General features: G+C 43.4%; 2 protein-coding genes across 2 annotated transcripts; both read left to right on the top strand.

The window, feature by feature from the left end:
• The first annotated feature begins 21,791 nt into the window (after positions 1-21,791).
• Positions 21,792-25,232, top strand: LOC135555161 (calcitonin-1-like). Its single transcript, XM_064987510.1, has 4 exons — positions 21,792-21,874; positions 22,805-22,890; positions 23,790-23,924; positions 24,630-25,232. Exons 2-4 carry the CDS (start codon positions 22,811-22,813, stop codon positions 24,817-24,819), a joined length of 405 nt encoding a protein of 134 aa, XP_064843582.1. The 5' UTR covers positions 21,792-21,874; positions 22,805-22,810; the 3' UTR covers positions 24,820-25,232.
• An 11,102-nt stretch (positions 25,233-36,334) lies between these two features.
• LOC135556665 (protein inscuteable homolog) lies at positions 36,335-127,935 on the top strand. The gene is made up of 13 exons (XM_064990041.1): positions 36,335-36,443; positions 87,044-87,396; positions 100,163-100,511; positions 103,283-103,335; positions 103,457-103,580; positions 108,832-108,945; positions 113,859-113,984; positions 121,618-121,789; positions 122,012-122,190; positions 123,635-123,701; positions 124,751-124,906; positions 125,230-125,306; positions 127,085-127,935. The coding sequence occupies exons 2-13, from the start codon at positions 87,062-87,064 to the stop codon at positions 127,211-127,213; spliced, it is 1,881 nt and encodes a 626-aa protein (XP_064846113.1). The 5' UTR covers positions 36,335-36,443; positions 87,044-87,061; the 3' UTR covers positions 127,214-127,935.
• The last annotated feature ends 16,244 nt before the right edge of the window (positions 127,936-144,179 follow it).

Below are 144,179 nucleotides of genomic sequence, written 5' to 3'. Positions count from 1 at the left end.
GCTTTTCAAACAAAATAATCAGACAACAAGCACTGACAGACAAAACACAACTCCCTCAAGTTAATGTAGACACCCTCTATTTCTTCATCCTCCTCCTTTGTCAGTGTAGATGGAGAAATCGGTCGATACCAAGCCTGGGAAGCAAGAAGACGTCAAATCATTACTGAACTCAAAGTATTTCCCTTGCTCCCCGGCAAATGCTCAAACATGAATTGCATTTGCTCATCTGATACTGTCATTTTGGAATAGCTAATGTGAGAGGTCACTTTTGGAGTCGGGAGAGATTCTTGGCTCCACTTCATCTGCTTTATGAGCAGCCTCTTCAATTTTCTCACAATTTTTTCTCTGGAGTTTGACAACAAATCTATGAGCTGGGTTTTCAGCCTGTATGGGTTTGGTATGACATGAGAATCCTCAGGAATGTGTTCTTAGTCAATCTGCTGTGAAGCACAGTATCTTATATTTTCCTCAGACTCACTATAGTGTAACTCATCAACAATAGTACTGTGTTATAAATAGGGTTGCAAATCCCAGTTGGAAAACTTTTGAAATCCGCTTGAAATAAGCCAAAAATCCGGGAATCACTGTTACTCTGCACCTGTTGTCTACGAAGCATGTGTCAAATACAACATTTTTACTTGATGATCAATATATAGTCTGTCCACGAGAGATTAGTGCACCTCTAATATCATCATCTATTCCGATGAGCATGGTATTTCTCTCTTTAGCCAGTACACAGCATAGTGCACTCATTGAATTGACACCCAATAACTGATTCCAATCACTACCAATGTCTGTTTGACAGGTTTCACATTAATGTTCTATGTACACATTTATAGACCACAGATTATTAAAAAACATGAGCGATTTAGACAACACATTCAAGGAACATTCAAAGGATATGAGAACTTAGGGATTGTTTCATACCCTTCATTGAGCATATAATGTCATCCAGGACAGACCGAAGGATTCATTCTGACACAGTGGGACCATGTCCCATTGCAGAGGACCGAGGAGGAGAGCAAACCAGGACAGGGATCGTTGTGGATCAATATTGTGGGAACAGACCTGGGAAAATACAATCCATGACATTAAAAGCTTAACCATGATCACAAGTATGGTCTTTGCACTTGGGACACTTTTGAATGAACTCGTGAATTTACTATAGAACTTTTAACAGCCAGAACACTTAGCAAATGAACACTGACATTGCATCTGATTGAAGCATGTGGAGACTCCTTTTTCACCATATTACATTGTCATCTATAGGTATTTTTGATACCTGTGGTAGATAGTAAAACTTCAGACCAGAATTCATATAGCACATCCCCACTCTGTGCTTTCAAAGTTGTGTTTGAGTTGCACAGCAGTGTGTCTGTTATGGAGGGAGATGACACTTGATTTCCATAGCGCCGTTCAAAAATCCACCTTCTGCAGTTGATTGAATCTCAGCCTTAATCTGAAAGTGTTCACACCCCTTGACAATTTTCATATTTTATTGTGTTACAGCTTACATTTTAAATGAATTAAATTGTGATTTTGTGTCACTGGCCTACACACAATACCCCATAATCTCAAAGTGGATTTATGTTTTTAGAAATGTAAATTCATTCAAATTGAAAAGCTGAAACGTCTTGAGTCAATAAGTATTCAACCCCTTTATTAATCCAAGCCTAAATAAGTTCAGGAGTAAACATGTGCTTTAACAAGTCACATAATAAGTTACATTGACTCACTCTGTGTGCATTAATAGTGTTTAACATGGTTTTTTGAATGACTACCTCATCACTGCACCCAACATATACAATTAAGATCCCCTAGTCAAGCAGCGAATTTCAAACACAGATTCAACCACAAAGACCAGGGAGGTTTTCCAATGCCTCGCAAAGAAGGTCACCTTTTGGTAGGTGGGGAAAATTTTTAAAAGCAGACATTGAATATCCCTTTATGTATGGTGAACTTATTAATTACACTTTGAATGGTGTATCAATACACCCAGTCACTACAAAGATAAAGGCATCCTTCCTAACTCAGTCGACAGAGAGGAAGTAGACCACTCAGGGATTTCACCATAAGGCCAATGGTGACTTTAAAACAGTTACAGTATTTAATGGCTGTGATAGGAGAACTGAGGATGGATCAACTACATTGTAGTTAATCCATAATACTGACCTAATTGACAGAGTGAAAAGAAGGAAGCCTGTACAGAATACAAATATTCCAAAACATGCATCCTGTTTGCAACAAGACAACAAAGTAATAGTGCAAAACATGTGGCAAAGCAATTCACTTTTTGTCCTGAATACAAAAGTGTTATGTTTGGGGCAAATCCAATACGACACATTACTTTTCACGCCCTGACCTTAGAGCTTTTTATGTTTCTATTTTGGTTTGGTCAGGGTGTGATTTGGGTGGGCATTCTATGTTCCCTTTTCTATGTTTTTGTATTTCTTTGTTTTGGCCGGTTATGGTTCTGTCATAACGTGTGTATAGGTGGCAGGGAAGTCAGGCGCAGGAGAATAAACTCAGTAAATGGAGTAATTTAATAAAACATAACTCCAAAACCATAAATACAAATGAAACAAATTGGGTACGAGGACCCGTCGCTCACCAAATACAAACAACACGAAACTGAAACAAGAAACAATCTCTGACAAGAAATGATGGGAAACAGAGGGTTAAATACACAAAAGGTAATGAATGGGATTGAAACCAGGTGTGTAGACAAACCAATAGAAAATGAAAAATGGATCAATGATGGCTAGAAGACCGGTGACTTCGACCGCCGAGCACCACCCGAGCAAGGAGAGGCATCCACTTCGGTAGATAGCGTGACAGGTTCTCAATCAGGGACAGCTGTCTATCGTTGTCTCGGATTGGGAACCATACTTAGGTAGATTTTCCCCTGTGGGTAGTTATTTTTTTGTTTTGTGTTTCTGCACCTGACAGGACTGTTCCGGTTTTCGTTTGTTCTCTTTGTTGTTTTTGTTATTGAGTGTTCAGTTGAAATATAAGTATGAACACTGACCACGCTGCGCTTTGGTCCACACCTTCTTCAACAGACGATCGTTGCAGACAAATGGACCAAGCAGCGTGGTAACGAGGAGCAGAGGGTTCAGGACTCCTGGACATGGGAGGAGATATTGGACAGACAGGGACCCTGGAGACAGGCTGGGGAATATCGCCGCCCTAAAGAAGAACTAGAGGCAGCTAAAGCTGAGAGGTGGCGATATTTTTTATTTATTTATTTCACCTTTATTTAACCATGTAGGCAAGTTGAGAACAAGTTCTCATTTACAATTGCGACCTGGCCAGGATAAAGCAAAGCAGTTCGACACATACAACGACACAGAGTTACACATGGACTAAAACAAATATACAGTCAATAATACAGTATAAACAAGTCTATATACGATGTGAGCAAATGAGGTGAGATAAGGGAGGTAAAGGCAAAAAAAGGCCATGGTGGCAAAGTAAATACAATATAGCAAGTAAAACACTGGAATGGTAGATTTGCAATAGAAGAATGTGCAAAGTAGAAATAAAAATAATGGGGTGCAAAGGAGCAAAATAAATTAATTGATTAAATACAGTAGGGAAAGAGGTAGTTGTTTGGGCTAAATTATAGGTGGGCTATGTACAGGTGCAGTAATCTGTGAGCTGCTCTGACAGTTGGTGCTTACAGCTAGTGAGGGAGATAAGTGTTTCCAGTTTCAGAGATTTTTGTAGTTCGTTCCAGTCATTGGCAGCAGAGAACTGGAAGGAGAGGCGGCCAAAGAAAGAATTGGTTTTGGGGGTGACTAGAGAGATATACCTGCTGGAGCGTGTGCTACAGGTGGGAGATGCTATGGTGACCAGCAAGCTGAGATAAGGGGGGACTTTACCTAGCAGGGTCTTGTAGATGACATGGAGCCAGTGGGTTTGGCGACGAGTATGAAGCGAGGGCCAGCCAACGAGAGTGTACAGGTCGCAATGGTGGATAGTATATGGGGCTTTGGTGACAAAACGGATTGCACTGTGATAGACTGCATCCAATTTGTTGAGTAGGGTATTGGAGGCTATTTTGTAAATGACATCGCCAAAGTCGAGGATTGGTAGGATGGTCAGTTTTACAAGGGTATGTTTGGCAGCATGAGTGAAGGATGCTTTGTTGCGAAATATGAAGCCAATTCTAGATTTAACTTTGGATGGGAGATGTTTGATATGGGTCTGGAAGGAGAGTTTACAGTTTAACCAGACACCTAAGTATTTGTAGTTGTCCACGTATTCTAAGTCAGAGCCGTCCAGAGTAGTGATGTTGGACAGGCGGGTAGGTGCAGGTAGCGATCGGTTGAAGAGCATGCATTTATTTTTACTTGTATTTAAGAGCAATTGGAGGCCACGGAAGGAGAGTTGTATGGCATTGAAGACTGAAGACCCCCATGGAGACTGCCAGAGGTCCGGACAGCAGACCCTCCGATTTGACGCACTGAACTCTATCAGAGAAGTAGTTGGTGAACCAGGCGAGGCAATCATTTGAGAAACCAAGGCTGTCGAGTCTGCCGATGAGGATGTGGTGATTGACAGAGTCGAAAGCCTTGGCCAGATCAATGAACACGGCTGCACAGTAATGTTTCTTATCGATGGCGGTTAAGATATCGTTTAGGACCTTGAGCGTGGCTGAGGTGCACCCATGACCAGCTCTGAAACCAGATTGCATAGCAGAGAAGGTATGGTGAGATTCGAAATGGTCGGTAATCTGTTTGTTGACTTGGCTTTCGAAGACCTTAGAAAGGCATGGTAGGATAGATATAGGTCTGTTGCAGTTTGGGTCAAGAGTGTCCCCCCTTTGAAGAGGGGGATGACCGCAGCTGCTTTCCAATCTTTGGGAATCTCAGACGACACGAAAGAGAGGTTGAACAGGCTAGTATTAGGGGTGGCAACAATTTCGGCAGATAATTTTAGAAAGAAAGGTTCTAGATTGTCTCGCCCGGCTGATTTGTAGGGGTCCAGATTTTGCAGCTCTTTCAGAACATCAGCTGAACGGATTTGGGAGAAGGAGAAATGGGGAAGGCTTGGGCGAGTTGCTGTGGGGGGTGCAGTGCTGTTGACCGGGGTAGGAGTAGCCAGGTGGAAAGCATGGCCAGCCGTAGAAAAATGCTTATTGAAATTCTCAATTATGGTGGATTTATCAGTGGTGACAGTGTTTCCTATCTTCAGTGCAGTGGGCAGCTGGGAGGAGGTGTTCTTATTCTCCATGGACTTTACAATGTCCCAGAACTTTTTTTGAGTTAGTGTTGCAGGAAGCAAATTTCTGCTTGAAAAAGCTAGGCTTGGCTTTTCTAACTGCCTGTGTATAATGGTTTCTAGCTTCCCTGAACAGCTGCATATCATGGGGGCTGTTCGATGCTAATGCAGAACGCCATAGGATGTTTTTGTGTTGGTTAAGGGCAGTCAGGTCTGGGGAGAACCAAGGGCTATATCTGTTCCTGGTTCTAAATTTCTTGAATGGGGCATGTTTATTTAAGATGGTTAGGACGGCATTTAAAAAAAATATCCAGGCATCCTCTACTGACGGGATGAGATCAATATCCTTCCAGGATACCCCGGCCAGGTCAATTAGAAAGGCCTGCTCGCTGAAGTGTTTCAGGGAGCGTTTTACAGTGATGATTGGAGGTCGTTTGGAGGTCGTTTGACCGCTGACCCATTACGGATGCAGGCAATGAGATGCAGGCAACTCCCCGTGTCTCCAGTGTGCGCTCATAGCCCGGAGCGCTATATGCCAGCCCCCTGCAAGTGCCATGCGAGAGTGGGCATCCAGCCAGGGCAGATTGTGCCAGCTCAGCACGTTTGGTCTCCGGTGCACCGTTTTGGCACAGGGTATCCTGCGCTGGCTCTGCATACTGTGTCTCCGGGGCGCTGGGAGGGTTCAGTTCGCCCTATGCCTGCGCTCCGCCCGTGCTGGGCGAAAGTTGGCATTGAGCCTAATGGATGGCACCAGAGCTCCAGTGCTCCCCCACAGCCCGGTTCATCCGGTGCCTCCTCCACTCACCATGCCTCCTGTAGGTCTCCCCAGCCTGGTGGGCCCTGTGGCAGCCCCATGCACAAGGCTGACTCTGCGTCTCCTCCCTCCAGAGTCACCCTTCGGTCCGGAGCGTCCAGCGATGCCCTTCGGTCCAGAGCGTCCAGAGACGCTGTAACGACGTTCTTCGTTTGTCGAAAGAGAGCAGCGTGGTAGTTACTCATGTCTTTAATGAAACAAATGACGATACATGAAATAACTTATAAATACAAAAACAACAAACGGAACGTGAAAAACCTATATAGCCTGTCTGGTGAACACTAACACAGAGACAGGAACAATCACCCACAAACACACAGTGAAACCCAGGCTACCTAACTAGGGTTCCCAATCAGAGACAACGATAATCACCTGACTCTGATTGAGAACCGCCTCAGGCAGCCATGGACTAATCTATACACCCCACACAACCCCGAGACGAAACACACTACAAATAAACCCATGTCACACCCTGGCCTGACTCAACAAATGAAGATAACATAATAAATATAGACCAGGGCGTGACAGACGCCCTTCGGTCCGGAGCTTCCAGCAGCGCCCTTCGGTCCGGAGCGTCCAGCGACGCCCTTCGGTCCGGAGCGTCCAGAGACGCCCTTCGGTCCGAAGCGTCCAGAGGCGCCCTTCGGTCCGGAGCGTCCAGAGGCGCCCTTCGGTCCGGAGCTTCCAGCGGCGCCCTCCGGTCTGGGGCTCTATACGACGGTCCCAAGTCCGGGGTTGGCGGCGAGGGTCTCCGCTCTAGAGGCGCCACCTAAGTGGGCCAAGCCAGAGGTGGAGCGGGGTGGGGGGGTACTGTCACGCCCTGACCTTAGAGCTTTTTATGTCTCTATTTTGGCTTGGTCAGGGTGTGATTTGGGTGGGCATTCTATGTTCCTTTTTCTATGTTTTGTATTTCTTTGTTTTGGCCGGGTATGGTTCTCAATCAGGGACAGCTGTCTATCGTCTCTGATTGGGAACCATACTTAGGTAGCTTATTCCCACAGGGTTTTTGTGGGTAGTTATTTTCTTTGTGTTTCTGCACCTGACAGAACTGTTCCGGTTTTTGTTCGTTCTCTTTGTTATTTTTGTTATTGAGTGTTCAGTTGAAATAAAAGTATGACCACTTACCACGCTGCGCTTTGGTCCACACCTTCTTCAACAGATGATCGTTACATTACTGAGTACCACTCTCCATATTGTCAAGCATAAATGTGGCTGCATCATGTTAAGGGTATGCTTGTAACCGTTAAGGACTGGGCAGGTTTTCACTTTGTCATTATGGGGTAAAAACAATCAATTGAATCAATTTTGAATTCAGGCTGTAACACAACAAAATGTGGAATAAGTAAAGGGGTATGAATACTTTCTGAAGGCACTGTATATCGGCGCCTGATCCTAGATAAGCTATTCTACTCTGAGAGACTTTATGAATAACATCCCAGGGATTCACAAACCAAGTTAACAGTCGATGTCCTCATAATAACTGTCTCGGTTATCACACAAGCCTGCTAAGATCTAATGCTATGAGTTGGTGTCGCAAGAGTTAGGTGGGTGGCGAGTGGTCAAAAGTTGTTCCTTAGCTACCTGGCTGCTTCTTCGGATAATCTATTCATTAAAGTTGTTCATGGGCTCTTGTGCTTCAGAATCCATCATGTTACAATAATTACTTTTTACGATTTCACTGCGTTTGACTGATTGGCCAAACTGCCCATTTCCCAGTACTGAGGGAAAATGCAATCGCTAGATCTGAACATGGCGTATAAATTTCATTGTCACCACACCAACTGAGCCATAACCAGAGATGCGAGAGAGTTGGGTCAGAGGTAAAGTGTGGGATGGCCTCAAGCCGCCTTCTGCTTTGGCTGCCTTCCTCTGAAGAGATGCAAAATCCCAGACAGAAAGGAGTGAATGGCGACCGTGGATGTCGAGGAACTCGGAAGGTGTAGAGATTGTACCATGGCCTCTCTTCGAAGAACAGGTTGCACCTAAAGAAGTATAAAATGTCATGTTTTTATTGTCACGTGCACAATACAGTGAAATGCTGTTCTTGCAAGCTCTTTCCCTACGATGCCGTAATCAATATCAGTTGTGCTATAACATAAAGTGGAACAAAAACACACGAGAAATGCTCACACCAGGACTACACAAAACAGTACAAATATGATACATTTCTCCCCTTGATCAAAACAATAGTTAGCCTACGTAGAGTAAATTTGTTGGAAACACTTTACGTTGAGCTGCTCTTATACCTGTGTAGTAACACTTATTACTACTGTAACGACACTGTTATTACACAATATTTCAGTAATTGCTTTGTAATTGCAAAATGATGGAGTTAAATCATTGTTTTCCTGTTCTACAAGTTTCAATATCCATTACTATGTGATTAATATACAGTTACTAAAGTACCACGTAACAACATGTTAATACAATGTTATTACTGTAGTAATACAGGCTTATTACACCAGTATGAGAACAACTTAATGTAAAGTCTTCCTGCGTTTTTCAATTAATCAGCGACCTGATTCTGCAGACCAGATCTTTCTGAAGTGAAATACACAGTACAGAAAAATTGGATACTCCTACATTTTTAACTCTCAGCTTTGCTGCGGAGGCAGAAATGACTGCAGACATTGGCCCTCTGCCATGTTTCATAACCGCATACCGTTTAACTTTCTATAAATACCGAAGGACTCGGTCCAAGTTGATCAAGTGTGATTGAATCTAAAATGGCTCCAAACGTGGGAGCCAAGTTTCCTTGAGGAGAATTGCTGCCTCCATCCTGGCTTCTGACTCACTAAGATTTCTTCTCCGGCGGCATCGGGATGATTGAGCCAAAAGCACAGTGGTGTCACTGCAATATCAACCCCCCAAAGCAACATGGTTATCTTAGAACTTACAGTGTTGGGGAGTAGTGAACTACATGTAGCTCAACTAGGAATTGAATTACATTTTGCTGTAGCTTGGTGGTAGTTGAACTTGACTCTTCGTGTCATAACGTGTTATGACGCTGTCATAACCATGTCATAATATGTAATAAGAGCAGACATAACCATGTCATAATATGTAATAAGAGCAGACATAACATGTCATAATATGTAATAAGAGCAGACATAACCATGTCATAATATGTAATAAGAGCAGACATAACCATGTCATAATATGTAATAAGAGCAGACATAACCATGTCATAATATGTAATAAGAGCAGACATAACCATGTCATAATATGTAATAAGAGCAGACATAACCATGTCATAATATGTAATGAGAGCAGACATAACATGTCATAATATGTAATGAGAGCAGACATAACATGTCATAATATGTAATGAGAGCACACATTACCATGTCATAATATGTAATAAGAGCAGACATAACCATGTCATAATATGTAATAAGAGCAGACATAACATGTCATAATATGTAATAAGAGCAGACATAACTTGTCATAATATGTAATAAGAGCAGACATTACCATGTCATAATATGTAATAAGAGCAGACATAACCATGTCATAATATGTAATAAGAGCAGACATAACCTGTCATAATATGTAATAAGAGCAGACATAACCATGTCATAATATGTAATAAGAGCAGACATAACATGTCATAATATGTAATAAGATCAGACATAACCATGTCATAATATGTAATGAGAGCAGACATAACATGTCATAATATGTAATGAGAGCAGACATAACATGTCATAATATGTCATGAGAGCACACATAACCATGTCATAATATGTAATAAGAGCAGACATAACCATGTCATAATATGTAATAAGAGCAAGACATAACCATGTCATAATATGTAATAAGAGCAGACATAACATGTCATAATATGTAATAAGAACAGACATTACCATGTCATAATATGTAATAAGAGCAGACATAACCATGTCATAATATGTAATAAGAGCAGACATAACATGTCATAATATGTAATAAGAGCAGACATAACATGTCATAATATGTAATAAGAGCAGACATAACCATGTCATAATATGTAATAAGAGCAGACATAACATGTCATAATATGTAGTAAGAGCAGACATAACTTGTCATAATATTGTCATAACTCTATTGTTTTTTTTACGTCTTATTTTACAGGTGTCAAATAGTACAAAACCTACCACACAAGGCAAACCATTCCATTACACCATTGCGTACTTGTAAACATTATGTTTATCTTATATAACATTTTCTGAAATTGACCATATTAAATTATCAATGTAATTGTATACACATTGATGTCAGACATGTACCTACCTCAATGCCCTGTTGCTGATGACTGGGATGAATGCAGTAGCAGATTTCAGGAGCAGGACAAGACACTCTCTTTGTGACTGATGGCTGACACAGGGGCATGTACGTGACAGGCCTATCTGGCTTATATGATTATGATGTCATAATGCTTCTGGACAGTGTCACAGCTGTTTAGATGGTATAATGATATGCATTGCTTGTTTTGTCACATAAACTGAATTTAGACGAGCTATTTAAATTTTAGCAACCAGGAAATGGCAGAGCGAATTCTGAATATTTCCTTTTATTTGAAAGTTGGTTTTGCAGCCTCCCTCAAAGTCTTCACCTCCACCCGTGGATGCAGCAGATGCATTACTTTTTCTGAAAATATATAACTAATGATCAGAAATCTGAGAATAGAGTATGCTACAACGCAGTGGCACCGCTAAAGAAAGCTGAAAACTAAAACTTCATACCAAATATATTATAGCAAAAACAGACACTTTTACACATTCTCAAATACATTACAATCCCGTTTCTCAATGTTTTCATAACATAGCTAAAGCTACCTTTCAACTATTCATGTAGCTAGCTAGCATTGACTTACATACAAAGTTAACTAATTTAGCTTTGCTGCAGTCACATGAAGGGGAAAATGAGACAAGATGGCGTCTCGGATTAAATCTATTTTCATTATAAACGTTTTGGCTTTTTTACATGTCTTTTTACAAACGATGTCTCGTCTTATGTGTATTTACATGATTACATAAATTAAACACTTAAATTTATACATCAAAATTACAAGAAAACTAATCATAGTTTAGATAAACATTTTATCTCTAGATTTCAAAAACGGAACCATGCTTATAAATGTTACAATCCTGAACACAGGATGAATAAGTAGACACGGACAATTGCCGTTTTTCCGCATCTTTCTTTTTCCCAACGCAGTTAAGCCAAAACCACGCCCTGTTATTCAGAGGAGCGTTCTACAATGCTTTGAGCGCTCTCCAAGTCCGGAAGTGAATATCACATAGCGAGAAATTTCAGTCACTGATGAATAACATTTTCCCTTGTATCTCAAGATTGAAAAATATAAGAACATAATGTCGTGGCCCGAGCTATCCATTAACGCTCAAAGACAGATTCAATGGCTGTAGCATAGCGTATTCGACTGAATGATTAGCTAATAAATATTTGAGAAATTATGAATAATCAATATGTGGGCTTTTACACTCATATGTAGGTGTCATAACCAGCCATAAAATATTTAAGCAATAAGGCACGAGGGGGTGTGGTATATGGCCAATGTACCATGGCTAAACGCTGTTCTTAAGTACGACGCAACGCAGAGTGCCTGGATACAGCCCTTAGCCGTGGTATATTGGCCATATATCACAAACCTCAGAGGAGACTTAATGCTATTATAAACGGCTTAACAACGTAATTAGAGCAGAAAGAATAAATGTTTTGTCATACCCATGGTATACAGTCTGATATACCATGGCTGTCAGCCAATCAGCATTCAGGGCTCGAACCACCCAGTTTATAAGCAATTTATAAACTGGGTGAACTGAATGTTGATTGGCTGAAACCCAAGGTACAAGAGACCGTATATCATGGGTATGACAAAACATTTAGTTTTACTGTTCTAATTACATTGGTAACCAGTTTATAATAGCATTAAGTCTCCTCTGAGGTTTGTGATATATGGCCAATATACCACAGCAAGGGCTTTGTCCAGGCACTCTGCGTTGTGATTAAGAACAGTCCTTAGCCGTGGTATATTGGCCATATACCACACCTCCTCCCTCGGGCCTTACTGCTTAAATATGTCACAACATATCTAAAAGTGTTACCCTAAATTCAAATATTGGTAGTGTTTTCAGTAGTTAATTACTATTTAGCCATGTAGCTACTAATGGAACTACTAAGTAGGCTGGAATTTATTTTCATTTTCGCCATCAGACCTGCTTAATTCTTACTTGAAACATATTTTTATGTTTAATAGGTTAAATTACATATTCTATTAACATCTGACTCCAGAGTAATATAGTCTTGCAATTTGTAGTCTGTGACGTTTCATATTTAGATATGATACATTTTCACAAAGTAGCTTGGATGTAGAGATCTACTTTTTCAAAGTAACTTTAGTTAAGAAAACTACATTTTTCACAGTGTGAAGTAATTGGTAGCATGGTCAACTATATTATCAGAGTAGCTTTCCCAAGACCAAGAACTGTGCCATTATGTTGCTGTGTAATCTCCTTGATGTTGATTCCTTCTGTGTATCCTGGTATCTTGGTGTCTTTGTCAGATGACTGTGTTAAAGAACACCAGGAACTTCATTCCCTCAAACCCCAATAACAAACCCCAACAACAAACCCCAACAACAAACCCCAACAACAAACCCCAATAACAAACCCCAACAACAAACCCCAATAACAAACCCCAACAACAAACCCCAATAACAAACCCCAACAACAAACCCCAACAACAAACCCCAACAACAAACCCCAATAACAAACCCCAACAACAAACCCCAATAACAAACCCCAATATCAAATCCCAATAAACCCCAATTCAAATCAAATTTTGAGTCCACATATTATGTTGGCAAGTGGACACTTTTTCTTATATGATATATTTGGATAAAGATATGAAGTGACATAAAAGGATCCCAAGGCCTCAAATAGACTCTTAGAAAAAAGTTTTCCAAAAGGGTTCTTCAGCTGTCCCCATAGGATAACCCTTTTTGGTTTCAGGTAAACCTTTTGAGTTCCATACAGAACCCTATGTGGAAATTGTTATTCAAAAGGTTCTCCTATGGAGACAGCCGAAGAACCCTTTTATGTTCTCGATAGCATATTTGTTCTAACAGTGTTCAGTAGGCAGTAGGGAATCCTTGCAAGTAAAAATAACAAAGAGATAATGATTAGCTATAATGTGGTGCACCTTTGCTGTCTCTGTGGTTTTATGTCTTCAAGTGTTTTGGACTGTGTAACTAATGTCACATGCAACAACTTCATTCAATATAATAGGCCATTTTTGGAAACTGTTCTCTCAAACCACACCATTGGCAACTGTGTAGAGATAAATACTTGACGTGGAATGAAAAGGGAGCCGGTATTCATGGTACTGTACTGTATACTCACAGAGATCCGGTACTCCAGTACTCAGATCTGGTAACCCAGCACCGGTCCACATCAACCATTGGTCTAGACATTGATTGCTGAGGGGGCTCTTTTTCTCTCGGGCATCTGTTACTTGAATGAGAGTGGAGGAAGCAGCCTACTACAGTTGCAGAGCTGTGCATGCAGACAGCACTGGATGATGTCAGGGCTAGCCAAAAAAAAGAAGGAGAGCAGTGAGCTGAGCAGCCCGCAACAGCGGATCGTGTGGAGGATGGGGGGGTTGAGTGGAGAAATATATATATTTTAATTACTATTATTTTTTTTTTTATTATGCCCAGTAAACGGGGCATCTGATGATGTGAGGCCTGAGGCAATTGTCTCTTCTGCCTAATGATAAGTCCGCCACTGCCTCCCACGCACTATATGGCGTGACCAACTAATTGATGCCCCAACGTTTCAACGATTAAATGTAATTTCTCTAATGCTCCCAGGATGAATAACAGCAAATCCAGCAAGTGCTCGGCTGCTCTTACAAGTCAAGTGGCACTTCCCATGGGCCTTTAAGTAATGACCTGTCCCCAAATCTGAATGTGGCATTTGTTTGCGCCCCCATCCCGCTTGCATAATGAATGAATTAATGTATGTTGGGTGTGTGTGTGTTTGTGTGGGTGTGTGTGTGTGTGCCTGCCTGCCTGCACTCTAGGGCCTTGTGGGTAATCCCAGTGTGATGGAAGTCGGCAGGTGTTCAAATGTTCCCTTAACGCCCCAGTGGGAGAGTCCCCGAAGACAAGAGCTTGGTCACACACTTGAACTTTAATCAAGGGAGAGCATCCTTTGTGGTGATGTTGTGCAGCACAGATTAGATTTGGAGATTGAGAGCCATTACAGAAGGTTGGAGTCTGCTAATGACTTAAGTGCTGTTGCTTTTTCCTTGAGGAAGTGATTTATATGGACAGGGTACTTCCCCTGAACCTTGGAGCACCCAACAGTGAATGGAGACACTGATAGATCCATAGATCAACGATTCACTGATAGATCCATAGATCAGCGATTCATATCACTCCACTTTGGCCCCATCACGATGTATATCTCTGATATAATGATTTACAGTCTCTGTACGTTGGGGTGCTTTGTAATGTTCAAAGGTGTCTATATCCTCATCAATCTTTGTCCGTGATTAAAAGGTTAAATGTTTTGGTGGCGACATTGTTATTAGTGCATGTTGCATGTTAGGTTACTGGATGATGTAGTACTTACTTCTCTTAATCCCATGGCATAGAAAGACAATACAAAGTTTGAAGTAAATAACTAGAAAATGTCAATTTCCTGAGGAAAATATGTGTGCTTGCTTCAGCAGTCTAAAAGAATGGCCGTGTCCGTATACCTGTATTTGCATCTTATATAGTAGGCAGTTTGGTTATGTGAAAATATGTTTTATATTGATATTTGTTGCTTCCTGCATACATTTTTTATAAACATTATGATCTAAAAAAGTCTGTAGTACAATTCGTACACAGTAATGCTGTAAAAAAAAATGCAACTTAAATATCCAAGTTGTCTGGATTTCAAATTGGGAAATTGTTGAGCTGACATTAATTATCATTCCCCTATCCCAATGATTTTTACTCAATGTGAGTTGAAAAAGAATGAACTGAAATATTGTCATTTGCAACACAAATAGCTGATTTGATCACATGAGAGTAATGTTTGCTGACACTTACAACTTTAACATATTACCCAGTATACCTTTCTGCAAGTTGTATTAAACTTATTATTTATTTAACCTTTATTTAACTAGGCAAGCCAGTTAAGAACAAATTATTATTTACAATGATGACCTACCCTGTACAAAGCTGGGCCAATTGTGCGCCGCCCTATGGGACTCCCAATCACGGCCGGATGTGATGCAGGCTGGATTCAAACAGGGACTGCAGTGATGCCTCTTGCACGGCGATGCAGAGCCTTAGACCGCTGCGCCTCTCTGTCGGGAATCAGTTACAACTGAAACATGTATTGCAGAGGCTGATGCATTTAACCAGATATAGTAAATTGATTTGTTCTAACCCCTAATGAGATTTCTGTTGTACCTGTTTATGTGGTCTGTGTTTACTCAGATTTGATAGACCTACCTGTTTGGTCCATTATATGGATCATGACTGAAACTAGTTAGGAGTCAAAGGAGACACTAGTCTGTCATAAACATACTTGGCTCAATCAAAATCAAAAATCAAATAAAAGTTTGTCACATGCGCCGAATACAACAGGTCTAAACCTTACAGTGAAATGCTTACTTACAGGCTCTAACCAATGGTGCCAAAAAAGATATGTGTGTGTGTGTGTGTGTGTGTGTGTGTGTGTGTGTGTGCGTGTGTGCGTGCGTGCGTGCGTGTGTGTGTGTAGGTAAGTAAAGAAATAAAACAACAGTAGAAAGACATTTGAAAAAAGAGTAGCAAGGCTATATACAGACACCTGTTAGTCAGGCTTATTGAGGTAGTATGTACATGTAGGTATCGTTAAAGTGAATATGCATATATGATGAACAGTGAGTAGCAGAAGCATAAAAAGAGGGGTTGTTGGGTGGTGGGACACAATGCAGATAGCCCGGCAGGAGCACTGGTTGGTCGGGCCAATTGAGGTAGTATGTACATGAATGTATAGTTAAAGTGACTATGCATATAAGATAAAGAGAGAGTAGCAGCAGCGTAAAAGAAGGGGTTAGGGAGGGGTTGGGGGGGGCACATGATGCAAATAGTCCGGGTAGCCATTTGATTACCTGTTCAGGAGTCTTATGGCTTGGGGGTAAAAACTGTTGAGACGCCTTTTTGTCCTAGACTTGGCACTCCGGTACCGCTTGCCATGCGGAGGTAGAGAGAACAGTCTATGACTGGGATGGCTGGGGTCTTTGACAATTTTCAGGGCCTTCCTCTGACACCGCCTGGTGTAGAGGTCCTGGATGGCAGGCAGCTATGCCCCAGTGATGTACTGGGCCGTACGCACTACCCTCTGAAGTGCCTTGCGGTTGGAGGCCGAGCAATTGCCAGGCAGTGATGCAACCAGTCAGGATGCTCTCGATGTTGCAGCTGTAGAACCTTTTGAGGATCTCAGGACCCATGCCAAATCTTTTTAATTTCATGAGGGGGAATAGGTTTTGTCATGCCCTCTTCACGACTGTCTGGTGTGTTTGGACCAATCTAGTTTGTTGTTGATGTGGACACCAAGGAATTTGAAGCTCTCAACCTGCTTCACTACAGCCCTGTCGATGAGAATGGGGACATGCTCGGTGCTCCTTTTCCTGTAGTCCACAGTCATCTCCTTAGTCTTGGTTACATTGAGAGATAGGCTGTTATTCTGGCACCACCCGGTCAGGTCTCTGACTTCCTCCCTATAGGCTGTCTCTTCGTTGTCGGTGATCAGGCCTACCACTGTTGTGTCGTCAGCAAACTTAATGATGGTGTTGGAGTCGTGCCTGGCCATGCAGTTTTGGATGAACAGGGAGTACAGGTGGGGACTAAGCACGCACCCCTGGGGAGCTCCAGTGTTGAGGATCAGTGTGGTAGATGTGTTGCTACCTTCCCTCACCAACTGGGGGTGGCCTGTCAGGAAGTCCATGATCCAGTTGCAGAGGGAGGTGTTTAGTCTCAGAATCCTTAGCTGAGCTGTAGTCAATGAACAGCATTCTCACATAGGTGTTCCTTTTGTCCAGGTGGGAAAGGGCAGTGTGGAGTGCAATAGAGATTGCATCATCTATGGATCTGTTTGGGCGGTATGCAAATTGGAGCGGGTCTAGGGTTTCTGGGATAATGGTGTTGATGTGAACCATTACCAGCCTTTCAAAGCACTTCATGGCTACGGACGTGACTGCTATGGATCTTTAGTCATTTAGGCAGGTTGCCTTTGTGTTCTTGGGCACAGGGGCTATGGTGATCTGCTTGAAGCATGTTGGTATTACAGACTCAATCAGGGACATGTTGAAAATGTCAGTGAAGACACCTGCCAGTTGGTCAGGACATGCCCGGAGCACACGTCCTGGTAATCCGTCTGGCCCCGCAGCCTTGTGTATGTTGACCTGTTTAAAGGTCTTACTCACGTCGGCTACGGAGAGCGTGATCACACAGTCGTCCGGAACAGCTGATGCTCTCATGTATGCCTCAGTGTTGCTTGCCTCGACGCGAGCATAGAAGTGATTTAGCTCGTCTGGTAGGCTCGTGTCACTGGGCAGCTCGCGTCACTGGGCAGCTCGCGGCTGTGCTTCCCTTTGTAGTCTGTAATAGTTTGCAAGCCCTGCCACATCCGACGAGCGTCGGAGCCGGTGTAGTATGATTCAATCTTAGCCCTGTATTGAAGCTTTGCCTGTTTGATGGTTCGTCGCAGGGCATAGCGGGATTTCTTGTAAGCTTCCGGGTTAGAGTCCCGCAGTGTGAATGTTGCCTGTAATCCATGGATTCTGGTTGGGGTTTGTATGTACAGTCACTGTCGGGACGACGTCCTCAATGCACTTATTGATAAAGCCAGTGACTGATGTGGTGTATTCCTCAATATCATCGGAAGAATCCTGGAACATGTTCCAGTCTGTGATAGCAAATCAATCCTGCAGTTTAGCATCTGCTTCATCTGACCATTCTTTTATAGACCGAGTCACTGGTGCTTCTTGCTTTCATTTTTGCTTGTCAGCCCCGCCCCCCCCCCCCCCTTACCGGAGTGTGCTGGTCTATCCTGCCGGTGCAGAGTGTATCCTTCTAGCTGAATAGCCGTGTCGTCATTCAGCCAGATATAACAGCCATCCGTCAATAATACAATCATTTCCATAGTTGAGCAGAAATCTACAGTATAGATTCAGCTACAGCTCATCCAACTTCAGCTCTCTTGGCGTCATGGACCAAATTATAAGGTGTTGGGTTGACACTTGACAGCCAGTGAACCCAGGTTTGAGTCCCTGCCTGGGGCTACCCCCCAACTTCGCGACGTTGGTCCATGAAGCTTAAATAGTTCAGCTGATGATATCCTTACATCGTTAAGTTGAAAGGACTTGAAATCGAAAGTTAAGTCAATTTAAAAAAATCAAAGCAACCAGATTTCTAGTTAACTCAACTTCGATAAATGTGATGAGATAACTCAGGAATGTATGTTAACAGAACTTTTCCGTCGCAAAGTTTAAAAAAAGTAAAGCAATAAGTCTGATTACTTTATTTTGATGGATGTATGACGAGGTTCGAAACAGAACACTGAAACTGAAAAACAGAAGAAAAATAAATATGAAACTGAAGAAAGAAATTATGAAAACAAATTAATTACACATTTGTACTTTGTTACATGTTACTACTGTATAAAGTAATTGTAAAGGATTATACAAGACCTGTTTGATGAATAATCCATGTCATTTAATGAATAGGATTCAAGAAGTTGGACAAATGTAACGACAGTTTATTTGCCCAATGTTACCTAGACACTCATATACACTACATGGCCAAAAGTATGTGGACACATGCTCTTCGAACATCTCATTCCAAAATCATGGGCATTAATATAGAGTTGGTCTCCCCTTTGCTGCTATAACAGCCTCCACTCTTCTGTGAAGACTTTCCATTAGATGTTGAAACATTGCTGCGGGCAGTTTCTTCCATTCATCCACAAGAGCATTTGTGAGGTCGGGCACTGATGTTGGTCGATTAGGCCTGGCTCACAGTCTGAGTTTTCAATTCATCGCAAAAGTTGTTTGATGGGGTTGAGGTCAGGGCTTTGTGCAGGCCAGTCAAGTTCTCCCACACCGATCTCAACAAATCATTTCTGTATTGACCTCACTTTGTGCATGGGGTCATTGTCATGCTGAAACAGGAAAGGACCTTCCCCAAATTATTGCCACAAAGTCGGAAACACAGAATCGTCTAGAATGTCATTGTATGCTGTAGCGTTAATATATCCCTTCACTGGAACTAAGGGTTGTAGCCCGAACCATGAAAAACAGCCCCAGATCATTATTCCTCCTCCACCAAACTTTAAAGTTGGCACTATGCATTTGGGCAGGTGGCGTTCTCCTGGCATCCGCCAAACATAGATTAGTCTGCCGTACTGCAAGATGGTGAAGCGGGATTCATCACTCCAGAGAATGCGTTTCCACTGCGCATGGTGATCTTGCGGCTGCTCGGCCATGGAAACCCATTTCATGAAGCTCCCGATGAACAGTTCTTGTGCTGACGTTGCTTCCGGTGTAACGGCGTTCTTCGTTTGTCGCAAGAAAGTCGGACCGAAATGCAGCGTGTTGGTTACTCATGTCTTTAATGAAACAAATGACGATACATGAAATAACTTATAAATACAAAAAACAAAAAACGGAACGTGAAAAAACCTATACAGCCTGTCTGGTGAACACTAACACAGAGACAGGAACAATCACCCACGAAATACAAAGTGAAACCCAGGCTACCTAAATACGGTTCCCAATCAGAGACAACGAGAATCACCTGACTCTGATTGAGAACCGCCTCAGGCAGCCAAGCCTATACAACACCCCTACTCAGCCGCAATCCCAAATACTACAAACCCCAATACGAAAATACAATATATAAACCCATGTCACACCCTGGCCTAACCAAATATATAACGAAAACACAAAATACAATAACCAAGGCGTGACATCCGGAGGCAGTTTGGAACTCTGTAGTGAGTGTTGCAACCGAGGACGGTTGATTGTTACACGCTACTTGCTTCAGCACTCGGCGGTCCTGTTCCAAGAGCTTGTGTGGACTACCACTTCGCGGCTGAGCCGTTGTTTCTCCTAAACGTTTCCACGTCACAATGACAGCACCTACAGTTGTCCGGGGCAGCTCTAGCAGGGCAGACATTTTACAAACTGACTTGTTGGAAAGGTGGCATCCTATGACGGTGACACGTTGAAAGTCACTGAGCTCTTCAGTATGGGCCATTCTGCTGCCAATGTTTGTCAATGGAGATTGCATGGCGGTGTGCTCGACTTTATACACCTGTCAGCAACGGGTGTGGCTGAAATAGACAAATCACTAATTTGAAGGGGTGTCCACATACTTCTGGCCATGTAGTGTGGGGCTGGGACCTCTGCACAGTCCATTTGACTGTGATTTAGCACCTGGGACTTCGGCGCCGCTCACTGTTCAATAACACTAAAAGGCTCATCCTGTCTAATGGGGTACCTCTGTGACGCAAGCAGGGAAAGGCCCCCCACTCTCCTTCTCTTACACACACACACACACACACACACACACACACACACACACACACACACACACACACACACACACACACACACACACACACACACACACACACACACACACACACACTTTGCCCGCTAATGAAAAGGAAGGGAAATTAGATGATGTCACCTGACAAACAGTTCTGTAATTGCTTTTTAAAAACAACTGTCTTTGTCATCAGGGATTCTGCAATGATTCCCTGTTGAAGTCCACTTAATTTATCCATTGAAGAAGGACATGGACTGGGGCAGGGATAAGCATTAGCCATGTTATCATAATTCATACCAATATTGTCTTTTGGTATGTGGACTAGGTAACTTGTAGATGAATAATGTAATGATGAACCCTTTATAAAAACCTGTGTTATCTGCGATCACCCTGTGATCATTGAGACACAGTCATACTCATTAACTCAGATTACATTAGAGGAGTTCAAAACCATGATCAAATTCCACATTTAAAAAAATTGTATAAAATAAGGACATGTAAAATCATATTCTTACGAGTTGAAGTTGTTGCAGTGATTGTATTGATGATGGTAATACATGCTCTTTTATTTAACTGCTCAGATAATTGTAAGCCTTTTTGAGTAGAACAATCGGCCGTATTTGAGTTTCAGCATGACAGTAGAATTGACTGGGGTACTTGATCCCTATGTCTCTTGGTTGTGTAGCACCAACCTAGGAGTGGATGGGACTGCAGTATACCTTCATTCCCAGCAGATGGCCCTGCCTACTAGTACTTTGCTGTGGCTTATCAATTTGGCATTTGAAAAATAGCATGCGTGTAACATTTTTGGAAGCCTTTAAAATATTTATTGCGAGGGATGGTTGCCGTGGCCATTCATTATATTTGCTCCTGGTTAATTAATGACCTCAATGGAAATTTGGATATCAAATTGTCCAAATGACTGGTGGATTTTGTGAATGGAGCACTTAGTGACTAAAGAATGACGTCATTGCAAAGCCATATCCCTTATTAGTGTTCCAAAAGTAAGGGGTGTCATCCGATTGGCTCGCAGGAGCATCTTAGTGACGGGATTGGCCGACGGGGGATAATTAAACACCTACACAGTCAATATACAAATGCAAGCAGTGGATATATAGGCTTGTGCATTGGTACTGTCTGCTACAGATCCAAGAGTTGGTCGTCAAAGTGAGAGAAGTCAACTGAGGCGTTTCCTACAAAGCTATATATTTTTTGGGGCCCGGTTATTAACACAAAAGGTAAGTGGAGAACTTGAACCAGATCCACATGGTGGAGACTGTGTATTTGGATGGTAGGTTGACTTAATGGGTTGTGTCTGAGCACTCTAACTCGGTTGGATATGGAGAGTGTGGACCTGCATTTTGGCGCAGTGTGATGTGATGGTGACGGTAAATGGGATTGAGATTGAAGTGTGGCCGTAGGGGTCACAACTCTCCTTCAGCTCTGTGGTGGAGGCAGAATAGAAAAGATGGGAAGAGAGAGAGAGAGAGAGAAAAAGTGAGCAAGGGTGAGCGAGAGACCAAAGAGTAAGAGATGGAGATAAAGAAACAGTGAGTAGAATGGGGAGAGAGAGAGAGAGAGAGATGGAGTGCTTGTGTGTGAGGAAGTGGTGGCAGCTCATTACACTAATGTACTGGTCCTACCCTGGGAGTTGGCACGCTGGCTGGAACCACTATCCCCTCCTCACAGTGGCTAGCTAACGCTACGTCCCCTCAGTTAACACCAACCGACAGGCTTGGACCCCCGTCATTCCTGGACACGCCAAGGGCTCCTACTCAGAGAACTACCTCTCCTGTCCTATCCTGTGCTGAACCCAACATTGTGAGACTATTTGCTCCATGGAGAAGAGTAGAAGCTGTTTGGATGGAAGGTGTCATGGGGAGACAGAAGGATGGATGGATATGCAGCTTGAGAGATCAGTGCTACTGAACTGAGCTAGTGCGGTAAAGCTGAGTCTGCTGTCAATACATCTTCTAGCAGCTCATTTCAAACTTAATGAAGGAATCCTTTAACCAACAGTTTTATTGTGTTACATTAGCCGTACAATGCTTAATCTCATTCTGGTAAAGGTATGCTGAATGTTTTTGTGTTAGCGACCTGCTTCTCTCATTGTCACATGTAAATGTTAATGTAATTGTGTCACTGATGGGACTGTCTCTTTGCTGTAGGGGACCATGGTCATGTTGAAGATCTCTGCTTTCCTTGTTGCCTTGGTCATTTGCCAGATGTACAGTTCACAAGCAGCCCCCGCCAGGTGAGCCCGACGGACATACAGAAATGTCAAAAATGACACTCAAACATCACACACACACACTTGCGTAATCTGACATGAAAGATGGATAGGACGTGCTGCCATATATATCTGTATTATTTAAGAATTAAAATTATGAGTTACATTTTTTGGGGGAAATACGTTTTCTGTGATAAAAGTTACATAGTACACATGTTTTGGTCTGTAAATTGTTGATTTAGAAACTGTAAGAAATACATAAGTGAATATGTCCCTTATCCAATATCCCAGAAGTGCACTCCAGCTAAAGGGACAGCAATCCTTAGGTTATGTTTCCCTGGCACTGTTTCCACATGCTAACATTGCTGAGCATCACAATCAATTTGAAATACTTTTGGATGATCTGATCACGATACATGAAAAATGCTAACATCAGTACCATGACTTGAGTGGGATTTGTGCCACAAATGCTCAAATGTTAGCATGTGGAAACCGTGCCAGGGAAACTCAACGAAAGCATGGATCGCTGTCATACCTGCTTAAAGGGTAAGGAAACAAATGTGTAATTTTGTAATTTGGGTGAACTATCCCTTAAAGTGGAAAGGGAACTGTAATTACATTTGCAGAAAGAAAAAACACCACACAACAAGAGTAATTTAATTTAGGAGAGATAAATGAGGCCTGTAAAAACATCCAAGCCACTCCCCGTTATAAATCTGAACGAGGTCACACGTCAGCCCTTTTAGATGGACTACTCTTAGCAGATGACTATTTTCCATGTTGGCTGGGGTCCATTCCAGTCCCACATCATATCTTTAGACTCAGTGATGCTCTGAGCATCTTTTTCTCCCCCAGGTGAAAACTCCAGTTGAGTTTTTACGCTGATCCCTGTGCATCACCCATCCCCTTTCTTCCTCCTCTAGAACGGGCATAGAGTCCATGACAGACCAAGTCACGCTTACGGACTACGAGGCACGGAGGTTACTCAACGCCATAGTCAAGGAGTTTGTGCAGATGACAACTGAAGAGCTGGAGCAGCAAGTGACTGAAGGCAATAGGTACAGACAACTGCTTTTTCTTCCTGCATTTCTAACAGCCTGAGTTTGCCTCTTAGCTACCAATTAATGGACTGATGATGAATTAAACATGATGCTCAGAATTGATGGTCAGAGCTACTTTTATATTACCTGTGTGGAGAGACGTCTTCAAGCCACCTGCCGTTTGATTTAATCCATTTGGAGGTATGTGCTCAGAGGAAATGTTACTAACTCCATCTCAAGGACAGAGGTCCAGATTCTAATCCCTCCCAACTGATTCTCTGTCGTAACCCTCCCACATGGATAAGTTTGACATTCAGTTATTTGAATGGATGAATGTTAACAGTGTGTTTGCCTGCGGCAGATATTATATTATGCCCAACTGGATGGATAAGTGCATGGTCTCAATTAGTGGAGATGGAAAGAGTTGCATGACAACAGGAAGCTACCCGTTCTGTTCTGTTTGGGGTGACATGAGGGTGGGTGTGAAGATACAATCAAGTTGGAGCATGGGGGTTGAAGCATGATATTTTGGAAATGTTAATTTCTTGCCTATGACAGCACGTCTGACAATGCATTGTGTATGAGACATGCATGAATTAAAGGGGGATGAAACAGTACAAACATGAGAAAGTGTGTGTGTGTGTGTGTGTTGGAGAGAGAAACCTGCATGGATCCCACTACTATGAGCCTGTTTTCTGCATGTTTGTCTCTCCCCTCTGACAGCATTGAAAGACCCCTAACCAAGCGCTGCTCCAACCTCAGCACCTGCATGCTGGGCAAACTGTCCCAGGACCTGCACAAATTACAAACGTTCCCCCGCACAGACGTGGGCGCGGGCACGCCTGGCAAGAAACGCAGCGCGCCCGAGAGCGAACGCTATGCAAGCTACGGGGAGACACTTGATAGCATCTAACCCTTCCTCCTGTTCCCACTCTTTTTCACTTTTAATTTGAATGTCCTCCTGGTTTTAAATCTCCGTGCATGTGGATTTTGCCTGCTTGACATGAGAACGGATTTCCCTTCGCAACGCCCCCGTGATTTTTTTCCTTCTTCTTTTGATAATTCCATCCCCCTTTCGGCAGAGAAGGACGTTGTATCTGTTTAGACAATCGAAATGAGAACTTATCTAAAAATGACAATTATTCAAAAGAATGACTCGAAATGTATCGATGTTTTTTTTTTATGAGTGTATATTCATATAATTTGATTGCGTTACAAATTCCTCAAATCTCCAAATTCATGAGAGATAACATACGTAATATTCAACTATAATAAATGGTTTCTTTATGCGGTAACATGTTTCTTCTTCAATAAACCTATTTTTATACCAGGAAGACTTTTACCTTTTATTCTTAAGAAATGTAATGTTAGGACTTATTTATTTTATTCTTAAGAAATGTAATGTTAGGACTTATTTATTTTATTCTTAAGAAATGCAATGTTAGGACTTATTTATTTTATTCTTAAGAAATGTAATGTTAGGACTTATTTTATTCTTAAGAAATGTAATGTTAGGACTTATTTATTTTATTCTTAAGAAATGTAATGTTGGTACTTATTTATTTTATGGAACTTTGACTCTTCCAACAACTGCATTCAATATTTTTTGAATTGCAGTATAGAATAAATCATAGTTAATAATAGCAGTTCCCAATATCCTTGAACTGTCTCTAAAACCCTCACCAAGTCTCAAGGTAAGAATTATGACCAACTGAACCATTCTAATGATCGAACATTTCCAGAGACTATATTAATCCTCTGTTTACTTTTATTGTGTGTGTGTGTTTGTGTCTGTAATAGTGCACTTGTGTAGGCCATCTGTGTGTGCTTGAATATGTGTATGTTTGTGAGTGTCTGTCATGAGTGTGAACACATGTATTGTATGTGTACGAGGTGCAGAGCAGGGCCCACCATTAACCCTGTCTCCATTCCTGAAGCAGCATTACAACACAGAAGCGAGCCTGTAACACAGCCACCTGCGTGACTCACCGCCTAGCAGACTTCCTGAGCCGGTCGGGGGGCATGGGTAACAGTGACTTTGTCCCCACTAACGTCGGCTCTAAGGCTTTTGGCCGGCGGAGGAGAAACACACAGATGTGAACACTCCAACAACCTTCAGGGTGAATATTCCTCCTCCTCGCTGTCCTTTCCGTCTATGTTCTTTTGGCTTTATTTCTATTCTCTAGCTTTTAGTGAAATGCCTGACCAATGGCCAATGACCAATGACTGTATATATGAATGAACAAAACCATTGATCACGTGTGAAGACTCAATAGACATTTGAAGACACGAAAGCCAGTTAGGATGGTGTCTCGTGTGGTTGAGATAACATGCGCAGTTTGAGCTACTCCAGGAAGTGATGTTGCAGGCTCGTTCAGTGTATCGTTCATTGAGTATCTGAAGTTCAAGGCCGACCGGGGTACTGCAGGCTGCCATTAGCTACTATAAAACATTATCCTTATAGCTTCTTCTGTATGTCCTAGGACATACATCTGGTGTATTAGAAGCAATTATTAGTTCCATGATTGTCTACAAAATGTGTATTTATTTACACAAGGATTGACGACAAAGATTGCCATTTTCCCCTTCACTAGAATGGGGGACCCTGTTTTCTGCAAACAATGCCTGCAATACCGTGGTCGGCCTTGAACTTTGTGGCTTCAATGAGAGGGAGCATTAGAAAATATATATATATTTTTTTATTAAGATTTTACATATCAATTTGTAAGTCGCTCTGGATAAGAGCGTCTGCTAAATGACTTAAATGTAAATGTAAATATCGATTGATTTCCTGTTGATGAAAAATAATTGCTTGGTCTTCTTGTTTGCTCAGAGGACTTAAGTTTTGTGACTGACAGAAGGTGCTGGGCACTAAAGTTGTTGACTTGTCTGTTCTCTCCCTTCCTCTCTCTCTTCCCTTTAAAGATGTTGACCCTCCTTAACGCGATGACATCAGAACATATCTGGGAGAAAATAACAAAACAAACAGAAAAAAACACTGGCTTTATTATCCACTCTCCCACAGTCTACACAAAGAAACCCCTTCAGATTGTAGGACTCCTCTCATTCCCATAATGTTATGAACCTTTCATTTAGCTTTTTGCAAACCAGAGGGGGGAAAAATGAAAACATGACAGCAACCTATGTTATGTACATTGACAGCTGAATCCGATTCCTTTTTTTTATACATTAAATTAATTTGAAATGAATGGAGAAAGCATCAGTGCTTATTTATGATTTATTATCTATTGTCTTAGAGCACATTTGTACCATGTGACCCATTTGCCCTGTCACTCATATACCCCCTGTCCCCATGGCAACTGTGACCCGCAGGGATAGACATTAAAGATCAGCTTTCCCTTGGCTCCCTCACAACTGCTGTCTTGTGCCTTGATGTAAAACACTTTACATGACATGATTGTCCAGTATGTTTCAAGATTATAAGAAGATTACGAAGAAGAGAATGAAGATGAAAAATATTCAAGAGATTAATATTGTAACAATTGTGAATTTCAGCAAGATTAAAATGTATTTTAGATACATTTGGGTTTGGGGTACTTGTGTTGTTCTTCAAAAGTTTCATGAAATGTTTAGGTGAAGAGAGAACCGTTGTGTTGATATTATATTACCTTTACATGGGATGAGTGGCTTAAGTTCCAGACCATGCAGATTTCTCTAACTCTGGAACCCCTTGGTCTAACACTGAAACATGTTGGGAAATCTGTTCTAACTTCACTGTAAACCCCAATGTGCTGTCATTACTCAAAACTTTTGAAGAAATCCGGGTACTCTTACTAAAAGTGATTTTGTAGTCAATACTCAAACCAGTGGAGTCACTGTGACCCTGTAGGGGTCCAGATTTGAATTGCATGAGCTTGACTTTTTTAAATAATGCCCTCACTAAGCCACGCGTCCAATATAATTTCCCAGTGTACCTTGCTTGCCTTTGAGTGAATTGTAGAGTTACCATCCATGACTGTATTTGTTAGTGACTTAGACATGGTTGTTGAATTAATTTGTCCTGTGGCCTAATTATAGTCTTTATGACAATGCTTGTCTCATAAGGCATTATTTTGAAGCCTACCTTTACCAATATAAAGCAACCTGAAACACATGGTTTGCAGACCACATCAGGCCTAAAAAATAGGGTCATAAAATTCCCAGATTTCTTAACATTCCTGGTTGGAGGAATTCCTGGAACCTTCCATCCAGGCTATCTGGAAAACCAACCAGATTTTTGCAACCCTACTTGCAAGTCACATTATGCTGACTTGTGAAGTGCTGTGCAATTCCAATTGAAATCCAACCAATGTTAAGCAATGGCTGGAATTTTTTATTTACCATCAACCTGCATAGATAATGAGTATCAGGCTTAGGAACAGTGTGAGGAGACTACTTAAACCATTTCAGTAAATGGGCGCAAAATAATTGAACTAAATGATTGGATTAGTTTGAAAAATGTATGTTATTCATATTTTTGTAGCATAAGATTAATCAGAGACTTAATATACATGCAAAAACACAGATATTAAAAGCAATCCTCAAAAGAAATCAACCTGCAGTAGAGCATGCTCGGTAAAAATTTCATTTGTTATTATGACTTAAAAAAAATGAATTGATGTGACTTCTCGTTTAGTTTTGAGTCAGTACCACATAAATATTTGAAGTAATATTGATTTTTCATTGACTTTGAGTTGAACTTACTTGAAGCATTTGAGTAAAAAATGCCTTGGAGTTTAGTGTGCTTCACACCTTTCACACTGTTCTAAACATACACAACTTATTCATCTGGTTTGGTGACACAAAAAGGTCAGATTTTGACACCCATTTCCATACAAAAGACAAACCTTTCATAGTAAAACACAAAAATGGAAACAAATATTGTCCTATTGTCCCCAAACTAGCCTATTCCAGCTCAACATGAATTCTCTTAGGAGGAGAGAATTCAGGCATACTTTGTCCCAGTCACTGGCCTACCAGTATAAAGGAAACACCAACATAAAGTGTCTTAATAGGGCGTTTGGCCACTATGAGCCAGAACAGCTTCAATGCACCTTGGCATAGATTATACAAGTGTCAGGAACTCTAATGGAGGAATGAAATGTCATTCATCCATGAGACAATACATCATTTGGTGTTTTGTTGATGGCACCGCTCCAGAATCTCCCATAAGTGTTTAATCGAGTTGAACTCTGTTGACTACCACAGCATATAGTTTTCAAGCTCATCAAACCATTTTAGTGACCACACTTGCCTTGTGGATGAGAAATTTACATCATATGGGGGCATAGCCATGATAGCCAAAATAATGGCCTGCCCTGGATTTTTGTACATGACAAAGTATATTGAACATTAATTTAATTAACTCAGTAACCACACTTGTGTGATAGCACCTACTTTCAATATAATTTGTATCCCTCATTTACTCAAGTGGTTCCATTATTTTGGCCTGTATGTTAATAACTATGTTGAAGAAAACAAACACATTAATATGAGTTTGAATAGGGCCTCCCGGGTGGCGCAGTGGACTAAGGCATTGCACCGCAGTGTTAGCTGTGCCACCAGAGATTCTGGGTTTGAGCCCAGGCTCTGTCGCAGCCGACCGCAACCCGGAGGCCCATGGGCGGCGCACAATTGGCCCAGCGTCGTTATGGAGGGTTTGGCCCGCAGGGATATCGTTGTCTCATCGTGCATTAGCAACTCCTGTGGCGGGCTGTGCGCAAGAAACACTGACCAGGTCACCAGGTGTATGGTGTTGCCTCTGACACATTGGTGTGGCTGGCTTCCGGGTTGGATGTGCATTGTGTCAAGAAGCAGTGCGGCTTGGTTGGGTTGTGTTTTGGAGGGCGCATGGCTCTCGACCTTCGTCTCTCCTGAGTCCGTACGGGAGTTGCAGCGATGAGACAAGACTGAAACTACTAACAATTGGGGAGAAAAAAGGGGTGATAATTTAAAAAATTATGAGTTTAATGTTATTCAAACAATGAAATAGAAATAGACAATATGAATGAATTTCTCAATATAACAGCCAAACCTAGCAAGTGTTCACTTGTTCTTGCTCAGGCTTTGAAAGCTTTGTCATTCATCATTTCAATCAGACAATTCAAGTGTAAATATTATGATAAGATTGTTTTAGCTTGAGAGGCACAAGCCTTCTCCAACCAACAAATGTGTGACCAGTTGTTTCTCCAAGTCAATGAAGGCTTGTTGGGATTATATTTCATTTCCATTTTATGATATCTATTTTTGCATACACCCACCTCATTATTGTGGAAAATCAATTACTATTTTCCTATAAAAATTACAATTACGACAGTCGTGATGGAAACATGTAGTTTCGATACAATTTTATAAATGCTGACAGATCATTTGACATGGTAGGGTCCTTTTGTGCCGCTAAACTTAATCATGCGAGAAATGGTGGTGGAAACGCCTTTATGTGAAAATATTGCGAGAATAAGCATCATATCTATGTAAAATTGGATTCACTCGATTATATGGTGTGTGGTCCTCCCACTACGACTCGGGAAACCATGCAGTTTATTTGGCTACAGATGAAATACGTTATGATGAACTTCACAGGCTGGGGAAAGTGCACAGTGATCTTGACGCTGCTTTTCAATAAATATTGAGGGTCTTATTCGGAAAGTATTCAGACCCCTTGACTTTTTCCACATTTTGTTACGTTACAGCATTATTCTAAAATTGATTCAATTGTTTTCCCCCCCTAATCAATCTACACACGATATCCCATAATGACAAAGCAAAAAAAGATTTTTAGACAGTTTTGCTAATTTATTACAAATAAAAAACTGGAATATCACATTTACTATTCAGACCCTTTACTCAGAACTTTGTTGAAGCACCTTTGGCAGCGATTACAGCCTCGAGTCTTCTTGGGTATGATGCTACAATCTTAGCACACCTGTATTTGAGGATTTTCTCCCATTCTTCTCCACAGATCATCTCAAGCTCTGTCGGGTTGGATGGGGAGGATCATTGCAGAGCTATTTTCAGGTCTCTCCAGAGATGTTAGATTGGTTTCAAGTCCGGGCTCTAGCTGGGCCACTCAAGGACATTCAGAGACATATCCCAAAGCCACTCCTGCGTTGTCTTGGCTGTGTGCTTAGGGTAGTTGTCCTGTTAGAAGGTGAACCTTCGCCACAGTCTGAGGTCCTTAGCGCTCTGGAGCAGGTTTTCATCAAGGATCACTCTGTACTGTGCTCCGTTCATCTTTCCCTCAATCCTGACTAGTCTCCCAGGCCCTGAAAAACATCCCCACTGCATGATACTGCCACCACCATGCTTTGCCATATGGATGGAGCCAGGTTTCCTCCAGACGTGATGCTTGGCATTCAGGTCAAAGAGTTCAATCTTGGTTTCATCAGACAAGAAACTTGTTTCTCATGGTCTGAGAGTCCTTTAGGTGCTTTTTGGCAAACTCTAAGCGGGCTGTCATGTGTCTTTTACTGAAGAGTGGCTTCTGTCTGGCCACTCTAACATAAAGGCCTGATTGGTAGAGTGCTGCAGAGATGGTTGTCCTTCTGGAAGGTTCACTCCATCTCCACAGAGGTACTCTGGAGCTTTGCCAGAGTGACCAACGGGTTCTTGGTCATCTCCCTGACCAAGTCCCTTCTACCCCGATTGCTCAGTTTGGCCATGCGTCCAGCTTTAGGTCTTGGTGGTTCCAAACATCTTCCATTTAAAAACTGACCTTCAATGCTGCAGAAATTGGTTGGTACCCTTCACCAGATCTGGCCTTGACACAATCCTGCCTCGGAGCACTACGGACAATTCCTTCGACCTCATTGCCTGTTTTTTTCCCCTTAGACATGCACTGTCACTTGTGGGACCTTATATAGACAGGTGTATGCCTTTTCAAATCATGTCCAATCAATTGGATTTACCATAAGTGGAATCCAATCAAGTTGAAGAAACAACTAAAAAATGATCAATGGAAACAGGATGAACCTGAGCTCAATTGACTCTCACAGCAAAGGGTCTGAGCACTTATGTAAATAAGGTATTTCAGTTTTTTATTTGATTTTTTATAAATAAGCAACATTTTCTAAATACCTGTTTCCACTTCACCCTTATGGGGTATTGTATGTAAATTGATTAAATTGCTTTTTCCCCTAATCAATTTTAGAATAAGACACGATGATTTGATTTGATTTGATTTGAGTTTGAACGTAACAAAATGTGGAAAAGGGAAAGGGGTCTAAGTACTTTCCACTGTAGATGGGAGAGTTTGAGGGGAGCTGAAGGGTGGGACTAAAAAAACTCAACAAAAACAAGATAAACTCATGTAAAATATACTGTATCCGTAAAATGTATATAGTATGTATGTTGTTGTCCATTAGTTTACTCCAATTAGGAGAGGGTTAGGGGGGAATAATGAAGGAAAATATATTTAAAAAAAAGTATATATACATTACCGTTCAAAAGTTTGGAATCACTGAGAAATGTCCTTGTTTTTGAAAGAAAAACATATTTTTGGTCCATTAGAATAACATAAAATGTATCATACAGTGTAGGCATTGTTAATGTTGTAACTATTGTAGCTGGAAACAGCAGATTTTTTATGGAATATTTACATAGACGTAGAGGCCCATTAGCAGCAAACGTCACTCTTGTGTTCCAATGGCACATTGTGTTAGCTAATCCAAGTTAATACTTTTAAAAGTGTTCCACTGGATGTCATAGGTGAATTCACCAATTTGTAAGTCGCTCTGGATAAGAGCGTCTGCCAAATGACTTAAATGTAAATGTAAAAGGCTAATTGATCATTAGAAAACCCTTTTAGCACAGCTGAAAACTGTTGTCCTGATTAAAGAAGCAATAAAACTGGCCTTCTTTAGACTAGTTGAGTATCTGGAGCATCAGCATTTGTGGGTTCGATTACTGGCTCAAAATGGCCAGAAACAAAGAGCCTTCTTCTGAAACTCATTACTCTGTTCTTGTTCTGAGAAATGAAGGCTATTCCATGCGGGAAACTGAAGATCCCGTACAACGCTGTGTACTACTCCCTTCACAAAAACAGCGCAAACTGACTCTAACCAGAATAGAAAGAGGAGTAGGAGGTCCCGGTGCACAATTGAGCAAGAGGACATGTACATCAGAGTGTCTAGTTTGAGAAACAGACACCTCACAAGTCTAAACTGGCAGCTTCATTAAATAGTAACCGCAAAACACCAGTCTCAATGTCAACAGTGAAGAGGTGACTCCGGGATGCTGGCCTTCTAGGCAGAGTTGCAAAGAAAAAGACATATCTCTGTCCATTGTCTGTGTTCTTTTGCCCATTTTAACGATTTATTTTTATTGGCCAGTCTTCGTTTTGCCGTTTTCTTTGCAACTCTAGTTCCCCAAGTCCAGATATCCAAAGCTGATACAGACATACCCAAGACCACTCAAAGCTGTAACTGATGCCAAAGGTGTTTCTACAAATCAAATCAAATGTTATTGGTCACACACATATTTAGCAGATATTATTGCGGGTGTAGAGAAATCAAATCAAATTTGATTGGTCACATACACATGGTAAGCATATGTTATTGGGAGTGTAGCGAACTGCTTGTGCTTCTAGTTCCGACAGTGCAGCAATATCTAACATGTAATCTAACAATTCCACAACTACCTAATACACACAAATCTAAGTGAATGGAATAAGAATATATACATATAAATATATAAATATATGGATGAGCAATGACAGAGCGGCATAGGCAAGATGCAATAGATGGTATAAAATGCCGTATATACATGAGGTGAGTAATGCAAGATATGTAAACATTATTAAAGTGGCATTATTAAAGTGACGAGTGATCCATTTATTAAAGTGGCCAATGATTTCAAGTCTGTAGGCAGCAGCCTCTCTGTTTTAGTGATGGCTGTTTAACAGTCTGATAGCCTTGAGATAGAAGCTGTTTTTCAGTCTAGCTTTGATACAACTGTACTGACCTAGTACCGTGAACAAGCAGTGGCTCGGGTGGTTGTTGTCCTTAATTATATTTTTGGCCTTTCTGTGACATCGGGTGCTGTAGGTGTCCTAGAGGGCAGGAGGTTTGCCCCCATGCATTGTGCAGACCGCACCTCCCTCTGGAGAGCCTTGCGGTTGTGGGCGGAGCAGTTGCCATACCAGGTGGTGATACAGCCCGACAGGATGCTCTCAATTGAGCATTTGTAAATGTTTGTGATGGTTTTAGGTGCCAAACCGAATTTCTTCACCCTCCTGAGGTTGAATAGACGCTGTTAAGCCTTCATCACCACATTGTCTGTGTGGTTGGATCATTTCAGATCGCTGGTGATATGTATGCTAAGGAATTTGAAGCTTTTCACCTTCTCCACTGCGGTCCCATCGATGTAGATAGGGGCGTGCTCTCTCTGCTGTTTCCTGAAGTCCACGATCACCTCCTTCATTAAAAAGTATTGACTCAGGGGTGTGAATACTTATGTAAATGAGATATTTCTGTATTTCATTTTCAATTAATTTGCTAACATTTCTAAACACCTTTCCCTTTGTTATTGTGGGGTATTGTATGTAGATGGGTGAGAATTGTTTTCAAATGAATCCATTTTGAATTCAGGCTGTAATAACAAAATGTGGAATAAGTCAACGAGTATGAATACTTTCTGAAATCACTTAGTTTCCAGGCAAAGGTGCTTTGGCAGTGAAGACTACATATGTTTTAGAAGTCTAATGTCACTGATTGTGTGCGATCGACGCTACAAACAATATGTGCCCTTGGGCCCGTATTCATAATGCATCTACAGAGTAGGAGTGCTGATCTAGGATCAGGTCCACCCCCAGTCCATTCAAAAAAATCTAAAAGGCTAAACTGATCCTAGATCAGAACTCCAACTCTGAGAGGCTTTATTATCAATATGTGCCTTTGTGTTTTTAAGTTCCTTTATGCTTTTTATCAGCACAGAGACTAGACAGAACTGTGGATCTGTAATCCATTCACCTCCGGCAGTATAGAGGCCTCATCTGTCTTTTTATTTTAATTTTACAACCTTTCCGCTGTCATCGTGCTTTCTCAGTCTCTCTGTCTGGGCTGGAAGCAGCTCTGGGGTCGTCGGGACGTGCTGGAATCAACATAGAAATTACAAAAATATTCCATATTTTGATAACTGAAGTTGAGGGCTGGATTGGGGGAGAGTTGTGCATCTTTCTCGGTAATCGATCCTCTTCGCCAATGAGAAAAAAAAGACCTAATAGTGAACATCTGCATTTCCTTGGGTCATTTCAGTTGGAAATTAGATCTTGCAGCAAACTCCAATTTCCAGATAGGAGGATTTACCCTCGCTCCAGTTCCCAGAAACACCACCACAACCCAACTATTGTTTAAAAAATGGTGACATCAGTCAGTTAAACAGCCAGTATAAGTGAGGATTATCTTCACACCTTGCCATGTGACTCTCTCTGCCACATACAAACACTTTCCTGTTGGTTATGTCAGGAAATAAGGTCAAATTTAAGAGGAAATTAGCATGTTTGCCATCAGATTATCTGAAACTCAATACTTATTAATCCTACTCTCATGCGTGCCATAAAATAGATACCTTGTGTTTGTGTGTGTGTTTGTATGCGTGCGCTCGTGCTTTACCTTCCAAATATAAAAGACCAATCATTCACTCAAACATATAATAACCATGGCTAGAGGTTTTTTCTGGACCTTGTGACCAGAGCAGGAAAAACCCTGGTCCATTAACATGAGAGGCAATGCAGACTGACCAAAGCCTCCATCGGTTCCCTCGTAACACGAACCACCAGAACTCCCGTTTATATTTTCATTCCCCCCTTCTTTTTTAAAGCTCCCAATTTTTCTAGCAGGTAGTCATTTCCAAGCTGACATGCAACCAGACACACTGAAAGGCTCATGGTAAAAGTCCAGAAACAACACACTCACAGCCGACCTCGTCTTACCTTCCCAAAACCCCTTTTTTCTCCTGTGACTTCTCAGAGGAAGGTAAACACCATTTTGCCATGGCAGAAATGTGATTTCATTCTGCTGCGATAGCAAGTTCTGCCGTCTAGCTCTTTTCTTCTCCCCCTCCTTCTTTTCCCACATCTGGATCCTAGTTCCTCATGTATTTATGTAGTATGCCTTTTTTTGTGGGACTTTAAAAGTCCTTTACCTTTTTCCCTTGGCAGTTTCTCCACCAATTTGACAATTAGATTTTCGCCATAACTGTTGAACTCGGCAATTACATGATCGACCACAGAGTCTCTCCAAAATAGAGCGTTGCGGCTCATATGGCACACCGAAATAAAATAGTTTTCATGTCTGTTTGGACGGCCGCCCAGCTAAAACTATGCTCAGCCGCTTGACTGACAGAGGGATGTGGGCTTTTTTCTCCCCAAGAAAAATCTTAGGGTCACAAATCCTGACCAAAGACTGAGGCAGTTGAGCTCCCAGTTCCTCTGCGGGCTGCGAGGAGAGAGGAGGTTGCAGGGCAGGGACAGAGGCTTGTGCCTAGACAATGAAAACTCCAGGGGACACTTAACATTTAAGATGCTGACCTGAGGCTGGGGTAAGTCTGGCAAACACTCCCTCCTATTTGCTGACTGGGAGATCACATAAGATGGAATGGGGGTCTTGTGAGGTTGTCTGTACTTCTTTAAGAGACTAACTTCATTGTAACTTAATGATGGGATAAAATTGAGAGTTGTCTATTACTGCCTGGCATCTGATTAAGTCTTAGAATCATTCGCCTCATACACACACCACTAAACTCATTAGTAGAAAGTGGAGCTCATGGCATCTTTGAGACTGTTTCTCACTGTTACTGCTGTTACTGTGTCGGTTGATACAGAGCCTCTGCACTCAAAAAAATTGTGGATTAAAAACAACCCAGCATTGGGTAAATGGTGGACAGAACACATGTTGAGTTATTTTGACCCAACCAGTTGCGTCACTTAGTTGGGTTGTTTTCTTTGAAGACAGGGGGTGTGGCTTATAGTGGGGGTGTGGCTTTCAGGTAGTTATTTTTGGCCACGTGTAAATTGCATTCCTGTTCATCATGTTAAGTTTGTACACTGCATATTTCACTTTCCTTAAATATTTTTGCACAATACATGATCTAACACAAAATTAATTAAATATTATTTAAGTATTATAACAAAGTGGTAACTTTCCCAACATTGGGACATACTTGGGTACGCCTCACAAATGTTTCAGTGCTCAACTTAAAGGTAACAATACAACAAAACATATGAACCGGAATGACATTTACTCTCACGGGTTGCCAAAAAGAGCTATCTTAAAGCCACTCCCTTACGAAGCCACGCCTCCAGTCTTTTGATCTGATCCAGTGGCTCATAGCTCAATAACCCAGCATCAATAACCCAACAACCCAACTGAGTGACCCAACTGGCTTGATCAAAATAGCCCAACTTATGTTCAATATTTACCCAAATTGGGATGTTTTTAACCCCACATTTTTTGTCATTGACCAATATGTGCCAGACCACTCAGTGGATCCGATTTCCTCTTTGTGTCCCACTGAAAATATGTATTGTGTGGGGTTTTATTTAGAGTTAGGCATGGTCTGCAAACCACGAAGGCCACGGCTCGTTGGAGTCTGTAAATCTGAGTGTTGGGTGTGGGTGGGTGCTGTGTAAGATGACAATGATTATAGTTGATTATTGTCCGGGGTAGGCCGTCATAGTAAATAAGAATTTGTTCTTAACTGACTTGCCTAGTTAAATAAAGGTTAAATACATTTAAAAAAAGTAGGCAACAGTGATTGATTGGTCTCCCTGTGCGCTTGTGCATGCACATGTTCATGGTTGTATGTTATGTGTATATGACTGGCTGCTTGCCTGAGGCCACATTAGCAGAGCTCCTCACTCTCATTCTTCTCTGGCCTGTTGAACAGCTGGGAGGGGAGTGGCCTGCCTGACTTAACTAACATGAAACACACATGTAGGTGTGGCCCCTAGCTCTGGCCCAGTGGCGGCTGCTGAGGGGAGGACAGCTCATAATAATGGCTGGAACAGAGCGAATGGAATGGCTCAAACACATGGAAACCTCATGTTTGATGTTGTTGATACCTATCAACAAATTCCGCTCCAGCCACTACCATGTGCCCATCCTCCCCAATGAAGGTGTCACCAAACTCCTGTGCTCTGGGTCCTGACTGTACTCCCATACTGTTTAATTAGCTTCTCTCTACAAGCATGGTAATTGGTGGATTCCACTTTAAAAACCTCCTCTCTCCTTCACAACCCTTCACCCATAGTCACCACCCATCATCATAAGAGGGCCATGATGGGCTAATGTGTTGTCGTGACCACTGTCTGATCATGGGTATAGATAGCATGGTGGGTTTGGCTCAGTCCATTGACCACTGCTATACTGTGCATTTGAAAAGTATTCAGACTCCTTGAATTTTTCCATGTTATGTTACAGCCTTATTCTAAAATGTATTAAATAGATTTTCCTCTCATCAATCTACACACAATACCTCATAATGACAAAGCAATTAGATTTTGATTTTTTGTGTGCAAATTAAATAAAAAAAACTGAAATATCACATTTACATAAGTATAAATGTGGGACCTGTAGCTAAGCGAGCAGAAGGTCCTCCAGGAAATACATGGAGAATGGACCTGCACAGAGACATAACATATATAAAAAAAATCCTTGTAGAATAGAACTAAATATACTGAACCATTTAAGGCTGGCTTCCCAAGACACATATTCTCCATTAAAATGGTTTTTTTTTGGTCCAACACTAGGCTTAGAGTTAACCTGTTATGATTTACTACTGTTGTTTTCTTAACCCATCACCATGGATTTGAATGATAACATATTGGCCTACAGTTAGCATTTTGCCATGTGCTGTTCCACCAGTGGCTTTACTCCATTGTTATTGTCTGTTTATCCTCTTCTGTCTGCATCTGTGTGGCCAAAGCGTGTGTCAAGGCGAGGTCAGTTCGTGTTTCGTTCCCTACCCCCCTGGAGTCCCCTGGTTTAATCCCTCGCTCACACGATGTCGGCCTGCTCTCCTCCTCACTTTTCCAAACCAAGGTTATACTGTGTTTTTCTCAATGGAAGTCCACGGCCTGCATTCACAAAGTGTCTGTGTAACAGTGCTGGATGTAGTATCAGTTTTGCCTTTTAGATCATAATAAACAAGATTACATGGGCAAGAAGGGACCTGATCCTAGATCAGCACTCCTACTTTGAGACGCTTTGTGAATACGTTGTCTGCTTGATGAAGCTAGCACCCCTATGGCTTTTATAGAGTATAAATGAGGTCTCACAGATTTCTCCCTCAACCCAAGCCCAAAGGCAGAATACACTATGAAACTTCAAGGCAAGTCCTCTTTTATTTTCTCGAGTTGTTTTTATGGAAATGTCCACTGCCAAAAAGTAAATTCGTGCAATCCCTGATGAATTACAAATGCTTCAGAAGTCAGCTAAAACTGAAGTGGTTGGCACAGTCATGCTGTCTTTAGTAACTTTAGTCATGACAATACTTTGCCAGGGTCGCCCCTACGTGAAACTCCAAGCACAAAAACAAAACATTGTTTTCTGTTCACTTTCATCAAGCTTCTCTGTGGGGCAATTGAAAGCAGAGATGATGGCCAGGCCCATTCCATGACAATTTTAGAAATATTCCAGGCATTTCTAAAATTAGGGCCGACCCCCAGAGAGGACGTTTTTTTATGGAGGTCAACGAGAGAGCTTTGAATTTGGTAAAAAAAAAATGTAATGGCTTATTTGATCAAATATAAGTTTTGTAATGCTTAGTCTGTTATAACTGTAGTGATATAAATAAGACACCTGGAATCCAAGCAATTTTGAAAAAAAAAAACTTCATATGGGAGCTGTGCCTGTTGTTCACACATTCATCTGCCCTCTCATTGCCTAGAATGGTCACACCTGATCTTACTTCCTCCCACTTTCTTCCATTTTTTAAGACATTTATTTTGAATTGTTACAGCAGTCACTTGATCAATCAGTAGTATCTGATCAATATAAAGGATAATCTGTGCCGACTTCCAGCTGTTGACCTTTTAACCTGGTGAGTTTAATGTACCGCCCTCAATAATGTCTGTCTCTGTCACTAATAATTAACAAGTGGGTTAGCATGACATGAGATGAGCCTTAACCTTCTGTCTCTACCTCATTTGCTTCCCTCTTTCACGGTCTACCTCCGCTGCCTCTCTCTATACTCCCTTCTCTCTCCCTAAGTTCTAATTGGAAAGCTGGAAGAGGTGTACGGTCTGGCAGGTCTTTAGTGTTAAACTACTGGGAGATTGAGTAAGGGAGTTGTGTTAGGGGGTGAACATAGAAATCCATTGTGTGTGCAGTACAAATGAGGGTAATATCTATCTCCTCCTCCTTACAGTCAGTGTTGACGCAGTGGTTGGGTTCCTCAGGGAACCTTGTGAGGGAACTCTTAACTGCATCACAAATTGCACACTATATCAGGGATCATCAACTAGATTCATCCGCGGGGACCATTTTTTCATGAGCAGTTGGTCAGGGGCCCAGAACATAAAATGTTTCAAGCATACATTTGTATTTGATCACATATACAGGTAACTGCCAAAATAATGAAACCACTTGTGTAAATGAGGGATACAAAGTATATTGAAAGCAGGTACTTCCACACAGGTGTGGTTCCTGAGTTAATTAAGCAATTAATATTCCATCATGTATAAAAATGCTATGCAGGCCATTATTTTGGCTACAATGGCTATGCACCCATAGGATGACAGGGCATGAGTGGTCACTGAATGGTTTGATGAGCATGAAAATAATGTAAACCATATGCCATGGCTCCTCAATCACCAGAGCTCAACCCAATTGAACACTTATGGGAGATTCTGGAACAGCACCTGAGACAATGTTTTCCACCATCAACAAAACACAAAATGGTGTTAAATCTCTCCGATACAGTTCTAGACACTTGTAGAATCTATGCCAAGATGCATTAAAGCTGTTCTGGCTCGTGGTGACCCGACGCCCTATTACGACCCTATTTTCGTGTTTCTTTTATTATGGCACGTACCTGTCTCTCTATTGTGCGTGGTAATACTTTGGAACAGACTTCCAAAAATGAAATCACGTGGAGCTGATATTCTGATGTTTATACAATCTTTTACGTCTCCTTGCACAAAGTGTACTACTTTAGACCAGGACTTTGCACCACCAGTGTACTACTTTAGACCAGGACCCTGCCCCCATACAACGTACTACTTTAGACCAGGACCCTGCCCCCATATAGTTTACTACTTTAGACCAGGACCCTGCACCACCAGTGTACTACTTTAGACCAGGACCCTGCCCCCATACAGTGTACTACTTTAGACCAGGACCCTGCCCCCATACAACGTACTACTTTAGACCAGGACCCTGCCCCCATATAGTTTACTACTTTAGACCAGGGCCCCCCATGTAGTGTAATACTTTAGACCAGGACCCTGCCCCCAAATAGTGTACTACTTTAGACCAGGCCCCTGCCCCCATATAGTGTACTACTTTAGACCAGGACCCTGCCCCCATGTAGTGTACTACTTTACACCAGGACCCCCCATATAGTGTACTACTTTAGACCAGGACCCTGCCCCCATATAGTGTACTACTTTAGACCAGGACCCTGCCCCCATATAGTGTACTACTTTAGACCAGGCTCCTGCCCCCATATAGTGTACTACTTTAGAACAGGACCCCCCATATAGTGTACTACTTTAGACCAGGCCCCTGCCCCCAAATAGTGTACAACTATAGACCAGGCCCCTGCCCCCATATAGTGTACTACTTTAGACCAGGACCCTGCCCCCATATAGTGTACTACTTTAGACCAGGACCCTGCCCCCATATAGTGTACTACTATAGACCAGGCCCCTGCCCCCATATAGTGTACTACTTTAGACCAGGACCCTGCCCCCATATAGTGTACTACTTTAGACCAGGCCCCTGCCCCCATATAGTGTACTACTTTAGACCAGGCCCCTGCCCCCAAATAGTGTACTACTATAGACCAGGCCCCTGCCCCCATATAGTGTACTACTTTAGACCAGGACCCTGCCTCCATATAGTGTACTACTTTAGACCAGGACCCTGCCCCCATATAGTGTACTACTTTAGACCAGGACCCTGCCCCCATATAGTGTACTACTTTAGACAAGGCCCCTGCCCCCATATAGTGTACTACTATAGACCAGGCCCCTGCCCCCATATAGTGTACTACTTTAGAACAGGACCCTGCCCCCATATAGTGTACTACTTTAGACCAGGACCCTGCCCCCATATAGTATACTACTTTAGACCAGGACCCTGCCTCCATATAGTGTACTACTTTAGACCAGGACCCCCCATATAGTGTACTACTTTACACCAGGACCCCCCATATAGTGTACTACTTTAGACCAGGACCCTGCCCCCATATAGTATACTACTTTAGACCAGGACCCTGCCTCCATATAGTGTACTACTTTAGACCAGGACCCCCCATATAGTGTACTACTTTAGACCAGGACCCTGCCATATAGTGTACTACTTTACACCAGGACCCCCCCCATATAGTGTACTACTTTAGACCAGGACCCTGCCCCCATGTAGTGTACTACTTTAGACGAGGCTCCTGCCCCCATATAGTGTACTACTTTAGACCAGGACCCTGCCCCCATGTAGTGTACTACTTTAGACGAGGCTCCTGCCCCCATATAGTATACTACTTTAGACCAGGACCCTGCCCCCATGTAGTGTACTACTTTAGACCAGGACCCTGCCCCCATATAGTGTACTACTTTAGACCAGGCCCCTGCCCCCAAATAGTGTACAACTATAGACCAGGCCCCTGCCCCCATATAGTGTACTACTTTAGACCAGGACCCTGCCCCCATATAGTGTACTACTTTAGACCAGGACCCTGCCCCCATATAGTGTACTACTATAGACCAGGCCCCTGCCCCCATATAGTGTACTACTTTAGACCAGGACCCTGCCCCCATATAGTGTACTACTTTAGACCAGGCCCCTGCCCCCATATAGTGTACTACTTTAGACCAGGCCCCTGCCCCCAAATAGTGTACTACTATAGACCAGGCCCCTGCCCCCATATAGTGTACTACTTTAGACCAGGACCCTGCCTCCATATAGTGTACTACTTTAGACCAGGACCCTGCCCCCATATAGTGTACTACTTTAGACCAGGACCCTGCCCCCATATAGTGTACTACTTTAGACAAGGCCCCTGCCCCCATATAGTGTACTACTTTAGACCAGGACCCTGCCCCCATATAGTATACTACTTTAGACCAGGACCCTGCCTCCATATAGTGTACTACTTTAGACCAGGACCCCCATATAGTGTACTACTTTACACCAGGACCCCCATATAGTGTACTACTTTAGACCAGGACCCTGCCCCCATATAGTATACTACTTTAGACCAGGACCCTGCCTCCATATAGTGTACTACTTTAGACCAGGACCCCCATATAGTGTACTACTTTAGACCAGGACCCTGCCATATAGTGTACTACTTTACACCAGGACCCCCCATATAGTGTACTACTTTAGACCAAGACCCTGCCCCCATGTAGTGTACTACTTTAGACGAGGCTCCTGCCCCCATATAGTGTACTACTTTAGACCAGGACCCTGCCCCCATGTAGTGTACTACTTTAGACGAGGCTCCTGCCCCCATATAGTATACTACTTTAGACCAGGACCCTGCCCCCATGTAGTGTACTACTTTAGACCAGGACCCTGCCCCCATATAGTGTACTACTTTAGACCAGGACCCTGCCTCCATGTAGTGTACTACTTTAGACCAGGACCCTGCCCCCATATAGTGTACTACTTTAGACCAGGACCCCGCCCCATATAGTGTACTACTTTAGACCAGGACCCTGCCCCCATATAGTATACTACTTTAGACCAGGACCCTGCCCCCATATAGTGTACTACGTTAGAACAGGCCCCTGCCCCCATATAGTGTACTACTTTAGACGAGGCTCCTGCCCCCATATAGTGTACTACTTTAGACCAGGACCCTGCCCCCATATAGTGTACTACTTTAGAACAGGACCCTGCCCCCATATAATGTACTACTTTAGACCAGGACCCTGCCCAAATATAGTGTACTACTTTAGACCAGGACCCCCCCCCCCACCATATAGTGTACTACTTTAGACCAGGACCCTGCCCCCATATAGTGTACTACTTTAGACCAGGACCCTGCCCCCATATAGTATACTACTATAGACCAGGCCCCTGCCCCCATATAGTGTACTACTTTAGACCAGGACCCTGCCCCCATATAGTGTACTACTTTAGACCAGGACCCTGCCCCCATATAGTGTACTACTTTAGACCAGGACACTGCCCCCCCCCATATAGTGTACTACTTTAGACCAGGACCCTGCCCCCATATAGTATACTACTTTAGACCAGGACCCTGCCCCCATATAGTGTACTACGTTAGAACAGGCCCCTGCCCCCATATAGTGTACTAATTTAGACGAGGCTCCTGCCCCCATATAGTGTACTACTTTAGACCAGGACCCTGCCCCCATGTAGTGTACTACTTTAGACGAGGCTCCTGCCCCCATATAGTATACTACTTTAGACCAGGACCCTGCCCCCATGTAGCGTACTACTTTAGACCAGGACCCTGCCCCCATATAGTATACTACTTTAGACCAGGACCCTGCCCCCATATAGTGTACTACTTTAGACGAGGCTCCTGCCCCCATATAGTGTACTACTTTAGACCAGGACCCTGCCCCCATATAGGGTACTACTTTAGAACAGGACCCTGCCCCCATATAATGTACTACTTTAGACCAGGACCCCCCATATAGTGTACTACTTTAGACCAGGACCCTGCCCCCATGTAGTGTACTACTTTAGACCAGGACCCTGCCCCCATATAGTATACTACTTTAGACCAGGACCCCGCCCCATATAGTGTACTACTTTAGACCAGGACCCTGCCCCCATATAGTGTACTACTTTAGACCAGGACCCTGCCCCCATGTAGTGTACTACTTTAGACCAGGACCCTGCCCTCATATAGTGTACTACTTTAGACCAGGACCCTGCCCCCATATAGTATACTACTTTAGACCAGGACCCTGCCTCCATATAGTGTACTACTTTAGACCAGGACCCCCCATATAGTGTACTACTTTACACCAGGACCCCCCATATAGTGTACTACTTTAGACCAGGACCCTGCCCCCATATAGTATACTACTTTAGACCAGGACCCTGCCTCCATATAGTGTACTACTTTAGACCAGGACCCCCCATATAGTGTACTACTTTAGACCAGGACCCTGCCATATAGTGTACTACTTTACACCAGGACCCCCCCATATAGTGTACTACTTTAGACCAAGACCCTGCCCCCATGTAGTGTACTACTTTAGACGAGGCTCCTGCCCCCATATAGTGTACTACTTTAGACCAGGACCCTGCCCCCATGTAGTGTACTACTTTAGACGAGGCTCCTGCCCCCATATAGTATACTACTTTAGACCAGGACCCTGCCCCCATGTAGTGTACTACTTTAGACCAGGACCCTGCCCCCATATAGTGTACTACTTTAGACCAGGACCCTGCCTCCATGTAGTGTACTACTTTAGACCAGGACCCTGCCCCCATATAGTGTACTACTTTAGACCAGGACCCCGCCCCATATAGTGTACTACTTTAGACCAGGACCCTGCCCCCATATAGTATACTACTTTAGACCAGGACCCTGCCCCCATATAGTGTACTACGTTAGAACAGGCCCCTGCCCCCATATAGTGTACTACTTTAGACGAGGCTCCTGCCCCCATATAGTGTACTACTTTAGACCAGGACCCTGCCCCCATATAGTGTACTACTTTAGAACAGGACCCTGCCCCCATATAATGTACTACTTTAGACCAGGACCCTGCCCAAATATAGTGTACTACTTTAGACCAGGACCCCCCCCCCCATATAGTGTACTACTTTAGACCAGGACCCTGCCCCCATATAGTGTACTACTTTAGACCAGGACCCTGCCCCCATATAGTATACTACTATAGACCAGGCCCCTGCCCCCATATAGTGTACTACTTTAGACCAGGACCCTGCCCCCATATAGTGTACTACTTTAGACCAGGACCCTGCCCCCATATAGTGTACTACTTTAGACCAGGACCCCCCCCCCCCATATAGTGTACTACTTTAGACCAGGACCCTGCCCCCATATAGTATACTACTTTAGACCAGGACCCTGCCCCCATATAGTGTACTACGTTAGAACAGGCCCCTGCCCCCATATAGTGTACTAATTTAGACGAGGCTCCTGCCCCCATATAGTGTACTACTTTAGACCAGGACCCTGCCCCCATGTAGTGTACTACTTTAGACGAGGCTCCTGCCCCCATATAGTATACTACTTTAGACCAGGACCCTGCCCCCATGTAGCGTACTACTTTAGACCAGGACCCTGCCCCCATATAGTATACTACTTTAGACCAGGACCCTGCCCCCATATAGTGTACTACTTTAGACAGGCTCCTGCCCCCATATAGTGTACTACTTTAGACCAGGACCCTGCCCCCATATAGGGTACTACTTTAGAACAGGACCCTGCCCCCATATAATGTACTACTTTAGACCAGGACCCCCCATATAGTGTACTACTTTAGACCAGGACCCTGCCCCCATGTAGTGTACTACTTTAGACCAGGACCCTGCCCCCATATAGTATACTACTTTAGACCAGGACCCCGCCCCATATAGTGTACTACTTTAGACCAGGACCCTGCCCCCATATAGTGTACTACTTTAGACCAGGACCCTGCCCCCATGTAGTGTACTACTTTAGACCAGGACCCTGCCCTCATATAGTGTACTACTTTAGACCAGGACCCTGCCCCCATATAGTGTACTACTTTAGACCAGGACCCTGCCCCCATATAGTATACTACTTTAGACCAGGACCCTGCCCCCATATAGTGTACTACTTTAGACCAGGACCCTGCCCCCATATAGTATACTACTTTAGACCAGGACCCTGCCCTCATATAGTGTACTACTTTAGACCAGGACCCTGCCCCCATATAGTGTACTACTTTAGACCAGGACCCTGCCTCCATATAGTGTACTACTTTAGACCAGGACCCCCCCCCCCATATAGTGTACTACTTTAGACCAGGACCCTGCCCCCATATAGTATACTACTTTAGACCAGGACCCTGCCCCCATATAGTGTACTACGTTAGAACAGGCCCCTGCCCCCATATAGTGTACTAATTGAGACGAGGCTCCTGCCCCCATATAGTGTACTACTTTAGACCAGGACCCTGCCCCCATGTAGTGTACTACTTTAGACGAGGCTCCTGCCCCCATATAGTATACTACTTTAGACCAGGACCCTGCCCCCATGTAGTGTACTACTTTAGACCAGGACCCTGCCCCCATGTAGTGTACTACTTTAGACCAGGACCCTGCCCCCATATAATGTACTACTTTAGACCAGGACCCTGCCCACATATAGTGTACTACTTTAGACCAGGACCCTGCCCCCATATAGTGTACTTCTTTTGACCAGGACCCTGCCACCATATAGTGTACTACTTCAGACCCCCCTCCCATATAGTATACTACTTTAGACCAGGACACTGCCCCCAAATAGTGTACTACTTTAGACCAGGACCCTGCCCCCATATAGTTTACTACTTTAGTCCAGGACCCTGCCCCCATATAGTGTACTACTTTAGACCAGGACCCTGCCCCCATGTAGTGTACTACTTTAGACCAGGACCCTGCCCCCATGTAGTGTACTACTTTAGACCAGGACCCTGCCACCATGGAGGGTACTACTTTAGACCAGGACCCTGCCCCCATAAAGTGTACTACTTTAGACCAGGAACCTGCCCCCATATAGTGTACTACTTTAGACCAGGACCCTGCCCCCATATAGTGTACTACTTTAGACCAGGACCCTGCCGCCATATAGTGTACTACTTTAGACCAGGACCCTGCCCCCATGTAGCGTACTACTTTAGACCAGGACCCTGCCCCCATATAGTGTACTACTTTAGACCAGGACCCTGCCGCTATATAGTGTACTACTCTAGACCAGCCCCCCATATAGTGTACTACTTTAGACCAGGACCCTGCCCCCATTAATATGTACTACTTTAGACGAGGCTCCTGCCCCCATATAGTGTACTACTTTAGAGCCCCCTCCCATATAGTATACTACTTTTGACCAGGGCCCCCCATGTAGTGTACTACTTTAGACCAGGCCCCACATATTGTGTACTACTTTAGACCAGGGTCCACATATAGTATACTACTTTAGACCAGCCCCCCCATATAGTGTACTACTTTAGACCCCCCTCCCATATAGTATACCACTTTAGACAAGGGCCCCCCATGTAGTGTACTACTTTAGACCAGGCCCCACATATAGTGTACTACTTTAGACCAGTCCCCCCCATATAGTGTACTACTTTAGACCACCCCCCCCCATATAGTGTACTACTTTAGACCCCCTCCCATATAGTATACTACTTTAGAACAGGCTCCTGCCCCCATATAGTATACTACTTTAGACCAGGGCCCCACATGTAGTGTACTACTTTAGACCCCCCTCCCATATAGTGTACTACTCTAGATCAGGCCCCCCATGTAGTGTACTACTTTAGACCAGGCACCCCATATAGTGTACTACTTTAGTCCAGGCTCCCCATGTAGTGTACTACTTTAGACCAGGGCCCCCCATGTAGTGTACTACTTTAGACCAGGCCCCACATATAGTGTACTACTTTAGACCAGGGCCCACATATAGGATACTACTTTAGACCAACCCCCCCCCCCATATAGTATACTACTTTAGACCAGCCCCCCATATAGTGTACTACTTTAGAGCCCACTCCCATATAGTATACGACTTTAGACCAGGCTCCTGCCCCCATATAGTATACTACTTTAGACCAGGGCCACCCATGTAGTGTACTACTTTAGACCAGGCCCCACATATAGTGTACTACTTTAGACCAGGGCCCCTATATAATGTACTACTTTAGGCCAGGGCCCACATATAGTGTACTACTTTAGACACCCCCTTCCATATAGTGTACTACTTTAGACCCCCTCCCATATAGTGTACTACTTTAGACCAGGGCCCCACATGTAGTGTACTACTTTAGACTCCCCTCCCATATAGTGTACTACTTTAGACCACCCTCCCATATAGTGTACTACTTTAGACCAGGGCCCCCCATGTAGTGTACGACTTTAGACCAGGCCCCACATATAGTGTACTACTTTAGACCAGGGCCCCACATGTAGTGTACTACTTTAGACTCCCCTCCTATATAGTGTACTACTTTAGACCACCCTCCCATATAGTGTACTACTTTAGACCAGGGCCCCCCATATAGTGTACTACTTTAGACCAGGACCCTGCCCCCATATAGTGTACTACTTTAGACCAGGACCCTGCCCCCATATAGTATACTACTTTAGACCAGGACCCTGCCCCCATATAGTGTACTACTTTAGACCAGGACCCTGCCCCCATATAGTGTACTACTTTAGACCAGGACCCTGCCCCCATGTAGTGTACTACTTTAGACCAGGACCCTGCCCCCATATAATGTACTACTTTAGACCAGGACCCTGCCCACATATAGTGTACTACTTTAGACCAGGACCCTGCCCCCATATAGTGTACTTCTTTTGACCAGGACCCTGCCACCATATAGTGTACTACTTTAGACCCCCCTCCCATATAGTATACTACTTTAGACCAGGACACTGCCCCCAAATAGTGTACTACTTTAGACCAGGACCCTGCCCCCATATAGTTTACTACTTTAGTCCAGTACCCTGCCCCCATATAGTGTACTACTTTAGACCAGGACCCTGCCCCCATGTAGTGTACTACTTTAGACCAGGACCCTTTCCCCATGTAGTGTACTACTTTAGACCAGGACCCTGCCACCATGGAGGGTACTACTTTAGACCAGGACCCTGCCCCCATAAAGTGTACTACTTTAGACCAGGAACCTGCCCCCATATAGTGTACTACTTTAGACCAGGACCCTGCCCCCATATAGTGTACTACTTTAGACCAGGACCCTGCCGCCATATAGTGTACTACTTTAGACCAGGACCCTGCCCGCATGTAGCGTACTACTTTAGACCAGGACCCTGCCCCCATATAGTGTACTACTTTAGACCAGGACCCTGCCGCTATATAGTGTACTACTCTAGACCAGCCCCCCATATAGTGTACTACTTTAGACCAGGACCCTGTCCCCATTAATATGTACTACTTTAGACGAGGCTCCTGCCCCCATATAGTGTACTACTTTAGACCCCCCTCCCATATAGTATACTACTTTAGACCAGGGCCCCCCATGTAGTGTACTACTTTAGACCAGGCCCCACATATTGTGTACTACTTTAGACCAGGGTCCACATATAGTATACTACTTTAGACCAGCCCCCCCATATAGTGTACTACTTTAGACCCCCCTCCCATATAGTATACCACTTTAGACCAGGGCCCCCCATGTAGTGTACTACTTTAGACCAGGCCCCACATATAGTGTACTACTTTAGACCAGTCCCCCCATATAGTGTACTACTTTAGACCACCCCCCATATAGTGTACTACTTTAGACCCCCCTCCCATATAGTATACTACTTTAGAACAGGCTCCTGCCCCCATATAGTATACTACTTTAGACCAGGGCCCCACATGTAGTGTACTACTTTAGACCCCCCTCCCATATAGTGTACTACTCTAGATCAGGCCCCCCATGTAGTGTACTACTTTAGACCAGGCACCCCATATAGTGTACTACTTTAGTCCAGGCTCCCCATGTAGTGTACTACTTTAGACCAGGGCCCCCCATGCAGTGTACTACTTTAGAACAGGCCCCACATATAGTGTACTACTTTAGACCAGGGCCCACATATAGTATACTACTTTAGAACCCCCCCCCCATATAGTATACTACTTTAGACCAGCCCCCATATAGTGTACTACTTTAGAGCCCACTCCCATATAGTATACGACTTTAGACCAGGCTCCTGCCCCCATATAGTATACTACTTTAGACCAGGGCCACCCATGTAGTGTACTACTTTAGACCAGGCCCCACATATAGTGTACTACTTTAGACCAGGGCCCCTATATAATGTACTACTTTAGGCCAGGGCCCACATATAGTGTACTACTTTGGACACCCCCTTCCATATAGTGTACTACTTTAGACCCCCTCCCATATAGTGTACTACTTTAGACCAGGGCCCCACATGTAGTGTACTACTTTAGACTCCCCTCCCATATAGTGTACTACTTTAGACCACCCTCCCATATAGTGTACTACTTTAGACCAGGGCCCCCCATGTAGTGTACTACTTTAGACCAGGCCCCACATATAGTGTACTACTTTAGACCAGGGCCCCACATGTAGTGTACTACTTTAGACTCCCCTCCCATATAGTGTACTACTTTAGACCACCCTCCCATATAGTGTACTACTTTAGACCAGGGCCCCCCTTATACAGTATTGTACTACTTTAGACCAAGGCTCATGGGGCTTCATTCAAAAGTAGTGAACTATAAAATGGAATAGGGCACAGCCCTCCGCACTCTCTCTGGTTTTTGTGGCCTCTCACCACCTCCTTAACAAGCTGGTCTATCCTGTAGCGACGGCAGCCTATCCTCCTGAGAATGTGTCTGTTTTACCGTAGGCTTCTGACTGTGTGGTGGAACAACACTAACTAAAACACCTCCACAATACTATTTGGGCTCTGAAGTGATGTTTGTTTTTTTGAGACTTAGCGTAGTGACCCAGGTCTGGGCATGGCCCCCCTCTCCACCTGCACACACACACACACACACACACACACACACACACACACACACACACACACACACACACACACACACACACACACACACACACACACACACACACACACACACACACACACATTCTTCTAATGTCAACCAGCTGTAGATTTCAGTTGCAAAGGATCCCCCGCCCTCCCCTCCTTTCACTTTCAGGCCCTCACTTTCTGTGTGGCCCTTTCATGTAGGATTAGTTCCACACCCACTGAGGGACACAGGGCAGTATCCGCTCAGGGCATATTAATGGGATATGAAGGCCATTATTTACGTCACGGTAGTAGTCAGTGGAGGGAGAAGGCTAGACAGCAGGTTGTAAATTGCATTTGCATTTGACTCCTGTGTTTTTGAGGTCTGTCATTCTCAGATGAAAGCAAAGAAGAGAGGCAGCAAACAGGGTCAAAGCCATTGCTAAGGCATTCCATTTAACTGGGGAGCCTGTGTCACGGAAACTCCAGTGACGTCATTGGGAAGAGATTGACGGTAGAAGATTGAACCAAAACACAGATTATCCATTATTTTGATCAGATACTCAAGTGGCTGCTCTAAAAATTAAAATAAATGTCTTCAAAAATGGAAGGCAGAAGGAAGGAGGCAAGGTCAGGTGGGACCATTCTAGCCACAGTTTCCACTAGTTACCTCAGCCACAAAGCTGTTTTGTAAGATTTCATGACAACAAAAATGTGTTTTTTTATTTTAATTTAAAGTTAGGTTTAGGCATGAAATAGGTTGGGTTCATGACTTTGTGGCTGTGGCAACTACTGACGTCTCTGAAAGAACTCAGATATAAAGTGTTTCTTCTCTAAGTTTCCAGGATGTTACGTGTCCTAATTATATCAGTACACTCCTAACAACCTAATGATTACAAAACCTCCATTCTATCAACTAAATTCGACACTCTCACTGACCTCCATATCAACACTCGCTTGGTTAGCGAAAAATAATAAGAAGAAAAACGCCACCTGCTGGACAAGACAGATTTTGGGCCCAGTTACCCCTCTCGCTTTGCCTGTTCTTCTCTGACCAAAATGATGTTGTCGGCGATGGCTGAGAATTTACTTCAAAGGACCTTTTGGTCTGATAGCTGTTTCTTGCCAAAGGAGCGGAACACATCAATCTCATAAAACCTTTCCAGCAATAGTAAGCTGTGGTGTATTATTAGTGCCAGATGTTTTTAAGGTCAACTGCCCCTTAGAAATCAATTTCTCTGGTTTAAACAGCCTACGTGGGTTAGAAACATTAATTCTAGTCTCAAAAGTGACAAAGAAATAGGATAATTTTGGTCATAAAGTCTGTCTCGTCCAACACAGAGTTTTGTAAGTGAGTTCGTCATAATTTACTGGAGGGTTGGGTATGGATTACAACCATGCACACTTTTTTTTACAATTTCTGACATTTTATCTCAGTAAACATTCCCTGTCTTAGGTCAGTTAGGATCACCACTTCATTTTAAAAATGTGAAATGTCAGAATAATAGTAGAGAGAATGATTTGTTTCAGCTTTTATTTCTTTCATCACATTCCCAGTGGGTAAGACTTTTACATCCACTAAATTAGTATTTGGTAGCATTGACTTTAAATTGTTTAACTTGGGTTAAACATTTTGGGTAGCCTTCCACAAGCTTCCCACAATAAGTTGGGTGAAGTTTGGCCCATTCCTCCTGACAGAGCTGGTGTAACCGAGTCAGGTTTGCAGGCCTCCTTGCTAGCACATGCTTTTTCAGTTCTGCCCACAAATTTTCTATAGGATTGAGGTCGGGCTTTGTGATGGCCACTCCAATACCTTGACTTTGTTGTCCTGAAGCCATTTTTCCACAACTTTGTGAGTATGCTTGGGGTCATTGTCCATTTGGAAGACCCATTTGCGACCAAGCTTTAACTTCCTGACTGATGTCTTGAGATGTTGCCTCAATATATCCACATGATTTTCCATCCTCATGATGCCATCTATTTTGTGAAGTGAACCAGTCCCTCCTGCAGCAAAGCCCCCCTACAACATGATGCTGCCACCCCCATGCTTCACAGTTGGGATGGTGTTCTTCTGCTTGCAAGCATCCCCCTTTTTCCTCCAAACATAACAATGGTCATTATGGCCAAACAGTTCTATTTTTGTTTCATCAGACCAGAGGAAATATCTCCAAAAAGTACAATCTTTGTCCCCATGTGCAGTTGCAAACCGTAGTCAGGCTTTTTTTATGGAGGTTTTGGAGCAGTGGCTTCTTCCATGCTGAGAGGCCATTCATGTTATGTCGATACAGGACTCGTTTTACTGTGGCTATAAAATCCTTTGTACCTGTTTCCTCCATTATCTTCACAAGGTCCTTTGCTGTTGTTCTGAGATTGACTTGCACTTTTCGCACCAAAGTACATTCATCTCTAGGAGACAGAACGCGTCTCCTTCCTGAGCGGTATGACGGCTGCGTGGGCCCATGGTGTTTATACTTGCGTACAGTTGTTTGTACAGATGAATGTGGTTCCTTCAGGTGTTTGGAAATTGCAACCAAGGATGAACCAGACTTGTGGAGGTCCACGTTTTTTTGGCTGATTTATTTAGATTTTCCCATGATGTCAAGCAAAGAGGCACTGAGTTTGAAGGTAGGCCTTGAAATGAATTCACAGGTACACCTCCAAATTACTCAAATGATGTCAATTAGCCTATCAGAAGCTTCTAAAGCCATTACATAATTTTCTGGAATTTTCCAAGCTGTTTAAAGGAGTCAACTTAGTGTATGTAAACTTCTGACCCACTGGAATTGTGATACAGTGAATTATAAGTGAAATAATCTGTCTGTAAACAATTGTTGGAAAAATTACTGCAAAAATCTCTGAAGCTGGAGACTCTTACCTCCCTCACTAGCTTTAAGCACCAGCTGTCAGAGCAGCTCACAGATCACCTGTACATAGCTAATCTGTAAATAGCCCATCCAATCTACCTCATCCCCATACTGTATTTATTTATTTATTTATCTTGCTCCTTTGCACCCCAGTATCACGACCTGCACATTCATCTTCTGCACATCTACCATTCCAGTGTTTAATTGCTATATTGTAATTACTTCGCCACCATGGCCTATTTATTGAATCAACTGTGGGAGTAATTATTAGGAAATGGAAGACATACAAGACCACTGATAATCTCCCTCGATCTGGGGCTCCACGCAAGATCTCACCCCGTGGGGTCAAAATGATCACAAGAACGGTGAGCAAAAATCCCAGAACCACACGGGGGACCTAGTGAATGACCTGCAGAGAGCTGGGACCAAAGTAACAAAGCCTACCATCAGCAAGGGCATTGAAGATGAAACGTGGCTGGGTCTTTCAGCATGACAATGATTCCAAACACACCGCCCGGGCAACAAATGAGTGGCTTCGTAAAAAGCATTTTAAGGTCCTGGAGTGGCCTAGCAAGTCTCCAGATCTCAACCCCATAGAAAATCTTTGGAGGGAGTTGAAAGTCTGTGTTGCCCAGCAACAGCCCAAAACATCACTGCTCTAGAGGAGTTCTGCATGGAGGAAGGGAGCAAAATACCAGCAACAGTGTGTGAAAACCTTGTGAAGACTTACAGAAAACGTTTGACCTCTGTCATTGCCAACAAATGGTATATAACAAAGTATTGACATAAATTTTGTTATTGACCAAATACTTATTTTCCACCATAATTTGCAAATAAATTCATAAAACAATCCTACAATGTGATTTTCTGGATTTTTTTTCTCATTTGTCTGTCATAGTTGAAGTGTACCTATGATGAAAATTACAGGCCTCCCTCATCTTTTTAAGTGGGTGAAATTGCACAATTGGTGGCTGACTAAATACTTTTTTTGCCCCACTGTACCTAGCAAGATGAAGAAACTATTTAATTCACTCTCCATAATCCTATAATGCCAGCCCTGAGCCAAATGTTTAGCGTGCCAAACATTAGCATGTTCGCTAGCTAGCACAATATAACTAGACCTACAGAATGGTACCAGAGGGGATGGCTGCTGTTTTACACGCTCCTAACTGACTGTGCTATTTTGTTTGTTTTGTCACGTTGATAGTAACTTCTTTTGTACATAATGTTGCTGCTACCATCACTTATGACCGAAAATAACATCTGGAATTCAGAACAGCGATTACTCGACAAAGCGATTACTGGACAAAGAAGATTTTTTTTCTTTAATGAGTCTGACGCAAATGGATATACTGTCTTCTTGGGAACGCGCCCAAATCGCAGTCATTTGCTTGAAGAAAAGATGACGGGTTGCTTTCGGAGAATTCGTAGGCGAGTGAGTAAACCCTCTCTACCATCAGTCCTATTAGCCAATGTGCAATCATTGGATTACAAAATAGATGAGCTCCGATCAAGGATATGTTATTTTTATTTAACTAGGCAACTCAGTAAGAACAAATTCTTATTTACAATGACGGCCTACCCCGGACGACGTTGGGCCAATTGTGCGCCGCCCTATGGGACTCCCAATCACAGTCGGATGTGATACAGCCTGGAACCGAACCAGGGACTGTAGTGACACATCTTGCACTGAGATGCAGTGCCTTAGACCACTGCGCCACTCGGGAGCCCTGTCCTACCAACGGGACATTAAAACTTCTTAGGGATAGCCGTCCCGTTAATGGGACAGTTGTAAATCATGCAGCTCCTTGTGTCACAATTGCAGATTTTAGAGGAACAACAGATGTCGGTACATAAAAGTGTCTTATATTGGTTAAAAACGTAAATTCTTGTTAATATAACTGCACTGTCCAATTTACAGTAGCTATTACTGCAAAAAATGGCATGCTTTTGTTTTAGGAGAGCTCCTAACAAAACACTTTTTTCATAGGTTTGATAAATTCACCTCTGAAGGTGAAATGTGTACATACATTCTGAAATCTTGCTCTGATTTATCATCCAAAGGGTCCCAGAGATAACATGAAGTGTCCATATAGCATGCACAATCAATGTTGTATTTCCATTTGTTCAATTTGCAAAGAAAGGAATCTGTGAAAATCTAACCCTAAACGTTGGTTCAACCAGTCAAATCACATTCGTATGTATTCCTCAGAGATCCTAGAACGTAACCAGACTTCACAATATCATTAGGAGTGTAGTATATCCTATAGGACACCTAATTTGAACAGAAAGCGACACCTTCATGGCACGCCGATGACGTGGCCGTCTTCATTTGATCGACTGTACCTTTGTCAAATAAGCACCAATCGGGGTCAAACAAAGCTAGCTAGATAGCCAATGAGCTGGGCTTTACGGCAGTGTCGGGACCCTGTATCTGTCGCAAAATGTAGCTTTTTTTTATTTTTTATTTTTTTTATTTCACCTTTATTTAACCAGGTAGGCTAGTTGAGAACAAGTTCTCATTTGCAACTGCGACCTGGCCAAGATAAAGCTTAGCAGTGTGAACAGACAACACAGAGTTACACATGGAGTAAACAATTAACAAGTCAATAACACAGTACAAAAAAAGGGGAGTCTATATACATTGTGTGCAAAAGGCATGAGGAGATAGGCGAATAATTACAATTTTGCAGATTAGCACTGGAGTGATACATGATCAGATGGTCATGTACAGGTAGAGATATTGGTGTGCAAAAGAGCAGAAAAGTAAATAAATAAAAACAGTATGGGGATGAGGTAGGTGAAAATGGGTGGGCTATTTACCAATAGACTATGTACAGCTGCAGCGATCGGTTAGCTGCTCAGATAGCACATGTTTGAAGTTGGTGAGGGAGTTAAAAGTCTCCAACTTCAGGGATTTTTGCAATTCGTTCCAGTCACAGGCAGCAGAGTACTGGAACAAAAGGCGGCCAAATGAGGTGTTGGCTTTAGGGATGATCAGTGAGATACACCTGCTGGAGCTGCTGATCTTGTGCGACAGCAAGCCTTTTCCTTTTGGAGAAAAATTATAAGAATATGGAGAGTTATGAAGTTATGAACACGGGGTGTTTTGCAAATGTTGAACTTATAATATGGCTACTAATACTGGAAAAATACAGAAACCCAGCCTAAAACCCCAAACAGCAAGCAATGCAGGTGTAGAAGCACGGAGGCTAGGAAAAACTCCCTAGAAAGGCCAAAACCTAGGAAGAAACCTAGAGAGGAACCAGGCTATAAGGGGTGGCCAGTCCTCTTCTGGCTGTGCCGGGTGGAGATTATAACAGAACATGGCAAAGATGTTCAAATGTTCATAAATTATAATAATCACAGTAGTTGTTGAGGGTGCAGCAAGTCAGCACCTCAGGAGTAAATGTTAGTTGGCTTTTCATAGCCGATCATTAAGAGTATCTCTACCACTCCTGCTGTCTCTAGAGAGTTGAAAACAGCAGGTCTGGGACAGGTAGCAGGTCCGGTGAACAGGTCAGGATTCCATAGCCACAGGCAGTACAGTTGAAACTGGAGCAGCAGCACGGCCAGGTGAACTGGGGACAGCAAGGAGTCATCATGCCAGGTAGTCCCGAGGCATGGTCCTAGGGCTCAGGTCCTCCGAGAGAGAGAAAAAAGAGAGAAAGAGAGAATTAGAGAGAGCATACTTAAATTCACACAGGACACCGGATAAGACAGGAGAAGTACTCCAGATATAACAAACTGACCCTAGCCCCCCGACACATAAACTACTGCAGCATAAATACTGGAGGCTGAGACAGGAGGGGCCAGGAGACACTGTGGACCCATCCGATGCTTCCCCCGGACAGGGCCAAACAGGAAGGATATAACCCCACCCACTTTGCCAAAGCACAGCCCCCACACCACAAGAGGGATATCTTCAACCACCAACTTACCATCCTGAGACAAGGCCGAGTATAGACCACAAAGATCTCCGCCACGGCACAACCCAAGTGGGGCTGCCAACCCAGACAGGAAGATCACATCAGTGACTCAACCCACTCAAGTGACGCACCCCTCCTAGGGACGGCATGAAAGAGCACCAGTAAGCCAGTGACTCAGCCCCTGTAATAGGGTTAGAGGCCGAGAATCCCAGTGGAAAGAGGGGAACCGGCCAGGCAGAGACAGCAAGGGGTGGTTTGTTGCTCCAGAGCCTTTCCGTTCACCTTCACACTCCTGGGCCAGACTACACTCAATCATATGACCCACTGAACAGATGAGTCTTCAGTAAAGACTTAAAGGTTGAGACCAAGTCTGCGTCTCTCATATGGGTAGGCAGACCATTCCATAAAAATGGAGCTCTATAGGAGAAAGCCCTGCCTCCAGCTGTTTGCTTAGAAATTCTAGGGACAATTAGTAGGCCTGCGTCTTGTGAACATAGCGTATGTGTAGGTATGTACGGCAGGACCAAATCAGAGAGATAGGTAGGAGCAAGCCCATGTAATGCTTTGTAGGTTAGCAGTAAAACCTTGAAATCAGCCCTTGCCTTGACAGGAAGCCAGTGTAGGGAGGCTAGCACTGGAGTAATATGATAAAATTTTTGGAATCTAGTCAGGATTCTAGCAGCTATATTTAGCACTAACTGAAGTTCATTTAGTGCTTTATCCGGGTAGCCGGAAAGTAGAGCATTGCAGTAGTCTAACCTAGAAGTAACAAAAGCATGGATTAATTTTTCTGCATCATTTTTGGACAGAAAGTTTCTGATTTTTTCAATGTTACGTAGATGGAAAAAAGCTGTCCTTGAAACAGTTGATATGTTCGTCAAAAGAGAGATCAGGGTCCAGAGTAACGCAGAGGTCCTTCACAGTTTTATTTGAGACGACTGTACAACCATTAAGATTAATTGTCAGATTCAACAGAAGATCTCTTTGTTTTTTGGGACCTAGAACAAGCATCTCTGTTTTGTCCGAGTTTAAAAGTAGAACGTTTGCAGCCATCCACTTCCTTATGTCTGAAACATAGGCTTCTAGTGAGAGCAATTTTGGGGCTTTACCATGTTTCATTGAAATGTACAGCTGTGTGTCATCCGCATAACAGTGAAAGTTAACATTATGTTTTCGAATGACATCCCCAAGACGTAAAATATATATAGTGGAAACAATAGTGGTCCTAAAACGGAACCATGAGGAACACCGCCATTTACAGTTGATTTGGCAGAGGATAAACCATTCACAGAGACAAACTGATATCTTTCCGACAGATAAGATCTAAACCAGGCCAGAACTTGTTCGTGTAGACCAATTTGGGTTTCCAATCTCTCCAAAAGAATGTGGCGATCGCTGGTATCAAAAGCAGCACTAAGGTCTAGGAGCACGAGGACAGATGCAGAGCCTCGGTTTGATGCAATTAAAAGGTAATTTACCACCTTCACAAGTGCAGTCTCAGTGCTATGATGGGGTCTAAAACCAGACTGAAGCATTTTGTATACATTGTTTGTCTCCAGGAAGGCAATGAGTTGCTGCGCAATAGCTTTTTCTAACATTTTTGAGAGGAATGGAAGATTCGATATAGGCCGATAGCTTTTTATATTTTCTGGGTCAAGGTTTGGCTTTTTCAAGAGAGGCTTTATTACTGTCACTTTTAGTGAGTTTGGTGCACATCCGGTGGATAGAGAGCCGTTTATTATGTTCAACATAGGAGGGCCAAGCACAGGAAGCAGCTCTTTCAGTAGTTTAGTTGGAATAGGGTCCAGTATGCAGCTTGAACGTTTAGAGGCCATGATTATTTTCATCATTGTGTCGATAGATATAGTACTAAAACACTTGAGTGTCTCTCCTGATCCTAGGTCCTGGCAGAGTTGTGCAGACTCAGGACAACTGAGCTTTGAAGGAATATGCAGATTTAAAGAGGAGTCCGTAATTTGCTTTCTAATAATCATGATCTTTTCCTCAGAGAAGTTCATGAATATATTACTGCTGAAGTGAAAGCCATCCTCACTTGGGGAATGCTGCTTTTTAGTTAGCTTTGCGACAGTATCAAAAATAAATTTCAGATTGTTCTTATTTTCCTCAATTAGGTTGGAAAAATAGCATGATCGAGCAGCAGTAAGGGCTCTTCGATACTGCACGGTACTGTCTTTCCAAGCTAGTCGGAAGACTTCTAGTTTGGTGTGGTGCCATTTCCGTTCCAATTTTCTGGAAGCTTGCTTCAGAGCTCGGGTAAGGCCTATGGTCATGAAGACATCACCTGACGAATGGGGAGATAAGATTAAATGTGGCCAGGTAACAATACCTTTTGTACTGAAAATACCTGGCTAAATATAACTGCACATACTCTGCTGCCATATTGTGGACACCATCGGAATTAACACCAGAGTAATGGCTGGATTTGGGGCCTTTCTGTTGCATTTCAAAGATGATGGTAGAAAAAAACAGTTGTTTTTTTCTTTGTATTTTCTTCTACCAGATCTATTGTGTTACATTCTCCTACATTCAATTCACATTTCCACAAACGTCAAAGTGTTTCCTTTCAAATGGTACCAATAATCTGGATATCCTTGCTTCAGGGCCTGAGCTACAGGCAGTTAGATTTGGCCAGGTATTTTCAGGTCAAAAGGTATTGTTACCTGGCCACATTTCATCTTATCTCCCCTTTCGTCAGGTGATGTCTTCATGAACATAGGCCTTAATACCAGAATGTTCCAAGTTGACAATAGTGACCCACTACCTGACCATGTGTTAACTTGCCTCCAGTAAGGACAGTATGACAATAAGGGCTATAGCCATGTGTTGTGTGGTCTCTGCCCCTTTCATTATTAATAAGAAGCTCTTGCTAAGCCTCTGTTGTTTGGGTGTCGGGTATAGCAGCAATCTCCATTTGTTGAAAGAGACTCAGGATCCAGTTGCAGCCTAAGAGTGTGTCCAAAATGTCACTATTGCTAAGATAGTGCACTTTTTTATACCAGAACTCTATGGGCCCTGGTCAAAAGTAGTGCACTATATGCGGAACAGGGTGCCATTTGGGAGGCAGACAGACTTTCTTAGTGTCCCTGCGACTGGCGCTTAGAACCATCCGGGGCCTCTTTTAGCTGTGTGTCTCAACCGAGGCTTCTCTCACTCGTCAAGTTTATGTATTTAGCCCACTATTGTTGATGGACGAGGATCTTAGAATGCATTTGGATATTTCTCTTGGCTTGCCGGACATCTTTCAGGAGGTATGGCAATTCTGTCATCCACTATTTATAAAGTCAAGGGAAAAAAGTTATTGCTATTTTTTTTATTACAGACAGTAAAGCATTAACATGACAGTGTGTTCGTTTTAGCAGGCTTGTGGTAAAGCTATTGGGATATTTAGGAGCCGGTTTGATTTGGAAAAAAGGGGGAATAGTTGGCTCTTGGTGTCTAAGCAGTTGAGCTGGTTGGGAAACACTTGGAGATTGTGCTCACTTTGAAGCGGAGGTTCAATCATTCTAAGCATATCTGTCCACGCTTGTTACCATGACATTTAACAGAGCAGCTGACCTCAGAGCGCACTTGTGTTTATGTGCCTTATTTTACTAGGCAAGTCAGTTAAGAACACATTCTTATTTTCAATGGGCAGTACGACAGATTTGTATCTTGTCAGCTCGGGGAGTCAAACTTGCAAACTTTCAGTTACTAGCCCAACGCTCTAACTGCTAGGCTACCCTGCCACCCCTGTGTGTTGAGGGTGTGTGTGTGTGTGTACAAGTGTGTGCGTGTATTAATGTTTGTATGTGTATGTACAATACCAATCAAAAGTTTGGACAAACCTACTCACTCAAGGCTTTTTCTTTATGTTTTACTATCATCTACATTGTAGAATAATAGTGAAGACATCAAAACTATGAAATAACACATATGGAATCACGTAGTAACCAAAAAAAGTGTTAAACAAAATCAAAATATACTTTATATTCTTCGAAGTAGCCATCCTTTGCCTTGATGACAGCATTACACAATCTTGGCATTCTCTCAACTAGTTTCACGAGGACTACTGTTCCAACAGTCTTGAAGGAGTTCCCACATACACTGAGCACTTGTTGGCTGCTTTTCCTTCACTCTGCGGTGCAACTCATCCCAAATCATCTCAATTGGGTAGAGGTCGGGTGATTGTGGAGGCCAGGTCATCTGATGCAGCACTCCATCACTATCCATCGTCAAATAGCCCTTAAATAGCATTGGAGGTGTGTTTCAGGTCATTGTCCTGTTGAAAAACAAATGCTTCTCGGTGGGAACCACACATGCAAAGATCATCCGTTCACCTACTCTGTGCCTCATAAAGACACGGCAGTTGGAACCAAAACTCTCAAATTTGAACTCATTAGTCCATAGGACAGATTAACGCCGGTCTAATGTCCATTGCTGATGTTTCTTGGCCCAAGCAAGTCTCTTCTTATTTGTGTCCTTTAGGAGTGTTTTCTTCACAGCAATTCGACCATAAAGGCCTGATTCATGCAGTCTCCTCTGAAAAGTTGATGTTGAGATGTGTCTGTTACTTGAAATCTGTGAAGCATTTTTTTGGGCTGCACTCTTACGTGCAGTTAACTCTAATGAACTTATCCTCTGCAGCAGGGGTAACTCTGAGTCTTCCCTTCCTGTGGCAATCGTCATAAGAGCAGTTTCATCATAGCCCTTGTGGGTTTTTGCGACTGAAGAAGAAGAAACTTTCAAAGTTCTTGACATTTTCCGGATTGACTGACCTTCATGTCTTAAAGTAATGATGGACTGTCGTTTCTCTTTGCTTATTTGAGCTATTCTTGTCATAAATGGACTTGGTCTTTTACCAAATAGGGCTGATTGGCTCAAACGCATTAACAAGGAATGAAATTCCACAAACTAACTTTTAACAAGACACACCTGTCAGTTGAAATGCATTCCAGGTGACTACCTCATGAAGCTGGTTGAGATAATGCCAAGAGTGTGCAAAGCTGTCATCAAGGCAAAGGGTGGCTACTTTGAAGTATCTAAAAAATATTTTGATTTGTTTAACACTTTTTTGGTTACAACATGATTCCATATTAATTCATAATTTTGATGTCTTCACTATTATTCTACAAGCACCAGTACTTTTGACTGGTACTGTGTGTGTGTGTGTGTGTGTGTGTGTGTGTGTGTGTGTGTGTGTGTGTGTGTGTGTAGCGTGACCCAGCCTGATCTAATTTTCCGGGGGTTAATATGAGACCACTGGTCCTCTGAGGGAGAGAACAGAGCCCTGTAGACAGCAGACCACTGGTGCTCTGAGGGAGGGAACAGAGCCCTCTAGACAGCAGACCGCTGGTCCTCTGAGGGAGAGAACAGAGCCCTGTAGACATCAGACCGCTGGTCCTCTGAGGGAGAGAACAGAGCCCTCTAGACAGCAGACCACTAGTCCTCTGAGGGAGAGAACAGAGCCCTGTAGACAGCAGACCGCTGGTCCTCTGAGGGAGAGAACAGAGCCCTCTAGACAGCAGACCACTAGTCCTCTGAGGGAGAGAACAGAGCCCTGTAGACAGCAGACCGCTGGTCCTCTGAGGGAGAGAACATAGCCCTCTGGACAGCAGACTGCTGGTCCTCTGAGGGAGAGAACAGAGCCCTGTACACAGCCTACCGCTGGTCCTCTGAGGGAGAGAACAGAGCCCTGTAGACAGCAGGCCGCTGGTCCTCTGAGGGAGAGAACAGAGCCCTGTAGACAGCAGACCGCTGGTCCTCTGAGGGAGAGAACAGAGCCCTGTAGACAGCAGACCGCTGGTCCTCTGAGGGAGAGAACAGAGCCCTCTGGACAGCAGACCGCTGGTCCTCTGAGGGAGAGAACATAGCCCTCTGGATAGCAGACTGCTGGTCCTCTGAGGGAGAGAACAGAGCCCTCTAGACAGCAGACCGCTGGTCCTCTGATATGACGCTTAAGGAAAGAATGCTCTCAGGCCCAAAAGCTTGACATGGTTTTTGGTAGACCACCGTCTGCCTGACGTGGCCTTACAATCAAGCCCTCTTATTTAGTCAAATCAAACTCTGACTGGAAAGTCAAGTCATCATCTCCCAAACTGGTGACTGACAAGGCTCCAGAGGGCAATTAGGGATTATTGTGGCATGTAAGAAAGAAACAAGCTGAGGGTCTCTCTCCAAAGCTGCATTACTGTGTGTTTTTACATGGTCTCTCTCCAAAGCTGCATTACTGTGTGTTTTTACGTGGTCTCTCTCCAAAGCTGCATTACTGTGTGTTTTTTCATGGTCTCTCTCCAAAGCTGCATTACTGTGTGTTTTTTCATGGTCTCTCTCCAAAGCTGCATTACTGTGTGTTTTTACATGGTCTCTCTCCAAAGCTGCATTACTGTGTGTTTTTACATGGTCTCTCTCCAAAGCTGCATTACTGTGTGTTTTTACGTGGTCTCTCTCCAAAGCTGCATTACTGTGTGTTTTTACATGGTCTCTCTCCAAAGCTGCATTACTGTGTGTTTTTACGTGGTCTCTCTCCAAACCTGCATTACTGTGTGTTTTTACGTGGTCTCTCTCCAAAGCTGCATTACTGTGTGTTTTTAAATGGTCTTGTTACGCCCTGACCTTAGAGAGCTTTTTATGTCTCTATTTTGGTTTGGTCAGGGAGTGATTTGGGTGGGCATTCTATGTTCTGATTTCTATGTTTTCTATTTCTTTGTGTTTGGCCGGGTATGGTTCTCAATCAGGGACAGCTGTCTATCGTTGTCTCTGATTGGGAATCATACTTAGGCAGCCTTCCCCCCCTGGTGTGATTGTGGGAAGTTATTTTTTGTTAGTGGCACTATAGCCCTGTTAAGCGTCACGGTCGTGCCTTTGTTTTATTGGTAACATTTTATATAAATAAAGAAATGTACGCTAAGCACGCTTCGTTTTGGTCTACTTCCCATGACGATCGTGACAGGTCTCTCTCCAACGCTGCATTACTGTGTGTTTTTACATGGTCTCTCTCCAACGCTGCGTTACTCTGTGTTTTTACATGGTCTCTCTCCAAAGCTGCATTACTGTGTGTTTTTACATTAGGGGCCTCTCAGACCCTGTGTGTGCGTGTTAGGATTGGGGAGACCTCTTCTATGACATTCTACTCCAAATATCGCCATATCCGATATAATTGTTCTGTGGTGTAAATGAAAAAATCATTACAGACTGTAGAATTGTTTGTGCTTATTTAGAACATTATAGTACATTCTCATGAAATAATCTTCGTGGCGAAAAAAACCAAGGCTTAGTTCATTCATTTAGACTTCATTTTCAACATATTGAAATAGCCAGCTGATAAAACTGCACAGTTTTTTATTTGTAAAGTTCAAATAGAGTACAGTCTTGCACATCACAATGTATCGTCTTGTATTTCACCATATTTCGTCAATGTCAAATATCACAATATTTGATTTAATCATATATCGGCCCAACCCTAGTCCGTGCGTTTCACGTTTTATTAGTCCTATGTACAGAGTACATATGGTATACACTGCCCAAACGAAATGCTTAGTTGCAGGTTACTTCTGGACAATGCAACAACAATGAGAAATAAGAAAAGACAAGAAGATGAGCATAAAGTAAATATCTCAGTAGAATATAATAAACATTTTAGCATAAGTATAATACAGGAAGGCACAATTCGTAGTCCAATATTTACACATTTATCAGGGAAGGGGGTATTAGGGGGGCAAGTCAATTGTTTAGTATTAGCAATAGTAAATAAGAGTCTGTTAGCAGCAGTTGTGATGTGTGTGTGTGTAGCATGAATGTATATGTGTATGTCTGTGTGTGTGGTATGGCTTTGACACACTTGAAAGGCTAGAAGAAAAACAGTTTTCCCATATTGCAAAAGTGAAAGCTCTTCAGGGCAGTGGAGTCCCAGAAAATAGCAGAGAAAGTCATGTTAAATAGATTTCAGAACTGAAGGAGAGTGGTCTGGCTGGTCTAGCAGTAATGCTGCTCTCGGTACACATGTCTACAATGTCGGCCTACTAGCCTTTGATGCAACCTCTGTCTATCTTTCCCCACTGTCACCCTCTCTCTCTCACTCTGTCTAATAAAATCTGAAAATGCCTTAAAAATGTACAGTGCCTTCAGAAAGTATTCATTATTGACTTTAAAAAAAAATATGTATTGACTTTTTCCACATTTTGTTGTAGTTACAGCCTGATTTTAAAATTCATTACATTGAGATTGTGTCACTAATCTAAACACAATACCCATAACATCAAAGTAGAATTTAGTTTTTAGAAAAGTGTACAAATTAATTAAAAATGAAAAGCTTAAATGGAATGAGTCAATAAGTATTCAAGCCCTTTGTTATAGAAAGCCTAAATAAGTTCAGTAGTAACAAATGTGCTTAACAAATCACACAAGTTGCATGGACTGCAATTATAGTGGTTAACATTATTTTTTCAAGCCATTATTCAACCACAAAGACGAGAGGTTTTCCCACAAAGACGGGCACTGATTGGTAGATGGGTAAAAAAAGCAGACATTGAATATCCCTTTGAGCATAGTGAAGTTATTATTTAGGCTTTGGGTGGTGTATCGCCCAGTCACTTCAAAAGATACAGGCGTCCTTCCTAAATCAGTTGCCGGAGAGGAAGGAAACCACTCAGGGATTTCATCATGAGGCCAATGGTGACTTTAAAACAGTTACAGTTTAATGGCTGTGATAGGAGAAAAGTGAGGATGGATCAACAACACTGTAGCTACTCCACAATACTAACCTAAACGACAGTGAGTAAAGAAGGAAGCCTGTCCAGAATATGACTCCTGGTTACAACAAGCCACTAAAGTCATACGGCAAACAATGTGGCCAAGAAATGTACTTTTTGTCCTGAAGGCAAAGCATTGTGTTTTGGGCCAAATCCAACACATCACCGAGTTCCACTCTTGTTGTGGGTAAGCTTGTCATCGGCATGGACTGGGGAATTTATGAGGATGTTTTTTTTAAACGAATGGAGTTAAGCAACAGGAAAAATCTTAGCGGTTCCTTCTGCTTAACACCAGACACTGGGAGATGAATTCAGCTTTCAGCAGGACAATTACCTAAAACAAGGTTTCCCAAACTTGGTTAACTTTCACTATGGGGTATTGTGTGTAGATGGGTGATGGGAAATAATTGATTTAATTCCATTTTGAATTCAGGCTGTAACACAACAAAATGTGTAATATGTCAAGGGGTGTGAATACTTTCTGAAGGCACTGTAGTGTACTACTGTTTACCAGGGCCCCTCGGGAAGAGGGTGCCATTTGGTACACGGGCCATGTGTTTTTAGACCCATTTGCAGATGAAAGGCTGAGGTTATATCTTAGCAGCAGCAGTATTATTAGTAGCATCAGTGTACACAACATTATTGTGCCCTTGTGCAGCCTGTGTGTTTGTGTGTGCATGTTTTAGGATTAAAAGAAATGGAATAGAGATAAGCAGAGGTAAAATCCCAGAGGAAAACCTGGTTCAGTCTGCTTTCCAATAGACACTGGAAGACTAATTCATGTTTCTGCAGGACAATGACCTAAAACACAAGACTAAATCTACACTGGAGTTGCTAACCAAGATGACATTGAATGTGCCTGAGTGGCTTAGTTACAGTTTTTTACTTTAATTGTCTTGAAAATATATGGCAAGACTTGAAAATGGCTGTCTAGCAATCATCAACAACTAACTTGAAGAATTAAAAAAATGATGATTGGCAAATATTGTATAATCCAAGGGCCTCATATATCAATATGTATAAACTATTCTAAAATACTACTTACGAACAGAATTTAGAATGGTTGTACGGATAAAAAAAGTGTGATTTATCAAACAATCCTACTAGCGCCATACACACACCGGTAGAAGATAACCATTGATAAATACCAATTGTTCTCAGAGTGCTTGTGCCGACCTTGGCTGTTCGCATTTCGAAACGCCCCTAATTAACTATATATGGTCAAAATCATCCCTTTAAAGCACGTGGGGAATTTACAACAGTGCTAAGGGTGCTAGTGTCAAAGATTGAGTACAACCAAAAGGTTTTTATGTGGCTCACTCTGTTATGTCTTGACCAGTGAAATAGCTACAAAGAGAGGACCATTGGGACAATTCAAGTTGCTTCAGCAATGGCACATGTACTTCAAATGTGTAGGCAACACTCACCAATAAGCACTCCATCCTCAACAGCTCCCTCCTGTAGACATATAGGTCAACATTGCTGTTCTGCAGAACAAACGAGTCGTGAGTTCCACCTGGCTACCTTTCCACCACATTTAGCAATGTATTTTGCACATCACATAACCTATCACTGGCACATAAAGCCTTTTCTGTTCACATAGTTCGTATTTCGTATTTGGGAACCCATTGAGGGGTGCGTGATCAGCCCCCTCCTGTACTCCCTGTTCACTCATGACTGCACGGCCAGGCACGACCCCAACAGCATCAATACATTTGCTCAACAGTGGTAGGCCTGATCACGGACAACAACGAGACAGCCTATAGGGAGGAGGTCAGAGACCTGGCCATGTGTTGCCAGGAAAATAACCTCTCCCTCATCGTGATTAAGACAAAGGAGATGATTGTGGACTACAGGAAAAAGAGGACTGCGCACGCCCCCATTCTCATCGACGGGGCTGCAGTGGAGCAGGTTGAGAGCTTCAAGGTCCTTGGTGTCCACATCACCAACAAACTATCATGGTCCAAGCACACCAAGACAGTCGTGAAGAGGGCACGACAAACCTATTCCCCCTCAGGAGACTGAAAAGATTTGGCATGGGTCCTCAGATCCTCAAAAGGTTCTACAGCTGCAACATCGAGAGCATCCTGACTGGTTGCATCACTGCCTGGAATGGCAACTGCTCGGCCTCCGACCGCAAGGCACTACAGAGGGTAGTGCCGGAGCACCAAGTCTAGGTCCAAGAGGCTCCTAAACAGCTTCTACCCCAAGCCATAAGACTCCTGAACATCTAGTCAAATGGCTGCCCAGACTATTCACATTGTCCCCCCCCACACACCACTGCCACTCTCTGTTGTCATTTATGCATAGTCACTTTAATGAACTCTACCTACATGTACATACTACCTCAACTAACCTGTGCCCCCACACATTGACTCTGTACCAGCACCCCCCCTGTATATATTGTTATTTTTTACTGCTCCTCTTCAATTATTTGTTACTTTTATCTTTTTATCTCTTATTCTTATCCGTATTTTTTGAAACTGCACTGTCGGTTAGGGGCTCGTAAGTAAGCATTTCACTGTAAGGTCTACACCTGTTGTATTCGGTGCATGTGACCAATAGAATTTGATTTGAAGCGCAAACCAGATGAGATGGTGTTTTGCTGCAGAATGCTGGGGTAGTCATGCTGGTTAAGTGTGCCTTGAATTCTAAATAAATCACAGACAGTGTCACCAGAAAAGCACCCCCACACCATCACACCTCTTCCTCCATGCTTCACGGTGGGAACCACACATGCGGAGATCATCCGTTCACCTTCTCTGCGTCTCACAAAGACATGGCGGTTGAAACCAAAAATCTGAAATTTGGACACATCAGACTAAAGGACAGATTTTCAGATTGTCCAAAGCTTGTGTTTCTTGGTCCTAGCAAGTATCTTCTTCTTATTGATGTCCCAGTAGTGTTTCTTTGCAGCAATTCGATCCCACGAAGGCCTGATTCACGCAGTCTCCTTTGAACAGTTCATGTTCAGATGTGTCTGTTACTTTTATTTGGCCTGCAATCTGAGGTGCAGTTAACTCTAATGAATTTATCCTCTGCAGCAGAGATCACTCTTTCCTGTGGCGGTCCTCATGAGAGCCAGTTTAATCATAGAGCTTGATGGTTTTTGTGACGGCACTTGAAGAAACTTTTTAAGTTTTTGCCATTTTCCAGATTGACTTACCTTCATGTCTTAAAGCAGTGGTCACCAAACTTTTCTGAGTCAAAATCACTTTCTGAGTCAAAATCACTTTCCGAGTCAAAATCACTTTCTGAGTCAAAATGCAGAGATCTACCGCTCTGATTCTTTATTAACATGACTGAAACAACGTAAGCCTATGTAACATTAACCAGTTAAAAACAGTTCTGTAGCAATGAGGTATGTACAGTAAGCTATAGGCCCAATACATTATCACCGCATATTGGCTTTGCTTGAATTTACCTGCCAATGCATTGTTGTTCGGGAATTTAAAAAATATATATATTTAAACATTTGAGGTAGGCTATATTATCACACCGGTAATAGATCCATTGTTGTATTACTTGTGAGTCACAGCTGAGTAAGAATATATTTAAATGATTTGCTTTTTATTTTACTGGGCTGATGGTGCCTGCATCTGATGGTCAGTCTCAGTGGAGGGAGAGAGTAGCAGACTGAGGGTCCATCTCTCTACATGCCTCCACTCTCTCTTTCCTCCACTGACACTTACCAAAAAGGGACACCGTCTTCCAGCTGATGGCACCGCATTATTTCTGCCTCATGAACAAATTTATGCTGTTACTCCTATGAACAGAGAAAGTGAAATATTCCTCTATATTAAAAAATACCCAAGCCGCTAATAATAGTAACAACGCAGGCCTATATAAACACGTTCCTCCTCATTCATTACTGCTGCACTGCTTGTTGTAGCGTTGAGTGGAAATAGGAAGAACTCGCATTTTATGGCTTACAAAAGTGTTGAATACAAAGTGTTGACAGTGCTGAGTAAGAACTTAAACATGAACTCATAAAAACAGCAGCTCTTTGCTGTATTAGTTGATAGTCTCTCTCTAGTCATGGTTTTGAAATCTCACAGTATTAATTTTGCCGTAGCTTTCTTGTATGCCTGCTACGTTACTGCAGACGCGGTCATCTGATGAATCAGACTGGCCAGCGGAGGCATAGTGCACTTGATTTCCTCTCCAGGCACACCGGGAAGGCAGAGTTTGTACCTTCAGACACATGAAATGGCAACAGTTTTCCTACCCGGCGCGCAGGGCAGCTGATTTGGCTACACCTACCACCAACAGCCCGAGACTAATATTTTTTTGGGGGAAACAAGGCTTTATCGTTGGGTTTTTTACAGAATTGTTTGGCGATCGACTAGAAATGCATTGGAGATCGCGATCGACCGGTTGGTGACCACTGTCTTAAAGTAATGATGGACTGTCGTTTTCCTTTGCTTATTTGAGCTGTTCTTGCCATAATATGGACTTGGTTTTAGTGCTATCTTCTGTATACCACCCCTACCTTGTCACAATACAACTGACTGTCTCAAACGCAATAAGAAGGAAAGAAATGCCAAACGTTCATATTGATAAATCTCCCGTTTGCATGGAAATGATTGCATTAAATGGTTTACGCACAGATTTTATGCATGATTGATAAATGAGGCCCCAGGTGTGCAAAGACTTAAAGACTTACCCAAAAAGACTCAGCTGTAATTGCTGTCAAAGGTGTTTCTAACATGTATTGACTGAATACATACCTAATCAATATATATTAGTGTTTTATTTTTTATACATTTAGAAAACGAGAAAAAGTTTATTCCCCTTTGACATTGGAGTATTTTGTGTAGATCATTGACCAAAAAAATGACAATTCAGTCCATTTTAATCCCACTTTGTAACGCAACAAAACTTGGAAAAAGTCAAAGGTGTTGAATACTTTCCAAAGGCACTGTATATTTACAATTTGCAAATGCAGCCGTTTTTATCTCAATTTCAAATCATTTCTGGCTAACAATTATGTACCTGTAATTGGTTTCAATTAAAATGGTCAAAAATAAACAAAAATGGCTTTTTGTGAGGACTGTGTGAGTCGTCTGAGTGGGTGGGGAAAACTGAAAACTAGCTGTTATTGGCAGAGAGATTTGGATTTCTTTCTTATTGGTCAATTAACTAATTTACTGCTTGGTGATGTCACCAGGCAGGCCAAAACTCTATCCCACCAACACAGGCTGAGACTGGGCCTTTAAACAAATGAAATGGAGAAACAGGATTATGCAGGTAAAGAGAGACTGCTTCAGAGTGAGACGAATATGAGATATCAGATGCAGCCATGCAAGGTCATGAAACCAAGTTGATGAGACAATGGAGATTCACACAATATGATGAGATGGTGAAAGAGGGAAATGAAAGGAGCGACAGGAGTAAAGTTCACACTGTCAGCTACAGATAGACAGGCACACTTAACGTGTCAGACATCCATCTTTTTCTTTGTCTGATGGCAGGCTCAGACTCTTCCTCTGTTTCATTCCACAATGAACCACTTAAGTGAGGCAGAGAGGGGCTCATATACCTTACCTCATCGATGTCCCAATACGCTCCCCCTATAAGCTCTAGTTTTCTTATGATGTCACCAATGAAACTTGGTTCACTATATACTACCTGAACTTTTCCACTCTGCGTCGTCCTGATATTCACTCTCTTCCTTTTCATACACTCTCCCTCTCTGTCTTTCTTTCTTTGTACCCCTCCTGATTTTCTGGTTCTGAGTGACCCCCTCCCCTCTGTGCTGTGGAGATGGAACTCTCATAGTAGGGGGCCCTAATTAGCCCTGACACTGTATACAGTGACTCACTTGGCACAGGTCCTTCTTCCCTCCCCTCCACCCTCGCCTGTCCCCTTAGCTCCACAGGAATCAGCGACTTTCGATAACAGCAACTTCACCCCCCAAAAACAGGCCAAACCTCCCCTCCAGTGCATTCTCCCACCCACTCATTCCCAGCATTGCGCTGCAAGTGTCTCTGCCTCTCACATCAGCATCCCGTTTGACACCTTATTGTGTCATTAGCTGCCCAGTGAGACTTTCTGTGGTTCGTGCTGTAGGACCTGAACTATAATAGCTATTGTATCAAGTTATTGTTTGATAGTGGATAATGGCATTTTAAAAGGTGCACTTCCAGGACTATAAGGTACTTCGTAAAAATACAGTGAACATGAGATTATATCAGGCTGTAACCCTTACCCTTTACATTCACTTCAAATACTTTTCAATTCGACCATATTTGAATACCATCAAAGATTTCATAAACCTCTTAGGCGTCAGGTAAAACTATGAATTGAATGGTGTTCATCTCCTACATCATTTTTTGTGTTTTACCCAAAAGGCTCAGACTTTTCTTTTTCCATCTACACGGGCTGGCATCGGTGTCTCACATGGCTCCGGCAGACCTGCTCTCACCTGGGACCAAAGCCAGGCCCCTGCTACTTTAACACCTTCTCACAAAGAAAATGTTCCATGATGCAGAGGTTGTTGATTCTGCTCTTCACAAGTCCTCACTGTCATCACTATAGCTATGGAAACACAATTTCTCTAGTGTAACACTGGCGTACCAGTAAAAAAGTATATTTTCACCTGAAAAGCTGATTACGTGAAGCTAGGCTGACTGGGAGCTGTCACTGCTTCCCGTGGTTACTCTGTTTGACTGCTCCGTCTAAAATGATTGAGCTGAATTTTGAAGGCTATATTGTTTTGACGGACCAATTTAAAGGCCTTGTGTGGGAGGTGTGAGAATTAATAAAACACGGCAGTGTTGCTATTTCAACACAAAGCCACATTTAGACACACTAATAGAAAATAGGGAGACACGTTGAATGTGCAAAACTGATTCTCATTGCACAACTTTGCGTTGGAGAACTTTTCTCGAAGTTCAACTTTATTTACTTTACTGTACTTTATTAGGTTTAGTTGACAGGGACAATGCACATTTACGTAAATGTGCCAGAGTTACTCAGCCGTCTAATTTTCAACAGTAGTCCCAGGGCTGGTGTAATGGCTCCTGGCTGACTGACGGCTCTGACCGTAGTCCCAGGGCTGGTGTAACGGCTCCTGGCTGACTGACGGTTCTGACAGTAGTCCCAGGGCTGGTGTAACGGCTCCTGGCTGACTGACAGCGCTGACAGTAGTCCCAGTGCTGGTGTAACGGCTCCTGGCTGACTGACGGCTCTGACAGTAGTCCCAGGGCTGGTGTAACGGCTCCTGGCTGACTGACGGCTCTGACAGTAGTCCCAGGGCTGGTGTAACGGCTCCTGGCTGACTGACGGCTCTGACAGTAGTCCCAGGGCTGGTGTAACGGCTCCTTGCTGACTGACGGCTCTGACAGTAGTCCCAGGGCTGGTGTAACGGCTCCTGGCTGACTGACGGCTCTGACAGTAGTCCCAGGGCTGGTGTAACGGCTCCTGGCTGACTGACGGCTCTGACAGTAGTCCCAGGGCTGGTGTAACGGTTCCTGGCTGACTGACGGCTCTGACAGTAGTCCCAGGGCTGGTGTAACGGCTCCTGGCTGACTGACGGCTCTGACAGTAGTCCCAGGGCTGGTGTAACGGTTCCTGGCTGACTGACGGCTCTGACAGTAGTCCCAGGGCTGGTGTAACGGCTCCTGGCTGACTGACGGTTCTGACAGTAGTCCCAGGGCTGGTGTAACGGCTCCTGGCTGACTGACGGCTCTGACAGTAGTCACAGGGCTGGTGTAACGGCTCCTGGCTGACTGACGGCTCTGACAGTAGTCCCAGGGCTGGTGTAACGGCTCCTGGCTGACTGACGGCTCTGACAGTAGTCCCAGGGCTGGTGTAACGGCTCCTGGCTGACTGACGGCTCTGACAGTAGTCCCAGGGCTGGTGTAACGGCTCCTGGCTGACTGACGGCTCTGACAGTAGTCCCAGGGCTGGTGTAACGGTTCCTGGCTGACTGACGGCTCTGACAGTAGTCCCAGGGCTGGTGTAACGGCTCCTGGCTGACTGACGGCTCTGACAGTAGTCCCAGCGCTGGAAGATAAAAAGTATTTCCTGTATTTGGAAAGAGTGCTGCTTAAATATTTGTTTGATTGGTGTGTTTGAGAACCACTCTAAAAGTGAAGTTTAACATATATGAACACAATAGCACAGAACAACACAACATAAATATCCCTGTTGCCCTTAAAACCTGTTGAGGCGAGGGGTTCCCCTACGGGAACTCCACCCCCCCGTTCAGCTGAAAAGGTGGCGCAGGGAATGCAAAAATATTCTTTAGAAATATTTAACCTCCACACATTAACAAGTTCAATACCTCAAATGAAAGATAAACACCTTGTTCATCTACCCAGCGTGTCAGATTTTTAAAATGTTTTACGGCGAAAACACAACATATATTTATGTTAGACCACCACCAATCCAAAGAAAAAACATAGCCATTTTTTCCAGCAAAAAGATAGAAATCGCAAAAGCAGGATTAAAAGAAAAATCTATCACTAACCTCTTGAAAATCTTCATCAGATGACAGTCATATGACATGTTACACAGTACATTTATGTTTTGTTCGATAATATGCATTTTATATCCATAAATCTCGGTTTACATTGACGCCATGTTCAGGAAATCCTCCAAAATATCCGTGGGAATTATAGAAAGCTACGCCAGATAACAGAAATACTCATCATAAACTTTGACTAAAGATACATGTTCTACATATAATTAAAGATACACTGGTTCTTAATGCAACCGCTGTGTCACATTTTTTTTAACGTTACGGAAAAAGCCTAACATTGCAATAATCTGAGACGGCGCTCAGACGTAACAATATTTCTCCGCCATGTTGGAGTTCAACAGAAATACAAAATTACAACATAAATATTCCCTTACCTTTGATGATCTTTCATCAGAATGTAGTGCAAGGAGTCCTAGTTCAACAATAAATCGTTTTGTTTCATAATGTTCAATTCTAGTGTCCAAGTAGCAGCATTTGCTACAACTTTCAGCTCAAATGCCCAAAAAATGACTTCTGGTCCAGGATAACTTTGCGTCAAAACTTCCAAATTACGTATTACAGGTCGACGAAACTGGTCAAACTAAGTGCAGAATCAATCTTCAGGATATTATAATCATATAGATCCAATAGCATTACAACCGGATCATTCGTTTTAATCTGGGGCTGATTGGAACAGCCGAAGCACTCAAACGCAAACGCGCCTCAACAAAATGGAAATATTTTGCGACACCTACTACTTTCCTTCCCATTAGGTCAACGATCACAGCAAATGCTCCATTACACTTTCTACTGAATGAGGACATCTAGTGGAAGACGGAGGAATTGTTTCCAGATCCATAACTTGTTGGGAAGGGAGGGGGCGATGACGTCAAAGTTGTCCCAACTTTCAGGATTTCAAAACTAGTTTTGAAGATTGCCTGCCCTGTGAGTTCTGTTATACTCACAGACATAATTCAAACGGTTTTAGAAACTTCAGAGTGTTTTCTATCCAATATTAATAATACTATGCATATATTAGCAATTTAGGACAGATTTTTGATGCAGTTCACTATGGGCACGCAATTCATTCAAAGGGGAAATACTGCCCCCTATCTCTGACAGTAGTCCCAGCGCTGGAAGATAAAAAGTATTTCCTGTATTTGGAAAGAGTGCTGCTTAAATATTTGTTTGATTGGTGTGTTTGAGAACCACTCTAAAAGTGAAGTTTAACATATATGAACACAATAGCACAGAACAACACAACATAAATATCCCTGTTGCCCTTAAGCTGCCTCTATACCCAGTCTTTTCTACTGGTGCGAATGTGGTGCAATCCCAACTACCAGAGTTGAGCTCCAACAACATCATAGCTTTCCACTTCTAAATGCGAAGCTTCTGAGTTCACTCTTGCATGATGAATTGGGAGGTGTTTCAACTAAACAAGTGAAGCTTAAGTGGACAGGTTAGCTCCATTCCCATGTGTCCATTTCTTACGAAAACGCAGTTTAAGTGCAAACAGACTATAGAGATTGCCCTTAGCTGAAATATTGTGGTACTTTCTCTTTAACGTTTCATTCACATACTTGTTCTCACTCGCTTACTCCTATGGTTATATGTAAACTAGCTAGCTATGCTAGTTATCCCTATGGCTCCTCCTGGACACAAAAGCTGTGGAATGTTCGACTGCTATGTAATATCTGTAATATCATCATGTGACACGGTAGGAATCATAGTTTTGGTCAGTTTTCCCTATGACCCTTATTAAGGCGGATATTGAAAACGATCAAATCACCCCTTAGACCTATGTAGAGGAGAACTCTTATAGCTGGTGTGTGTGTGTGTGTGTGTGTGTGTGTGTGTGTGTGTGTGTGTGTGTGTGTGTGTGTGTGTGTGTGTGTGTGTGTGTGTGTGCTTGTGTATGTTTGTGTGTGTGTGTGTGTGTGCGCGTGTGTGCGCGTGTGTGTGTGTGTGTGTGTGTGTGTGTGTGTGTGTGTGTGTGTGTGGTGCTGCTGCGGTGTTTGAAAACCATGCTGTTTTAAAGAACTGTTTGGGATGTGGTCAATTATACTAAGGTATGTGTTTACTTTGATTATCAGTGTCTGATTATTCAAATGTGACAGACTATTTCTACAATTGTGCCCAAAACCTGTAGAAGGTGATGGGGAAATTAAGAGTCCTGAAGCACTGAGGCTTTCCAGCCAATTGTGTCAAATATAAGTTAATTACACAAGGCGTTGACCAACACAGTGTACAGCAGTGGCACCTTGTGGTTAAAAGAATTTAGAGCAGCCAAATTTATCATAGATGATGTCCCACACACTGTGGCGTGTGCGCAGAGTAGCTTTTTTGTCTTATACTGAAATCAATACCAAACCAATCAGGTGGTTGTTCGATGACTCAAAGCTTCAGATATCATTGATCACATGCTTCTGATAAAGTGATACAGGCATCGGCACACCGCTTTGAATTAAACTGCTTCGCAATTTCGGTGCATGTCTCGGAGCTCCGGTATCAAACTTAAAATCACTACCTGTAGTCTGAAGATACAGTTATGTTACAGATAGCATAATACTTATGCTACGTGATTTCACACACATAATTTGCTCAAAATTAGCCAGCAGTTAACCCAGTCCATGGGCCTAATAGAAGCAATTTCCCTCCTCTGTTAGCATTGGCAAGCCATAAGATAACTCAAACCTAAAATTCCACTGCTACTGTTATCTGGGTAATGCACCACTTTTAGACTTACTTGATATATCTGCTGGAGAGGATTTTTTTTTATTCTGAAAAGAACCTGTAGATCTTTGCAACATTCTTAAACCTAGGCAGGTTCTTTAGCCTACAAGCTAGCCCACTGATTATTTGGTTGTTTACTATTTGGTGTTAATCTGCTTAGCCACCTCTAGCATAGCTATTTTTTTAATATGCTGTCTTGGTTCTTTTCACACAGTTTCCACCGGTAGAGTTATTGCAAGGTTCTGTCAGTATAATGTCATTGTAGACTCAGCATTATGACGGTTGCCACGGGCCGCACCGCAGATATTGAGATGAGTGCGATGCAATACTTTGCTCTCACACAGTATCTGTACATGGTCGAGCTTCATACTTCAACAATGTGGTAGCTACGGGACCAGAACAACAACATTTAGTCTCTGGCTTCTAGGCTCGTAGCTGTTGTTGAAATCGGTCCAAAATTCTGTTGACTTCGCATCGCTCAGCCTACCTTTAATTATGTTAGCATTTGCCTAATCTTTCGAAGACAGACTACGTGAACATAAATGGCGTTCCTAGGAAACTATGCAGTTTTTTGTTTTTTTACGTGTTATTTCTTACATTAGTACCCCAGGTCATCTTAGGTTTCATTACATACAGTCGAGAAGAACTACTGTATATAAGATCAGCGTCAACTCACCATCAGTACGACCAAGAATATGTTTTTCGCGACGCGGATCCTGTGTTCTGCCTTACAAACAGGACAACGGAATGGATCGCATGCAGCGACCCAAAAAAACAACTCAGAAAAAGAGGGAAACGAGGCGGTCTTCTGGTCAGACTACGGAGACGGGCACATCGTGCCCCACTTCCTAGCATTCTTCTTGCCAATGTCCAGTCTCTTGACAACAAGGTTGATGAAATCCGAGCAAGGGTAGCATTCCAGAGGGACATCAGAGACTGTAACGTTCTGTGCTTCACGGAAACATGGCTCACTGGAGAGACGCTATCCGAAGCGGTGCAGCCAACGGGTTTCTCCACGCATCGCGCCGACAGAAACAAACACCTTTCTGGTAAGAAGAGGGGTGGGGGTGTATGCCTTATGGCTAACGAGGCATGGTGCGATGAAAGAAACATACAGGAACTCAAATCCTTCTGTTCACCTGATTTAGAATTCCTCACAATCAAATGTAGACCGCATTATCTACCAAGAGAATTCTCTTCGATTATAATCACAGCCGTATATATCCCCCCCAAGCAGACACATCGATGGCTCTGAACGAACTTTATTTAACTCTTTGCAAACTGGAAACCATTTATCCGGAGGCTGCATTCATTGTTGCTGGGGATTTTAACAAGGCTAATCTGAAAACAAGACTCCCTAAATTTTATCAGCATATCGATTGCGCAACCGGGGGTGGAAAAACCTTGGATCACTGTTACTCTAACTTCCGCGACGCATATAAGGCCCTGCCCCGCCCCCCTTTCGGAAAAGCTGACCACGACTCCATTTTGCTGATACCTGCCTACAGACAAAATTTTAAAAAGAAGCTCCCACGCTGAGGTCTGTCCAACGCTGGTCCGACCAGGCTGACTCCACACTCCAAGACTGCTTCCATCACGTGGACTGGGACATGTTTCGTATTGCGTCAGATAACAACATTGACGAATACGCTGATTCGGTGTGCGAGTTCATTAGAACGTGCGTTGAAGATGTCGTTCCCATAGCAACGATTAAACCATTCCCTAACCAGAAACCGTGGATTGATGGCAGCATTCGCGTGAAACTGAAAGCGCGAACCACTGCTTTCAATCAGGGCAAGGTGTCTGGTAACATGACTGAATACAAACAGTGCAGCTATTCCCTCCGTAAGGCTATCAAACAAGCTAAGTGTCAGTACAGAGACAAAGTAGAATCTCAATTCAACGGCTCAGACACAAGAGGCATGTGGCAGGGTCTACAGTCAATCACGGACTACAGGAAGAAGTGAGTAAAACATTTAAACGTGTTAACCCTCGCAAGGCTGCAGGCCCAGACGGCATCCCCAGCCGCGCCCTCAGAGCATGCGCAGACCAGCTGGCTGGTGTGATTACGGACATATTCAATCAATCCCTATACCAGTCTGCTGTTCCCACATGCTTCAAGAGGGCCACCATTGTTCCTGTTCCCAAGAAAGCTAAGGTAACTGAGCTAAACGACTACCACCCCGTAGCACTCACTTCCGTCATCATGAAGTGCTTTGAGAGACTAGTCAAGGACCATATCACCTCCACCCTACCTGACACCCTAGACCCACTCCAATTTGCTTACCGCCCAAATAGGTCCACAGACGATGCAATCTCAACCACACTGCACACTGCCCTAACCCATCTGGACAAGAGGAATACCTATGTGAGAATGCTGTTCATCGACTACAGCTCGGCATTCAACACCATAGTACCCTCCAAGCTCGTCATCAAGCTCGAGACCCTGGGTCTCGACCCCGCCCTGTGCAACTGGGTACTGGACTTCCTGACGGGCCGCCCCCAGGTGGTGATGGTAGGTAACAACATCTCCTCCCCGCTGATCCTCAACACACGGTCCCCACAAGGGTGCGTTCTGAGCCCTCTCCTGTACTCCCTGTTCACCCACGACTGCGTGGCCACGCACGCCTCCAACTCAATCATCAAGTTTGCGGACGACACAACAGTGGTAGGCTTGATTACCAACAACGACGAGACGGCCTACAGGGAGGAGGTGAGGGCCCTCGGAGTGTGGTGTCAGGAAAATAACCTCACACTCAACGTCAACAAAACTAAGGAGATGATTGTGGACTTCAGGAAACAGCAGAGGGAACACCCTCCTATCCACATCGATGGAACAGTAGTGGAGAGAGTAGCAAGTTTTAAGTTCCTCTGGCATACACATCACAGACAAACTGAATTGGTCCACTCACACAGACAGCATCGTGAAGAAGGCGCAGCAGCGCCTCTTCAACCTCAGGAGGCTGAAGAAATTCGGCTTGTCACCAAAAGCACTCACAAACTTCTACAGATGCACAATCGAGAGCATCCTGGCGGGCTGTATCACCGCCTGGTACGGCAACTGCTCTGCCCTCAACCACAAGGCTCTCCAGAGGGTAGTGAGGTCTGCACAACGCATCACCGGGGGCAAACTACCTGCCCTCCAGGACACCTACACCACCCGATGTTACAGGAAGGCCATAAAGATCATCAAGGACATCAACCACCCGAGCCACTGCCTGTTCACCCCGCTATCATCCAGAAGGCGAGGTCAGTACAGGTGCATCAAAGCTGGGACCGAGAGACTGAAAAACAGCTTCTATCTCAAGGCCATCAGACTGTTAAACAGCCACCACTAACATTGAGTGGCTGCTGCCAACACACTGACACTGACTCAACTCCAGCCACTTTAATAATGGGAATTGATGGGAAATGATGTAAATATATCACTAGCCACTTTAAACAATGCTACCTTATATAATGTTACTTACCCTACATTATTCTTCTCATATGCATACGTATATACTGTACTCTATATCATCGACTGCATCCTTATGTAATACATGTATCACTAGCCACTTTAACTATGCCACTTTGTTTACATACTCATCTCATATGTATATACTGTACTCGATACCATCTACTGTATCTTGCCTATGCTGCTCTGTACCATCACTCATTCATATATCCTTATGTACATATTATTTATCCCCTTACACTGTGTATAAGACAGTAGTTTAGGAATTGTTAGTTAGATTACTTGTTGGTTATTACTGCATTGTCGGAACTAGAAGCACAAGCATTTCGCTACACTCGCATTAACATCTGCTAACCATGTGTATGTGACAAATAAAATTTGATTTGATTTGATACCATAGATCTGTCATGACACAACGGGGGATGCGTGAGATCAGCCAAATTAATTCCAGTGGTTGGGTTTTTCGTCACTGGTTATTTGGACCAATCAAGATTTCGCAGGTGTTAGCATCTTTCAAACTTGAAAGGGGAAGGAACATTTGGCCCATAAACTTGCCCATGAATTGCAAAGAGAAAAGTTGGAGTTCTTCGTTCTTCGATCCGAGATTAGCATTGACCAAATACTGTACCTTTGTCATTATGGCTAAATTCACCTTTAGCATTGAGACACAAACACCAGCATGGTGGGCAGTGGCTATCACTAAACCTCCCATAGCACTTCAGTAGTCTGTTCCAGCATTGCTAGCTTTTGTTGATAGCATGCTATGCTTTTTGATAGCTGCCTCTGGCACTGTGACCAGGCTCTGTTAGCGCTGCCTGTGACAAAGCACACATTGAGACAGCCCACTGCGTCTAGACTAGAGCAGAGCAAGGTTCCATCATGTTCCCACCAGCCACCCAGTAATCCTTCCCATGCCTTCCCCTCCCCATGACAGGCCTATGGCTGAGGTTGTGACTATGGTTTCCTCCTGTGAACCTCCTCTAACAGCTCAATGAGATGACTGGCAAGACAGCATGCTGACCGGTCAACTCATACTGTGCATATCAGGTCTATTTAAAGTCCAGGGAGGGCAGATAGCTGCTTTAGTTAGATACTGGGAACCCACTCTCCCAAGGGAAAACAGGACTGTGAGGGATCGGTTTGAGAACTTTGTCTTGCACCACTCTGAACTTCGACAGTCACAACAAAAACGTTGAATCAGGGTTATTTTATTAGATGGTAAGTAGGTTTGTTTATTTCTTCTTAAACTGCACTTTGTGTGTGTGCAGTTTCTTTTTAGTTATATGCGATTTCATTTCCTTCGGCAACCCAATAAGGAGGCTATAAGGCTGTATTATGCTTTGTGTTTTTGGCTTGTTTTTTAGGACCCGATTGCTGAATCCAGTCAGTGGTTTCACACAGAGACTGAAAAGGGCTGAATGTTCCCCCACAATGCATTAAAAAGTCCTGAACATGTATTTTTAACTGACTCTGCAATTACTAAGACCACAGACAATGTTTACACTATCTTTCACAAAATAAAGGAAAATAGCAATGACTGTGTGTGTGTGTCAATTGTAAGGTAGCTCAGTTTTTAAATGGCCGACAATCAGGATTTCTATAGTAATCAGAATACAGTTAGGTTGTAACCTTTTGTGCAGTGTATGCCACACAGTTTGCTACCCCATACTGTTAAGGTACTTGAATATGTTGTTGTGAATTAGCTAGATGGATCTCATGTATGAGGGATGGATACTACATAAGACATCACACAAAGTGCCGCAATAAATTAAAGTGCACACCAGAGTGATTTCCCTCTGCAGTCCTTAGACACAAAACCCACTTGCCGGTTATTTTATTCCACGTGATATGGCTAAAACAGAAGTGTCCTTTGTTTCTGCACCTAAGCCAACCACCTTCTCCATTGCAGAAAGACATTGGGGCATTCAGATTTCCTTCTAGACTTGAAAAGAACTGACCATCCCAGGGAGCAAGATTCGTCACTTTCATTTGCAATCAGTAAAATTACATCGTTACTAAGTCCTTTTAAGGAGTGCAGAAAATGTATAATCCAAGGACATGAAATTAAAATCAAATCACATTTTATTGGTCACATATTTAGCAGACGGTATTGCGGGTGTAGCGAAATGCTTGTGGTGTAGTGAAATGCTTGTTGTGTAGTGAAATGCTTGTGGTGTAGCAAAATGCTTGTGGTGTAGTGAAATGCTTGTGGTGTAGTGAAATGCTTGTGGTGTAGCGAAATGCTTGTGGTGTTGTGAAATGCTTGTGGTGTAGCGAAATGCTTGTGGTGTAGCGAAATGAAAGGGGTGTAGCGAAATGCTTGTGGTGTAGCGAAATGCGTAGCGAAATGCGTAGCGAAATGCTTGTGGTGTAGCGAAATGCTTGTGGTGTTGTGAAATGCTTGTGGTGTAGTGAAATGCTTGTGGTGTAGTGAAATGCTTGTGGTGTAGCGAAATGCTTGTGGTGTTGTGAAATGCTTGTGGTGTAGCGAAATGCTTGTGGTGTAGCGAAATGAAAGGGGTGTAGCGAAATGCTTGTGGTGTAGCGAAATGCTTGTGGTGTTGTGAAATGCTTGTGGTGTAGTGAAATGCTTGTGGTGTAGTGAAATGCTTGTGGTGTAGTGAAATGCTTGTGGTGTAGTGAAATGCTTGTGGTGTAGTGAAATGCTTGTGGTGTAGCGAAATGCTTGTGGGAAATTGACTACAGGCTCAGCCATAAACGTTTGACACTTCCTCACGCATCATTGGAGATCATGGAGACCAAAGAGATTACTTTCAGTAGGACATCGCTTGACTTGTCACCTACATATGCACCATGAGAGCTGTGACTGGATTGATTCAATCGGACACATGAGACTCCTCCCCTCAATTTGTATGATAATGCAGATGAGTGTTTTTGAGGAGGCGACTTGTCTATTTAAATGGAGTCTTTATTTTTTGATTTTCATGGCCACCTGTATCAATAGTACAATGGTTCCAGTCCTTTTTTCGATTGGATAACAGATGTTGCTTAAGTATTGCCAAAGGGAAATTGTCTGCATGTAATACCAACATTGTGTGAGTTTAATTTATTTAATATGTCCAGTATATTGTGAATTCCATTCTATTATTTTCTGTTACTCTGTAAAATGACTTGTTCAATATTAATATTAGCGATTACACAACTAGAGCAAGATCTTTGTCTTGTCATCTTAGGGTTGTGGTATTGACTGCATATCCATTTGGCACTGTGACACTCTCAGATTTGCTCTCTCTAAGGTGCTTAGACTGCAGTGAAACAGCTCTCACTTTTTCCAACCTCTTACTCACCCATCCCCTCCCCATGCCTCTTTCCTCCACATAGACCCTCCCTTTCTCATCCATGCCCCCATGCCTCTTTCCTCCACATAGTCCCCCTTCTTTTAGTAGATTTCCGTAATTCTCTTGTGAATAACACGATTTGACATAATTTTCTCTACACCAATGTCAGCACAATGGCAACAATGACATTGTTCAATAGCCTCCACCCCATTCAATCTGGACACACTAATTTGCCTATTTGCCATTTCACACATGCTAAAGGAATACCAGGTGAGCTGTGTGTTTTGTACAGTGTATGCTCATGTGATGAGCTGTGTGTTTTGTACAGTGTATGCTCATGTGATGAGCTGTGTGTTTTGTACAGTGTATGCTCATGTGATGAGCTGTGTGTTTTGTACAGTGTATGCTCATGTGATGAGCTGTGTGTTTTGTACAGTGTATGCTCATGTGATGAGCTGTGTGTTTTGTACAGTGTATGCTCATGTGATGAGCTGTGTGTTTTGTACAGTGTATGCTCATGTGATGAGCTGTGTGTTTTGTACAGTGTATGCTCATGTGATGAGCTGTGTGTTTTGTACAGTGTATGCTCATGTGATAAGTCGCTCTGGATAAGAGCGTCTGCTAAATGACTTAAATGTAAATGTAAATGAGCTGTGTGTTTTGTACAGTGTATGCTCATGTGATGAGCTGTGTGTTTTGTACAGTGTATGCTCATGTGATGAGCTGTGTGTTTTGTACAGTGTATGCTCATGTGATGAGCTGTGTGTTTTGTACAGTGTATGCTCATGTGATGAGCTGTGTGTTTTGTACAGTGTATGCTCATGTGATGAGCTGTGTGTTTTGTACACTGTATGCTCATGTGATGAGCTGTGTGTTTTGTACAGTGTATGCTCATGTGATGAGCTGTGTGTTTTGTACAGTGTATGCTCATGTGATGGGAACAGATGGGGATTTAATAAAGGGTTTACAGCCCTGCTCTTTTATACTTTATGTTAGTAACATCGATTGATTGAATAACACTCTCTCACCATTTAATAAGGCAAACCACTGCAGCTAAGCCTGTTCCATGTAACTGGGCCAGAGAAGTTGTGGCTATGGGTATCATATGTAGCTACTATATGTGCTAATCATAGTCTCACAGTAAACATGACATCTGTCATCATTCCACAGCAGGATGTCATTAACTAAATGGATTACAATATGAGACCTGCCCCCCCCCCTCATGCCTTGACAGGGTTTAAAAATGGACTAATCTAAATGGGATACATCAATAAAAATGCCGAATAAAGTTGCAGGCACTTAAGCGCTAGCTCCCTTGCTTTGGCTCAAAGTGGAGAGTCACTGGCTGGCAGCCAGCCAATAAATTAGAAGATAAGAAATATTACTCCACTGGCACAATGGGGCCTGTAGCAATTCAAAACCGGGGCTTTATTGATAATTGAATTACTCTGAGAGAAAAAAAGACAAGACAAGAATAGAAGGCCTGGGTGTAGATCAATAAGGAGCGATTGTAGTGGATGCGGTGCCATGGCAAGCTACACATCCAGAGAGGCAGTGTGTGTGTGTCAGCTCGTGCGCATCTGTCTGTGTATGATCACGTTAAGTGTCCAGGTCTTTCCATTAAAAAGTTTGATTTAGGATTCTAATAAAGTATAAAATTGTCAAGCGGATAAATGTTGCGATAAATTGTGTGTTACTCTACATTACTATCTGGTGGAATAGAGAGAAAACAATGTGTGCTTATGGTTTGTATAATAATGTTCTAATGTTTTTTATTGCAGGTGCTGTGCTGAAGTGGTATGGACACAGATAGAATGGCTAGTCGTCAGAGCTCCAGAATGGCTAGTCCTAAGAGCTCCAGGATGGCTAGTCCTCAGAGCTCAAGAATGGCTAGTCCTCAGAGCTCAAGAATGGCTACTCCTCAGAGCTCCAGGATGGCTAGTCCTCAGAGCTCCATGATGGCTAGTCCTCAGAGCTCCAGGATGGCTAGTCCTCAGAGCTCCAGGATGGCTAGTCCTCAGAGCTCCAGGATGGCTAGTCCTCAGAGCTCCAGAATGGCTAGTCCTCAGAGCTCCAGAATGGCTAGTCCTCAGAGCTCCAGACACAGTAGCTCTGTTTCATCTTCTCCAATGAGGTAAGTGCACCCAACTTGCACTATGCCGATATGACATAAAAATATTATTCTGTAGCTATGGGAGTGTCATCCTCCCATCACGGTCCCATGAGACAGACACACACATTCAAGCACACATGGATCTACACATTCATTCACAAACACACAGGCTGCACAAGGGCACAATAATGTTGTGTACACCGATGCTACTAATAATACTGCTGCTGCTAAGATATAACCTCAGCCTTTCATCTGCAAATGGGTCTAAAAACACATGGCCCGTGTACCAAATGGCACCCTCTTCCCTAGGGGCCCTGGTAAAAAGTAGTACACCACAGTGCCTTCAGAAAGTATTCACACCCCTTGACATATTATACATTTTGTTGTGTTACAGCCTGAATTCAAAATGGAATTAAATCAATTATTTCCCATCACCCATCTACACACAATACCCCATAGTGAAAGTTAACCAAGATTGGGAAACCTTGTTTTAGGTAATTGTCCTGCAGAAAGCTGAATTCATCTCCCAGTGTCTGGTGTTAAGCAGAAGGAACCTCTAAGATTTTTCCTGTTGCTTAACTCCATTCAGTATCTTTTTTATTCTGATAAACTCCCCAGTCCTTAACGATTACAAGCAATGTGTCCTTATGGTTTGTATAATAATGATCATATCTAATGTTTTTTATTGCAGGTGCTGTGCTATAACATGATGCAGCCACCACTATGCTTGAAAATATGGAGAGCTGTACTCAGTAATGTGTTGTATTGGATTTGCCCCAAAACATAACACTTTATATTCAGGACAAAATTGCTATTCCACATTTTTGGAGTATTATTTTAGTGCCTTGTTGCAAACTATGCATGTTTTGGAATATTTCTATTCTTTGCAGGCTTCCTTTTTTTCACTCAGTCAATTCTAATATTTTTGGTTATGGGAAATATATTTCACAGCGGTTTAGATAGTACAATGATTCTCTACACTATACATACTTGTTTTGTCACAAACTGAAATTTGGCAAACTATTAGAATTTTAGCAACCAGGAAATGGAGGAGTGATTTCTGCACAGTATATCTTTAAAAATATTTTTACTACTGAACTTGTTTAGGCTTGCCATAACAAGGAATGAATACTTAAGGACTCAAGAGATGTTAGCTTCTCAATTGTAATTCATATGTACAAAATTAAAAAAATCATAATTCCACTTTGACGTTATGGGGTATTGTGTGTACGCCAGTGACAAAAAATAACTAAATTCAGGCTGTAACACAACAAAATGTGGAAAAAGTCAAGGGGTGTGAATACTTTCTGAAAGCACTGTATGTAGGGAATAAGTTGCCATTTGGAACACAGCCATTGTATTTTTCCTTTTCTCCTGTTGATAAGGTGCTTTAATGGTGACAATATAGAGATTTTGATGTGAGGGCACTTCTCTTCGAGTGAGGAAAAAGGTACACAGTGGTAGTAGTGACATTCGTGGACTACAGGAAAAGGCAGGCCGGACAGGCCCCTGTTAACATTAACGGGGCTGTAGTGGAGCGGGTCGAGAGTTTCAAGGTCCTTGGTGTCCACATCACCAACAAACTATCATGGTCCAAACACACCAAGACAGTCGTGGAGAGGGCACGACAACACCTATTCCCCCTCAGGAGACTGAAAAGATTTGGCATTGGTCCCCAGATCCTCAAAAAGATCTACAGCTGCACCATCGAGAGCATCCTGACGGGTTGCATCACCGGCTGGTATGGCAACTGCTCGGCATCTGACCATAAGGCGCCACAGAAGGTAGTGCGTACGGCCCAGTACATCACTGGGGCCGAGCTTCCTGCCATCCAGGACCTATATAATAGGCGGTGTCAGAAGAAAGCCCAGAAAATTGTCAGAGTGACAATTGTGTGACCCAGTGACCCAAGTCATAGACTGTTTTCTCTTCTATCGCACGGCAAGCAGTACCGGAGGGCCAAGTCTAGGACTGAAAGGCTCCTTAATAACAGCTTCCACCCCCAAGCCAACAGCTTCCACCCCAAGCCAACAGCTTCCACCCCCAAGCCAACAGCTTCCACCCCCAAGCCAACAGCTTCCACCCCAAGCCAACAGCTTCCACCCCCAAGCCATGAGAATGCTGAACAATTTATCAAACGGCCGCCGGACTATTACATTGACCCACCCCCCCCCACCCCACCCCACCATTTGTTTTGTACACTGCTGCTACTCGCTGTTTATTATCTATGCATAGTCACTTCACCGTTACCTACATGTACAAATGACCTCTAACCTGTACCCCCGCACACTTACTCGGTACCGGTACCCACTGTACATAGCCTCGTTATTGTTATGTTTTTGTGCTACTATTTTTTACTTTAGTTTATTTGGTGCTTGTAAGTAAGCATTTCACAGTAAGGTCTACACTTGTTGTATTCGGTGCATGTGACAAATACTGTTTGATTTGATATGGTGTCATTTTGCAGTCTCTGCCTGGGTTTGAGAGGTAATGCACCACGGCCCTGCCACTGTTAATAATGTGGCTCTGCCTGCAATCAGGGTGGCAGTGTTTCAGTTGCCCAGACACACACAGTGTAGAAATAGACTCAATCCGCTCATGCACACAAACGCACTGCGAGGGCTGTTTTGTGACTGAAGATTCCAACATATGGCACTTGTGTACGACCAGGCAGGAACAAGACATGCTCTCACACAAGCCTTTTTCAAACAAAGAACAAGCACATGGCACATCATGAAAAAAGGACATACACATAAGCGGATATCACAAACATCTGCATCTAGACATTAGAGCCGGACTCCTTAATGGTGAAGCCAACACGTCTGTTTGGGATATTTACAACAAAGTTACTGCAAACAACAAACCCAGTTTTTCCACCTGGCATCATTGCGCGTGTGATAGAACAGAAGAATATGACCCGCAAAAAAATATGTATAATAATTACCACGCTGCTCGACACACCTTCGTTTCTTCCATAAAACAAAAACAATAACAAAAGGTGCTGGGGCGGACAATGGTGCCATTTCCCATAATCCGGATTCCATCTTTAACCTATGAATTAACAGAGCATATTATTCCTGCATGCAAACGATTTGGTTGGTCACCCTCTGCCTCAGGTTCCATCCAGATGTGTGTGTGTGTGTGTGTGTGTGCACTTTAGAGATTTTATTTGATTGAACCTTTATTTAACTAGGCAAGTCAGTTAAGAACAAATTCTTATTTACCATGACGGCCTACCAAAAGGCCTCTTGCGGGGATGGAGGTTGGGATTAAAAATAAGAATGCAGGACATAACACACATCACGACAATAGAGACGCCACAACACTACATAAAGAGATAGCTAAGACAACAACACAGCATGGCAGCAACACATGACAACACAGTATGGTAGAAACACAAAATGACAACAACACTGTAGAAGCACAACATGGTAGCAGCACAAAACATGGTGCAAACATTATTCGGCACAGACAACAGCACAAAGGGCAAGAAGGTAGAGACAACAGTACATCACATGAAGCAGCCACAAGTGTCCGTAAGAGTGTCAATGATTGAGCCTTTGAATGAAGAGATGGGGATAAAGCCCATTGAATTGGATTGATAAAACTGTCCAGTTTGAGTGTTTTTTACAGCTCGTTCCAATCGCTAGCTGCAGCAAACTGAAAAAGAGGAGCGACCTAGAGAGGTGTGTGCATTGGGGACCTTTAACAGAATGTGACTGGCAGAACAGGTGTTATATGTGGAGGATGAGGGCTGCAGTAGGTATCTAGGAGGTCTTGGCCTAAGAGGGTTTTAAGGGGAAGTGAGGCCTAAGAGGGTTTAATAAATAAGCATCAACCAGTGGGTCTTGCGTTGGGTATACAGAGATGACTAGTTTCCAGAGGAGTATACAGTGCCGTGATGTGTCCTATAAGGAGCGTTGGTTGCAAATCTGATGGCCAAATGGTAAAGAACATCTAGCCGCTTGAGAGCACCCTTACCTGCCGATCTATAAATTACGTCTCTGTAATCTAGCTTGGGTAGGATGGTCATCTGAATCAGGGTTAATTTGGTAGCTGGGGTGAAAGAGGAGCGATTACGATAGAGGGAAACCAAGTCTAGATTTAACGTTTAGCCTGTAGCATTGATATGTACTGAGAGAAGGACAGTGTACTGTCTAGTCATACTCCCAAGTACTTGTATGAGGTGACTACCTCCAGCTCTAAACCCTCAGAGGTAGTAATCACACCTGTGGGGTGAGGGGCATTCTTCTTACCAAACCACATAACCTTTGTTTTGGAGATGTTCAGAACAAGGATAAGGGCAGAGAAAGCATGTTGGACACTAAGAAAGCTTTATTGTAGAGCCTTTAACACAAAATCCGGAGAGGGGTCAGCTGAGTATAAGACTGTATCATCTTCATATAAATGGACGAGAGAGCTTCCTACTGCCTGAGCTATGTTGTTGATGTAATTTGAGAAGAGCCTGGGGCCTAGGATCGAGCCTTGGGGTACTCCCTTGGCGACAGGCAGCAAAGACCCCTCAGCGACACCAATACTCTTTAGCTGGCCCACAAGAATGGAATGGCCAACCATATCAAAAGCTTTGGCAGAGTCAATAAAAATAGCAGTACAACATTGCTTAGAATCAAGAGGAATGGTGACATCATTTAGGACCTTCAAGGTTGCAGTGACACATCCATAACCAGATTGCATACCAGAGAAAATACTATAGACATCAAGAAAGCCAGAATATTATTGACACGTCTTTTGAAGACTTTTGATAAACAGGGCAAAATAGAAATTGAACTACAACAGTTAGGATCAGCTTGATCTCCCCCTTTAAATAAAGGAAGCAACGTATCTGCCTTCCAAGTAATGGGAACCTCCCCAGAGAGGACAGACAGATCAGAGACAGACTTGGCGATGATAAGTGCTGCAGCTTTAAAGAAGAAAGGATCTAAACCATCTGACCCAGATGTTTTTTTGAGGTCAGGTTTAAGGGGCTCCTTTAGCACCTCAGACTCAGTGACCGGCTGCAGGGAGAAACTTTGTAGCGGGACAGGGGGAAAAGACGGAGGAGCATTGGGGCTGGTCACATTAGAAGTGCTGAGAGTTGACGTTATCTGTGCTAGCGTGCATAGGATTACTGTGTGCGAGGGGAGTATATAGAGCCCATTACAGCTGTCAGTCTGCTCTGTGCTGAAGGAAACATCTGGAAGTCTGATGTCTGCCCTGGGGCAGGGCATTCCCCCCCCCCATGTGTTCCTTCAGGAGGAGAGCATGCAGCAAACCTCACTTATTAAAGTGCAGCAGGCTGTAATTCACATTCAAAAGTACTTGACTTACTTCAGGATTCCTTTTGAAGCTTCTAGAGGAGCAAACAGCCTCACTTAGAATTCTGGATTGGTCAGGATTTGGGACTCGTCACTGCACTTAAATGCTTTAAAAACACACTCCATTGAAAACCTTCTAAATCCCCCAAAATTTCATTTAAAAGGAGTTATTTATATAAGTGACATAAAACAGATTGGCAGTCAGTTGTTCAGATGTTTACCCTTCAACACATTCGTCTTCAGTGAGGAGGTTCGCATTCAATGTTGTATTACCGCCACAAACTGGACTGATGTATAAATACATTATATTTTGTGACACATAATATAAAAACTTACCCTACCATCTCAGAGCCAGATCGCAATTTACTGGGGGGAGGAGTGGTCCAAAATAGCTGAGGGTTGTCAAACTTATTTTTTTGCTTTGGAGAGGGTTGTGTGGTTTTTTATTGGGGCAAAGGGGAGGGTAGTGTGTGTTTTTTTCTTCCCGTGGTTGACATTCATTCTTTAGTAGGTTTTACTATGTAATTTCGAACCATCGAGGCCACATTTCCTCCTCAGCTTACATGCTCCTCCCCTATGTCAAGGTGTTTTGGTACATCCCTTATGCCCTATGGGTTTCCATGTGTTAACTTTTACTATACCACAGGTATCCAATCCAGGTCAGTATAGTCTACTGGTCTACCAGCCTATCCTGGCCTATATCCACCATTCATAGTGAAAATAATGGCTGGTGGACCGTTTGTCCAGATCTGCAATGGGCTAACTCGCAATCGTAACACATATAAAAGCATTCAAAGCTGCATATTTATTTTACTAGGCAAGTCATTTAAAAACCAATTCTTATTGTCAATGACGGCCTAGGAACAGTGGGTTAACTGCCTGTTCAGGGGCAGAACGACAGATTTTGTACCTTGTTCAGCTCGGGGATTTGAACTTGCAACCTTTCGGTTACAAATCCAATGCTAACCACTAGGCTACCCTGCCACCCCATTAGCCAGTTTTCCATCCAACCTTTTTATGCAGTTAAGAAGCCTACATGTCAGATAGAAGATGGCCTGACATCATGGGAAAGCATGCAGTTTATTAGGCTACAGATTGAATAAATGATTAACTTCACAGAGTGGTGGAAGTGCACAGTGATGAGGATGATGCTCCTTTCAATAAATATGGAGGGTCTTATTCTGGTGACATGATGATCGATGCTTAGCTGCCAGTGTCTCGAGCACCCTCTCCGCCTCCGCCGTCCAATGAGGCCGCTGGGGACATCCTCTCAGTAGGGAGGTAAAAAGGACACTGCAAACACCGTGCTGAAGCCCCAGATGGCCCTCCGAAAATAGTTGGCGAACCCCAGGAATCGCTGGACTGCTTTCACGGAGTTGGAGGTGGGCCATGTCCTGACTGCGCTGACGCGTTGCTCCTAAATCTCCACTCCCTCTGTGTATATGAGGTAGCCCAAAAAGGACAAGGACCGCTGGAAAAACAAAACATTTCTCTTGTTTAACATGTAGATCATGCTCCAACAGTCTTCCCAGCACAGATCTGACTAATGAGACATGCTGGGCGCAGTCAGCAGAATAGACCAAAATGTTGTCTATATAAACCACTACGCCCCGTCCCAGCATGTCCCAAAACACTTCAATAATAAAGGCCTGGAAGACTGAAGAAGCATTAGACAGGCCAAAAGGCATTACGAGATACTCGTAGTGGCCTGTGGTTGTGGAAAAGGTAGTTTTCCATTCGTAGCCTGCACGAATGAGCACCAGATTGTAGGCGCTCCTCAAGTCCAGTTTCGTGAAGTACTGCGCCCCGTGCATTTGTTCGATGATGGTTGGGATGAGGGGTAAAGGATAGCTGAACTTAACGGTGGCTTTATTCAGTGTTTGATAATCATTGCGGAAAAAAACCCTGCTGGAGTCTCTCCTGTACGTAGGTCTCCATGGCCTCGGTCTCCACACAGGAGAAGGGATAGACGTGTCCTCTCGAGAGGGCTGCGTCAGACAGAAGGTCAATGGCACAGTCCCAGGGGCGATGAGGAGGCAGGCGTGGAGCATCGGTGGTCTGGACTTTCCACCGTTGTGGTGTTGACAGACATCGCGAGACACCTCCTCTGACACTCCTGCGACCAACCCAGCAGTCTCCTCTCGGACCAGAAGATAACAAGGTTAATCCAACTCAACCAGAGGAGACCTAAAACAACAGGGTGCGTGGGTGTGTCAATCATCAAAAAGGTGATCTGTTCTAAATCAGTGTAATTTCTGTAATTTGTTAGGTAGGGTAGGCACTTGCCTTTGTTGGTCTATTGCTGTTCAGAACTTTTGTCAAGGTTTAAACCATATTTCATTCCGTTGTACAAATTTAGTTCCAACTGAACTATAATAGCCTACTATTCCCTATAAACAATGGCCTCTCAATCCCATTTTATTAGGGTCAGATTGAAATATGCTTGCTGGGAAGGGATGGTCCACCTTTATTAACTAGGCAAGTCCGTTAACAACAAATTCTTATTTTCAACGACAGCCTAGGAACAGTGGGTGTTCAAGGGCAGAACGACAGATTTTCATTTTCCCCCTGTTTTACAATTGCTCTTCTGTTCTTATTTTCCCTATAAACAATGGCTTAACTTACTTTTGCTATTACCTTAATAAAGTTTTTAACCTTTTTGTGAAGTTTTGTTAAGTTTTGGCTGTTATTAAGATGTATCTACTGCAAGCCTATGATATGAAGGCAGTGTGCACCAGTGCTCCGACTGACTCCAACTGACAGTTGAATTTGAGGTGAGGAAGAATGTTTTGGGTCTACCAGAGTTACTCCTATAATCTAACAATATAATGCGTATCTTTGTACAAAATATTCTGATTGAAAATGAACAAACTAACATCCTTCTCCGAGTCTAGATCAGTATAGCAGACGCAGTAGCCATCTAACATAATGAAATGCATGTCGCTGGCATATCTCCATCTCTCTCTTGGGATGTGCAGAAGCATCTCTTCCGTTACTGTATATAAACAGGAAACTTTGGGAAAAGGACAGGCAGACATTTCTTTATTATTCATCTGGAGCCTCCCAGCTTAACCGCTGCTATTGTGGCAAAGGCTGTTTTCCAACGTGGTGTAATGTTTTTCATGTGTACTTAATGTTCTGAACCCAATAGGAATACATCCTTTTCCTCTGCCGTTCCAAAGCCACAAGGACCTTCAAAATCTCAGCTCATTGAGCCCACACTCTGTCCTTTTTTAATGTGGTTCTTCTGTGGTATCTCAATATTTATACTGAACAAAAATATAAATGAAACATGCAACAATTGAAAATATTTGACTGTGTTACAGTTCATGTCAGGAAATCAGTCAATTGAAATCAATACATAAACAACAGCTGTGGTGGACAGTCCTGCAGTCATCATGCCAATTGCACAATCCCTTTAAAACTTGTGACATCTGTGGTATTGTTGTGGAACAAAACGGCACATTTTAGAATGGCCTTTTATTGTCCCCAGCACAAGGTGTACTTGTGTAATGGTCATGCTGTTTAATCAGCTTCTTGTTATGCCACACCAGTCAGGTGGATGGATTATCTTGGCAAAAGAGAAATACTCACTAACAAACATGGATGTAAACAAATTTGTGGACAAAATTCAGAGAAATACGCTTTTTGTGCATATGGAACATTTCTGGGATCTTTTATTTCAGCTCATGAAACATGGGACCAACACTTTACATGTTGAGTTTATAATTTTGTTCAGTATATATGTGGTTCAGACGTTACATGGTGACATTCATGCAAACCAGACATTGACACACACGGTACAATAGAGATTCCTATTAGCAGAAGTGTGGACTAGTCACATTACTGTTTAAAATCTGATTCTACTGCTTGCATCAGTTACCTGATGTGGAATAGAGTTACATGTAGTAATGGCTCTATATAGTACTGTGCACCTCCCATAGTCTGTTCTGGACTTGTGGACTGTGTAAAGACCTCTGGTGGCATGTCTTGTGGGGTATGCACAGATGTCTGAGCTGTGTGCTAGTCATTTAAACAGACAGCTTGGTGCTTTCAACATGTCAATACCTCTCACAAATACATGTAGTGATGAAGTCAATCTCTCCTCCACTTTGAGCCAGGAGAGACTGACATGCATATTGTTATTGCTTGCTGTCTTCAGAGACAGCAGGTAGCCAAGTGGTTAGCGCGTTGGACTAGTAACCAAAAGGTTGCAAGATTGAATCCCAGAGCTGACAAGGTAAAAATATGTCATTCTGCCCCTGAACAAGATGAAATATCTTCACACCTAGAACAGCCTCCACGGTTCCATCATAACGGTCCATTTTCAAAGAGAGAAAAAAATGATTACACGGGGACAGTTTGGTAAATTTAATCCAGTCTGAATCATCTTCTGGAAAAACAGACATGCCGTGGTAATAATGACATAACCAACATTTCAATAGTATTACAGTTGTATAGTAATCCTGTGCGAATAGGGTTTAGTGATTTTTATATAAAATAATAGGGAGGATGAACCTTCATGAATCCTGCCCCTTTTCAAGTATCTCAGCCCATAGTTTTCCAGGCTCCGGAAGCTGGCTTACAACGTGGCCCTATCTCTCCAGCTCTGTATTTCTGTCACTGCGTCTTCGAGTGTGTCTACTCTCCATCCACTGTGTAAATGATTCTCCCTGGTCCCCCCAGGTGACTTTCCCTGGTTCCTCTGCACTTATACTGTGTCTTTGTGCCATTGTGGGTTTTTAAGCAAATACACTGTTCATTGATCACATTTCCTGACTGAACCTTAGAATAACTTCAGATCACATGACGATAATCACAAATTCTAGCAGGAATTATATACAGTCATTTCATTCAGCAAACTTTAGGATGATCATTGACAGCATTAGATATAAACATGGCACGAGTATTGCACTACACATCCAAATGTGGAGTTTTTCCTGTTTTATTTTTGGTTTTGTTTTTATGCAAAAATGAGTCATGTTCAGCTGGTGAAATGTTGTTAGGGTATCTGCAAGGTTTGTGATACAAATGGTGGGCAATTAAATCCACTGACCCTTCCAATCTCCCGTCACCTGTGACACATGACTAATTAGTGCCCACCGTTGAGAGGGGGGTCCAGGTGGGGTGCTGCTCACCTGATTGCTGGGGTGACCTGCTGGGTTGCAGTTTTCAGCAGCCATGGCTGTGTCGTGTCTGCGTTATGAAGACGGGTGCACCATCAAACCATTAGCAGGTGGGCACACAAATACACACAGCTCTACAGGGCTAATTAGCTGGGTCACTATTGGCATCCACAGCTCTATCTGGACCATCAAAGGAAACCTTTTATATTTTTACTTTTGCCCGAGAGACAAGGTGCAACAGAAATGAAAAGTTCACATGAGGAAAAAAGGCCCAGCTTTGAGTTGAGCGAGTGAGAGCTGCTTGATTTCCCTCAAGAGCGGCTCCTATTTTCCTCATGTCTCTCCCAATGGAGGAAATCAATCACATGATACTTATTGAGAGTGTGACCTTTGACCTTGAGAGTACCACCCCTGTTCATTAGGAAACAATTCAGAGCATCTCTCCTCTCCAAATTGAGTGGGTTTGGGGGATAGGTATTTGAACTGGCGATCCTCCTTATTATGGATGACGCCTGAAATCTCTGCTTACAGCTTACTTACTCATCCCCACGTCATCCCACCTCTGCACTGAGGAGAAGAGTGGCAGGATGGTGGAGATGTCGATTATCAAAGTGCGGGAATAGAGTTCTGATTTTATTCTGTTGACATGGCTTGGTTTGTGTGTGTGTGTGTGTGTGTGTGTGTGTGTGTGTGTGTGTGTGTGTGTGTGTGTGTGTGTGTGTGCGAGAGAGAGAGAGAACAGGAGAGAGAAAGAGAGAGAGAATGGGAGAGAGAAAGAGAGAGAGAATGGGAGAGAGAGAGAGGGAGAATGGGAGAGAGAGGGAGAGAGAGGGAGAATGGGAGAGAGAGGGAGAGAGAGGGAGAATGGGAGAGAATGGGAGAGAGAGGGAGAGAGAGGGAGAATGGGAGAGAGAGGGAGAATGGGAGAGAGAGGGAGAGAGAGGGAGAATGGGAGAGAGGGAGAGAGAGGGAGAGAAAGGGATAATGCCTATAGTTGTGTACAGTTGTTTTAACCATTAACTATATCAAACAGTACATATTCTAATAACCATATTCCAAAGGAGATATAGTCCTCCTAAAACAATAGTCTGGGGAAGTCAGATATCACCCCACTTGTGACCTCATAAAACCAATGGATTACTTTCTTTAGTAGACAGACTCTCAGTACTGGCTGATATTGAACATACTCTTGATTGGAATTGTGCCTTCTTAATGGCACAATGATGTTTACATAGGTCTGTGTTAAAAGCTGAAACTCGTTACGTGTTCCTAAGGGTCAATAAAAATCATGGCCAAATAGAGCATCATTACCATGGTCCCTACTGCAATTCAGCTCTGAATTAGGCTTTGACTATAAAAATTGGAAATGGTTTGTTTATAGGTCACACATAATGAAGCTTCCGTTTATGACCAAGTGAGAACGAGGTATTATTAGAGATCTCTGTCAACACAGGAGGCAGATATTCCATCTGATGCAATATCTAGTTCTACCCGGTGACTCTGCATTTTCCATGCATGTCAGATAGCCGGAGTTTAGTGTAGAATATAGATTTGTGAACCTCCACCCCCTTGTTAACTCAAAGCAGAGGAGGGCGTTGTAGCGATCAACCTCTCAGCCTCCTTAACGCTGGGTTGATTTCACTCATCCAGGGAAACTCCCAGGAAGCCTCCTTTAAGCCCATATTCATTAGGTTCAATAAACCTGAAGAGAAGGAAGTGTTTGGCCTGTTCGACCCAGTGGATAATGCAGTCTCTCCAACATGGTGAAACGATAGGTTTTAACTAACGATTCCTAACACCACCAGTTATTGGTGGGTAGTTGACCTCACTCCCACGCTATTGATTTTGAGATGCCTGGGTAATTCATCTGAAAACTGGCCTGCTTTTGGGGAAAGCAACTAAAGGAGAGTGCAGCAATGATGAGATCTCATTTCATGGGCAGTGAACTAGACGTTGTGTATGGATATCTAAGGGTCAACTTGGTCTCATAATAGAACCATAAAGAAATTCAGATTCGCAACAGCCTAGTTTACAGTAAATGCAAGCGCAAGTTAGGATAAGGTTAGGTTTAGGTATGCTAGCGAATGGTTAATGCAATGGTTAGGCTAAAAGATAAAAAACAAAAACACCTGGATTCAAACAGAATCGGCCCATTTGAGGATATCCCAGTATGCTTGTTTCATTAGAGTAACGATATTGGGACAAGTTACAAATATGTCTCAGTGCTGCCATCTCTGTCATGGCCACCCAAAGTACATGCTCTAAACTAATCTTGCCTGTGTGTGTGCTGTATCGTGTGTATGTATATCTGTGTATCTGTACGCACGTGTGTGTGTGTATGAGCAGCAGGACGCACTCACTCCAGGTGGACTCGGTGCAGCGCTGGATGGAGGACCTGCGTCACATGACGGAGGTGGAGTGCATGTGTGTTCTGCAGGCCAAGGCCATTGGCGTGGAGGAGGATGCCCAGGGTGAGCTCATCGTGGCCACGCGGGACCACGTGGCCCGCGACAACCTGCAGACGCTGCTGCGACGGGCGCTGGTGGTCAGCACGGAGCTGGGCAAGATGTTCCAGCGGCTGGAGAAGGGCCGCTGGCAGCGGGTCCACAGCACGGCCGTCCGGGCCAACTGCCACGTGCGCTCGCTGGTGCACGAGTATAGCGCCGCCCGTAACACCCCCCCAGAGATGCAGAAGGTGAGGATTGAGGGAGAAGTGGATTGATCTGGGTAGGAGGGAGGGAGGGAGGAGGATGGAGTGAGAAGTGGACTGGTCTGGGTAGGAGGGTGGAGGAAGAAGTGGACTGAAAATGTTCCACGTTTCAATACCGGGAATAATTCAGATATTATCCAGAGAGTCCCGGGAAATACTGCAAAATCAGAAGTCCCCATTTAAAGCGGTTCAAAACCAAAATATGTTCACTATGCCAGGGTTCTCCTCAAATAAGAGGGGCTCTGCGACCCTTGCCAGCGAGGCTGCGCCACTATGTAAAGATTTCAGAGCAAATTAAACTGATATTTAGTAATAATAGGGTAATTATCTTTGATCACTAATTACATTGTTGTGAATTGTGAAACAGGCCGTTCATAAATTCAGAACATTATCATGTTCCTCAATTAATTCAGCACATTTCAGCAGTAGGTTATCTCAAAGCAGAGTGCGCTCAGGACGCACCCCGAGTAGGCTGTAGCATCGTCACATCACAGAAACGTTTTAACTCCAGAGTGGCGGAGTGGTCAAGGCGCTGCATCTCAGTGCTAGATGTGTCACTACAGACCTTGGTTCGATCCCGGGCTGTATCACAACTTGCCGTGATCAAGAGTCACGTAGGGCGCTGCACAATTAGTCCAGCGTCGTTCAGGGAGGGTTTGGTCGGGGTAGGCCGTCATAATAATTTGTTCTTAACTGAATTGCCTAGTTTAAAAAAACAGCAGTCAAAAAAAAGTTAAGTGACCAAAGTTTTTAAGCTTGCTAGAATAACCTCCTCTAACTAATGACAGAGTATCTCCTATATTTGGCTAGATGGAGTTGAGGATTATACAGATAGCAGTGCAGCTCATGAATAACAGGGAGATGAAGAGAGGATATAGTTTAAAAATCAATCTATCTTAACGGTGACCAACTCTAATATCTGCCCTCATACAGTTTGTTGATCACACATTCTCTACCGAAGCTCTGGTATGGGCAGCAATACCAGACAGCGCAGAGTTGGGACGTGGCTTGATAATGTAACCTATGGACTACAGAATAAAGTTAGGAATTTGTATGCGCAATAGGAGTCAGGGTTTGTATGAGCGATAGGAGTCAGGATTTGTATGAGCGCTAGGAGTCAGGATTTGTATGAGCGATAGGAGTCAGGATTTGTATGAGTCAGGATTTGTATGAGCGATAGGAGTCAGGATTTGTATGAGCGATAGGAGTCAGGATTTGTATGAGCGATAGGAGTCAGGATTTAGGAGTCAGGATTTGTATGAGCGATAGGAGTCAGGATTTGTATGAGCGGAAGGAGTCAGGATTTGTATGAGCGATAGGAGTCAGGAGTCAGGATTTGTATGAGCGATAGGAGTCAGGATTTGTATGAGCGATAGGAGTCAGGATTTGTATGAGCGATAGGAGTCAGGATTTGTATGAGCGATAGGAGTCAGGATTTGTATGAGCGATAGGAGTCAGGATTTGTATGAGCGATAGGAGTCAGGATTTGTATGAGCGATAGGAGTCAGGATTTGTATGAGCGATAGGAGTCAGGATTTGTAGGAGTCAGGCGATAGGAGGAGTCAGGATTTGTATGAGCGATAGGAGTCAGGATTTGTATGAGCGATAGGAGTCAGGATTTGTATGAGCGATAGGATTCAGGATTTGTATGCGCGGAAGGAGTCAGGATTTGTATGAGCGATAGGAGTCAGGATTTGTATGAGCGATAGGAGTCAGGATTTGTATGAGCGATAGGAGTCAGGATTTGTATGCGCGGAAGGAGTCAGGATTTGTATGAGCGATAGGAGTCAGGATTTGTATGAGCGATAGGAGTCAGGATTTGTATGAGCGATAGGAGTCAGGATTTGTATGAGCGATAGGAGTCAGGATTTGTATGAGCGATAGGAGTCAGGATTTGTATGAGCGATAGGAGTCAGGATTTGTATGAGCGATAGGAGTCAGGATTTGTATGAGCGATAGGAGTCAGGATTTGTATGAGCGATAGGAGTCAGGATTTGTATGAGCGATAGGAGTCAGGATTTGTATGAGTCGATTTGTAGATAGCGAGTCAGGATTTGTATGAGCGATAGGAGTCAGGATTTGTATGAGCGATAGGAGTCAGGATTTGTATGAGCGATAGGAGTCAGGATTTGTCAGGATTTGTATGAGCGCTAGGAGTCAGGATTTGTATGAGCGATAGGAGTCAGGATTTGTATGAGCGATAGGAGTCAGGATTTGTATGAGCGATAGGAGTCAGGATTTGTATGAGCGATAGGAGTCAGGATTTGGGTTGTTTAGCTTCTTCTCTGCTGTACATTTGAACATTGGCCGCATGTAAATGTTCACTATTACACATCACATAAGCTATTCATGCCAAGAGCAAAATTCTGACTAAAATAATATGAAAACTAGTCTCTGAGAGCCCCCTGTCTGGTTCCATCTTGGACGGGCTGTTGAAGTAATTAGCTGCCTCTGATGAGCCTCTCCCTCCAGGAGTTTGTGCAGGTTTCCTGTCAAGTGGAATCCCAGTTGCACTGTAGGATATGGAGTACTCACCTCATCCATTTCAAATGATGCTGTGGAACTTCTGCTTCTGTTACATACAGCTACTCATCCCACAGGACATTTTGTGCAGTTCCCTGTGTGTGCATAAAGGGATGACCACTAATTGGAGAATGACATTGTTTTCTGCTTTGTGTGGGCGTTCTACTTTCTGTGTGTGTCTAATGTTTGTCTCATTGTAACCTGAAATGTGTGTTCCTCCTCTTTGAGTGCAGTATGAGCAGTCTTTGCTTGAGAAGTGCATGGAGCTGACCACCATAACAGAGAAGTAAAACATTCATACAAAACCTTCTAATGACCTCTGAATATTGTAGTACACATTTGAATAGAGTAGCTCACATAGAGTAAGTGTTTATGTTCAAGGTTTATCCAAACCCTCTCTTCTACAGATGCCTTCATACTGAGGACAAATTCTTCCTGAAGTCCATGAGGGAGGCCATTAACGAGATTCTCACCGATGTCAGCGATTCATTCAGCCAAATGATTGACATGGCTCTGGCCAACGAGATCCAGGTATGAGGCTTTGACCACACTCATAACTCTCTTTTTTAGTCATAATTAGGCCTTCAACACAAATCAAATCCAAATTTCATTGGTCACATACATGTGGTTAGCAGATGTAGCGAGTGTAGCGAAATGCTTGTGCTTCTAGTTCCGAACATGCAGTAATATCTAACAAGTAATCTAACAATTCCCCAACAACTACCTAATAAACACAAGCGTAAAGGAATGAATGGGAATATGTACATGTAAATATATGGATGAGCGATGGCCAAACGGCATAGACAAGATGCAGTAGATGGTATAGAGTACAGTATATACATATGAGATGAGTAATGTAGAGTATGTAAACATTATATAAAGTGGCATTGTTTAAATTGACTAGTGATACATTTATTACATCCAATTTGTAATTATTAAAGTGGATGGAGTTGAGTCAGTATGTTGGCAGCAGCCCCTCAATGTTAGTGATGGCTGTTTAACAGTCTGATGACCTTGAGAGACTGTAGAAGCTGTTTTTCAGTCTCTCGGCCCCAGCTTTGATGCACCTGCACTGACCTCGCCTTCTGGATGATAGCGGGGTGAACAGGCAGTGGCTCGGGTGGTTGTTGTCCTTGATGATCTTTATAGCCTTCCTGTGACATCGGGTGGTGTAGGTGTCCTGGAGGGCAGGTAGTTTCCACCTGGTGATGCGTTGTGCAGACCTCACTACCCTCTGGAGAGCCTTGTGGTTGTGGGCGTGGCAGTTTCCTTATCAGGTGGTGATACAGCCCGACAGGATGTTCTCGATTGTGCATCTGTAAAAGTTTGTGAGTGTTTTCAGTGACAAGCCAAATTTCTTCAGCCTCCTGAGGTTGAAGAGGCACTGTTGCGCCTTCTTCACCACACTGTCTGTATGGGTGGACCATTTCAGTTTGTCCGTGATGTGTATGCTGAGGAACTTAAAACTTTCCACCTTCTCCACTACTGTAAGTCGATGTGGATAGGGGGCTGCTCCCTCTGCTGTTTCCTGAAGTCCATGATCATCTCCTTTGTTTTGTTGACATCGAGTGTGAGGTTATTTTCCTGACACCACACTCCGAGGGCCCTCACCTCCTCCTTGTAGGCCGTCTCGTCGTTGTTGGTAATCAAGCCTACCACTGTAGTGTCGTCTGCAAGCTAGATGATTGAGTTGCCGGCGTGCATGGTATTTTGGTATTTTGTGTTTAAGAACTTCAAGTGGAGCCAAGGCTCTTTCGTTGCCGAAAGAATGAAAACAAACGGCTCGTCTTTTGAAGAACAAACACGTCCAAATATAGTTGACTTGAGTTGTACTTTTGACAGAGAAAAACAGACGGTGATGTCATATACAATTTCATCCGTGTTCCTGCATCCGAGTGTGTAGCCTTATTCATTCCTGATGTGTTTGATACACACACACACACACACACACACACACACACACACACACACACACACACACACACACACACACACACACACACACACACACACACACACACACACACACACACACACACACACACACACACACACACACACACACACACATACACACAGTCCACAATCTTTCCCATTCCTGACTAGCCTATAAGTCTCCCTGATGTCTTGTTATACTAAAAACCAACTAGCACAGTTCAGGAAAGGTGAGTACAAAGGTAAACATCTATAATAGGTGATTACATCATTCCTGTATCGCTGGTTTGGAATAATGAAAACCAATAGAGATTTCATTGGACTTTCTACTCGATTTAGACTTTCTACTCGATTCACTCCAGTGTGAATTTGCTCAATTGTAATTACTTCACTACTATGGCCTATTTATTGCCTACCACCTCACGCCATTTGCACACACTGTATATAGACTTTCTTTTTTTCAATTGTGTTATTACAGTTTTTTTCGATTGCTAAACGACAGTGGGCACAACTGGAGTCACATGTGCAAAACTCTAACTACAGTCTGCACTACCAACAGTCACCTGAGCTAAACAGTTCACATCACCTGCAAAACTCATTCCAAGCAACACAACTCTTAACACATGGCTCAAAACACGCTCAGTGCAGCCAAACACTATGCACAACCCTCACTGAGATAACACACACTGTCACTCAGAACACACTGAGAGTAAAAACACTAGCATCAAACACCAATACAGAAAATACAAACTTTTCATCTTTACATTTACATTACATTTAAGTAATTTGGCAGACGCTCTTATCCAGAGCGACTTACATTACAGTTTTAACAATTTCAGTGACTTCATACAAAGTAATATTTTCTTCACAGAAAAGAGTGACATTCTTTCACATGATTTATTAAAATTTTTAGAATATAACAATTCTTTAAGGTAAATGAAAATTAGCAGTTTGCTTAATAGTCTGTAGTAATTTACGGAATTACAGTAATGAGAAAAAAAGGTAGAAACTAAAAGTACATACTGTAATTCAAACAAATAATTGAGGGGCTAATCCTGCCTCTCTCTAGCATCAGGACACAGGTTTTCTTCAACATCACATCTAATGTTTTCTCTTGCCAAGCACCTGGGGAAGAACCTTCTGGAGTGCCTTATCCATCCCTGGCAGTCCTCTGGACTCGTGTCCTCACATCCAGCACGCATGGCTTCCAAAAGAGACATTTGGTCATGTGGGTGGTGACCAAACACTTTCCACCTCCAGGCAGAGAAAAACTCCTCTATTGGGTTGAGGAAGGGTGAATATGCAGGCAGGTACAAAACCATAAATCTGTGATGTGCTGCAAGCAATCTGTGACAGCTGCAGAGTGGTGAAAAGCAACGTTATCGCAAACTATGACAAAAACTTGGGGGTTTCTTACTGGCTCCCCCTGTTCTGCTGGCACTAGCTGAGCATAGAGCTGTTCTAGGAAAGCTATAAGCCTTTCTGTGTTGTATGGGCCAATGAGTGGTGTGTTGAGAAGCAAACCATCATTGGCCATTGCAGCACACATGGTGATATTTCCCCCCCTTTGGCCTGGAACCTCCACAGTGGCCCTTTGACCTATAACATTCCTTCCTCTGCGCCGTGTTTTGGCAAGGTTAAATCCAGCTTCATCGATAAATACAAATGAATGTGGTCTTTCCAGTGCTTCCACCTCCATTACTCTCTGAAAAACAGTAAGTGCACAGTTTTACTGTAGAAATGCTAGTGTTTTTTTTACTGTAAATATTTTGTATAGCTGTGTACGTAACCTCAGACGTCTTACCTGGACATATTGGTATCTTTGCTCTTTTACCCGTTCACTGTTTCTCTCGAACGGTACAGTGTATAACTGTTTCATTGTAACTTGGTGTTTCTTTAGGACTCGAGCAATAGTTGTTGTGCTGACAGAATTAACATTTTCAAATATATCATTATCAGCTAGCACTCTATCTTGAATCTCCCTCAGTTTTATTGCATTGTTGACAACAACCATGTCAACAATAGCATTTTCCTGCGCATCTGAAAATATTTTTCCTCTTTCCCCTGTTGGGTGCAGCCTTTGGGTCCTGTTGTAAAAATATATTTTACAGTCAAACTTACTGTAATATATATCTGTGTAAATATTCTATAATTGCAATACAAAATAGATTCCTGTAATGTTTTCATTTACTGTAAGGATGTAACTCTCACCTGTTTGTATGATGGAAAATTCGCATTACAGATGCCACTGTGGATCTTTGCAGATTGGGTTGCACCCTCAACCCTGCCTCTCTCAATGAGAGACCATGGTTCACGACATGGTCTATAAGTGTAGCCCTTATTTCATCTGAAATAACAGCTCTTTGTCTTCTTTGTCTTCCTCCACGCATCCGCCCTCTCCCTGCCACCCTTCTCCCTCCACGAACCCATCTTCCTTGTTCCATTTCCAAAATGAGTCTTTCTGAGCTCTACCTATATATACTGTAATATGTGTGTGTGTTCACTAACAAGTCTAAAACAAGACACTTGCTTAGCCTTTCAGCTGAAATTGCAATCAGCAGTGTTTGAAAGGCACAAGGCTGAAATCTATTCCGTTTTGAATTTGTGGTTCACAGTTTTGACAGCAGTGTGTTAGCATTTGAACAAAGTGCTGTAAATCCACAGTGTTGTGCAGGTTGTGGTTAAAGTCATGGGATAAATGTGTAGAGTTTTGAAAACTGTGTTCAAGCAATGAAAAACGAACTAGAGTTTGGTCCACATGACCTGCTGCTGTGCAGACTGTAGTTAGAGTTTTGCACATGTGACTCCAGTTGTGTCCACTGTCATTTAGCAATCGAAAAAAACTGTACCTGTACGCTTTTATTCCATATGTAACTCTGTTATTTGTGTCGCACTGCTTTGCTTTATCTTGGCCAGGTCGCAGTTGTAAATGAGAATTTGTTCTCAACTAGCCTACCTGGTTAAATAAATTTGTTAGTTATTCTGCGCTCTGGTACACTGAGATGAGAGTGCTCTGAAATCAGAGTAGATGGCCAGAGTGAATTTCTGATCGAAAAGTACTTTACTTAACTATTTATATTTTAGACAACTTTAACTAACTCCAATGCATTCTTAATGAAAATAATATACTTTTTACTCCATACATTTTCCCTGACACACAAAAGTACATTTTGAATGCTTAGTAGGACAGGAAAATTGTCAAATTTACGCACTTATCAAGAGAACATCCTTGGTCTTCCCTACCGCCTCTGATCTGGCAGAATCACTAAACACAAATGCTTAGTTTGTAAATTATATTTGCGTGTTGGAGTGTTCCCCTGGCAATCCATAAATTTGAAAAACAAGAAAATAAAGCTGTCTGGTTTGCTTAATATAAGGAATTTGATACTTATTAACTATATTTCAAACCAAATGCTTTTAGACTTTTACATTAGAAGTACTTTACTGGGTGACTCACTTTTACTTGAGTCATTTTCTATTAAGGTATCTTTACTTTTACTAAAGTATAATAATTGGGTATTTTTTCCACCACTGATGAACTGGTATTAACGAATTGCATATTGAGTTCAATAGAAAATGTAACCTTTATTCAGATAATTAATTTACGCTCAGTTTAAATATCCATAATAGTATAATTAATGACTTCTAATATTGATCTTCTATATCGTATAAATTCAGAACTTCCTCCTTTCACTGAAATTTCACTTTGCTGTTTCCCTTTCGGGAAAGAGATGTCTCAATGGTATGTCCGTGGTTTTGTCATGGCACTCGTGTGTGTGTGTGTGTGTGTGTGTGTGTGTGTGTGTGTGTGTGTGTGTGTGTGTGTGTGTGTGCCGGTCCTCTCCAGATCCTGATCAGGAAGATTGAGTCGTCAGACAGTGTGTACACCATAGGCAGTGAAATCAGCAACCTGCTCTCCCTCACCCAGGATGGCCCGCAGCTCTGCAGAATCATCGCTAAGGTGAGGAACACCCCCTCAGACAGACACACCCCCTCAGACAGACACACCCCTCTGTCTGCATATACGTAGGATGACGGTCATCTGAGGGGATGATGTTCTGGGTCGTGTTCATAAGGGACATAACTGATTTTTTTTTTCATGCAACTGTGGTGCCTAATGAACATGACCCTGCTACAGTCCCCATGTTCACACAGTTCCACCTCTCTTGGCCATCCACTTCCCCATCCCTCCACAAGAACCATTGGCCCAATCCCAAACAGATCCACGGGCCCCTGTAAATCCCTGTCCACTCTTCCTTGCAGACCGTAAAGGAGCTAAGGATCGGTTTGGGATTGGGCAATCAGTCCTGCCCACCTACCACCCACCCACCCACCTACCATACTATACATATACAGTATATCTCTACAGCTACATAGTCATATGCTCCAAGAGATAAGAGGGGACAGGGCAGACACTACGTCCCTGTGGTCTTTAGACAACCAGATGCTTCCAGAATTCACTTGATAAGACTCATCCGGGTGGGAGACTCAGCCCATCAACTTACCACAAGTACACACACACACACACACACACACTCACACACACACACACACACACACACACACACACACACACACACACACACACACACACACACACACACACACACACACACACATTACACATTACACATTACACATTACACATTACACACAAAAGCAAGCTTCCTTGTTGCCAGATGAGATCAGTAATGTCAGTTCCCATTAGTAATGGGCATTGATCACACATACTTCCTGCCTCTGTTTAATCTATCACTCCCATCTACCTTCCCTCATACAGCATCTCTGGTTGGTTAAGAAATAATTCCTGGGCCTCCCGAGTGGCGCAGAGGTCTAAGGCACTGCATCGCAATGCTTGAGGCGTCACTACAGATCCGGGTTCGATCCCAGGCTGTATCACAACCGGGCATGACTGGGAGTCCCACAGGGCGGCACACAATTGGCCCAGCTTTAGGGGAGGGTTTGTCCAGGGTGCTTTACTTGGCTCATCGCTTTCTAGCAACTCCTTGGGGCGGGCCTGGCGCCTGCAAGCTGACTTCGGTCGTCAGTTGGATGGTGTTTCCTCTGACACATGACTGCATCCGGGTTAAGTGGGCGGTTTCGGAAGACGCATGACTCTACCTTCGCCTCTCCCGAGCCTGTTGGGGAGTTGCAGCAATGAGACAAGATCGTAATTAGATTCCAATTGGATTTGCATACCGCCCCAACAGATTCACAGATGACGCAATCTCAATCACACTCCACACTGCCATTTCCCACCTGGACAAAAGGAACACCTAAGTGACTATGCTGTTCATTGACTAAAGTTCAGTGTTCAACGCCATAGTGCCCACAAAGCTCATCACTAAGCTATAGACTCTGGGCCTAAACATCTCCCACTGTAACTGGATCCTGGACTTTTGGACGGGCCGCTCCCCCATGTGGTAAGAGTGGGCAACAACACATGATTCTCAACATGGGGGCCCCTCAGGGGTGCGTGCTTAGTCCCCTCCTGTTCACCCACGACTGTGTGGCCAAGCACGACTCCAACACCATCATTAAGTTTGCTGACGACACAGCTGTGGTAGGCCTGATCACCGACAACGATGAGACAGTCTAGTCTATAGGGAGGAGGCCTTGAGCTCGGATGCCAAGCAGTTGTCTTAACAAGTGGTGATGCAGCCTGTCCAGATGCTCTCAATGGGGCCGAACTCTCTGCCATCCAGGATCTCTATACCAGGCAGTTTTAGAGGAAGGCCCTAAATATTGTCAAAGTTTCCAGCCACCCAAGTCATAGACTGTTCTCTTGCTACTGCACGGAAAGCAGTACCGATGCACCAAGTCTGGAACCAAAAGTACCCTGAACAGCTTCTACCCACAATCTATAAGACTGCTAAATAGTTAGTTAAATACTTAACCAAATAGCTACCAGGACTATCTGCATTGATCCTTTTTGCACCAACTTTTTTAACTCATCACATACCTTGCTGTTACAGTTCACTATCTATTTATTTTATTTACCTTTATTTCAACAGGGAAATCATATTGAGACTAATGTGTCTTTTACAAATGAGCCCTGTACAATACAAAAAAGAAACATGTACAACAGGCATGTATACACATAAACAAAGACAATATACGCATTAAATACACATATAGATACACATAAATAAAGAGAATTTGCACATTAAATACACATATAAATACACATGAATAAAGATAATTTACACATTAAATACACATATAGATACACATAAGTAAATACACATTAAATGCCTATATATACAAAACACAATCAATTAAAACAAACACACTCCATTATTATAAAAATCATCTGTCAGTTGTCTGAATTTACAGAGGGACTTTAAAGCATCCAATGTAATCGCCTTTTGGCGATGATTCCAAACATAGGGTGCAAGGAAATGAATGGCCAATTTAGAGAAATATGTGTGCATATAGCATAGTTATATGTACATATGTGCCTTAATAACATTGTACCCCGGCACATTAACTCAGTACTGGTACCCCTTGTATATAGCCAAGTTATTACCTTGTACCCCTGCACATTGACTCAGTACTGGTACCCCTTGTATATAGCCAGGTTATTACCTTGTACCCCTGCACATTGACTCAGTACTGGTACTCCTTGTATAAAGCCAAGTTATTGTTACATATTGTGTATCTATTATTACATTTAATATGACATGTTTTACTTTTGTAATATTTTTCTATTTTTGTTTCTGTATGCATCGTTCGGAAGGGACCGTATGTAAACATTTCACTGTTCGTCCACACCTGTTGTTTACGAAGCTTGTGACGAATAACATTTGATTTGATATAAAGCATAGGTAAACCTCCTTCCTACCTTTGTCATCACTATTTTACTGTAATAGTATCAGTTACCAGTCTCGTCAAAACATATATTATTTATTTCAAGGGATTTCCTGGTCAAATAAAAGTTCAAATAAATTAAATAAAAATAGCTAACCTGAGAAGGCTAATAACACCTGCGTCACAGAAAAATAATGAAAGCATTACAGGACTCCAGGAAATTGAAAATAATAACTTGTTTTGGGGTTGTGACGCTCTTTAGAATGGTTGGAAAATGTAATGAAGAATACTGCTCAGGGATTGGCTACAATGGATGGTGCTTTTGGTCTTCTAGAGACTGTATTGCGTGGGCAGATCAGGGAAGAGCGGTTAGGGTGTAGGGGGCAGGACGATTAGCCACTCCAGGCTTGGCTATGGTCCTATCTGTGCATGAGACATACCAGCACCTCCTGTAATGGGTCTTATTAGAATAATGACAGTAGTTACAGGACCTTTTCTTGCAGGTCATTCTATCAATCTCCATGTTGAATAGAATTCTCTCAGCAAGTGGTTTTGCGAGAGGAAATGACTGCTTGTGGATACTACGGATTGTTTATGTTTGTTTGGGGCAATTCCACGTTAACATATTAATGCTGAGATTAAGATTTCTCAGTTTAAAATGTATGCCAGACATAAATCTATGATTGTTAAGTTAATCAAACCATACAACTCTATGCACAAAGACTACCTTTAACAATTTCCACAGGACATTTTACAAAAACACATTTACTTGAAGAACAGTGCAGATGCAAAGTTTGGCAACAGAATTATGTTTTGTTGCTGTATGTGTGGTGGAATTGCCCTTTACCCTGATCTGCATTTCAAAAGAGATAAACAACCATTATAGGTAGTATATCAAACAAGAGAATAATGATTAACACGTTTATTAATCAGACACTATTAAAGGTGCACTATGCAGAAATTGCACATTTTCCTGGTTGCTAAAATTTTAATAGTTAGCCTAATGTCAGTTTATGTGACACAACAGTCATTTGTGTAGAGAATCATTGTCCCGTCTAAACCGCTGTGAAATATATTTTCCACAAACAAAAATATTGTATTTTCAGCTGTTTGAAGCTGGTGTATAAAACTGATAACAAAAGATACAAAAACTTAACTTAAGCGCACACAGAACAGAACCAATTCTTATACTTGGTTTCAAAGAAAATGACAGATCTAGTACTTACATTTCTATGTCAATTTGGTCGGGTCTCCCAAAAGTTACCTATTGTAGCTTTAAAGGTCGTTTTTATGTCTTTCAAATCATTTCTGGGTAACATTTAATTATCTTGCAGTGATTATTTTCAAATAAAATCGTCAAAAATAAACAAAAATAGCTTCTTAGCAAAGACACATTTCTCAAGCAAAAATTTTGCTAGGACTGTCTGGGAATGGCCTGAGTGAGGAGGGGAAAACTGAAAACAATTTTCTTTTTACCTTTATTTTACTAGGCAAGTCAGTTAAGAACAAATTCTTATTTTCAATGATGGCCTAGGAACAGTGGGTTAACTGCCTGTTCAGGGGCAGAATGACAGATTTGTATTTGTCAGCTCTGGGATTTGAACTTGCAACCTTTTAATTACTAGTCCATTACTAGTCCAACACTCTAACCACTAGGCCACCCCGCCGTCCTTAGACTAAATGTTATTGGCAGAGATGTTCTTCCTTATTGGTCTATTAACTAATTTATCGCCTGGTGAACTGACAGATTGTTTGGGGGATGTTTTTAATATGAGGGCGCAGACATTGACCTTAGGGTTAACGTGAGTCACTGGCTAGCCTGTCAGGTTGGGAAGCCTACTGAGCACTGATGGCTTGACTATTCGGCCTGGTTGGATAGTCAATTGTTGGCAAGTCTTTTGGGCACTTTTGGCTATTGGAAGGTTTGAGCTAGCACAGTCTGTTTGGCTTGAGGGACTATCAATTTAACATAAGCTCAGGCTAGCTTGTTAAGCACTGAGCATTGTCTGTGATGCTAATGGGAATGATGATGCTAATGGTGTTGTTTGTTTTGTTTGTCCACAGGAGGGCGCTGTGGTTGCCCTGTTTAAGATCTGCCGGCAGGACTGCTTCAGCGACCTTTACGCACACGCCCTGAGGGCGGTGGCCTCCATATGTTGTGTGGAGGAGGGCATCAATCAGCTGGAGAAGGTAGTGTAGTGCGGCATTTATACCCATAGACACTAGCACACACACCCATTCAGAGGTTGGTTTTCACCGATGACGGCAGTGACATATGTCCAGCATGCTCTCCAGAAAGCTGCCAGGTGCTGGGTGGAGGTGTGGTTAGCCAACACTACTGGTGTCTGATACACAAACAAAAAGATTTGCACAGAAACATATGCATGCAGATGCAAACTGACACACACACAACCATACAACCATAAAACCATACAACCGTACACAGAAATGTATTTTCTAATAAGCAGCAGAACACAGACAGACCAACAGACAGATAGACAGACAGACATTTTTCCATTGGTCTGCTGGAGTGAGAGCTTCGGTGGGAGATGTTTAGTCTTCCAGTGGGCATGTATAAATGCTCAACTACTACACTGGGGTTGGAGGGGTAAATATATGTATTTATATACATCAAATCAAATCAAATGTATTTATATAGCCCTTCTTACATCAGCTGATATGTCAAAGTGCTGTACAGAAACCCAGCCTAAAACCCCAAACAGTAAGCAATGCAGGTGTAGAAGCACGGTAGCTAGGAAAAACTCCCTAGAAAGGCCAAAACCTGGGAAGAAACCTAGAGGAACCAGGCTCTGAGGGGTGGCCAGTCCTCTTCTGGCTGTGCCGGGTGGTGATTATAACAGTACATGGCCAAGATATTCAAATGTTCATAAATGACCAGCATGGTCAAATAATAATAATCACAGTGGTTGTCGAGTGTGCAACAGGTCAGCACCTCAGGAGTAAATGTCAGTTGGCTTTTCATAGCCGATCATTGAGAGTATCTCTACCTCTCCTGCTGTCTCTAGAGAGTTGAAAACAGCAGGTCTGGGACAGGTAGCACGTCCGGTGAACAGGTCAGGGTTCCATAGCCGCAGACAGAACAGTCGAAACATACAGATACATACATACATACATACATACATACATACATACATACATACATACATACATACATACATACATACATACATACATATATACATACATACATACATACATACATACATACATACACTACCATTCAAAGTTTGGGGTCACTTCGAAATGTCCTTGTTTTTGAAAGAAAAGCTAATTTATTTTGTTCATTAAAATAACATCAAATTGATCAGAAATACAGTGGAGACATTGCGACTCCGGGATGCTTATTTTCTTTTCTTGTTGGACATAAAATACTTTAAAAACACCTGCAAATCAGCTCCAAGTTATTTAAATTTTGTAAATCTGTTCCCAAGTATTACCACACATAATGGAGAGATGTGATCGTGTACAAATGTAAGCAAGCATTGAATTTATTATGTTTTAATAAAACGTTATGTCTGTTTGGGCTTCTTGTAGTCAATATGCAGTCTAAAAATTATTTGTAATTCTAAACTGGGTGGTTCGAGCCCTGAATGCTGATAGGCTGACAACCATGGTATATGAGACCGTATACCATGGTTATGACAAAACATTTATTTTTACTGCTCTAATTACGTTGATAGCCAGTTTATAATAGCAATAAGGCACCTCTGGGGTTTGTGGTATATGGCCAATATACTACGGCTAAGGGCTGTATCCAGGCACTTCGTATTGCGTCGTGCTTAAGAACAGCCCTTAGCCGTGGTATATTGGCCATATACCACACCACCGCAGGCCTTATTGCTTAATTATGTTTTGGCCTCGACTGTCACTCAAGAAAAAAATCGAGCTGAATCAAGTTGATGATCCCTGCTATATACATTTTACAGGCACAGTATATTTTACATTTGTTATTTTGTTTTTATCAGTCCCACCTTCCAGCTCCATTCAACCCCTCCCATCTATCTCTTACCCAAAGGATTGGCCCCCTTTTTTATTTTAAAATATTCCCCTAAAATGACATACCCAAATCTAACTGCCTGTAGCTCAGGCCCTGAAGCAAGGATATGCATATTCTTGGTACCATTTGAAAGGAAACACTTTGACGTTTGTGTAAATGTTAAAGGAATGTAAGAGAATTCAACACATTAGATCTGGTAAAAGATAATATAAAGAAAAAAACAATCTTTTTTTGTATTTGTTTTGTACCATCAGCTTTGAATTGAAAGAGAAAAGCCATCATGTATTATGCCAGCCCAGGTGCAATTTATATTTTGGCCACTCGATGGCAGCAGTGAATGTGAAAGTTTTAGACTCCAATGAACCATTGCATTGTGTTCAAAATGTTGTATCAAGACGGCCCAAATGTGCCTAATTTTGTTTATTAATAACTTTTCATGTTCAAAACTGTGCACTTTTATCAAACCATAGCATGGTATTCTTTCACTGTAATAGCTACTCTAAATTGTACAGTGCAGTTAGACAATAATTTAAGCTTTCTGCCAATTTCAGATTTATCTATGTCTTGGGAAATGTTCTTGTTATTTACAACCTCATGCTAATCGCATCAACTGTCCCGCAGAAGAAGTTAACACCATCCAGATTAGATTTCTATTTGCCATATATTTTTCAACTGTGCTGTGAAGCTCCACAAAAGTTCTGAACATTTCTACTCATAGTTTGTACAGATTGTAAATGAAAGATAAAATGTTTTGCTAAATGTATTATTATATTATTGATGGATTGACTATGCCTTTTCAAGTCACCCAGTATTGCCATCTGCAGTGTGAGCTCCAAGTAAATGTTGCAATTCTTCAGCCATTCCTGGACATGTGACCAAAAATGAGCTACATATGGACAGTACCAAAATAAATGATCTAATGACCTCGCAACAAAATATGCAGAGCTGGGAAGGTTGTATCTGCATATATATATAATTATATTGGTTGCAAGAATTTTGTAGTCATTAAAGTTTTGAATCTGGTGTTGTATTACATGTCAATTTGTAAACCATGTGCCATGGAATCGGTACATCGAAGATCTCTACCCAATTATTTTGCAATCTCTATGGCACAGCTGTCAATTTTTTGTCCTGAAATGAAACTTGTATATATTTTGTATTTATCACAATTTTCTTTAAAACCTCTACGGGATCAGTGTCCCTAAACCGTGACGGTTGTTACTAACGTGACCTGAATGACACCGTATCAACCAAATTCCCAGGACATTTCTGGGCAGAAAGCTTAAATTCTTGTTAATCTACCTGCACTGTCCAATTTACAGTAGCTATTACAGTGAAAGAATACCATGCTATTGTTTGAGGAGAGTGAACAACAACAAAACACTTATCACGGCAACTGGTTTGATACATTCACCTTTGAAGGTAAATAACCTACTTACATTCAGAAATCTTGCTCTGATTTGTTATCCTAAGAGTCCCAGAGATAAAAGGTTGCATCATTTTGTGTGATAAAATCAATTTTTATTTTCAAATGTTGGAACTGGGTTCTACTAGACAAATCAGTTGAATAATGACAGCCTACCAAAAGGCGAAAGGATTATAAATACAATAAAATAAAAACAATATAAATATAGGACAAAACACACATCACAACAAGAGACAACACAACAGGCAAAAGGACTGGTGCGGGACGAGGGCCTGGGAATTAAAAAAGAATAATAAAAACAATATAAATATAGGACAAAACACACATCACAACAAGAGAGACAACACAACACTACATAATGAGAGACCTAAAGTTAGAACCCCTGCTGTCTCAAATAACCGAAAGTGAGCGATTGTAGTCTGAATAAATGGAAAAAGGCCATTCATCAACATGGGGTGAGACATTCTTACTAATTTGCTAGTGATCCAGTTTGGATTTAAGTAAAAATTTTGTATGACTGACGCCTATAGTGAGAGGTCTAATGTTTTAATATTTAATCATTTATACCCTTCAAATTCATATTAATTATATAAATAGGCCCTTTTAATTTTGTCTGGCTCGCCGTTCCAAATAAAATGTAATATTTTTTTGCTGATATAACTTTAAAAAACAGGTGTAGGCAAAACCGAAAGCAAATAGGTAAACTGGGATATGACTAAAGAGTTAATCAGGGTGATTTTTCCACAAATAGACAGGTATTTTATTTTCCATGGAAGCACAATCTTCTCTATTTTTGCTAACTTTCTATTAAATTGTATTGGAGTGAGATCATTTCTTTATTTCGGGATATGTATACCGATAGTCTTGTGCTTCAGTAGTAAAGTCTTGTGCTTCAGTAGGCCTATATAATGTATCCCGATAGTCTTGTGCTTCAGTAGTAAAGTCTTGTGCTTCAGTAGGCCTCTACAATGTATCCCGATAGTCTTGTGCTTCAGTAGTAAAGTCTTGTGCTTCAGTAGGCCTCTATAATGTATCCCGATAGTCTTGTGCTTCAGTAGTAAAGTCTTGTGCTTAAGTAGGCCTATATAAACAGAGTCTTGTGTTTCAGTAAACCTAGTTAAACAGTCTTGTGCTTCAGTGGGCCTACATAAACAGAGTCTTGTTCTTCAGTAGGGGGATATAAACAGAGTCTTGTGTTTCAGTAGGGGGATATAAACAGAGTCTTGTTCTTCAGTAGGGGGATATAAACAGAGTATTGTGCTTCAATAGGGGGATATAAACAGAGTCTTGTGTTTCAGTAAACCTATTTAAACAGCCTTGTGCTTCAGTAGGACGATATAAACAGAGTATTGCGTTTCAGTAGGCATAGATATTCAAAGTATTGTCCTTTAGTAGGACGATATAAACAGAGTATTGTGCTTCAGTGGGCATAGATATTCAAAGTATTGTCCTTTAGTAGGACGATATAAACAGAGTATTGTGCTTCAGTAGGCCTATTTAAACAGAGTCTTGTGTTTCAGTAGGCCTATATAAACAGAGTATTGTGCTTCAGTAGACCTATTTAAACAGAGTATTGTGCTTCAGTAGGCCTTTTTAAACAGAGTCTTGTGTTTCAGTAGGGGGATATAAACAGAGTCTTGTGCTTCAGTAGGGGGATATAAACAGAGTCTTGTGCTTCAGTAGGGGGATATAAACAGTCTTGTGCTTCAGTAGGCCGAGATAAACAGTCGTGTGCTTCAGTATGCAGATATACAATGATTCGCTCCTTGTGTTTCATTGTGGCAGGTAGCCTAGTGGTTAGAGCGTTGGACTAGTAACCAGCAGGTAGCCTAGTGGTTAGAGCGTTGGACTAGTAACCAGCAGGTAGCCTAGTGGTTAGAGCGTTGGACTAGTAACCAGCAGGTAGCCTAGTGGTTAGAGCGTTGGACTAGTAACCAGCAGGTAGCCTAGTGGTTAGAGCATTGGACTAGTAACCAGAAGGTAGCCTTGTGGTTAGAGCGTTGGACTAGTAACCAGCAGGTAGCCTAGTGGTAAGAGCGTTGGACTAGTAACCAGCAGGTAGCCTAGTGGTTAGAGCGTTGGACTAGTAACCAGCAGGTAGCCTAGTGGTTAGAGCGTTGGACTAGTAACCAGCAGGTAGCCTAGTGGTTAGAGCGTTGGACTAGTAACCAGCAGGTAGCCTAGTGGTTAGAGCGTTGGACTAGTAACCAGAAGGTAGCCTTGTGGTTAGAGCGTTGGACTAGTAACCAGCAGGTAGCCTAGTGGTTAGAGCGTTGGACTAGTAACCGAAAGGCTGCAAGATTAAATCCTTGAGCTGACAAGGTAAAATCTGTCATTCTGCCCCTGGACAAGGCAGTTAACACACTGTTCCTAGGCCGTCATTGAAAATAAGACTTTTTTCTTAACTGACTTGCCTAGTTAAATAAAAGGTAAACACAAAATATAATAATAATTGGTGGGAAACAGCTTGTTTACTTCTGTTGGGGCTTGTGGTTAAAACAGTAAGATCATGATTAAGTTGAACCTCTACTGTCGTGTCTACTGCACTCTAAAAGGCACAAGTTGTCGAGCCAAGTAAGTGTCTTCTTCCACACGATTAGTAATACATTTTGGAAGACATCCGGAGTAGACCGGGGGCAAGATATGAATGAGAAGTTCATCTCAGTGCAGCATATTTCGGGAAGAGGGACAGGAGAGGTGGGCGGAAGAGGGGATTGTTCCGCGTCGATGGGCTGTGCCGGCATGCTGGTGACAGGAATACGGAGTTGTCTTAATCATCAAGCTCATAGTGATGTTCTACAGGAAATGTCTCTGACAGGTGTGTCTAGGATGGATACTTTGTATGAGCTCACTCGAAACAATTCTACTCACGTTGAAAGTTTTTAGTAGACGTTTTCACAGAGAGACAAAAAAGCTAAAAGTGACAATTATTGCAATGTTTTTCTGTTTGGGTACTCTGTATTTTAACACTGGTCGCTTTCATGACAGACTTGACCGTCAAATCCTTCAAAAGGTAGAGTTAGACAGGTTATCTGTTTTGAGGTAAAAAAAATGCTAATATTAATAAAAGGTTTAGTTTTATTCACAGTATATTTGCCGGGTCTACTGCTCAAAGATGCAAGGTCTCTAAGGTACTGTTTATTATCGTAGTGGGAAGTGCACCAGAATTTTGTCTGCGCAACATTGCCACCGTGTGGATAAATATATAATATTTCCAAACCTGGATGAAAAAGTTCACTGTATAGACATCTCTCACTCACACTCACACACACACACACACACACACACACACACACACACGCACACACACACACACACACACACACACACACACACACACACACACACACACACACACACACACACACACACACACACACACACACACACACACACACACACACACACACTTCTCGACCATCTCAAACGATGTCCAATTAAATTCAGATAAAAGCAGCAGGAGGGGGGTGAACATCCACACTTTTTTTCCCATCGTGACTATTTATAAAATCGCCAAGCCCAACGCTTTTTCTACCGTTATAAAATCAGATTTTATTGGAATACTCCTGTTTCACTTAACTATATTAGGAGACAACGGCATTAGGTCTGCACCAAAGAGGTGACAATTTTGAGAGATACGTGAATCACATTCCCCCAAACCTGATGTGCACGTTTCGAGGAAATGGCAGGCGAGATCTGTGAGCCCGGTGAGCCCGGTGAGCCCGGTGAGCCCTCAGCCCCAGAGGGAGATGGCCGTAAATTGGAGTGGTGTCGTTTAATCGTGATTGCATTATGGGCAGGGCTGCTAAGTCTCAACCGGGTTGGCACCGGACATTTAACCAGGGATAAGCTTGACACTTTACCAGGGTTGACCCAGGACACTTAACTATCTGTCTGGACCGCCTAAAAATAGAGCCTACTATAGAGAGATTCTTAGATGAATCAAAGGCAGCTATCAATCCAATGAGATGCTCGGGGCTTGTTACATCATATGTGGGACTTCTTCAATGAATTCCAAATGGACTTGTGTGTTGTACTGTACTGTGTGTGTGTGTGTGTGTGTGTGTGTGTGTGTGTGTGTGTGTGTGTGTGTGTGTGTGTGTGTGTGTGTGTGTGTGTGCGTGTGCGTAGCCTGGTGGAGAGGAAAAGGGAGCAGGGGGTACCTAATCACTTGTACAACTGAATGCGTCCTCCGCATTTAACCCGACCCCTCTGAATCAGAGAGGTGCGGGGGGACTGCCTTAATCGACATCCACATCTTCGGCTCCCGGGGAACAGTGGGTTAACTGCCTTGCGTATTATCTTTATGTTTAGAGGATTCGACATAACAGAATGTGCTCCTCATTGTCTGCTATGCATCTGCGTCACCCGTCTTATAGGTGGATGGGATCCTGTGCTTGGCGGACATCTTGACCGATGAGAACAGAGCTGAGTCGGCGAGGGCAGAGGCAGCGGCAGTGGTGGCCCAGATCACCTCACCCCACCACACCTCCACCCAGCACCTGGGCAGCTTCCTGGAGAGCATGGAGGACATTGTCACCGCTCTCATCAGTGAGTGCATGGCTGCTGTACTGCAGGGCTTTGATGTGGCGAGATCAGTGTGTTCATTCTGAAACACTTTAAAGGAAAAACAAGAGAACGGGCAGCTCCTTCACTTAGTTTTGGGATGGGGATGCAGAAAATGTAACCACGCAAATTCAAAGGTGGAACTATGAATGTAAGGTCCATGAGGTCAAGGTGATTTTTGAAGATGAATGTTTGTGTTTCCTCAAGAGTTGTGTGGGAGTGCCTCCTGTGGTGAGGTCTTCCTCCTGGCGTCTGCTGCTCTTGCCAACATCACATTCTTCGACAGCATGGCCTGTGAGATCCTCCTCCAGCTCAACGCCATCCACATCCTCCTACAGGCATGCAAAGACCGCCAGAGAGTTGATACTCCCTACTCTAAAGACCAGGTAGAGGACACGCTGATCTATATGTAGATCATTGCTCAACCAAGACCATGATTTCAGTAGAGTGATTGGTTAAAATGCTGCGCTCGGGAGAGGGAGGGGACCTACCCTGTCACATATGTACAGTGGGGCAAAAAAGTATTTAGTCATCCACCAATTGTGCAAGTTCTCCCACTTAAAAAGATGAGAGTAATTGTCATCATAGGTACACTTCAACTATGACAGACAAAATGAGAAAGAAAATTCCAGAAAATCAGGTTGTAGGATTTTTAATGAATTTATGTGTAAATTATGGTGGAAAATAAGTATTTGGTCAATAACAAAAGTTTATCTCAATACTTTGTTATATACCCTTTGTTGGCAATGACAGAGGTCAAACGTTTTCTGTAAGTCTTCACAAGGTTTTCACACACTGTTGCTAGTATTTTGGCCCCTTCCTCCATGCAGATCTCCTCTAGAGCAGTGATGTTTTGGGGCTGTTGCTGGGCAACATGGACTTTCAACTCCCTCCAAAGATGTTCTATGGGGCTGAGATCTGGAGACTGGCTAGGCAACTCCAGGACCTTGAAATGCTTCTTACGAAGCCACTCCTTCGTTGCCCAGGCGGTGTGTTTGGTATCATTGCCATGCTGAAAGACCCAGCCATGTTTCATATTCAATGCCCTTGCTGATGGAAGGAGGTTTTCACTCAAATACATACATGGCTCCATTCATTCTTTCCTTTACACGGATCAGTCGTCCTGGTCCCTTTGCAGAAAAACAGCCCCAAAGCATGATGTTTCCATCCCCATGCTTCACAGTAGGTATGGTGTTCTTTGGATGTAACTCAGCATTCTTTGTCCTCCAAACACGACGAGTTGAGTTTTTACCAAAAAGTTCTATTTTGGTTTCATCTGACCATATGACATTCTCCCAATCTTCTTCTGGATCATCCAAATGCTCTCTAGCAAACTTCAGACGGGCCTGGACATGTACTGGCTTAAGCAGGGAGACACGTCTGGCACTGCAGGATTTGAGTCCCTGGCGGCGTAGTGTGTTACTGATGGTAGGCTTTGTTACTTTGGTCCCAGCTCTCTGCAGGTCATTTACTTGGTCCCCCCGTGTGGATCTGGGATTTTTGCTCACCGTTCTTGTGATCATTTTGACCCCACGGGGTGAGATCTTGCGTGGAGCCCCGAGGGAGATTATCAGTGATCTTGTATGTCTTCCATTTCCTAATAATTGCTCCCACAGTTGATTTCTTCAAACCAAGCTATTGCAGATTCAGTCTTCCCAGCCTGGTGCAGTTCTACAATTTTGTTTCTGGTGTCCTTTGACAGCTCTTTCAAAGTACTGTAGAATTTGAGTAATTCATGCCCAGCACTGTCATATTTTACAAGGAGGCATGCAAAAATGGGTTGAGTGTTGTCAAATCTCTGGTATGCCCTGTTGACTGTGATCCGTTTAGGTGGTTACCATCTTGGCAAACCTCTCTGTTTTGGAGCAGTCTGCACCTGAAATCCTGCAAGAGAAAGGTACGCAAAAACCTGTTTTTACCAGTATTTGATGTATGTGAATGAGACTAACATCATGTTAAATATCTACACACATGTATTCGTTGGTCATGACAGAGACATTGATTAATATCAAGGAGGGAGTTAACAGAGAGATGACAATCAGAGATTTATTTTTTTATTGCAATTCTCTTATAATCCTCAAGATGACAACGTAAACCCACATTTCTGCCATGTTGCCTGCTTCCTCAACCCTCTTAGTCTCTGTCCCCTGACTCTTTCTTGTTGATGTTGTGTATTAAAGCCCCTGATGTTTGATTTGTCTTTTTCTCCTGTTTCTCTCGTCCTCTGTTTGTCTGTGTGTTGTGTCTACGTCCTCTGTCTGTGTGTGATGCGTCTACTTCCTCTGTCTGTCTGTGTGATGTGTCTACTTCCTCTGTCTGTCTGTGTGATGTGTCTACTTCCTCTGTCTGTCTGTGTGTTGTGTCTACTTCCTCTATCTGTGTGTTGTTGTCTACGTCCTCTGTCTGTGTGTGTTGAGTCTACTTCCTCTGTCTGTCTGTGTGTGTTGTGTCTACTTCCACTGTCTGTCTGTGTGTTGTGTCTACTTCCTCTGTCTGTCTCTGTGTTGTTGTCTACATCCTCTGTCTGTCTGTGTGTGATGTGTCTACTTCCTCTGTATGTCTGTGTGTTGTGTCTCCTTCCTCTGTCTGTCTTTGTGTTGCTGTCTACATCCTCTGTCTGTCTGTGTATGGTGTGTCTACTTCCTATGTCTGTGTGATGTGCCTACGTCCTCTGTCTGTCTGTGTGTTGTGTCTACTTCCTCTGTCTGTCTGTGTGTTGTGTCTACTTCCTCTGTCTGTCTGTGTGTTGTGTCTACTTCTTCTGTGTGTCTGTGTGTTGTTTGTCTATGTCATCTGTCTGTCTGTGTGTGATGTGTCTACATCCTCTGCCTGTCTCTGTGTTGTGTGCCTACATCCTCTGTCTGTCTGTTTGATGTGTCTACTTCCTCTGTCTGTGTGATGTGTCTACATCCTCTGTCTGTCTGTGTTGTGTGTTGTGTCTGCTAGGTGTTGAGAGACTGCTCCAGCTGCTGGGTGAGAAGCCGTCCTCCTCCAGTCCATCGGAGGGCGCCGCGTGCGAGAGGGTCCAGCAGAAAGCCGCTGTCACACTGGCCCGTCTGAGCAGAGACCCGGACGTGGCCCAAACAGCCATCCAGCTGCAAGGTAGAGGCCCTCTCAGGTCAAACCAGTCCCCATACTTTTCAACCCTTTTTTACTCTCGTAATCACAGTAGTTATAGGAACTACAGGAGGTTGGTGGCACATTAATTGGGGAAGCAGGCTCATAGTATTGGCTTTAATGGATTTAATGGAATGGTAATCGAACTCAACCAAATACATGGTTTCCATGTGTTTGGTACCATTCCATTGACTCCATTCCAGACATTGTTATGAGCCGTCCTCCTCTCAGCAGCCTCCTATGATAGGAACTTTGTGTAGGTCAATCGACACAATTTCTAAACTGACCATGGTCTTCCATTTCTCCAGCTGTCCCTCGACTAATCGAACTGTGTCGCTCACCAGCGGAGCGGAACAACAGTGACTCTGTACTAGTTGCATGCCTGGTAGGTATATTTAAATACGTGTTTGTATGGTTGTCTTTGTACAATAGTTACATTTCTGAGAATGTGTTTGAATGTGAACCAAAAATGTAAATAATATATTTCCCACAAACATGGGCTACACTCTGTGAAGTAATTTTTTCCCAGCGCATAAGTGTGTCTAATAACTTAATGAGAGGTTTATATCCATGGGACAAAAAGACAGCAGTCCTTGATCTGAACCAGTCTTCTCACCGTAAGGAGATCCACTATATAAGGAAGCAGGTTTTGTTGAAACATTTCACACGTATTCCTGTTCATCCTTTATCATTCAGTTCTCAGGCCAGATCACAGGCCAGATCACAGGCCAGATCACTGGCCAGATCACAGGCCAGATCACAGGCCAGATCACAGGCCAGATCACAGGCCAGATCACAGGCCAGATCACAGGCCAGATCACAGGCCAGATCACAGGCCAGATCACAGGCCAGATCACAGGCCAGATCACAGGCTAGATCACAGGCCAGATCACAGGCCAGATCACAGGCTAGATCACAGGCCAGATCACAGGCCAGATCACAGGCCAGATCACAGGCCAGATCACAGGCCAGATCACAGGCCAGATCACAGGCCAGATCACAGGCTAGATCACAGGCTAGATCACAGGCTAGATCACAGGCCAGATCACAGGCCAGATCACAGGCCAGATCACAGGCCAGATCACAGGCCAGATCACAGGCCAGATCACAGGCTAGATCACAGGCTAGATCACAGGCTAGATCACAGGCCAGATCACAGGCCAGATCACAGGCCAGATCACAGGCCAGATCACAGGCCAGATCACAGGCCAGATCACAGGCCAGATCACAGGCCAGATCACAGGCTAGATCACAGGCTAGATCACAGGCCAGATCACAGGCCAGATCACAGGCCAGATCACAGGCCAGATCACAGGCCAGATCACAGGCTAGATCACAGGCTAGATCACAGGCTAGATCACAGGCCAGATCACAGGCCAGATCACAGGCCAGATCACAGGCCAGATCACAGGCCAGATCACAGGCCAGATCACAGGCCAGATCACAGGCCAGATCACAGGCCAGATCACAGGCCAGATCACAGGCCAGATCACAGGCCAGATCACAGGCCAGATCACAGGCCAGATCACAGGCCAGATCACAGGCCAGATCACAGGCTAGATCACAGGCCAGATCACAGGCCAGATCACAGGCTCGATCACAGGCTTGATAAAGAGCTCTTTAGACTGGTGTAAAAGAGTCAGAGGCTTAACTAATATTGCTGGACGGTTCTTGCACATAAGGGCTCTCTCCTTCACTGTTTTACACTGCTTGTTATACTTAAGTACATTTAATAGGATTATTTTTTATCACTATTGCCAGAGGTTATAATGGAGATTTTGTCAGTGTTGAACCAGCCTTCAAAGAGGGTTGGCTTTCAGAGAACGTTTTGTTAACTAATATGTAGTAAATATTTGACATTCCCCTGCTGGAGTAGAACTGTTGTCTTGTTTCATACCGCCATGCTCCCTCTCAGTTGTACTGTAACACAGAATACTGAAGCAGTCATGCACTGCACAGTGTCAGTCAAACCTCAGCCCATCAATAAATAGCTGAAGGACTTATATCTGATAATCAGCTATATCTCGATTTGTAGTCTATGTTGATCTACATCTATAGTGATCAATATTGGTTTATTCTGTGCTATGTCATACGCTACAGTGCAGTCGATTAAATAGGTGTTGAACGTCTTCACTGATCCACCCCTCTCCCTGTGCTCTGCAGGCTGCCCTGAGGAGGCTGGCAGCAGGGTGTCCAGACAGCATCGAGGCCACCGACCACCAGCAGCTGATCAAGCCCAGACTGGTGGACTCTTTCCTGCTGTGCTCCAACATGGAAGAAAGCTTTGTATGAGAAGGGAGCTTTATAGGACGATCCAGAGCGGAGGGGTTGGGTGCACAGGCACTGGAGGAGTCTCAGTGACCACTCACTCCAGCCTGAGACTTAAAAGCACACAAGACAAAGGAGGGGTTGCAGAAATCAGTCCCTATATCCCAAAGCATACATTAAATGTAAACCCAAAAATCTGAGCAGAAACAGAACTGCTGTTAATAATTACAATATTGACATTCTCCGAGTATAAAACACCGAAACTCGGGGACATGTACATGTTGGCAGCATTCATGAAATCGTACTTATTGGTTATAATTCATCTCATAATAACATTCATAGTGTACATGGGACCACCATGCATGAAATAAAAATAATCAGTATTTTGTGTCAGCTGCCAATTTAATGGGTTGTTCAAATATTAGAAACTACTATTGCGTTCTGTTACTTACAGATAAGAATGTGTTTAATGAGTTGTTGGTGGACATACAGTATATTCAAGGTATTGTTCAGGGGAGGTAATAATATAGGTTACTGATTTTAGTGTGCTGTTGTGAGCGGAAGGTGACTCCTAAAGTAGGTTTCCTTGGAAACAAAGTGCTTTGAAATCTATAATATTGTATCTGTATTTCTTGCCTTGGATCTAAAACATTGTATTTGCTACAAAGAAACATACTGTAAATGTGTTGTAAACCACAATCTCTATTAAATTACTATTATAATGTATGGCATGCATATACTGTAATAAAGGGAAGAATATCTTATAATGGAATGTTGTATATTTTGTCACTGTTAAGACAGGTATCCATTCAGAAAGGGACCCGATTGGAACTAGGCTTCACTGCTGTGCTAAATGTGACCAGAGAAAACTAAGCGAAAACACGAGTATCAAGCCACACCAAAGGTAGAACTTGGCTCATCACAGCGAGACCACGTCAGAGGAGATTACTATTAAATAATCAATTATGCCTTGTGTCCCTTCATAAGGCCTAATGAGGGTCCAAAGTCTGTAGCCATGCTTCTCTCACGAGAGCTGCTACAATGCCTGACGTACAACACATCTCTAAGGAACAATGCTCCAGTTTCTTCCTTTATCACCAACAAAGATGGTGGGGGATGAACAAAGCCTTTGTCCGTGGCTCAGAGAGAGAGAGAGAGGAGAGAGAGATGGAGTGGGTCCAAAGGTCCACTAGTGGCTTTGAACTATCAGGTCATGGATGTTTCAGAGCCATGGGGACATGCACCATTCCTCCACTAGTACAGTATGATAGTAGTGGGGAGAGCAGCACGCTTTGTATTGTCATGTGTTTGATGAAAGTTCTCTCAACCTTTTCCTGTCCTTGGAGAGACAATTGAGGCCTTTCTCTCTGTGTCTGTTGCCTCATTTCACCTTAGGGCACAGGCTCAGCTCTGACTCTTTACTGTGGCCCAGCGTTGAAACAGTCAAGGCTGTGTGTGGTGTATGCGAGGAGACATAGGGCTGTGTTCAGAGAGCTTTGTGAAGGACTCTGCTCCTGGCTCTCTTTGTTGGAACCAAATTAAATATGTAGAGAGTGTGAGAGAACGATACAAAGAGGAGAACAATACACAGAGGAGAACAGGACACAGAGGAGAACAATACACAGAGGAGAACAGGAAACAGAGGAGAACAATACACAGAGTAGAACAGGACACAGAGGAGAACAATACACAGAGGAGAACAGGACACAGAGGAGAACAGGACACAAAGGAGCTGAAAAAACTGGCTCTGTGATTGGAGCTATTTTGGCCAGGACCACAGCCAAGTATTGCAGCCTACAGATGTATGAGACTGACATTCAGGGCTCGGTTCAATCTATTTTGCCTTACAGCATGATTGAAATGTAAAAAATTTGTGTTGCCGGCTCAATAGGGAATATCCTTTAAATTTCAAGCTCACTATCTGTAACGCTTCAGTGATACAGATTGAATAGAGCATTTTCAGTCGAGGTTGAATAGATGCAGTGAGACACTTTCCCTCCAGTCAGTATTAACTGTCAGGAGGAAGATTAACTGTCAGGAGTAGAATACACAAGGTGCATTTTCAGAATTTGATTGTGCATCAGCTGTTTTCCTCTTGTTAAGTCAGTCACTGATAGTGAATTAGCCCATGTCAGCTAGCGTGTCAGCTAACATTCTGCTTAGTTAGTTTAGCGGCCAGCTATCTAAAGTCATAATAATGGTCGAATTACCAGCCGGGGGGGGGTGGGGGTCCCCTCTGATTTTGTCAGTCAGTCTCACTGATGGATATACTTTTACGCCCGCTACGTTAGATACACACAAACCGCATGGACTACATGAGAAAGGAATGTACACAACACAACAACAAGAGAGAGGGATAGAGACAGTTAGTGAAAGTATGCATTAGTAAAAATGATTTTGTCAGACAGCTCTGCAGCTAGCCTACTGAAGTAGGATGACTAAAGACAGAAAAGTATCGGGAGTACACCGACTGGCTGCTATTGCCTGAGCAGAGAGGATCTGATGACTTTCAAGAATGAAAAATTATATAGTTATATACACAACTGAAACATTTAATTATCTCATAGTAATATCCTATTTTTCCTATTGATGTCTACACAAGGCTGACCTGACAGAGACACTGGAATATTTCAATGTTTTTTGTCCCCAGTGATGTACTGGACCGTACGCACTACCCTCTGTAGGGCCTGACGGTCAGATGCCGAGCAGTTGCCATACCAGGAGGTGATGCAACCGTTCAGAATGCTCTCGATGATGCAGCTGCAGAACCTTATGAGGATCTAGGGACCAATGCCAAATCTTTTCAGTCTCCTGAGTGGGAAAAGGTGTTGTCGTACCCTCTTCACAACTGTCTTGGTGTGTTTAGACCATAATAGTTAGTTGGTGATGTGGACAACAAGTAACTTGAAACTCAACCCGCTCTACTTCAGCCCCATCAATGTTAATGGGGGCCTGTTCAGCCCTCCTTTTCCTATAGTCCTCGATCAGCCCCTTTGTCTTGCTCACATTGAAGGAGAGGTTGTTGACTTGGCACCACACTGCCAGGTCTCTGACCTCCTCCCTATAGGCTGTCTCATCATTGTCGGTGATCAGGCCTACCACTGTTGTATCTTCAGCAAACTTTATGATGGTGTTGGAGTCGTGCTTGGCAACGCAGTCGTGGGTGAACAGGGAGTATAAGAGGGGACTAAAAACAGACCCCTGAGGGGCCCCCGTGTTGAGGATCAGCGTGGCAGATGTGTTGTTGCCTACCCTCACCACCTGCGGGCGGCCCGTCAGGAAGTCCAGGATCCAGTTGCAGAGGGAGGTGTTTAGTTCCAGGGTACTTAGCTTAGTGATGAGCTTTGTAGGCACTATCGTGTTGAATGCTGAGCTGTAGTCAATGAACACCATTCTCACATAGGTGTTCCTTTTGTTCAGGTGGGAAAAGGCAGTGTGGAGTGCGATTGAGATTGCATCATCTGTGGATCTATTGGGACAGTATGCAAATTCAAGTGGGTCTAGGGTTTACGGCATGATGATGTTAATTTGAGCCATGACCAGCCTTTCAAAGCACTTGGTTACGAACATGAGTGCTCCAGGGCAGTAATCATTTAGGCAGGTTACCTTCGCTTTCGTGGGACTATGGGGGTCTGTTTGAAACATGTAGGTATTACAGACTCGGTCAGGGAGAGGTTTAAAATGTCAGTGATAACACTAGCCAGTTGGTCCACACATGCTTTACACATCCTGGTAATCTGTCTGGCCCCGTGGCTTTGTGTTGACCTGTTCGAAGACCTTGCTCACATCGGATACAGTGAGCGTGATCACGCAGTCGTCTGGAACAGCTGGTGCTCTCATGCATGCTTCAGTGTTGCTTGCCTCGAAGCGAGCATAAAAGGCATTTAGCTCGTCTGGTAGGCTTGCGTCACTGTGCAGCTCGCGTCTGGGTTTCCCTTTGTAGGTTGTAGTATTTTTCAAGCCCTGCCACATCTGACGAGTGTCAGAACCAGTGTAGTAAGATTCACTCTAACTCCTGTATTGTTGCTTTGCCTGTTTGATGATTCGTTTGAGGGCATAGTGGGATTTCTTATAAGCGTCCAGATTAGTGTCCAGCTTCCTGAACGCGGCAATTCTAGCCTTTAGCTCGGTGCGGCTGTTGGCAGTAGTCCATGGCTTCTGGTTGGGAAATGTACATGCTGTCACTGTGGGAACGACGTTGTCAATGCACTTTTTGATGAAGACGGTGAATTCCGGATCCTATTCCAGTCTGTGCTAGCACAACAGTCTTATAGCGTAGCGTCTTTTTCATCTGACCTCTTCCGCATTGAGCGAGTCACTGATACTTCCTGATTTATTTTTTGCTTGTAACCAGTAATCATGAGGGTGGAATTATGGTCAGATTTGCCAAATGGAGGATGAGGGAGAACTTTGTATTTATTTAAATAGGCAATACAGTTAAGAACACATACTTATTTACAATGACGGCATACACCGGCCAAACCCAGACAACACTGGGCCATACGTAGCTTCTCTATCCTGCCAATGCACAGAGAAGACAGCCAGCACTATATTATCCGTGTCGTCGTTCAGCCACGTCTCGGTAGAACATAAGATATTACAGTTTTGAATGTCCCGTTCGTTTTCCAATGATTGCACGTTGGCCAATAATTGTTTTATTTATTTAACTTTTATTTAGTAGGTCCTATGATTGAGTGTAGTCTGGCCCAGGTGTGTGAAGGTGAACGGAAAGGCACTGGAGCAATGAATCGCCCTTGCTGTCTCTGTCTGGCCGGTTCCCCTCTCTCCACTGGGATTCTGCTTACCGGTGCTCTTCCATGCCGCCCTGAGGAGGGGTGTGTTACTTGAGTGGGTTGAGTCCCTGAAGTAATCTTTCTGTCCGGGTTGCCCCCCCCTCGGGTTCGTGCCATGGGTGAGATCTTCGTGGGCTGTACTTGGCCTTGTCTCAGGATAATAAGTTGGTGGTTGAAAATATCCCTCTAAGGGTGTGGGGGCTGTGCTTTGGCAAAGTGGGTGGGGTTATACCTTGCCTGTTTGGCCCTGTCCGGGGGTATCATCGGACGGGGCCAGTGTCTGCAGACCCTTCCTGACTCAGCCTCTAATATTTAGGCTGCAATAGTATATGTGTCGGGGGGCTAGGGTCAGTCTGTTATATCTGGAGTATTTCTCCTGTCTTATCCGGTGTCCTGTGTGAATTTAAGTATGCTCCCTTTAATTCTCTCTCTCCTTTTCTCTCTCTTTCTCTCTCTCTCTCTTTCTCTCGGAGGACCTGAGCCCTAGGACCAGGCTTCGGGACTACCTGGCCTGATGACTCTCTGCTGTCCCCAGTCCACCTGGTTGTGCTGTTGCTCCAGTGTCAACTGATCTGCCTGCGGCTATGAAACCCTAAACCTGTTCACCGGACGTGCTACCTTGTCCCAGATCTGCTGTTTTCAACTCTCTAGCGAGAGCAGGTGCGGTAGAGATACTCTGAATGATCGGCTATGAAAAGTCAACTGACATTTACTCCTGAGGTGCTGACTTGTTGCACCCTCAACAACCACTGTGATTATTATTATCTGACCCTGCTGGTCATCTATGAACATTTGAACATCTTGGCCATGTTCTGTTATAATCTCTACCTGGCACAGCCAGAAGAGGACTGGCCACCCCTCATAGCCTGGTTCCTCTCTAGGTTTCTTCCTAGGTTCTGGACATTCTAGGGAGTTTTTCCTAGCCACCGTGCTTCTACACCTGCATTGCTTGCTGTTTGGGGTTTTAGGCTTGGTTTCTGTACAGCACTTTGTGACATCAGTTGTACAGATCAGATGTAAGTAGGGCTTTATAAATGCATTTGATTTACATTTTAATCAGTCATGAGAGAAAAGTACTTTTCAGAATAACTGTTCAGGACCTTTAACAAAGAAAAGTGTGGACCCATATAGATACTGGACCAGTGTTAAATGTGGACCCATATAGATACTGGACCAGTGTTAAATGTGAACCCATATAGATACTGGACCAGTGTTAAATGTGGACCCATATAGATACTGGACCAGTGTTAAATGTGGACCCATATAGATACTGGACCTGTCATGTCTTGTTATGTCTGTTCCTGTCCTTTCTCTTCACTCTGTCTCTCTCTGCTGGTCTTTTTAGGTTACCTTCTCTGTCTCTCATTCTTCAGCTGTTCTACATCTTCCCTAACTAGCTCATTCACTCTTTCACACCTGTTCTCTCTTCCCCCTCTGATTAGGTCTCTATTTCTCTCTCTGTTCCTGCTACTTTCAGTGTCTGATTCTTGTTTGTGTTTTTGATGCCAGAAGCAAGCTGTCGTCTCGTTTGCTTCCACCTTGTCCTATCCTGTCGGAGTCTGCCTGGCAGGTGCATCCTGCACTATACTACGTTCTTTTTGTTCCATTGTCAACGTTGGAAGAGGATTTATGCCATTCCTGTTTTTCATTAAAGAACTCTGTTTTCTGTTAAAACCGCTTTTGGGTCTTCACTCAAGTACATAACAGAAGAATCAGACCAAGAATGGACCCAGCGGCTCCGGACCCTTTTCACTCCGCCGTCGAGATCCAGGGAGCGATGCTAGGCAGACACGAGGAGGAATTGTCTGCTGCTCGACATGCCGTTGAGACCCTGGCCGTCCAAGTCTCCGACCTCACAAGACAGGTTCACCAACTCCACCTCGATCCACCGCCCACTTCCAGGGTTTCCGAGTCTCCGGAGCCCAGGATCAACAACCCGCCCTGTTACTCTGGGGAGCCCACTGAGTGCCGCTCATTCCTCACTCAGTGTGATGTGGTGTTCTCTCTCCAGCCCAACACTTACTCCAGGAGCGCAGCCCGCATCGCCTACGTCATTTCTCTCCTTACCGGACGGGCGCGTGAGTGGGGCACGGCAATCTGGGAGGCGAGGGCTGAGTGTATTAACCAGTTTCAGGACTTTAAGGAGGAGATGATACGGGTTTTTGACCGTTCTGTTTTTGGGGAGGAGGCTTCCAGGGCCCTGTCTTCCCTATGTCAGGGGAATCGATCCATAACGGATTATTCTATTGAGTTTCGCACTCTCGCTGCCTCTAGTGACTGGAACGAGCCGGCTTTGCTCGCTCGTTTTCTGGAGGGTCTCCTCGTCGAGGTTAAGGATGAGATCCTCTCCCGGGAGGTTCCTTCCAGTCTGGACTCCTTAATAGCCCTCGCTATTCGCATAGAGCGACGGTTTGATCTTCGTCGCCGAGCTCGTGGAAAGGAGCTCGCGTTCTCCGTTGCTCCCCTCTCCACATCACTGCCACCTGCCGCATCACTGCCACCCTCCTCCGCCGGCTCGGATGCTGAGCCTATGCAGCTGGGGGTATCCGCATCTCGGCCAAGGAGAAGGAACGGAGAATCACCAATCGCCTCTGTCTCTACTGCGGCTCCGCTGGTCATTTTGTCACCTCATGTCCAGTAAAAGCCAGAGCTCATCAGTAAGGGGAGGGCTACTGGTGAGCGCAACTACTCAGGCCTCTCCTTCTGGATCACGCACTACCTTTCCGGTCCATCTCCGCTGGCCCGGTTCATCTGCTTCCTGCAGTGCCTTGATAGACTCTGGGGCGGAGGGCTGTTTTATGGACGAGACCTGGGCTCGGGAACATGACATTCCTCTCAGACAGTTAGGGGAGCCCACGGCCTTGTTCGCTTTAGATGGTAGTTCTCTCCCCAAGATTCAGCGTGAGACGCTGCCTTTAACCCTCACTGTCTCTGGTAATCATAGCGAAACCATTTCTTTTTTAATTTTTCGTTCACCTTTTACACCTGTTGTTTTGGGTCATCCCTGGCTAGTGCGCCATAACCCTTCTATTAATTGGTCTAGTAATGTTTCTTGTCATGTGACCTGTTTAATGTCTGCTATCCCTCCTGTTTCCTCTGTCTCTTCTTCACAGGAGGAGCCTGGCGATTTGACAGGGGTGCCGGAGGAGTATCACGATCTGCGCACGGTGTTCAGTCGTTCCAGGGCCACTTCTCTCCCTCCACACCGGTCGTATGACTGTAGTATTGATCTCCTTCCGGGAACTACTCCCCCCCGGGGTAGATTATACTCTCTGTCGGCTCCCGAACGTAAGGCTCTCGAGGATTATTTGTCGGTTTCGCTCGACGCCGGTACCATAGTCTCCTCCTCCTCTCCCGCCGGAGCGGGGGTTTTTTTGTTCAGAAGAAGGACGGGTCCCTGCGCCCATGCGTGGATTATCGAGGGCTGAATGACATAACAGTTAAGAATCGTTATCCGCTTCCTCTTATGTCTTCAGCCTTCGAGATCCTGCAGGGAGCCAGGTTTTTCACCAAATTGGACCTTCGTAACGCCTACCATCTCGTGCGCATCAGGGAGGGGGACGAGTGGAAGACGGCGTTTAACACTCCGTTAGGGCACTTTGAATACCGGGTTCTTCCTTTCGGCCTCGTTAACGCTCCAGCTGTCTTTCAGGCACTAGTTAACGACGTCCTGAGAGACATGCTGAACATTTTTGTTTTCGTTTACATGGACGATATCCTGATTTTTTCACCGTCTCTCTCGATTCATGTTCAGCACGTGCGACGCGTCCTCCAGCGCCTTTTGGAGAACTGTCTTTATGTGAAGGCTGAGAAGTGCACTTTTCATGCCGCCTCTGTCCCTTTTCTCGGTTCCGTTATTTCCGCTGAGGGCATTAAGATGGATCCCGCTAAGGTCCAGGCTGTCATTGATTGGCCCGTTCCTAAGTCACGCGTCGAGCTGCAGCGCTTTCTGGGCTTCGCTAATTTCTATCGTCGTTTCATCCGTAATTTCGGTCAGGTGGCAGCTCCCTCACAGCCCTTACTTCTGTTAAGACGTGCTTTAAGTGGTCCGTTTCCGCCCAGGGAGCTTTTGATCTTCTTAAGAATCGTTTTACATCCGCACCTATTCTTGTTACACCTGACATCTCTAGTCAGTTTGTTGTTGAGGTTGACGCGTCAGAGGTGGGCGTGGGAGCCATTCTTTCTCAGCGCTCTCTCTCTGACGGCAAGGTCCATCCTTGCGCGTTTTTCTCTCATCGCTTATCGCCGTCAGATCGTAACTATGATGTTGGTAATCGCGAACTGCTCGCCATCCGCTTAGCCCTAGGCGAATGGCGACAGTGGTTGGAGGGGGCGACCGTTCCTTTTGTCGTTTGGACTGACCATAGGAACCTTGAGTACATCCGTTCAGCCAAACGACTTAATGCGCGTCATGCTCGTTGGGCTCTGTTTTTCGCTCGTTTCGAGTTTGTTATTTCTTATCGTCCGGGCTCAAAAAACACCAAGCCTGATGCTTTATCTCGTCTCTTCAGTTCTTCTGAGGTCTCCACCGACCCCGAGGGGATTCTCCCTGAAGGGCGTGTTGTCGGGTTGACTGTCTGGGGAATTGAGAGGCAGGTAAAGCAAGCACTCGCTCACACTCCGTCGCCGCGAGCTTGTCCTAGGAACCTTCTGTTCGTTCCCGTTCCTACTCGTCCGGCCGTTCTTCAGTGGGCCCACTCTGCCAAGTTAGCCGGCCACCCCGGCGTTCGGGGTACGCTCGCTTCCATTCGCCAGCGTTTCTGGTGGCCCACTCGGGAACGTGACGCGCGTCGATTTGTCGCCGCTTGTTCGGTCTGCGCGCAGACTAAATCTGGGAACTCTCCTCCTGCCGGCCGTCTCAGACCGCTTCCCATTCCCTCTCGACCGTGGTCTCACATCGCTTTAGATTTCATCACCGGACTGCCTTCATCAGCGGGGAAGACAGTTATTCTTACGGTTGTCGATAGATTCTCTAAGGCGGCTCATTTCATTCCTCTCGCTAAGCTCCCTTCTGCTAAGGAGACGGCTCAGATCATTATCGAGAATGTTTTCCGAATTCATGGCCTTCCGTCTGACGTCGTTTCCGACAGAGGCCCGCAGTTCACGTCTCAATTTTGGAGGGAGTTTTGCCGTTTGATTGGGGCTTCCGTCAGTCTCTCGTCCGGCTTTCATCCCCAGTCTAACGGTCAAGCCGAACGGGCCAATCAGACTGTTGGTCGCATTTTACGCAGTCTTTCTTTTCGTAACCCTGCGTCTTGGTCAGAACAGCTCCCCTGGGCAGAGTACGCCCACAACTCGCTTCCCTCGTCTGCTACCGGTCTATCTCCTTTTCAGAGTAGCCTCGGGTACCAGCCTCCGCTGTTCTCATCTCAGCTCGCCGAGTCCTGCGTCCCCTCCGCTCAGGCTTTTGTCCAGCGTTGCGAGCGCACCTGGAAGGGGGTCAGGTCGGCACTTTGCCGTAATAGGGCGCAGACTGTGAGGGCCGCTAATAAGCGTAGGACCAAGAGTCCTAGATATTGTTGCGGTCAGAGAGTATGGCTATCCACTCAGAACCTTCCCCTTAAGACAGCTTCTCGCAAGTTGGCCCCGCGGTTCATTGGTCCGTTCCGTATTTCTCAGGTCATTAATCCTGTCGCAGTGCGACTTCTTCTCCCGCGCTATCTTCGTCGCGTTCACCCGGTCTTCCATGTCTCCTGTGTTAAGCCCGTTCTTCGCGCCCCGCTCGTCCCTCCCCCCATCCTTGTCGAGGGCGCACCCATCTACAGGGTTCGTAAGATTTTGGACATGCGCCCTCGGGGCCGTGGTCATCAGTACCTAGTGGATTGGGAGGGGTACGGTCCTGAGGAGAGGAGTTGGGTTCCCTCTCGGGACGTGCTGGACCGTTCGCTGATCGATGATTTCCTCCGTTGCCGCCAGGTTTCCTCCTCGAGTGCGCCAGGAGGCGCTCGGTGAGTGGGGGTACTGTCATGTCTTGTTATGTCTGTTCCTGTCCTTTCTCTTCACTCTGTCTCTCTCTGCTGGTCTTTTTAGGTTACCTTCTCTGTCTCTCATTCTTCAGCTGTTCTACATCTCCCCTAACTAGCTCATTCACTCTTTCACACCTGTTCTCTCTTCCCCCTCTGATTAGGTCTCTATTTCTCTCTCTGTTCCTGCTACTTTCAGTGTCTGATTCTTGTTTGTGTTTTTGATGCCAGAAGCAAGCTGTCGTCTCGTTTGCTTCCACCTTGTCCTATCCTGTCGGAGTCTGCCTGGCAGGTGCATCCTGCACTATACTACGTTCTTTTTGTTCCATTGTCAACGTTGGAAGAGGATTTATGCCATTCCTGTTTTTCATTAAAGAACTCTGTTTTCTGTTAAAACCGCTTTTGGGTCTTCACTCAAGTACATAACAGGACCAGTGTTAAATGTGGACCCATATAGAACCTGGACCAGTGTTAAATGTGGACCCATATAGATACTGGACCAGTGTTAAATGTGGACCCATATAGATACTGGACCAATGTTAAATGTGGACCCATATAGATACTGGACCAGTGTTAAATGTGGACCCATATAGATACTGGACCAGTGTTAAATGTGGACCCATATAGATACTGGACCAGTGTTAAATGTGAACCCATATAGATACTGGACCAGTGTTAAATGTGGACCCATATAGATACTGGACCAGTGTTAAATGTGGACCCATATAGATACTGGACCAGTGTTAAATGTGAACCCATATAGATACTGGACCAGTGTTAAATGTGGACCCATATAGATACTGGACCAGTGTTAAATGTGGACCCATATAGATACTGGACCAGTGTTAAATGTGGACCCATATAGATACTGGACCAGTGTTAAATGTGGACCCATATAGATACTGGACCAGTGTTAAATGTGGACCCATATAGATACTGGACCAGTGTTAAATGTGGACCCATATAGATACTGGACCAGTGTTAAATGTGTACCCATATAGATACTGGACCAGTGTTAAATGTGGACCCATATAGATACTGGACCAGTGTTAAATGTGGACCCATATAGATACTGGACCAGTGTTAAATGTGGACCCATATAGATACTGGACCAGTGTTAAATGTGTACCCATATAGATACTGGACCAGTGTTAAATGTGAACCCATATAGATACTGGACCAGTGTTAAATGTGGACCCATATAGATACTGGACCAGTGTTAAATGTGGACCCATATAGATACTGGACCAGTGTTAAATGTGGACCCATATAGATACTGAACCAGTGTTAAATGTGGACCCATATAGATACTGGACCAGTGTTAAATGTGGACCCATATAGATACTGGACCAGTGTTAAATGTGGACCCATATAGATACTGGACCAGTGTTAAATGTGGACCCATATAGATACTGGACCAGTGTTAAATGTGGACCCATATAGATACTAGACCAGTGTTAAATGTGGACCCATATAGATACTGGACCAGTGTTAAATGTGGACCCATATAGATACTGGACCAGTGTTAAATGTGGACCCATATAGATACTGGACCAGTGTTAAATGTGGACCCATATAGATACTGGACCAGTGTTAAATGTGGACCCATATAGATACTGGACCAGTGTTAAATGTGAACCCATATAGATACTGGACCAGTGTTAAATGTGGACCCATATAGACCCTTATATACTGTATTTAACACTGGGATCATTTGCTGTGTCACTACTTTCCCCCAATGCACAAAACTGGATATTTCCATCCATGTAAAAGCTCTGAATCCTAAGTAATTAAACCACGTGCTTGACACGCCTCACTTTGTTTGGAGCCGACTTGGCTCTCACTTTGCCCCAACATCAGCCAGCACCAAGGTGAATCACTTATCTGCTATGACACCATCTCTAGGCTCCAATCATGACAGCCTTGTGATGTACCAATCAGTAATCAATCCCGTGTAGAGCTTAGACATAAAGGGCTTCTACCTCTTCTATCTATTCAGCTGCAGCATACAGGGTACCTGTTGTTAAAAGACTTGATTAGATTCCCTTGATTTAGATACTATTTCAATTCTGTTTGGACATTGTTCACAGTGTCTACATCAGGGGCAGTTGTAATAAAAATAGGTGACCTTATTAAAAGCTAAACTGAGTTTACTTGAGTTAGGCTAACTCTCCACTCTGGTCGAGCTGGTGTATATATGCATATATAGGGGATGCTGGCCCATGTTGACTCCAATTCTTCCCACAGTTGTGCCAAGTTGGCTGGATGTTCTTTGGGTCGACCATTCTTAATACACACAGCAAACTGTTGAGTGTGAAAAATCCAGCCGCGTTGCAGTCCTTGACACACTCAAACAGGTGCTCCTGGCTCCTACTGCCACACCCCGTTCAAAGGCACTTAAATACTTTGTCTTGCCCATTCACCCTCTGATTGGCCCACAATCCATGTGTATGTGTGTCTAATGGCTTATTAAACCAAATGGGAAAATCCATTCAGTGCTTAAAAATGAATGAACATAAAACATGAAAACGCAGAAAAATAAACAAAGAAAAATATACAACTATTTTCATAATGTTTGAACGTCATTAATTACAGCATCTTAAACATAGCTGATGTGTATTGAAATAGAATAACATGAATATTATAATGCTGAACATGTCAAAAACAGGTTCTGAGATTCCAGGCCACCACACAGGTTTCAAGGGTTTTTATTTAAACAATAACCTTCACACCATTCACACCAACAATACATTCAGTCCCAGAGATAGCCAATCTGGCTGGAGGGTAGTTAAGATGGCCACCGCCACCACCCGTCAGTTGCTCATCTGCCGTTGGTACATTTGTCGGTAATCAGTAGCCTCATAATCAAATGTATTTATAAAGCCCTTTTTACATCATTGACTTCTTCCACTGTCCCTGTCCACATACCGGGCTCAAGCCAGTGATCCTCTGCTCACAAATACACGTGACCTCCTTCCTTGTCAACGTACCGACCATTTGAGCTATCAAAAAAAATCTAATTCAATAGCTCCATGGATGACATTTCAAACGAGCTGTGGAGTGAGCTTATTGTACGTTCTGAACTTTGTTAGATATGTACCTGGGGAGTCACCGATTCTCATTGAGGCAGATCTTCTCCCCAGTTATTCCAATGAACCCGGGACAGGACAACTCCGATCATCAGTCAATTGCACCCAGTCGCAGCAGTGTAGTCGGTTTGGTTGAAATGTAAGCTACATACAAATATATCCCAGAGTGTCTTAAATGTAATGTCTTCAAGCCTTCTCACAGCATGAACCCATCTTCTCCGCTCTTCCATGGTTCTTGGAAAAGCATGGAAACTTAGATACGGCTGCTTTTGTTATTCGTATCTAGAGGTTTCCTACACTCAGTTACCAAAGAAGGGACTGGAACTTGTCCCAACAAACAATACTTCCAAAAAATCATATCCTGTATGAAATTTCATCTTGGTTTCGCCTGTAGCATTAGTTCTGGGGCACTCACAGACAATATCTTTGCAGTTTTGAAAACGTCAGAGTGTTTTCTTTCCAAAGCTGTCAATTATATGCATAGTCGAGCATATTTTCATGACAAAATATCTTTTGTAAAACGGGAACGGGAAAACTGGTTTTTTTATCCAAAAATTAAAAGAGCGCCCCCTATATCAAAGAAGTTAAGGCATGTTTCACCATTGGTTTGACGGCTAATTAAAATATTAACATTTTGTTTATTTAGTTTTACTTGGGTCCTTGGTGGTATTGTCGTCATATGAGGACCCAGAGGAATTTTACTTGCTTTAATACACTTAAACATCACCACTGCATTAATCAGAACATGTCTGTGGTCACGGTGTTTGGTCAGGGCCAGTAGAGGGTAAAACCTTGCACGTAAATGCACAGCATATTCTGGAATTGTTGTTTTGCTGTTTTTATCTCTGTAAAAGTTTCAGATTTGCAGGGTGACTGAAAAAAAAAATCATATACTATTTCAGCAGACTGAAATGTTGCTTCAGTTCAGGAGCGTTTTAAAAACCCAAACAGTGTAGTATAACGACAGGGACACAGCCTGCATATTGTGTGTGCATTCCACCGGAAGTCCAGTCATTTCATTTAGAGGAGTAATGTATTTTTTATGTAATGTATTTTCCAAGGGACTTGAACTTGGAAAATACATTACATAGCAATGGCAGTATATGTTTGTTCTTGAAATATTACCAGTGCTATCCACGAGCATCGCAGCCTACCCTACTCCTCTAAATGAAATGACTGGACTTCCGGTGGAATGCACACACAATATGCAGGCTGTGTCCCTGTCGTTATACTACACTGTTTGGGTTTTTAAAACGCTCCTGAACTGAAGCACCATTTCAGTCTGCTTTTGGTTCAGTAAATTCCTCATGGACTGCCTTGAATATTTGTGATTGTTGCCTGAGTGCTTTTTGAGTGCAAGAGTAGACTAGCATGGGGTCTGGCTGCGAGGTTTGAAATTGATTCTGAAATAACTCTGCATTGTATTCTCTGATTAACTTTAAATGTGTGCTGTAATGTGTGTCACAAAAAGTGTACCTTAATGTCTTAACATTTTCGTCTTGTACTGGAAAGAAAAACAAAGGGGATGATGGCCACTACTCAGCAAATGAAAAATGGTGAAACAAATGTAGTGGGACTTACTTTCACTATCAAGAAAAAAGGGTGGAACTTGATTTTAAAAAGCATTTATTATATTGCCATTTCTATAGAAATATTAAAAACAGCAGGACAAACCAAAGCCAATGAGTTTCGGACTGCCTTTGACAGGGCATAAAGGTTGGAATGAACTTATGGGGACTCTATAAATCACCTTTAACCTTTGACAAATCAGATTGTGTGCCTGGAACTACCGTTTCATACCAAGTGTTTTAAATGTTGTTATTGCTATGGGTTTCAGCAGACTACTGTAAGTTTCAGCAGAGAAATCTGTCTCACTGAACACATCTCTTGAAATATCGAAATAAAATCACTCCCCACACAAGACCGCTAGCTCTCAAGTAAATAACAAAACACCTCTAATCAAATGAGTAACAAAGAACAATCTGGAAGAAGTGTTTCATGACCATCTAGCCAGGCCAATTTTATTCTTTCACTTCCCACATTCATCTGTTCTTCCCCAGACCCAAACCCTCTAAACTTCGTGCAGACTTTCCTCCTTCCCTTGGCAGTCTGTCCCTGGGCCCCTTAAAAGACCACCAGAGCATGTCTCCTCCACTTAGTGTTGTCCCCCCAGAACCAACCCCTGAACAAAGGTTTTCACCCCCCAATACAAGGCCCTTGCTTCCCTCTCTTTCGTTCACTCTAACGTCCCGGAGGATGTGTGTTTCCCTGGCTCGCTGGCTCCCTGGCTACATCAATGCCGACACAGTGACTGAATTGTAATTTATCTTCTGGGTTGTTGTTCTAACTGCTTACAGTTACTGACTGTAGTGTATTCTTTTGAATACCACATACGGTAATAATGCCTTTAAACAAGTAACTTCTGTTTGGCCTCCATTTTGATTAGTGAAAAACCAACATGTTTTGGTTTGAAGTACAGTACAAACTGGAGCAGGAAATAGTAAGCCGTTTTGATGAATGCATTAACACCGTTAACATTTGACAAGTTTGGATTTTGGAGAAAGGTTTTACAGTAGCCTGTTTCTTCCACAATTATTAAGCTCTGAAAAGCAACATATCTCTGTCTGATACGCATGTTACAACCCTCATGTCCCAACTTCTCAACAAAACATGCATATGTTTGGTTTGTTAGATGGCCCATGCCGTGTGTTAAATGGAATGGTTGAGTTTCTGAGAATGGGACCCAAATCCTGCTCAACCACTGTCACAATCAGTAACTTACAGTCAATGGACATAGTCGAAGGACTTCATTTGGTATTAAAGACATACAACAGCAATTCACTTGACTTTGGTACAAAACAGTCTATTATATCACAGGTAGTTAGAACAGCAAAGTTTATTAGAAAAAAACATAGCTATGTTTGCAGTCATAGGTAACCAGAACGTGACGACACCTAAGTTCTTTGACCACACTGTGCTACTTTGGTGAGTAAAAACTTGCGCCTCCTACCCTTTAATTTTCCTGAATGCACTAGATTGAAGTGTTGGGGAAGCTACTCTGAAAATATAGTTTACCAAACTACCAATTACTTTGCACTGGTAAAAGTTAAGCTGCACAAAATCTACCCTTAAGAAGCATATGGTG

The sequence above is a fragment of the Oncorhynchus masou genome, chromosome 15 (genome assembly GCF_036934945.1).
Source record: "Oncorhynchus masou masou isolate Uvic2021 chromosome 15, UVic_Omas_1.1, whole genome shotgun sequence".
In the NCBI taxonomy this organism is placed as follows: domain Eukaryota; kingdom Metazoa; phylum Chordata; class Actinopteri; order Salmoniformes; family Salmonidae; genus Oncorhynchus; species Oncorhynchus masou.
The sequence above is the reverse complement of the archived record's forward strand: the minus strand, read 5'-3'. Positions and strand labels throughout refer to the sequence as shown.

What these genes read in the sequence shown, in the direction of transcription:
- LOC135556665 (XM_064990041.1), top strand. Translation starts at nt 87,062, where the DNA reads ATGGACACAGATAGAATGGCTAGTCGTCAGAGCTCCAGAATGGCTAGT. An exon ending in GCATCAATCAGCTGGAGAAG is followed by an intron (nt 113,985 to 121,617) that starts GTAGTGTAGTGC and finishes CCCGTCTTATAG; the next exon opens with GTGGATGGGATCCTGTGCTT. An exon ending in CTCCCTACTCTAAAGACCAG is followed by an intron (nt 122,191 to 123,634) that starts GTAGAGGACACG and finishes TGATCCGTTTAG; the next exon opens with GTGGTTACCATCTTGGCAAA.
- LOC135555161 (XM_064987510.1), top strand. Translation starts at nt 22,811, where the DNA reads ATGGTCATGTTGAAGATCTCTGCTTTCCTTGTTGCCTTGGTCATTTGC. An exon ending in TCACAAGCAGCCCCCGCCAG is followed by an intron (nt 22,891 to 23,789) that starts GTGAGCCCGACG and finishes TTCCTCCTCTAG; the next exon opens with AACGGGCATAGAGTCCATGA. An exon ending in CAAGTGACTGAAGGCAATAG is followed by an intron (nt 23,925 to 24,629) that starts GTACAGACAACT and finishes CCCCTCTGACAG; the next exon opens with CATTGAAAGACCCCTAACCA.